This window comes from Balaenoptera musculus, chromosome 18, assembly GCF_009873245.2.
Source record: "Balaenoptera musculus isolate JJ_BM4_2016_0621 chromosome 18, mBalMus1.pri.v3, whole genome shotgun sequence".
NCBI classification, from domain to species: domain Eukaryota; kingdom Metazoa; phylum Chordata; class Mammalia; order Artiodactyla; family Balaenopteridae; genus Balaenoptera; species Balaenoptera musculus.
The window spans coordinates 78,489,878-78,611,773 of NC_045802.1; the positions used below are offsets into that span (position 1 = coordinate 78,489,878).

The 121,896-nt window shown below is 48.5% G+C and overlaps 1 protein-coding gene across 2 annotated transcripts; it reads right to left on the reverse strand.

Moving 5' to 3' along the window:
- Window positions 1-61,517: 61,517 nt before the first annotated feature.
- On the reverse strand, window positions 61,518-121,617 carry TUBGCP3 (tubulin gamma complex associated protein 3). Of its 2 annotated transcripts, none has more exons than XM_036831566.1 (22): window positions 121,350-121,617; window positions 113,873-113,980; window positions 110,628-110,695; window positions 107,440-107,517; window positions 105,967-106,184; window positions 103,956-104,128; window positions 103,065-103,183; window positions 102,304-102,429; window positions 100,461-100,529; window positions 99,963-100,095; window positions 97,877-98,043; window positions 88,340-88,450; window positions 87,910-88,018; window positions 84,884-85,055; window positions 82,747-82,882; window positions 81,841-81,909; window positions 79,181-79,316; window positions 71,812-71,900; window positions 71,555-71,686; window positions 68,156-68,296; window positions 64,168-64,284; window positions 61,518-61,995 (listed from the first exon to the last, which is right to left on the reverse strand). In XM_036831566.1, the coding sequence occupies exons 1-22, from the start codon at window positions 121,423-121,425 to the stop codon at window positions 61,837-61,839; spliced, it is 2,706 nt and encodes a 901-aa protein (XP_036687461.1). In that variant the 5' UTR covers window positions 121,426-121,617; the 3' UTR covers window positions 61,518-61,836. The 2 variants fall into 2 exon arrangements, with proteins under 2 accessions (XP_036687461.1, XP_036687460.1); XM_036831565.1 differs by having other exon boundaries at window positions 84,884-85,073.
- Between the last annotated feature and the right edge of the window lie 279 nt (window positions 121,618-121,896).

Below are 121,896 nucleotides of genomic sequence, written 5' to 3' on the forward strand. Positions count from 1 at the left end.
GGCATCTGGTATCAGCAGGACTCTTCTAACCAGGGCTGTTCTAACAAGCGGAGAAGGAGCTGGCATGACCAGAATCTTCCGGAAGCCACAGTCATCACTCAGGTCTGGTTTCCACGCGTTCCGTGGAGGGCACGGCTGGTTCTGGAACTCAATGTGCGAAGAGCTTGTGGGAAGCAGAAGATGGGGGTTCCTTCCACGTCCCCGATTTCCTCTGCTGAGTTCCTGCTCAGGGGCCGGCCTCGACTCTGAGTCCCTGCAGAAGGTGATGGGAGGGGTGGCCTCTCCCACACGCCCTGGAACCGGACAAAACCCACACCCCTGTCGACCCTGTCGTCCAGAGCCAATGCGACTGGATGCTCCAGGGGCAGACGTGGTCCAGTTACCGCGGTGCCCCCATGCCTGGAGGTTAGGAGGTGCTTAGTAGATGCTTGCAGAGTGGATGCAGGACAAGGCCTGACTCCTGATCCCCCGGCCTCTGCCTGACTCCTCACGCAGCTGGGGCCCTGCGTTTTCTTCCCAAGCCTTTATCCTTCTCAGACTTGACGTGTCTGTCTATTCTCCTGTCCCCCAACTTTTCTGCCCTAGACCTCACAAGCCTGCGGCTCCTGACCTGTCCTCTCCCCAATGACCTCACCTCCACCCTCTTTCCAGCGTCCCTGTTCTGTCACAGCTGAGCTCCACACCCACCGTCCCCAAAATGTGGCCGTCAGACCCCCAGGGCCTCCAACACCCTTTCAGGGAGTCAGCGAGGTCAAAACTCTTTCCATCACAACGCTAAGACACACCTTGCCTTTTTCACTGGGTGGACACAGGCGCTGACGGCCCCAGAGAGATGGGGGGCAGACTGCAGGCGCCTGAGCGTGAACCAAGGCAGGGCACCAGCTGTGCATCTCACCGTGCTAGTGCCCCACACGCTCAGGGCGGGAGGGAAAATGCCAGTTTCACTTAAGAATGTGCTAATGAGGCAGCACAAATTATTACGTTTGTTAAGTGTTGACCGTGAGCACAGGCAGGGGGGCTTCTGAGGCGGGAGACCTTTGCCCTGGGCTCCTTTCTCTGAAGGGCCTGCACGTGGTTGAAGTCTCCACTGTGGACATCTTGAAATTCTTAATAACTGTTTAACAAGGGGCCCTGTGTTTTCCTTTTGCCCTGAGCTCCGCTAATTCTGTAGCTGGTCCTGAATCAAGGCCTTTCTTTAATATTCTTTTTGATGAAATTAGATTAGACGTGTGCCTACAGTCCTTCTGCTACATAGCAGTCTCAGGGGGTCGACTCGGGAAAGAGCTGGTGGGATTGCTTGGGTTGCAAGCTAAACTAGCCACCTTTTCATGGAGTATCACTTTTATGTGAAAGATCACTTCCTGGCAGATCAGCTGCTTATTCAGACACGGTGATCTGGCAGACGTTTTCTCCAAAAAAAAGGACAATGTAAGCCTCTCACTTTAAAGAAAGTAACTGACAGTTTTGTTTTCAGTGATAAAATTTGAGGTTTCAAGCAAAAATTCCCCAAAATGGGTCTACCACCCTGAGCTTCAAAGACTCTTCATACCTAAAGGCTTTTCTGATGAGGTCAGTGGTGATATTAATGAATGTGATTTTTTGATATTGTATTATGAAATGTGTCCACATTTGCAAGCTCTTTGTAAGTCAGTGCACGGGCAAAAGATCTGTTCAAAGTCCAGTGGATCTTAATGTAACAGAGTATGAGCAGTTCCTCAATGTAGCTTTAGGTTCCACATTGTAACTAACTTTTTAAGAAACTACCACTTGTCACATTGTGGTGTAGCATCAGAGCAGATTATCCACATTTACCTGAGAAAAATGCTCATTCTTTTTCCAACTATGCATCAGAGGGAAGCCGAATTGTCTTATACTACAACCAAAACAACATACTGAAGAAAGAGATGAGAATTCAACACCCTTCTATCTAAGCCACACATTAAAAAGATTTGCAAACATGTAAACAAAGACCATCCTTCTCATTAAATTTTATTTTGGTTTGGAAAATATCACTTTTCATAAAAATATGCTATCTACGTTTACTTATACTTATTTTATATGATTTATTATTATTATAAATAAATAAATATTTTTAATCATTCAGTTTTAATATCTATTACTGTAACCATAGATAGATATAACTCACGCAAACAAATGCTGTTTGGCATCTCAATAACTGTTAAGAGTGTAAAGTTGCCCAGAGGCTGAACCATTTGAGAACTGCTGCTCTTCCCACTGCGTCAGCGCCGCCAAACCACCATGTGGCACAAATGGATGTATCTATGAAACAGGAACAGACTCACAGGCAAAGAGAACAGACTTGTGGTTGCCAAGGGAGAGGGGGAGCAGGGGAGGGAAGGATTGGGAGTTTGGTGTTAGCTGATGCAAACTATTATATACAGAATGGATAAACAACTGGGTCCTACTGTAGAGCACAGGGAACTGTATTCAATATCCTGGGGTAAAGTGCAATGGAGAAGAGTGTGTGTGTGTATAACTGAGTCACTCTGCTGTACAGCAGAAATGAACACAACACTGTTAATCAACTATACTTCAATTAAAAAAAATTTAAAAATAAAGTAGACTAGTTTTGGGGGAGGGATGGAGTGGGAGTTTGGGGTTAGCTGATGCAAACTTCTCTATGTAGAATGGATGAACAATGAGGTCCTACTGTAGAGCACAGGGAACTGTATTCAGTATCCTGGGGTAAAGTGCAATGGAAAAGAGTACGTATGTGTATAACTGGGTCATTCTGCTGTACAGCAGGAATGAACGCAGCACTATAAGTCAGCTGCATGTCAGTAAAATAGATTGGAAACCCCGCCCTGTGGCAGAAGCAGACCCACTCCATCCAGAAAGCAGAGAGCTGCTGCTGTCACAAGCATTGTCTTTTCTGTCTGTCATTTCAACCCCACAGTGAAAAGCCAAGCTTCTGTCCTCTTGGACACATAGGCCCGGCTTCCTGAAGGATGATACAGCAGCTCCCCTGCAAGAGTTGTGTGGCACCAAAGCCCACGAGGGCCTCCAGATGTGGCCTGGGTGATCTGGACGCATCTGCAGGAGCTAAATGACTTCTTTCATGTTAACCATGAACCAAATTAAGGGACTTCCGGTTCTGGACAAGATGAAGTAGACACACTTCTGTCTAATCCTCCCACTGATATGTGGATTGTATACCAAACAAACATGGAACGGTGGGGACAGGTGGAGAGAAGAAGACAGGCAGGCCGTGGACATCAGGACCCGAGGAATAACATGGCATGTTCTCTTTGCTTTGTACATCCCAGCTGAGAAAACCAGAAACACCAAAGGGCACGGACAAAAAAAGTGCCAAGAAAAGCCAGTTCTCTCTAACCAAAGGGTCAGGAAAGGGGCCACCTAACAAGACAGAAAACCTTTAGAGGACAACAGCCTCCTCCAGCCAAGCACCAGCAGAGGCCAAGCGGGGAGACTGGACCATGCCCCCAACCTGCAGGAATGAAGTTCCCCAACCCCCTGATGGGGTGGTGTCAGCGGAGGCCTTTGGGGAGCCTGAACTCCCAGCCCTGCCCTGACTCATGAGGTCCCCTCTCCCCACCCCCAGATGTTGATGGAGACCCAGTGAGAACACTGAACTTTCCCCTCAATCAACAGCACAAAACAACAGCCTCAGAGGAGGGCTGCTAAAGCAGAAGATTAAAATAAGAACCAGAGTCTTGTAGCATAAGATGTCCAGGACACAACTGAAAATCACTCGTCATACCAAGAATGCAGAAAACCTCAACTTAAGTGAGAAAAGACAAGCAAAAGACACCAACGCAAACCTGATATGGATGTTGGAACCATCTGACAAGGATTCCAATGCCATCATCATAAAGATGCTTTGGCAGGTAATCACCAACCCACTTGAAACAAATGTAAAAATAGAAAGTATCAGCAAAGAAATAGAAGACATAAAGGAAACCAAATGGAGATTTTAGAACTGAGAAACAGGATAATCTAATCAAACACTCACAGGGTGGGCTCCAGAGCAGAACATAGAGGATGAGGAAAGAATCAGTGAAGACAGAGCAGTGGAAATCACCAAGTCTGAGCGGCAGAGAGAGGCTGAACAGAGGATGAGCAAAGCCTTCTGTAGGCCCAAAACAAAAATCTAATGTTTCTGTCACTGGAGCCTCAGAAGACAAGGAGGAGGAGAAGGCTGACAGTATTTCAAGAAATAATGACTGAAATCTGGTGATAAATGAAGAAACCTTCAGAATCAAGAAGCCAAGCAAAGTGCAAACAGGATAAATGCAAAGAAGTTCACACAATAGTCAACCTCCAGAAAACTGAAGGCAAAGACTAGGTCTTGAAACAGCTGGAGAGAAACGACGCCCATTTACAAGGGGAAAAACACAAGGCAAAGACTAGGTCTTGAAACAGCTGGAGAGAAACGACGCCCATTTACAAGGGGAAAAACACAAGGCAAAGACAGCAAATTTCTCATCAAAAACACTGGAGACCAGAAAGAAGTGTCACAAGTGCTGAAAGAAAAGAACCATCAACCTAGGATCTTATTTCTCCAGGAATTAAGGGGAAATCAAGACACTCTCAGGGAAAATGAAGAAATTTATTGCCATCAGAAGAATAGATAGAGGGAGTTCTCTAAACAGACAAGAAGTGTTGAAAGAAGGAACCTTGGAACATCAGAAAGGAAGAACAGAAAGAATGAAAATAAGGGTAAATACAATAGACTTTCCTTCTCCTCCCAAGTCGTGTGACTCATGTTTGTCGGCTGAAGTGAAAATGACAACACTGTGGTTTTCAATGTATGTGGAGGAAAACTCAAACGGAGGAGGATAGAGAGACCTAAAGAAAGTTTCTATACTTCACTTGAACTGGTAAAATGACACTAAAAAAAAATGCATAAAAGAATTGTATTAAATAAAAAAATGAAATAATTCAAGGATTGCAGAAAATTTCAAAAGAGAAAACTCACTGAGGATGGAAGTGGGAACTCACAGGGCGGCCACTGGGACGTCAGCTGGGAGTGGGACAGGTTGGGGGAGGACACGTCTCTGAGCCCTGAGGAGATACCACCTCTCGCCCTGCACACAGTGAGACAATCAGGCAACCCCCACAGCGCCTTGTAAAGTGGAGTAAGAATTCGAAAGCCAACAATAAACGCTGGAGAGGGTGTGGAGAAAAGGGAACCCTCCTGCACTGTTGGTGGGAATGTAAATTGGTGCAGCCACTATGGAGAACAGAATGGAGGTTTCTTAAAAAACTAAAAACAGAGTTAACATATGACCCAGAAATCCCTCTACTGGGTATATGTCTGGAGAAAACTCTAATTTGAAAAGATACATGCACCCCAATGCTCACAGCAGCACTATTTACAACAGACAAGACATGGAAGCAATCTAAATGTCCATCAACAGATGAGTGGATAAAGAAGATATGGTACATATATACCATGGAATACTACTCAGCCATAAAAAGGAATGAAATAATGTCATTTGCAGTAACATGGATGGACCTAGAGATTATCATACGACATGAAGTCAGTCAGACAGAGAAACACAAATACCATGTGATATCACTTATATGTGGAATCTAAAATATGACACAGATGAACTTATCTATGAAACAGAAACAGACTCACTGGTTAGGAAACAAACTGATGGTTAACAAAGGGGAAAGGTGAGGGGGAAGGATAAATTCAGAGTTTGGGATTAACATATACACACCACTATATATAAAATAGATAAACATATTATATAGCACAGGGAACTCTACTCAATACTGTGTAATAACCTATATGGAAAAAGAGTCTGAAAAAGAATAGATATATGTAAATGTATAACTGAATCACTTTGCTGTACACCTGAAATTAACACAACATTGTAAGTCAACTATACTCCAATATAAAACAAAAATTAAAAAAACAATTAAAAACACGGAAAAAATTGCATACAAACAAAAGAAGTAAAATTTAAAAAAATAAGAAAGTATGTATATTAAAAATGATAGTTTTCCCTTCCTCTTTTCATCGATGAAGTAAACACCATTAACAGTTTGCTGTGTACTCTTTTCTATGCCTATAGAAACATAAATATATGTTTTATATATATATATAGTAGGTTAATAGGTAATCATACTTTGTATAGTATTCTGCAACTTGCTTTCTTATTTAACAGTATAAAGTGGACAGCTTTCTAATGTGCACATGTATAATTATTTCTCCTGGCTGCAGAGTATTTTACAGTATGCATGAACCATTATTTATTCAACTATTTGCCCCTTAATAAACATTTGTTTTGTAAAAAAAAGAATCTAAAAGCCAAATGCAGTGTATCTGCTCCAATCCAATGGTTCTCCACAGCCCCTCTGCTTACTAAGATGTAAGAAATACTCAAAGCCGGTAGGTTTTCTTCCTGTCCTGAAATGTGAGGGAGGTTTAACACTTTTAAAGAACTATAGTGATGTGCCGACGGAGGGCTGGGAAATCTACTCTTTGGTGGCTTCCTGGGTGCTTGTTCTCAAGCGTGGCTGCAGGTGAGAACCCCCAGGGGCTCCCGAAATTCCTGCTGCCTGGGCAGTACCGGCCGCAGGCTCCCCGGCTCCAGGCATCTGTCCGTCTGTCAGTCTGTCTGAAATCTAATGTCACATCTCACTCCAGCGTGCAGCCAGGCGACCGATGCTCTGGAATGAATACCAGACCTTTATCTAGTTTTCTGAATTCAAGAACCTTTTACAATCTCACTGTTGACCTGAAGCCAAAGAAACAGCAGGTGACACGGCCAGAGGACGTGGGCACTGAGGCCTGGCGTCAACCCCGGCTGCCGCGTGTCATTGCTCCTGAGCCAGTTTCTGGACATTGTGGAGTCTTGTTGCCTCGTCTGCAGGATGGAGATAGTCCCAGCCTTGCTCGGTGCTTGTCAGGGTGAAATCCGTGAGGGGGTGGATGGTGGTGCCCAGGTGTGTCCACATCCCGGCGCCTGGAACCTGTGACAGTGACCTTGTCTGGAATGGGGTCTTTGCACATGTGATCAAGGATCTCAGATGAGATCATCTGGGATTCTCTGGCCCCAAATCCAGTGACGAGACAGAAGACATGAAAACTGGCCCGTTCCCCTCGTGATTAGAACCATGATATTGATCACAACGCTGTGAAAAAGAGCTTCTCATGTGTGTGTTCATGGGGGTGGGGCGGGGGGGGCACGTACAAATAAATAACTGTATCCACACCTGTGATGGTTAATTTTATGTGTCAACTTGACTGGGCTAATGGATACCCAGCCCCCCAGACGGCTGGTAAAACATCATTCTGGGTGCATCTGCGAGGGAGCTTCTGGAAGTGATGCGCATTTGAATCTGCCCACTGAGTAGAGATCGCCCTCACAGGGCGGGCAGGCGTCCTCCAGCCTTGAACTCTGACTGGGACCCACACCACTGGTTCTCAGGCCTTCGGGTTTGGATGGGAACCGACTTTCCTGGGCCTCCAGCTTGTAGACAGCAGTTGGAGGGACTTCTCAGCCTCCATAATCATGTCAGCCGATTCCTCGTAATAAATCTCTTTCTGTATATCTCTGTATATCCTACCAGTTCTCTTTCTCTGGAGAACCTTGACTAACACAGTATCTGGACATACACCTAGGCATCTATCTATCTGTCTATCTATTATCTATCTATCTATCTATCATCTATCTCGAAAGCTATTGAATTTGTACATGGGTTAATAGGAGTAAACTTTCTAAAGGATTCCTTTCTCCCATGAAACTTGCCATAGTTTTCCTTCTTGCTGAATGTGCATTTTTATTTTACACATTTTACTAAAAATTTCTCTAGTTTAGGATTCAGAAAGAATGGGACCTCTATTGCCATACAGGCCACCTGCAAAGCATTCCTTATTTTCTCTTCTCTTCTTTAGATCCTAAGACATCCATAACATGGGCAAGACAAGACATGCATGAACCTTCTCCATACTTGCTTCCAGGGACAAGAGCCCTGGACCGGGGTCTCATCAAGAATCAGAGGGTCCTTCAGGACACCTGCCCCTCCACTGTCCCCAGCAAACAAATGTACAACAGGAGACCATTTCTCAACATCCTGTTAGAGAAGTGTAAGGCGACACCCAGTGCGTATTCAGGGTCCCACACTCATTAAGCTCTCCAGGAATGAGCTGCTCATTGAAGAGGGTTGGGCTGTGCTGTGCCTTCTGTGACCAAGAGAAGAGGTGTCCCAGGGGTCCACCCAGAGCAAGGCGCTGCAGGAGGGCCAAACTCACAGCACAGGATCCTGAAGATAACAGACTGCAGAGCCCATTTATTTTCTGGAGAGAGTCGTTGCAATGACGTCATAAACACGTCCTGTGGTTTGATAACCAAAGCTTCAGGTTTGTTTGTTTGCTTGTTTTTTAATTGCGGTGAAAAACACGCACCGTGCCATGTACCACCCTGACCATGGCTAGGCGCTGTCAGCTCTGCCTGGGCTGATGTGGAACCTTCTCACCCTCATCCCGGAGCGTCTCCCCCTTCCCTCCCAGCAGCCCCGGCCACACATCAGCTTTTGGCTTTTAAAACTATCAACAAGGATCTGATAGAAAAATACTGAAAGAAAGGAAATTCTGACCAAAGGAATTGGGGGCCGTGAGAAAGATCGAGGGTGTCTCTGGATGGGGAGAGGCCCCGCGCCAGGTCCCGGGGTCCGTGTGCCGTGGGAGCCACAGCTGTGTGACCGACGTGCGCGGCTTCCCGGACGTGAGCGCTTCTGCCCCCGTGCACCTGTCTTTCATGACTGTTGTTGCTGACCTCCTGCATGAAAGGTGCCAATCCTTGTAGATCTCGCTCTCCATGAGGTTACGTTGCTGCCCCGGCAGTTCTGAAACTTGCTAGAACCCTCTGCTTCTGCGGGTGGATTGCTCCCCAGCACTCGCAGGCCCTAGGGGACACTTTAAACCTTTGGCATTTGGGGAATCAAGTTCGCAAGCCCACGCCCCTGCCTGTGACCCTGCCTCTGCAGTGGAGGTGGCCCTCAGTCCCAGCACGGGCACAGCCGGCCACCAGGGAGGGGACCAAAATGTCCCGGCACATCCGCAACTTACATCACAGACTTGGCTGTTTATGGAGCTCACGCAATGCCGTTTTGTGTCCTTTCCACACACCAAGAACCCAACAACCGTATTCCTTGTGTGACTCTCACACTGAGCCATTGATCTTCTCACCAAGAAACCCTCAAGGTAATGGGACACTGTGACAAGGTCGCTCCTGAAGGCAGAGCCCGAGGCCAGGGGAGCGGTGTTCTAGGTGGACACCCAGCATCACTCAGGCCAGTGTCCCCAGCAGAGGCATTCGCACGCAGCGGGAAGGCTAGCGGGGCCAAAGCCGCACACACAGGCCTCTGGAAACCCACCTGCACCGGGAGCGGGCACCCAGCATCCTGGAGCGAAATGTGTGCGGGCCAGGTGCCATCTGGGGCCAGACCTCCTCCGTGCCATCCTGGGGACACCTGGCCTCAGCCGTCCCCTCTAGGGGCTCCGGGGAGTAGACGCCAGCAGCCTCAGGCTCAGACCAGTCCAGAGCTCTCGGCAGGCCAGGGTCCCCTCCGGGGACGCTGGAGGACAACACCCTCTGCTGGCCCAGCTGCCCTGTCATCACTCATCAGAGGCTGCGGGAAAATCACTTTGCACGGAGTGGGGAGGGAGGCAATTCCCTGAGATTGATAGCACTAAATATGAAACCGCATGTACCCCATCCATGAAGCAGGGAATCAGAGGCGTATTGTTAGTGGGGAGATGAATGGAACTTGAGATAACCTTGGCAAATCAGGCATATGTTAGCATTAGGCTTTGTCACTAAGCAGGCTATAAATTACAGACATATTGTAAGTCCGTAAACTCTTCTAATGAATTGAGTGACAGTGGTAATTCAATGCGGGACATGCCAGCTTAACCCTTTTAAGAAATTAGCCCCAGGTCGCTACGATGCAACAAGCCAAAATGCGTTCAAAGTTAGTGTTTAATATCTCCCGAGGGAGCACAGGCAACGAGATAAAAATACCTGGTTAAACGTTCCTGCAAATGAAAAACAGAAGTTCAAGACCCTGTGGGCAATTACATTATTTCACAGTTAATTCTTTTAGGAGTTTTTTTCTTTTCCTGCACATAATCGTCATTATAGCCCTTTTCCCCTAAAATGATGCCGGTAACTAAATGCAAGGCGTAAGTCCCAGCGTGCAGTGCAGTTCTGGCGATGACTGAACTCATCGGGGTGCATTATGTGCTCTGGGGCTAAAGGCTCAGACACTTTAACCAGAGACGGGGGCAGTGACTCCATACAAATGTACTGTCCGTGGTGTCTTGTTGCCATAATGAAGTGGAATTTATAAATAAAACTAAGGTGCAAAGACAGACCCCGTGCATTTCCTGGCCGTTACTGACAGGTATGACATTGGTGACAGCTAAGCTGGGGTCGGGAAGCGATTTCAGAAATTGCTGTATATTTTAGTAAAAGTTGCATGTAGAAATAACTGACAAATCAGTGTTGATCAAAAGAAAACTTTAAATTCAAATGGGAGAATTAAAGGTAATATGTCATGATTTAAAATGTGTTGACATAGTAAAAAGCATTCTTTCGTTCTTATTCAGATGGAAGTAATGCAAAACAGCACCAGCGGATATAATTATTGTATAATAGGTACTGCTCTGGTTCCTAATGTTACAAAACTAAGAATTTTAAGAATAAGTCACCGCTATCTAGGTATACTTCCTCTCTTACAGAACACAATTATATTTTACTATAGGTGTTCAAGGGAAACGCGCTTTTTATTTCTTTTATCGTGGGACCAGCATTCTGTAGCCCTCTCTCTCTCTGCCACGGCAAGGAATTCCAAGCAGATTCAACGCCTGCAGATCTTACGTGAGCAGACCCACAATTTGTGTCATTTTCTCTGGCTCCAGGACAAGGTGTTCACAGAACATTTCTATCCAATTGAACTGTACAATTTACATTAACAGGGACGAGTACAAATCATAATTTTATTTTACATATTCTAACTGTATCTTTACTCAGGTGATCTGCAAGGACCTTGACCAGAAATGTCAGACAATAGTCTGTTTCAGTAACTTATGAAATGGGATCGTTTTTTTAATTTTTTAATTAAATTTTATTTAATAAAGTTTTATTTTTTTAATTTTAAATTTTTAAAAAATTTTATTTATTTTTGGCTGCGTTGGGTCTCCGCTGCGGTGAGTGGATTTCTCATTGCGATGGCTTCTCTTGTTGTGGAGCACGGGCTCTAGGCACGTGGGCTTCAGTAGTTGTGGCACACGGGCTCCGTAGTTGTGGCTCGCGGGCTCTAGAGCACAGGCTCAGAAGTTGTGGTGCACGGGCTTAGTTGCTCCGTGGCATGTGGGATCTTCCCAGATCAGGGCTCGAACCGGTGTCCCCTGCATTGGCAGGAGGATTCTTAACCACTGCGCTACCAGGGAAGTCCCTGGGATCATTAAAGGATCTGAATCATTTACCTAAAAAATCTAATTCAGAAAAACAATCCATGGACCTGCCATTTGCCATTTATGTGGGAAACAAAGGACAAACTCTGACCTATCGAATTTCCATCACTTTTCTGGGGGTGCACGCATTCTTTTGTTAAATTGGACCCTAATTTTTTTTTTTTTTTTAGAGTACAGATGATCTCTGGGTATTCTTTCTTTCTTTTTTTTTTTTTATTTTGTCATGACTTTCTTATTTATTTATTTATTTATTTATTTATTTATTTATGGCTGTGTTGGGTCTTCGTTTCTGTGCGAGGGCTTTCTCTAGTTGCGGCGAGCGGGGGCCACTCTTCATCGGGGTGCGCGGGCCTCTCTTGTTGCGGAGCACAGGCTCCAGACGCGCAGGCTCAGTGATTGTGGCTCACGGGCCCAGTTGCTCTGCGGCATGTGAGATCTTCCCAGACCAGGGCTCGAACCTGTGTCCCCTGCATTGGCAGGCAGATTCTCAACCACTGCGCCACCAGGGAAGCCCCTGGACCCTAATTTTTGAACTAAGTAAACGGGCATGGTGTCAGCTTGCAGGCAAGCAGGTGCCTTCCTTCTAGGGAGGTCAGCCGCGGTGCACTGGCACGGAGACCCCGCCCGCCCGGCTGCCGGCTCTCCTGACGGAGGGGACGACAGGGCACAGGTTCACGGTCCCGGGCACCCTGCTCTCCTGGCCACTGGAGTGCCCGTGGGCACACTGGGCCCTTGGTGGTCGTTCTTGGTTCCTGTGAATGAAAAATGCTGCTGCCATATCAGTAAACCGAGGGTGATGCATCCACCAAGCCGTCACATGCCAGCTGCCCCCACGGTGCCCCTGCGGGGACTCCGGATGGGAAAGCACAGGACGCCGGCCCCAGAGAGCTGAGGTGCACATCAAAGGAATGATTTTGGTGAGCCCAGACTCCCGCACCTTCCCACACACAGAGAAGCGCTACATTCCTTAACTGGAGATGTCTGGTTTTCTTTCATTAACAGTAATGTTTTGATGTTCCGCCTACCTGGTCTTTGTTGCAGAAACTCCTCTATATCCTGGCTCCCCCCGACCTCTTCAGAGGAGTCCCTCCGAGCCTTCTGAGAGGCTGCGTCCCGGGCTTGAGTCCTCAGTTTTGTTTGCCAAATAAAACATAATTTTATCAACTTTTAGGTTGTGCATTTTTTTCAGTTGACAGTTCCGATGCAGAGACGAGCATGACATTGATGCCCAAACTTCGAGAAGCTTCTCAGCCCTCGAGGGTGGCGCAGGAGCTGAGGGGGCCATTGGCTTGTTCTGTTGGGCCTGCTAAGTACTTAAGGTGGCAAATTCTACGTACAATCCAGCTGCACAGCCTCTCTCAAAACATCGGACCCGACCACGCGGAGCTACAAGTCGGCAGGCCCCCCGCTTGCATCAGCAAGGCCTCTGCTCAGACCACCTCCCCACCCACCCCGCCCTCCCTGCCTGGCCCCCGGACTCACGGGAACACCCAGGGCGGGCGTCTCCCGCCGTCCCCTCTTCTCTGTGTGTCTTTCCAGGCCCAGGTGGCCTTCAGCGGGCAGAGCCCGTGGCCGTTAGCAGCTGCTCTTCAAGTGCGGCCCGAGGGCTGGTGGCATGGCCACCACGTGTTAGAAATGCCTTCTCAGGCCCCTGCTGGGGTCCGCTGGGTCAGAGCCTGCTTTGTACCGGGATCCCCAGGCCCACGTGCGCACGTTAAAGTTTAAGACACCACGAACAGGCCCTCTGGGCGCTCGGTCAGTACAGGTGGTGACTGAGAGGGAGGTGGTGAATAGTGACAGTGCTGGGCCTGATTTTTTTTTAAAACAAACGAATTAAACCTACACTCAGATAAATAAAACAAGTGAGCTGCCCCTACTCCAGAATTCCCAGACAGGGGTGCGGTGGGCTGAAATTCAGGAAACTGGCCAAAATTAGCCATTCCTGCCTTTCAGCTGGCCACTGCGCTGGGGACCGAATCACATCTGGGACTTTGATTCACCAGGTTTCCAGAGGACCGAGCGCCTCTCGCCGGACAGGGCTGAGAGGCGTTTCACGTCACCTGCCCGCGCCTGGCATCCATGCCGCTGAGAGCTGTGCTCAGGGGCGGAGAGGAACCTTCATCACGGCCCTCAGGAGCCTCCGTCTGGGCCCCGGGTTCGCATGTTTCCTAGTGCGTCGTATGGAAGATGCCAGGAAAGGTGGCCACGGGCCCAGAGAGCCTGGAGAGCCTGTTACCCACGTGCACCCCACCCGGAGGGCCACAGGCCGAGGCCGTGTGTGCTTGTCGCGCTGGTGCACGCACAGTGGCGCAGGATTGGGGCTGTCTCTCACTAACGCTGTTCTGCTCCTGTCCCGTCTTTCTAACATTACTGAATTCAGGACGACCCAGGACAACAGGCCCCTTGGGCCCCACGTGAGGACAAACCGGAGGGAGGTTTGGATGATTCAGGTCAGCACAGCCTCGGTGCCCATCCCTGCTGCTGACGCCCCTCCTGTGGGCTCGGGAACCCGACGCGAGGACCCAGCCCCTCAGCCCCCTTCTCCCCGCCGCACCTGAGCCCGTCTGCAGGCTGCGGAGGGAGCCTGCGGCCCCCTTGTCTCCGACCCCCGGTCATGTCCCTGCGACTCAGCACAGCTTCACGGGCCCCCGAGGGCAGGGCCAGCTTTCCTGATGGGCTGCCCACCTGCCCCTCACAGCCACCCCACGTGCAGAACCCCCTCTTCCGTGTGGCTACCACCCACGGGCCAGGCCTGCTCAACACCCAGGAGCAGGAAGCACCCACCCAGCTGTCCCATGACGCTCCCGGAACCGAGGGAGGAGCACAGGCTGTACGGGCCAGAACAGCATCGGTCTTCAAATCTGCAGATGAGAAGCTCCAGAAACCTCTTCCGGCACCTGCATTCTATCATGAGACGCTGTCACTGTCTCACTGTTTCCCAGTCCCTTTCACCACAGGTGGCAGCACCGTCCCATGTGGCTCAATAGCAGCGCCCACGCAGCTCTGTGTTCAGGTGTTGTGCATGGTTGTGGATGGCTGTCCTTGATTGTGGATGGTTCTATATGGTCGTGGTTCTATATGGTGGTCCTTGATTGTGGATGGTTCTATATGGTCGTGGATGGTTGTAGATGGCGGTCCTTGATTGTGGATGGTTCTACATGATCGTGGATGGTTGTGGACGGTTGTCCTTGATTGTGGATGGTTCTATATGATCGTGGATGGTTCTATATGATCGTGGATGGTTCTATATGGTCGTGGATGGTTCTATATGATCGTGGATGGTTGTGGACGGTTGTCCTTGATTGTGGATTGTCCTATATGGTCGTGGATGGTTGTGGATGGTTCTATGTGGTTGTAGGTGGTTGTACATGGTTGTGGAAGGTTGCAATGGTGTAGATGGTTGTATATGGTTGTGCATGTTTGTATATGGCTGCAATGGTTGTGGATGGTTCTAATGGTTGTGGATGGGTCTGGATGGTTGCAATGTTTGTGGGTGGTTGTCCATGGTTAGAGATGGTTGCCCATGGTTGTGAATTGTTGTCTTTGTTTGTGGACAGTTGTATATTGTTGTGAGTGGCTGCAGTGGTTGTGGATGGTTGTACATGGTTGTGGAAGGTTGCCCATGGTTGTGAATTGTTGTCTTTGTTTGTGGACAGTTGTATATTGTTGTGAGTGGCTGCAGTGGTTGTGGATGGTTGTACATGGTTGTGGAAGGTTGCAATGGTGTGGATGGTTGTATGTGGTTGTGCATGATTGTATATGGTTGTCCATGGTTATGGATGGTAATGTATGGTTGTGGATGGTTGCAATGGCTGTCCGTGGTCGTGAATGTTCTAACAGTTCTGGAGGGAGCAGGGGTCATCTCGCCCACTTCAGGTGGATGAGCCTCTACAAACTCTGCATCTCCTCGGCAGCACCTGGGGCCACAGGCTTTCACCCAGAACAATCTGAATGTCGCTTCACTTCTTAAACTCAAACGGATTCATTCAAAAGAGGTGCAAGTCTTGGTCCATTTCATTTTGATCCGGGATTTACATGTTGAAATAGAAACTATTATAAACTAATTTCCTTTTATTACAGTTTGTTTTGATTAATTTCCCATTAAGCATGATATTGTTTTTCAGGCGCATAGGTTACTCATATTAGCGAAGACTCTCATTCCAGGGAAAGGGAGGTTACAACCTGTTTGTTATAAGAATGGTGGCATTGGTTTGATGGGGTTGTAAACTGCGGGTGTGGACGTGTGGCCTGCTTGGGAGCATGTTCAAATCACCAGCTGATAGACTGGGCTCAGGCAGGCGGCTCTGCAGGCGCTCAGTGCAAAACACACTCGCTTTCTATGATAAATAAATAAGTAACCCTTTTGGTAAAGCAAGAAGGCCGTTGACAGTCTGCCTCTGCCCACACCCAGAAGCGGCTAGAGTCATAAAGCCACCAGAGTTTTTGCATTCTGACCCAACCACACAAAGCCAGAAAATAGCTGGAGCTCTGAATTTAATACCAGCTTTTTCAGAACAAGGAGCTCTTGGAGCCTCGTAGCTAAGCCGGCCCCGGTGGCTCTCGTCCTTGGAACCACACACCTGCCAGGCGTTCTTGGGGAGAGCTGACTAAGGACGATCCGTCTTCTTGCTTAACCCCCTAAACATTCATTGTTTTTGACCAAATGACAACCAAAGTTGTTTCAGAAGTTTCCTATTAGCCTCATCTCTTGAGGACACTTCATCTCAGAAACTTCCCTTGACTTTCAGCCTCTCAGACACTCCCAAGGAGCCAGGGACCTTGCCCGGCTGCCAGAGCTCAAGGGTGCGGTGGGTGGATTCTGGGTGGTGTTTTCAGAAGAGGAAATCTTAAAACGCTTCCCGAAGTCCAATCAGTGGGCACCAGGCTGGAATAACACGAGAGGCCAAGAGGAGAGTGAGGACAGGGGTGAAGGAGAGATGAGTTCAGTTAAATCCCGGTGGGATGGACAGGTCACCGAATATCCAAAAGCCTTTGAAGTACTTGGTGGGGGTGACGGCTTCTGTGCCAGTGGGGGGCACACCGGCTCTCTTGAGACTGAGAAGCAGGTGGCATCACCCTTCCACAGCTCTGAACACTTCAGAGTCAGGAGGTGCCAGGAGCTGGGCCAGGAGGAGGTCTGACCACCTGAAGGAGCCCGTCCTGCTGGGCCCAGCATGGGAGGGGTGGGGAGCCAGCCACTGCAGGACCCCACAGGAGCCTGGGGTCGGTGAGGGTCAGGGACTGTGGCGGAGAGGCGGAGGGGATGGCAGAGTCGGACCCTGACCCCGAAACCCCGGGGGGAACGGTGCCGGGCGCCCAGCTCGGAGGGGCCTTGGTGAAGGAGCTCATACTCCCTGAGCTTCCAAGAATGGCACCTGGGGAAGTGACCATGACCTCTGACCCCTCCATTGCTCCACCACTCGGCCACCCGATGACAACACCCAAGCTAACACTCAGGTCCCCTCCTGCCATCTCTCCCATCTCCACCTCCTGCTACACCAGAGAGGGGACCCCACCCCTGGACAAGGCAGCTGACAGGCCTAGAGCGGGGCCGGCCCTCTGGGGGTGGGAGTGGCCCGGCCTCAGGTCCCAGGTGCACAAGGAGCCCCCGCCCCCCGAAGCCGGCATGGTGACTCAGAGGTCCCCCAAAGCCAGCGGGCTCAGCACGGCAGCCCTGGGCCCCCCTGGGGCCATAGGGCACCTTAGCAACCGCCCTTGATGCTGTGTCCTGATGTGAAATTTGGCTGCAGAGAAATGCATCCGAACACATAACAAGACCCAGCTTTGATTTCCTTCCCTTCAGAGTGAGATAACATTTGAAATGTTCAAGTTCAAAACAACCCTGTTGTTCAGGTTTTTAATTTAGACGCTGCCTCGTTCTGCTAAGTCAAGGTTTTCCACCTCTGGTGCCACCTACCCACTGAGTCCGTAAAATGATCGTTTGCAAAGAAAGAAATCCCTGTAGGGATTTCCCTGGTTAAGACTCCACGCTCCCAATGCAGGGGCCCTGGGTTCGATTCCTGGTCAGGGAACTAGATCCCACATGCACACCGCAACTAAGAGTTCACATGCCACAACTAAGGAACCCTCGAGCTTCAACTAAGGAGCCCGCCTGCCCCAACGAAGACCCAGTGCAACCAAATAAAATAAATAAATATTAAAAAAAAAAAAAAGAACCTGTAAGCACCCAGCCTGGTGTCCCTACACACGAAGGGACGAGGCTTTGAAGCAGAGCAGTCGCCGGCCCACGGGCAGGTGTGTGTCCACCTGGCTTCCCAGGCTAAGGAAAAGGCAACTTTCTTTTTAAGATCAAAATTAATTTTTAAAATCTCCCTCAATTATTTCAGATGAAAATCTGAAGAGAAGTGCCAACAAAATCCCCGGTTGTTGAACTCGTGATAGATCAGGACAGCGTTTTCGGCAGGAATCTCCCAAACCCGCCTCCTGTTGCCCACAGAATTACGCTTCCTTAGTTGTGTGTGCCCCACGAATAAAGATTCAGAGGGTGCATTCACCTACTCGTGCCCCAACCGCCAGATTTTCTGTACTTCAGCCATGGCATTGGCCTGTGACCTGCTAAGCGTTTGGAATGAATTTGATCTCGGAATAAAATTAGCCCCCGATTCCTCATCCCGGTGGAAATTGTATGACCTTCCCTCTCCACTTTCTTAATGGTTCCTTCACTACAAAGCCTCAATTGAATGGCCAAGTCGGCCATCAGTAAGATTTGGAATTAGATGTACTGAGCGTAAATCAATAGAAAGGAAATCAAAACTAAAAGGCCAGAATTATTTTTGCAGCTCGCTTTGTGCAAAACAACTTTGCATTGAACCTCGGGGCCACCTGGAGACTCCAGAACAACTCTGCATTCCCGCTTCAGGCCACGAATGTAATGAAGCAAGTTTTATGAGCAGACATTAATGACAAGGTCTATTAAAATGGGATTATATACCTGGCCCGTTCACCTCCAAGAGCTACTAGATAACAAAATTAGAAAATTCAGAATTCCAAGTGTTCGATTCCAAATTGAAAGGGACGATGCATTTGCAAGGGTTTCAGCTGTCTCTGCATGGTTCCTGACTCAGATTTCCACAGAATTTCACACTCTTGTGAATTCAAGATGCATCGCTTCCTTGATTCAACAGGCGGAGATACGAGGAAGCCCTTCAGGCTCCTTTAGAATTGAGAGGAAGTTATTATCCTCCCTCCAAGACAACCTCCCCAGCAGCTCTGGTCGTCCTCCAGCTGGGCACACCCGGTAGGGAGGGACCTTCATCTGTCTCTGCTGGCCCACCTTGGTCCTGTGCCTTCAGACTTGCCAGCCCTTTATCACATTAGGAAAGTCATTTTCCAAGCTAATCAGCTCTTGGCTACCAATGGCTGGTCAATTATTAACATGTTATCCCTTCCAAAAGTATTTCATCTTACATGGTACCCCCAATAACATAATATTTTAAGCAAAGGAAGAACTCTCTAATGGTAAAAATTCAGCCACCTGAGCCAATGAGAAGACAAGTTTGTGCCTTTATGGTTTGAAGGAGCTGCGTACTGTGTCGCCATCTATGGTTGGATCTGTGAACTGCAGATCCCTGTTGTATTTCCACAGTGGGCAACGGAGCCGTAAAAGATAGCAGAACTAACTGTACTATTCTGAACGTTTATTAGTCAAACGATAACCATTTCACTTTCACCCTTCCTTCTAGTTCCAAAGCATGGAGACTTTTATTTACTCTGCATTGTTATAAGAAACATGAGTTCTTACTCACAATGAAGCGTAAACTCTGATGAGCGGGTGTTGGGATGTGTGATTTCAGGGTGAAAGGAAACCGCAGACCCAGCTGTTTCAAGGCTGTGGTGTTATCTTAAGAAAATCAGCACCTAGAGTCTGTCATACAGAGTGAAGTAAGTCAGAAAGAGAAAAACAAATACCGTATGCTAACACATATATATGGAATCTAAGAAAAAAAAAAAGGTCATGAAGAACCTAGGGGCAAGACGGGAATAAAGACGCAGACCTACTAGAGAAGGGACCTGAGGATATGGGGAGGGGGAAGGGTAAGCTGGGACAAAGTGAGAGAGTGGCATGGACATATATACACTACCAAATGTAAAATAGATAGCTAGTGGGAAGCAGCCGCATAGCACAGGGAGATCAGCTCGGTGCTTTGTGACCACCTAGAGGGGTGGGATAGGGAGGGTGGGAGGGAGGGAGATGCAAGAGGGAAGAGATATGGGGATATATGTATATGTATAACTGATTCACTTTGTTATAAAGCAGAAACAAACACACCATTGTAAAGCAATTATACTCCAATAAAGATGTTTAAAAAAAAAGAAAATCAGCAAATGAGAAAACTATTTTTCACTCATTCACTGCAAAATTTAACAGCAGGCAGAGTGAACTTTTCTGCTAAAGTTGATCTTAACCTGTAGAACACTAGAATGACAGAAAGAGATCTTTGCACTTTTTTTAAACTGACAAATTCTACCTCTTTTCTGGAATCTCTGAGTTCTGGGATGCACTTACCGACATGAAGAATAGAAGAGAGAATTTCTATGGCAAAACATGGGAGAATGGAAACAAAACATGAAAAATTGGTGCTAAAAAAGAAAAAAAGTGAATGTGTGTGTGTATATATATATATATATGTAAGAAATAAATACCTGATGGGATCTGCATGTTTTGAAACAGAACTCAATTCTATTTTGAAAGTGAGGTTCTTTCAGTCCCAGACAATGAGCAGTGATTGACGACCTTTGATATTTCTCCAAGAGTGATTTCAGGTTAAAAAAATACGTTCCATGTTAAGGTGAAGTTCTCACCAAATGTAAAATCTTACTGCCAGTTCACACATTCAGCCAAAAATTCCTTTAAGTTAATTATACATTATCTGAACACGTGTATACACCTTCAGTCTTCATATCTGTACACATTTTCTAGTACTTTTGTTCTGATTTTTAAAGAACCTTGACTAATTCACTTTAGCGTGAAGCTAATCCTACACCGTGGGGCTAAGTATAAAACAAGTGACATTCTCAAATGGGTGACAAAAATGAACAGACTGGGGACAATTAAGTCTCATTAGCTGCGTGTTGTCACATTAACTGCAGGGTGTGGCACCAATTTTCTCTTCTCTGTCATGAGCCAACACTCCCCCCGCTTTTACGGAGCAAGCCTCTTGGTGATGAGAAGTCCAGAGCAAGCCCCTTTCAGCTCTGTTCATGTAGAGCCCTCTGGACTTTATTTCCATTGCCACAACCTTAGAAGTTCACCACTCAGGTCTGTTGGTCACAGCGATGAGTAACTGAAATGGTCAAGTATCAGAAAAAAAATTCTTTCCCTGCTACTCAATCCACACCGCAGTTAGAGCTATGGGTGGGAACAGAGTGATTTTATTTCAAGTCATGATTTTAGAATCTTAAAGGTGGTCATGAGACCCAGACATATAGGATGCCCAGTTTTAATTCTTAGTCACTTAATCCCAGCAATTGTAGGACTGACAACTGTGGATTTGTGAATGCACCCAGGGGTATTAACTGTTGTCTGCTTTTCCACAGTGATGGGGAAAAACAGCAGTTAAGCTGAAGCACACGTATTAGTGGGAGTGTTGCTGGTTTAAAAGCATCTTTAAAGTTTCTTTACCCTGTTTCCCTTTTTGTCTCTCTCTAGTTAATGATGTCCTTTGGGGAAAAAAACCCTGCATTTAAGCTCAGCTAACAGAGGTCCTACTCCATAGCGGTATGTTTTGCAAGGAGTGGGTCTGGATAAACTTTTCTAGCACAGTTTTATATCTAAGCCCTGATTGCTTTTTCTTTGAATTTTCCAGTTAATACTTAATTCTATGTAAGCAACTTTTTTTCCCCTTTAATTGTAAGGTGATCCCATCCTCAAACAACAGTGTGTTTTGTATAATATATTGGATTTTGCCAAAATTATTTCTTAAAGCAATATTGGATCCTTTATCTGAATTCAAGAGAATGATACAAAACAGAACCTGAAAATGGAAGTGGTCTCAGGGAGCACGTCTGCCCAGATGTTCTAGGCCAGTCTTTGCCATCCTGAGGAGCTCACAGCTGCGCATCTACACTGACCAGCCATAGCCAAGAGATGGGATTTTATTACATGTAGAAATGTGTAAATAATCTGATTTCCTGTAACAGCAACATTGAAACACAGTCTTCTCAGAAAACACAGCCCATGCGGACACAAAGAGGATGAATGAATGAACGGATGAGTGGATGGATGGATGAACAGATGGATGGAGAGATGGATGGTTGGATGGATGGATGGATGGATGGATGAACGGATGAATGGATGAAAAGATGGTTGGATGGATGAATGAACAGATGAATGGATAAATTGATGAATGAATACAGCGGTGTTCTCAGGGGTCCCCTTACTCAGGCAAACCCTCCCTGCTGCTTCCTCAGCAAAGGTGGCATTTCCCCTGGGCATTTCACTTTTCTCGCCCACACTTAGAATTCCCGGTAGAAGGGTCCTGGGAATGCAGAGCTATTTTGGCCCATTGAGGTCAAGGTTGGGGTCCCCAAACGCAGCACCCGGCACCACCAGCAGCCTCGGGCTGGGCAGTCGCAGGGCTGGTCTGCTCGGACTCGCCTCCCGTGGACCCTCCCCGGGTAGGAAGGGCCACTGGCCACAGCCCACGTGGCCTCCGTGCGAGACCCAGGTCCCCTCCTGCCTTTACAGCATCCACATAACCAGTCCCTACAGTTAATCCGTGAAGCATCAGAACTTGGTGACTCTGACACAGTTCACCTTTCCCAGCAACTCTATTTAAAGCTTTCTGAGGACAAAAGTAAGAAGACAATTATACAGATTGCGGAGACCAGAGAAAGAGCAGGACAAAGAGAGGCTGGAGAGACAACCACAGTGGAAAGCGCACAGCTCAGCAAATCACAGGGCAGCGCCCCAGCTGATAGGACGACGGCCCAGCCCCGGAGCACACGCACACGCCTGACTAAACACCGCAACACACACCCGGGAAGAAGACTGCAAGCTGGGATACGTCCTTGCAAGAAGCAGCACATGAACCGCTGCTTGCGTACTTCTCCAACTACAGTCCTTTAATTCTTCCATTTAGAAAAGTTTACATTATAACAGCCAGCACCACTTCTGTTTCAGAACAACTGATTACATGTCTATTGCCAAATTATGGGTCCACTGGATATTTTCATAAGTGAAAACAACTGCAAATGTGCTTTGAAAATGACCTTTAACTGGAGAGTCTGGTGACACACAGAGGCACGGCCTAAGGGTCCTGGTGCCCCTATTCCGAGGCCTCCCCGGGGTTGAAACGTCTCCTGTTTCCTCTCAAGTTTTCTGGGAGCAGAGCGCTGCTCTGCGGACTGGGCAGCAGGAAGCCCGTGAGCTACAGCCCCTGCCCCCCGCCCTGCGGTCTCTGCCCCGCAGACCCCAGCCCTTGCAGACTGTCACACTGCATTGGAGGGCCAAATGCTGGTGACTCCACGCGTTCATTCTGTGGCCGAAAGTGCCTCAAACAAATCTTCCCGGAACCTCAAAATCCTGCCAACCCCACCGGCTCAGCACCCGGCCAGCAAGGAATCTTCCCGAGTCCTAAACATCTCAGAAGCCAAGGTGCGGCAGCAAACAGCAGACGCCCACAGACCAAATGCCCCTGGGATGAGAGCAGGGCCCTGAGGAGCTCCTTCAGGGACAGGAAACGGCACAGCCAGTGGCGGGTGGAGGGGGAGTGGGAGGGGGGGTTGGGACATGACCCCGGAGGCCAGACCCAGCCCAGTGATCTCAGCATTAGCCAGAGATAAGTGACCCAGCCCCCCGGGGAGGGCCGTCCTAGTGGGATCAGTGTAAGAGGCTTGTCTGAGGTCACCACCCAGCACGTGGCTAAGCTGGGAAGTCAACCAGCCCCTGCGACTGGAGCTGACCTCTTAACCGTGGTGCCCATGGCTGCTCCAAAGCTTAACCCAGCTGGACACGTGCCCCCCACGTTTCACAGAGAGCCTGCACGCTCTTCTTTTTTTTTTTTTTTAATTTTTATTTATATATTTATGGCTGTGTTGGATCTTCGTTTCTGTGCGAGGGCTTTCTCTAGTTGTGGCAAGCGGGGGCCACTCTTCATCGCGGTGCGCGGGCCTCTCACTATCGCGGCCTCTCTTGCTGCGGAGCACAGGCTCCAGACGCGCAGGCCCAGTAATTGTGGCTCACGGGCCCAGTCGCTCCGCGGCATGTGGGATCTTCCCAGACCAGGGCTCGAACCCGTGTCGCCTGCATTGGCAGGCAGATTCTCAACCACTGCGCCACCAGGGAAGCCCGCCTCTGCACGCTCTTCCACTGCATGAAAATTGGAGCAGACATCTTTTTCCCTATTCTTCCCACTAAGCACCACGTAAAGCCCTGGTCGTCACAGACAAAGCAAACACGGGGAGCCTCCAGAAGGTGCAGGGGAAGCAGATGGGCAAGGCTCGTGAGGACCGGCCTGGCCGGGAGCCCCTCGGTTCGCGGTGCAGCTTATGGCTCCCACCAGGCGCTGGAGAAACTCGGCAAACCTGGAAACACCCACAGATCCATACGAGAAAGCCTGCTCTCCAGCCTAAGGACCGGGAGACCAGGCGGCCTCCCAAGACCAGCAGTGTTTCCACAGTAACGGCTCCACCCCAGCCAAACAGCACAGAAGAAATTCAGGCCCTGTCCCCAGCCTGCCAGCAGAAGTTCAGTGGCGAGTCAACACCTGCACCGTCGCGGGGCTGAGAAAAGGCGGCCAGCCCGTGTTTGGGGCCGTGGTGGGGCAGGCTGAGCGGGGAACATGGGCTTCCACCCCAGCTGACAGCAACACGGGGCACCAGCGTGGGGTCAGAAGCCCGCCTGCTCAAGGTCTAAATGAGATCCAGAGTCTTATAACACACACACCACCCACGTTTCCATCAAAGACCATCCGCCACACCAAGAACCAGGAAAATGTCATATGCAACAAGAAAAGAAGCTCAATAGATGCCAACACTGAAATAACAGATGTTAGAATTATCTGATAAGGACGTGACAGCAGTGATGGTAAAAATGCTTCAACAAGCATTTACAAACACACTTGAAACAAATGAAGAAATAGAAAGTCTCAACAAGACATAGAAGGTTTCAGCAGATAAATAGAAAATACAAAGCAGAACCATCTAGACATTTCAGAACTAACAAATATTGTATCTGAAACGATATCAGATACAAATATTGTATCTGACCCACAAGATTGGCTCAACAGCAAAATGGAAAAAACAGAAAAAAATCAGTGAAAAAAGGTAAAACAATAGACATTCCTTGGTGTAACTGACCATCTTAGCAAGCTGATGAAGAAAGAGTCACACAATCATATCAATTCATGCAGAAAAAATATTTAATAATCTCCTCAAATTGATGTACAGGTTTCACGCAAATTCCATCAAAATCCCAGCAAAATATTTTGCAGATATACACAAGATTATCCTAAAATCTATATGGAAAGGCAAAGGAACTGGAATAGCTAAAACAATTTTGAAAAAGAAAACCAAAGTGGAATTACTCTACCTGTTTTCCAGACTTTTTATGTAGCTTCAATAATCAGGGCAGTGTGGTATTGGATGGGGCATAAACACATAGATCAATAATACAAAAGAAACAGAATAGAGAACCCGGAAAGAGCCCCACACAATGACAGCCAACTGATTCTCTAAAAAAAGGCAAAAGCAGTTCAATGGAAGAAGAATAGCCATTTCAAAAAATGGTGCTAGAGCAATTTTAAATCTTAAGGCAAAATAATGAACCTTGAACAAAACCCACAACTTATCAAAAAGTAACTCAAAGTCGATCATAAATCTAAACGTAAAATTATAAAATTTTTAGAAGACAGGAGAGAAGCTTCAGGACTTAAGGCTTGGTGAAGAGTTCTCAGACGTGACACCAAAAGCACAATCCATAAAAGGAAAAAAGCAATACATTGGGCTTAGCACAATTAAAAACAGCTGTCGTTCTACAGAAGACCTTGTAAAGAAGATTAAAAGACAAACTATGGACTGAGAGAAATTTTTTGCAGATCAAGTGTCTAACAAAGCACTCAGAGTACATAAAGAGCTCTCAAGATGTAACAGTGAAAACCCCCAAACAATCCAGTTGGAAAATGGGCAAAAGATGTTGTCTGCAGAATAATGGTCCCCCAAAGATACCCATATTCTCAGGCCTGTAATCTCCAGAACTTGAGAATATCTTGAGTTTTATGGCAAAGGATAACTAAGACTGCAGATGGAGTTAAGAGGCTAGTAAACTGAATTTGAGGATGGAGATTATCCTGGGTCATCCACATGGGCTGTGTTAGGGTTCTCCAGGAAGCAGAGCTGACGTAGTAGGTGATATAGGTATATATATAGGTGTAGGTGGTGTAGGTATATATGTATAGGTGTAGGTGATATAGGTATATATATAGGTGTAGGTGGTGTAGGTATATATGTATAGGTGTAGGTGGTGTAGGTATATATGTATAGGTGTAGGTGGTGTAGGTATATATGCATAGGTGTAGGTGGTGTAGGTATATACATATAGAGAGAGAGATTTATTTTAAGGAATTGGCTCACACAATTGTGGTGGCTGGCAGAGCCAAAATCAGCAGGGCAGGCGGGCGGGCTGGAGACCCAGGGAAGAGGTGATCCTACCATCTGCTGGCACAAGTCCCTCTTGCTCAGGGGACGTCAGTCTTTTTTTTCTATCCAGGCCTTCAACTGATTGGATGAGGCCCACCCCCAATCTGCTTTACTCAAAGCCCACCAATTTTTTTTTTATTTCCTTTGATAGCTAACATTTACTGAGTACTTAATACATGCCACGGACTCTTCCATGCACTTTATATTTTTTATATTTTTTCCCTCCCAATTTGAAAAACAACATAACATAAAATTTACCACTGTAACAATTTTTAAGGGTATAGTTCAGTGATATTAAGGTCATTCATATTGTTGTTCAATCATCACCCCCATCTATCTCCATAAATCTTTTTTAGAAAAAAAATACATTTATTCAAAGAACAGAATATACTTAGAATTGTTTGCTTCTAAAAAGCCCATTTCCCCCAAGCTTTAACTTTATAATTTCATATTAAGCAATGAAGTTATTTTACACAATCTAGTTAAACAATTTTACAGAAATAGCCCCATAACTCTTTTTATCTTGTAAAACATAAAGTCTATACCCATTAAACAATAACCATTCTGCCCTCACTCCGCTCCTTGCACCTACCCATCTACTTTCTGTCTCTGTGATTTTGACAACTCTAAGTATCTCATATAAGTGGAATCAGACAGTATTTGTCCTATTGTGACTGCAAAGCCCACCAATTTAAACATAAATCTCACTCAAGACACCCTCACAGCAACAGCCAGAATAGTATTCAGTACATGTAGGTACTGTGGCCCAGCCAGAGAGGCCATTGTAATCACAGGGGTCTATAGATGTCGCAGCAGAGAGAATCAGAGACAGGACAGGCTTTGAAGATGGAGGAGAAGAGCCACAGTTCAAGAATGTGGTGGCTCCTGGGAGTGGGAAGAGGCAAGGAAACAAATTCCATGGAGCTTCCAGAAGGCACACGGCACTGCTGACACCAGGATTTTAGGCCAGGGATGCCCGGCTGGGGCTTCTGGTCTCCAGAACCAGTAAGATTATAACTTCATATTGTTTGAAGTGAGCGTGTAGGACACACCTGCCCAGGGTGGGTCTCTCCAGCTTTGCTGTCCGCACCCTTACAGGGAAACGTCCAGAGCTTCATTCGTGAGAGCCCAGCTCTCTCTGCTTGTTCTAAATTGGAAGTGGAGACAAAAATCAGGAAAGCTGTCAGTTACTGATCAGATCCCGGCAGGGGCTGTTGTTTACCTGCCTGGAACCACCTGGATGGTCACTGAGGATGGTCCTTTTTGCTCCTGGATGGCCACCACGGACACTGGTTTCCCCTCCCGGGCTGGTCACTGCGGACTGTGGGTCAAAGTTCTACATCCCTTCATGGTGCTGTTTTCCATTTGAGGCTGCTGGTCAAAGGACCACACTTGAATGGAAAGTGTCCAGACCACTGGTCTGTGTGTCATCAGACCATTAATTAACTCAAATGGGACATGGAACCCACCATGCCACCTGCAAATGTAAGCTGTGCTTAAATTCAACATGTCCATGGACACTGCAAACGTTTGCAGTCTCCTCCGTGGCTATCCCTCAAGGTAGACTGCTTTCCACTACATCTACCCGAAGAAAATCTTTAAAACATCCGCAGTAGTTCCCCATAACAGCGATAAAAACATAAAAAGCCAAAAAATCCCTGGTGGGCCTGCCACCTTTGGGTCCTCCCCGGGTTTAGGGGGCACCGTTGTTGTGCATCCAGGACCACCCCCCTGTGGTTGGAGGACTGTCCACCTGGGACCCAGCCCTGCCCTGGGGTGGACCGGCTACCCCATTCTGAGCCCCAGACATAGGAATCGGTCCAGGATTGGGATATGGGATGCGATATGGCCCAGGTAAGCCAACCAAAATCCTGTGGGATTTTCTCACTGGTGTGAATGGAGCAAGAATCTCTGAGGGATGGAGCTGGGAGGTGGCGCGGGGGGACAAGCAGCCTCGTTCCTGCTGAGACGGAGGTGGGGGACTGGGGATGGTGGGGAGACTTAGGTGTCAGCCCCTGCCCTCCTGCTGGCTCCAGCACCTGCTCTGTAACTCAGTGAGCTCCCAGCCTCCTTCCAACGTGCCTCTTTTCCCCGAAGCTGGCTTTGTTGGGTTCTGCCAGGTCTCAGGGTCTGCAGGACTGAGGGAGGACCGGAACGGGCAACAGAAGTAAGGAGAGGGGATCCCCGTCCCCCAAGGCCCCAAGGGTCTCCCGCATCTTCCTGTCTCTGCCACCCACACAAGGCAGGACCCTGCTCGCTTCCTGCCGTGATGTCACACACCCTGGACATTCCACAGTGTCCTGGAGACCACGCGGGAGAATCTGAGGGGACCTCAGGAGAGCGTCTTCCTTCCGCAGCTGGAGGGACATGGCAGCTAATACAGGAGTGACCGTCTTCGTCCTGCTGCTTTACTGCGGGCAGGGAGCTGAGCTCCGGCCGATAAGAATGTTTACAGGTATGGTCACGGGGCATTGCTGTGGCCGGGAGAAAACGGGTGCCTCCCTGGGCTGAGTCAGGCGGGCCATGGCCTTCTCCTAGGGGTCCCTCCCCTTCATGCCTCCCTGAATTTACCATTTATTCCCGGGGGAATGGAGCAAGTTGAAGCGTTGTTCTATATTTGAAGCTTTTTTCAGATCCAATACTCCATGGGAGAGTAGCATACATTATATATTTTAACTTTTAATTATGGAAAATTTCTAGCTTACCCAAAAGTGGAGGAATCGTGGAAACTCCATCACCCGGTTTCAATCGTATACGTTTTACCATCTTGTTTTACACACACACACACACACACACACACACACACACTTTAGTTGTTACTGGAGCATTTTAGCAACGTCCAAGATGTCTTATGATTTTATGCAAATGCCTTCTTGCTAAGATAAAGGCATTTTTCTCTTACATACCTACAGTGTCATTGAAACACTAACAAAATTAACAAAAACCCCGTGCAGGGCTAGTACTGGCCCACACTCAAGCCCACCCCACGTCTCAGAATGTCCTTTACAGGTGGCTGGTTCGAATCCCACCCAAGCAGGCCCCACTTGGCTCCGGCTGTTGTGTCCTGACCTCTGAGTTGAGGAAGGGGACAGTGGACGTGCCCCCTTGCTGGGATGTGACTCACTGGCCGAGGAGGCCGAAGGTGCAGACAGGGGCGGGGCCCCCCGACCCCCTCTTCCTGGCAGGAGGCCGCAAGCCCAGGCCCCCTGCTCCCCCCTCCCCTTCCTGCCCCCCTCAGAGGTCACCAAGGACGAGCTCGAGGAAAGGGGCCCCGACAGGCTCCCGGCCCAGCTCCCAGGCCGGACGAGCAGGCCCTGGAGAGTCAGCACAGGGCCCATGCGGCTCCCCTGAGAGCAGGACGTGGCCCAGGCCGGGCCCAGAGTTACCAGGGGGGCGGCCCAGCCCAGCCTGGGTCTGGGCAAGGAGCAGGAGGTCACCCTGCCTGACCTCGTCATGAAGCTACTCTTTCCAGCTGCTTTCCTGCAAGAAACTTGGAGTTTTGAGGCGCCTACCAAGGATGGCATCCTTTGGGTGGTGGGGTGTCAAAGGGTCTGTGACAGGTGGGGACGTGCGGTCACCCCACACTGCTGGGTTCCCCCGGCTGCCCGTTCCTTTTACGCCTGTCGGGCCCCCGGTGCCCGCGGGAGCTGCTCCCACACAGGCTTGAACCAAGCGCTCCTGACGCAGCCCCAAGTCGGGTCCGTCTCCTCGTCCAGACAGAGAGGTCCGCAGGTGACCTTCAAGGGCTTCCCAGCTCGTTTATCCTAACGCGGGCACAGGGCAGGTGGAAAACTGAGAATGTCAGGAGGAGGAGGGGGTGTCAGCAGGCAAAACGCGGTGAGGCAGCTACACTTGACAATGCACTTCACAAACCGGCCGAGATCACAAAACATAAATATTTTTCTGCCTACGCTCACTGGCTGGCCGGCACGATGGCTGCATTATAACTGGGGACAGACACGGAACGAGAAGAGTATTTTTAACAAAGTGCTTGCACGAGCAGCTGCACCCGTTCGTAATGACTCGTTGCTGTCGCGTCCAAGGAGGCCTGTACTTTTGTTTGCTGCGTTTACGGAGGTCAGCACGCTGGGAAGCCATTGTCATCACAGCACGGCCCTCTTTCCGCCTTTTCCCGTATTGTTCTAAGCCGCGGGCCGCAGATGAGCCGATTGGTATGCAGATTGTCCATCATTAAAACTGTTTGAAAATCAGCGTCGTCACTGCTTTAGTGCTGGAACTTGAGCGTCTGCAGGCGCCACCTGAACGCTCTGTGTGCCCCGAGGGGAAGGTGGCCCTGCCCGGCGGTCCCTGGGGGCGGCTGTCTGCTCTCTGCTCCCCCCAGGGGCTGGAGGAAGAGGCTGACCTTGACCTTGAATGGAGGCCGTGGAGCCGGACACCCAGCTCTAAGAAGAGTGGGAGGAGCCCTGGGTGGTGCTGCCGGGGGACCGACACTCACAGTCACCGCCCACTTCCCGGCCCGCGAGGCCGGTTCAGGTCGGCAAGGCCGGGGAGGCCGGCGGCCAGGAGCCCAGGGGCCCCACGGAGGACTGGCTTCCGGCGGTCAGCTCCCCAGGGGCCTCGGACCACCCGGATCGCTCGCTTACGGAGGAGGAGCCGGCGGGGCCAGTGTCTCTGCCCGCCCCCCGCCCCCCAGAGAGGCACAGGGCAGGGGGCCGTGACGGTCTCCCTTCCTGCACGTCACATCCTCAGCCCCCAGACGCGCTCGTGGCCGGCACCGGTCCTACGGGAGCAGCGTGGGCTTTGTGCGGAAGGACGTGCGGGTCCCCCCTCACCCTCCCGGCGCTCCTTGCCCCTCCGAGGGGCGGCGCCCGTGAGCGCTGCCCGGGAGCGGCCCGTCCTCACCCCTCCCTCCTGACGAGCCCCCGCGTCCCAGGAGCCCCGTGCAGGGCCCCTCCCCCTCGAGCAGGTGGTCGGCCCCGCAAAAGCCAGGCCGCTGACAGAGAAGTCGGTGCAAACTCAGGGAACGTTGTTAAACTATTGGGGCTTTTATCCTCCCCTCCAGGTCCAACTACTGAAATGAGAACCAGTTCAAAAAGTCAGGAGGATATTCCCGGAGTATTTGGTAAGGAGCCTCCCTTACCGCACATCGGGTCCGTGCCTGGAGGGGGCGGGTGACCGTCGGGGGGTGTGTCCCAGATAAGCTGGTGCAGTCGCGCAAGGCGGAGCCAGGTGACTTGGTCTGAGGCTAGGATCGCGTTCCCACGGCCCCGCGCGGGCGGGGGCTGCGGCGCAGTGAGACCCCCTTAGGATGTTGCTGGTGAGGCCGCGCAGCTCCTGGGCCGCCCGCTGGTCAGGCGAACTCTCGCGGAGAATCCGGCTCCACCAGGTCAGGGGGCGGCTGGGACGAGGACTCACACTTGCCTGGCGGGTCTGACAGTTACTGCAGCGGAGAATTACAGTCCCGACACCCGCACCCGCCCCGTCCGGGCGGCCCACCACCCAGAGCCCCAGACAACCTTCGGGAAAAGGTCAGAAACAATGGAGTCACCGGGATTTCTGAGGATTTTCTGGGCTCAGCAAGCTAACCCTGCAGGGGAACTGCAGCCCCTGCCCTGCCCTCACCTCCTCCCAGGTAGAAAGTGGAGAGCCTCAGAAGTGAAAACTCCTTGTGTCTGGAAATAAGCCAAGGCGACCCACATGAGAACAGCAGAGGTGCGGATTCAGAGCTCGCTGTGCAGGGTCACCCACCGGCACTGGCGTGTGGCAGAGACTCCGGCAGATGGGAAGGGGAGAGCTCATGGTGGGAAAAGAGGTTCAGGGGTGTCCTGGGGGAGGTGCTGGGGGGACAGTTCAGGGGTGTCCTGGGGGAGGTGCGGGGGGGACAGCTCAGGGGTGTCCTGGGGGAGGGGCTGGAGGGGACAGCTCAGGGGTGTCCTGGGGGAGGTGCTGGGGGGACAGCTCAGGGGTGTCCTGGGGGAGGTGCTGGGGGACAGCTCAGGGGTGTCCTGGGGGAGGTGCTGGGGGGACAGCTCAGGGGTGTCCTGGGGAAGGTGTTGGGGGGACAGCTCAGGGGTGTCCTGGGGGAGGTGTTGGGGGGACAGCTCAGGGGTGTCCTGGGGGAGGTGCTGGGGGGACAGCTCAGGGGTGTCCTGGGGGAGGTGCTGGGGGGACAGCTCAGGGGTGTCCTGGGGGAGGTGCTGGGGGGACAGCTCAGGGGTGTCCTGGGGGAGGGGCTGGGGGGACAGCTCAGGGGTGTCCTGGGGGAGGGGCTGGGGGGACAGCTCAGGGGTGTCCTGGGGGAGGGGCTGACCAGAAGCGGGTCCCGTGTGATGGGTTAGGGGAGCACGTCTGACTCTCTCGCGTCCTGAGTTGGAAGCAGGGAGGAGCACGGGAAGCCATCCGTCACTGATCAGGCCCGGCCGCCAGGGGGCGCCGATCCCTGCAGGCGGGTGTTTGGCCTCCAGGATTGTCGCTGGGGGCGGAGTCAGCTTCCTGCAGGTGTGACGTCTGGGCGCCAGCTGGCCGCCCCGCAGGGCGCTCACACGTGGGCCAGAGTGCTTTCTGTGCTATGTAGGTCAGGTCATTGTCCGTTTGCACGTGCAACGTCTCATTTCTCAAAAAGGAAAATTTTAAGTAGAAAAAGGACAAGGTTTAAAAGCACAGAGCTTTCTCACCTTGCACACCTGGTCGGCTCATGTCTACCTGAGGGTTTTTCCAGCTACGATTATACGCACAACATACAGAGGCGTGGAAGTTTCCGGCAGCTTTTGGTTTCGGTTTGCCCACCTTTGGGGCGTCCCCAGCCCCCAGCCCTGAGGGTGACTTCGGCCCCTCTCACCCGAGGTTGTCCCTGCCCGCCAGCAGGGAGTGTGTGTGTCCTGCTGCAGCTGGGCTGTCACCACCCTCTCCGGGGACCTCTCAGGATGTCTGCAGGTCACGGCGTGGGGGGTCCCCGGAGGCCACCCCAGCGTGCTGCGCGTCACACTGACCCCAGGAGGCCGAGCCCTGTCTTCTGCCTGGCCGCCGCGCCAGCCCCGGGTCAGGGCCCTGTGACAGCTGGAGGGCTGTGAACCGGGGAACCAGCCGACAGCTTCAACTCGCTGGGACTGAGGGGCTCCCGGGACTTGGGACTTTCATGCTGAACCAGGAAAATCAGGGCTCGAGTCCATACAAACCCAGCGTGTGGATGGCCGGTCACATGACCACCGGGCTCACAGCTGGGGCTCAGCGCTGCCGTGTATTCATTTAGCCTCAACCCCATCCCACTCTATGTTAAGTGCTTCCTACGTGCCCTGCTTCATTTGAACCTCGTAAAAATCCCGATGAGATAAGCACAGACCCCATTTTACAGACGTGAAAACCCGAGGTTCAAGAGAAACGTGTGTAAGAGCACAGCCAGTGAAAGCAGAACCAGAGTGTGGTCCGGGGCTGCCCGACACACAGGCCAGGACACCCATGTTAGCAGCTCCCTGGCAGAGGTCAGAGGATGTACAGGAAGGAAACCCTGCCGCATTAGGTAGAAATCAGGAAAGATGCTCATGCCGGCCTGCCGGGGGACAGCTAGAGGGGGAAGTCTCAGAGAGGGGACAGAACGGCAGCAGGGACAGGAAGGAGACTTACGATGACGCCCGGGCCGGGTTTCCAGCATCGTGTCTCTGGGGGCATGTTTCTTGTCCAGGGTACCTGGATGATCTCAGGCTTTCAGAAGTTATTTAGGGATGCGGTGGTCTCCCCCCGAGACAAGGTTCTTCAGAAACCAGGTCCGTCTCCACGGAGCTCCTTGAGTCCCTGTGTCCAGTCCTGCATTCGCCACCTGCCTTAGGTCTGCGTAGAGCAGAAGGGTGTAGGTCTTGCATCGCTGGTTTAACTGTCCTTGTGTTCTTTTCCCAAGATGAAATTCTAGTCCAAGAGATGTTGGAGCCAAATAAATCAGCGTTGTCGAAAATGCAAAAGAGTGGAAGAGCGTTATCAACAAGATTATTCAAGGAAAAAAGCAAGTACACATTTTTTAAAGCCTAATTGCATGTGTTCCTAAAGGTCTGTGGTATATACGCACAATCCCATCGTGGTAGCATTCTTTGAGGCCAGCTACTTCTGGGGCAAAAGCAGATGGAGAAGTGGATGAAACAGTAGTCCCAAACATCTGCTATAATCTTCCTGAGACTGGGGAGGTCACACCTAGACAGGCAGAGACAAGTTCGTTTATCCTGGCTGGTCTCTGGGTGCACATGCAAGAAAGGCCTTGTGCTTGGGATGCAGGTGGGGTTTAGCCACTGCGGGAACCCGGGGCGCACGGAAATAGGAGCTTCTGACCACCCAGCACGTCTGATGCTCACCTAAACCTTCTGAGAGCAGGGCGGTGACTACAACCCCACCCGACGGGATAAAACTAAGGCCTGGAAGAGGACTGGCCCAAGGCCCCAGAGCTAGTAGTGAACAAAACAATGTGCTTTCCCAAACTGCAGCTTCATGTGGTCCAAATGCGTACAGATAAGTAAAATAGCACCCTGAGACCCAAGACGGAACATTTGGTTGACCCTCGCTAAGGAGAGAGCCACGTGGCAGAAATCTGCCGCGCGTGAAAATGCATTCAGCAGCAGGGAAGTTCAGCATTTTCTTGAAATTTTACATCCAGATGTAAGTTCCAATTCCTAGCATTAGCTCATGGAACATCTGCCAAACAGCTGGGTTCAAGGAGGTCAGATGATGCCTGACTGTTTACATACTAAGTTGCCAGAGCACATTTTCAGTAGAAGTTGAAAATTGTGTCAGCATCCCAAGCTAATGTTTTAAAGTACAGTATGGATCGAAACGTTCACGGGAGTGTACATTTATGTTTTCCATCATTTTTTTCCATGCTCTTCATCAAAGATGCTGGTCTTGATGAGAACTATCAAGTTGGTGGTCCTGAGGGTTACCATGAGCTCTCAGATACTTCATCATTATCTCCGGACCCTGAGGACAAAATTCTCAATCACGGTAAATGCAGCCTGGCAGGTCCCAGCCCGAGCTCAGACGAGGTGGGAGGACGGGAAGATGTAGGCAGAGACGCCTCCTTCGTGGGGGATGAACAGCGTGGTCGGAGGGTTGGAGAGCGATGCTGCTTCCGCCCCCGTGACACCCTGGTCAGGCAGATTTCCCGCCTCCTGGGGACGGAGAAGACAAGAGCTGACTCAAAGACACATTCCCAGGCCCATCGAACGTCTCTGCAGGTGGCGCCTGGGAATCTGCATTTCAGCCCATTCCCCAAACAGTCTTTCCAGTGAGCCGGCGGGTGTCTGGTGTTTGGAAGATTGAACAGGAATAGGGCTGCAGTTACAGTTAATATTTCTAACACCTCTGGGTGCGTCCCACACATTGACCTGTGCAAATTGCCCAATGGCCGGTGTGGTGTTTGCTGAATGGCAATTTTGTATTTCTATCATACTTCTCTGCTTATTAATTGGGATTCTGGTTTAAGGAAGAGCTTGCCCTTTATAAATATGTATGTATGTGCATTTTTAAATGTTTATTCATATCCATTCGCACTCATAAATATTTATTCTATCGATTTTAGCACGTTAATGTCATTTTTGTCTTGTCCAAATTGCCCCAAATTTGCTTTGGGAAATCCTTCCATTTGGTTCTTCTGTCCTTTTAATGCCTCATCCCTTTGGAGCACTTCCTTACTTTCTGGCACCACAAGATGTCCTGGGCCTCCTGTACTGCACCTGCCCCAGCCTAAGAATCTGGTTTCTTTTACTGGAGAACTGAACTTAGAAACCAAAGGTGGGTGCCAGGTAAATTCAGTGGAATAGCATTGCTTCCAGTCTCTCTCGGCAGACAGAGGTGGAAAACATATAAAGACACACAAACACACATGCAGATGCAGACTCAGACACACGCACACACAGACACGGATGCGCACACGCATGCAGACACGCACAGACACCTCTGTGCTGACTTCTCGGTCTCCCTCCCTGCTTTCTTTGTTTCTCTGTATAAACCATGAGTTCACACTGGCACCTCTGGTTCCACTCCAGTATCAATTTCAGGGGCTCTTCTCGAAGCTCCTTCTCGGTACCACTTTGTTAGGAACCTGGCTCCCACTTTCCACACAGATTTAACTGTTTGCTTAGTCCTGGAGTTTAGAATTGCTATCCCCACCCCTGAGAAAATCCAGTCACCCCACAAGAGAACAATATTTTTCATCGGTCCTTTCATCTCTAAGTGTCATTGTTTTCCGGTGTCACCAGGGCCATCCTCCCTGCCCACCGGGCACCCTGCATGTGGCTCATTTCTAATACATAAGGCTCCTTGTTACTGTTTGCTTTCCCTTGTCGGTCCCCTCATCCTGTTAATTATAAATACTTATTTACATTTGACTCTGTGAAGCATCACCATGGTTTTGAAAGTCACACTCTAGAAAAAGGAACACACAAAGCTTCCCCTAGCCCATCATCCCACCTGTATAGGGGACCAGTCTCCTTAGTTCCATCTTCCTGTGTCTCCTTTTGCACAAATGAGGAGATGAGGGATATTCGTGTATCCCTCCTTTATTGCATGAGGGGTACACACCATAAATCTCCTCTAGTCTTTTTTCCCACTTAACAATGAAAACTGAAAATCACTCCACATTAGTTAATATAGATCTCCCTCTATTTTTCACAGCTGCAAAATGTTCCACAACGTGTGTGAACCATACTTAGCGCCCTGCTATCTGTGTACAGTCTTTTCACTTGGTTCCAACCTTCTGCAGTTATAAACACTGCTGCAGTGAACAGCCTGGAGCATAAATATTTTCCTATTGTTGATGTATCTCCAGGGTAAATTCTTAGAACTGGGATGGCGGGATCAAAAAATGAGTGACTATGTAATCTGAATAGTCAGATAATGCCTGATTCTATATTTACACAATAACTTTCCAAAATGCTTTCCAATAAAATTTGCAAATAACAGGAGTGTTTCAACCTAGCCTTTTAAAATAGAGTGTGAGCCAAAATGTTCATAAGTATGTAATCAAGGAAACGCTCCCCCATTTCTTCCATGTTCTTCATCCAAGAACCCAAAATTGATGAGCGTTACCAAGTCGGTGGTCCCGAGGTTTACCATGAATCACAGCTCTCCTTTGGCCTTGAAGACAGGTCTCGCAACAATGGTAAATGTAACCTGGTGACTCCCCCGGCCGGTATCCGCGTGCAGTGGAGGGACGGGGCGTGGGTATCGAGCGTGGCTGGCACCGCAGCCTCACCGTCAGTGTGTGCTCACACTTGTAAATTATCACCAATCTGATGGGGGCGGAGGGTGTTTGTGTCTTGTTTAATTTGCAGTTTTCTAATTATGAGCGAGTTTGAACATCTCATACTTTAAAGGCCATTTTTTTCATCATTTCAAAATCTTTCCTTTTATCCTTTCTCTTCAGTCCTTTCTCAAGGCTTATTTTTAAAATACAGTTGGAAACATACAATATAAATTCTATATCTTGCTTCTTTATGTAATATGATAATGATTTTCTTTCTTTCTTCCAGTTTTATTGAGATAGAATTGATACACAGCACTGTGTAAGTTTAAGGTGTACAGCATGATGATCTGATTTACATACATCATGAAATAATGATCACAATAAGTTCACTGAACATCATCTCATTTAGATACAAAATTAAAGAAATAGGAAAAAATAATTTTCCTTGTGATGAGGACTCAGGATTTATTCTCTTCACAACTTTCATATATAACATGCAGCAGGGTTAATTACATTTATCCTGTTGTACATTACATCCCTAGTACTAATTTATCTTATGACTGAAAGTTTTTACCATTTGACCACCTTCACCCCATTCCCCTCCCCCTGAGCCCTGGTAACCACAGATCTGATCTCTTTATCTATGAGTTTGTTTGTTTGTTTTTGAACTATGATTGACCTACAATGTTACGTTAGTTCCTGTTACACAACATAGTGAATCAATATTTCTCTACATTTCAAAATGATCACTGCAGTAAGTCTAGTTATGATCTGTCACCACACAAAGGTATTATATAATCGTTGACTGTATTCCCCACACTGTACATTTCATACCTATTACTCATTTAGTTTGCAACTGGAAGTTTCTACCTCTTAATCTTCCTCACCTATTTCTTTTTTCTTATTATTGAAGTATAGTTGATTTACAATGTTGTGTTAGTTTATGGTGTACAGCAAAGTGATTCATTTAGATAGATATAGATAGATAGATAGATAGATAGATAGATAGATAGATAGATAGATATACATATATATATATATATTCTTTTTCAGATTCTTTTCCATTATAGGTTATTACAAGATATTGAATATAGTTCCCTGTGCTATACAGTAGGTCCTTGTTGTTTATCTATTTTATATACAGTGGTGTGTATCTGTTAATCACAAACTCCTTATTTATCCCTCCCCCTCCCTTTCCCCTTTGTTAACCATAAGTTTGTTTTCTATGTCTGGGAGTCTGTTTCTGTTTTGTAAATAAGTTCGTTTGTATCATTTTTTTAGATTCCACATATAAGTGATATCATATGATATTTTTCTCTGTCTGACTTACTTCACTTAGTATGATAATTTCTAGGTCCATCCATGTTGCTGCAAATGGCATTATTTCATTCTTTTTAATGGCTGAGTAGTATTCCATTGTATATATGTACCACATCTTCTTTATCCATTCCTCTGTCAGTGGACATTCAGGTTGCTTCCATGTCTTGGCTATTGTCAATAGTGCTGCAATGAATATAGGGGTGCATGTGTCTTCTCAAATTAGAGTTTTCTCCGAATATATGCCCAGATGTGGGATTGCTGGATCATTTGGTAGCTCTATTTTTAGTTTTTTAAGGAACCTCCATACTATTCTCCACAGTGGCTGCTGTAATATTTTTAAACCTTTGGATTTGAATGCCTCTAGGTTGGCAATGCTTCTACAGGTAGCCATCATCCTCAATAATGCCTGCTGGCATTCATGTAAAGTAAGTGCCTAGGAGAAGCAAGGACCTAGGTGTTTAAATCCTGACAGTGAGAGAATGTTCTCATTTCATTCTTTTCCATGTAGCTGTCCAGTTTTCCCAGCACCACTTATTAAAGACACTGTCTTTTCTCCATTGTGTATTCTTGCCTGCTTTGTTGTAGATCAATTGACCATAGGTGTGAGGGTTTATTTCTGGGCTCTGTCCTCTCTTCCATTGATCTATGTGCCTGTTTTCATGCCAATACCATGCTGCTTTGATTACTGTAGCTTTGTAGTATAGTCTGAATTCTGGGAGGATTATGCCTCCAGCTTTGTTCTTTTTCCTCAGGATTGCTTTGGCAATTCTGGGTCTTTTGTAGTTCCATATAAGTTTTAGGGTTATTTGTTCTAGTTCTGTGAAAAAATGTCATGGGTAATTTGGTAGGGATTGAGTTAAATCTGTAGATTGCTTTGGGTAGTATGGCCATTTGAACTATATTAATTCTTCCAATCCAAGAGCATGGGATATCTTTCCATTTCTTTGAATCAGCTTCAATTTCCTTTATCAATGTTTCATAGTGCTCAACATATGTCTTTCACCTCCTTTCCTTTATTTTCAATCATTCAGCATCACTTTAAGTATACAGCATACTACATATACTTGGATCTTGCTTTCTAAGGAGTATTGCAAAAAAAAAAAAATTAATGCATGCATTAAGCCTACATACACTGTAAAAGCCTAAGAGTTTCACACTGATAGAATTTTGTTTTAAAACAAACTGACAACTATGGGGTAAATCCAAACAAGGATTCCTGGGTAAAACAACAATCATGAAGCAATTCCTGCCTCATCATGATCGTGCAGCCGTGAGTGCTGGTGACCCCTCTGCAGGTGCTGGTCGCCCCCCAGCCTCAAACAGACGTTCCTCCTCCCCAGCCAAATCTTCCAGGCAAGTTTCACTGCCTCTGCATGATGAGGAGTTGGTGGGAAATACTCCCCCATCTCCACCGCCACCACGTTGATACTTGTTCAGTCTTTTTCACTGCACAAATGTAATGTTTCCTATTTCCTGATCAGGCGTTGATTCCCCATCCTTTTGCTCTGCAGTCATCCATTTTTGATTTTGCAGGGCATCTAGGATGATGGGATACCAGGGCCAGGAGGGGTCGGGATGGCCCACCAGGACCTGCTAGTTTCCGGGAAAGAATGGATTGGCAGAAGGGCTACACAGCCAGTCAGTGGCTGGTGACATCCTCTTAGAGGTTCAGCCCATTTAATTAAAGGGAAACGGCGTCGTGAAGCCCAAACCTGCAGGGTAGGTGTCTGCAGACTCTGAATGAATGAACGGGCAGATGAATGACGGAAGTGTCCCAGCTGGAAGGAAACACTGAGCCCTGGAGCTCATCTGAGCAGAGGACCGGCTTCTACAGGCATGTGTTTCATTAACACGGAGAAAAGGTGAAGTCCCATCGTGATCTAGTAACTTCACAAGCAGCTCAGATGCAACTTGACAGAGTTTCTGCTGTGGCAGAAGGGGCGGGTTCTGGGGTCCGCAGGCAAACCCACCGAGGGCCTCACCGAGGTGCTCACTCACTGTCCTGTCGGGATCCGGCCAGGAAACTGTGCCAGAGAGAGACCCTGTGGTCACGGAGGAATTGGGCTGGAAAAACTGGGGAAAAAGTTAAAGGACTACTCCTCCATGTTCACTGAAGGCAAAGGGCAAAGATAAAGTCTGGCAGAAACAGAGGGAAGATCAGACAACGGCACGGCTATAGCTGGAGAGGAACCCGTCTCCTTGCTGGGGGTTAGGACACGGCTGGTCTCTTCGGCCCCACCTGGTGGGCTGACACCTTTCCACGGGAAGGTGGGGGGCTCCACCAGGCCAGTGGTTCCCAAGCCACTGAGTGAGTCCTGAAATCAATTCATTGGGTTGGCACCAACATCTAGAAGAGGAAAACAATAAAAACCATGTGTGTGTTGATGAAACTTTAGTTTTGAGAGACAGGAGGTGGTCACTGGTCACGGTACAAAGCGCCTTCCTAGCTGTGTGGGAAGATTCAAAGACTGTGAAAGCCACAGCTTCGGGGGACGTGCTCACCCTTCTGTGAGTCTGAGATCTGGGCCGCGTGTGCATCACGACTCTCCTCGCTGCCCTGGTCTGGAGCCAGGACCCACCTCCTGCTGGGGGGCCCGCAGGCGCATTCTGTCTACCCTGGGGCCCCCCTTCCCCGGCAGATGTCAGTGCTTGAGGGAGCTGCTTGCTTTCAGCTTCTCATCCTGAGCGAGAATGAGGCCCATCGCCGGCACCTGCGGCCTGTCCATCCGCCTGGGTCCGGGACAAAATACCGCAGATCCGGCGCCGAAACACTAGGAACCACCCACCTGTCGGCTATGCAGACAGAGTCCAGACCAAGGGGGGCTGGGCCCTTAATCTGCTCCGTGCCCCCCGACCCCGGTTCTGGTGGTTTGCAAGTCCTCGGCTTGTAGAGACATCACTCCATCTCTGCCCCCGCCGTCACCCAGCCTCCGTCCCTGTGCACGTCTGTGTCTGCGGCTAAATTTCCCGTTTTCATAAGGACACCAGTCATGTTGTTGCATCAGGGCTGCCTTGCTCCAGTGGGACCTCACCTTCACTAGTCCCGTCTGCAACGACCCCATTCTAACTAGGTCACACTCAGAGGCACTGGGGTCAGGACCCCAACACGTGAACTTCAGGGCGAACCCTGACCCCACCTGCCAGCAAAGACCTTCCAGCCAGCGCCCAGGAAATTCTCAAGCCAAGGGGAGTTTCCCCGCTGAATGTTGACTGCCTTTTCTACAAAATAAAAATAAATACTTTGCCATTTTATTCTGAGTAAGAAGTGGAGTGAGGCTTTGGGAGCCTTGTCTTCTCTCCTGTGTTATTTCCTCCCGTGATGCCTGGGTCCCAGGCACGTGGGGATGGCACCCATGTCTCGCAAAAGGGGCTCCCCGGGCTGCTCAGGACAGAGCCGCCGGGACAACTGGAAGGCGGTTTGGGGGGGTCGAGCCCATTCAGACATCAAGTCCAGCCCCGAGCACAGCCCTCCGAAGAGGCTGTGGCCCGGGTGGGAAGCCACGACTCAGATTCTCCCACGTGTGAGCCTCGACTGACGTGTGCCCAGCTTGCCCGTGGGCCACACCAAGAGCGTTTGCTTTTCTCGTCTGTGGGCTCAGAGTTTGTCTCTGCCTTGAGCCTGGTTGTCCTGGGCAGGAACGTGGGCAGAAATTCACCCAGCGCGAGATTGCCAGGAACGGAAGTAATAGGAATCAGCCTGGTAATGACGACGACGTGCGCGAGCCTTTCAGCGCCTCCTCCCGAGAGACGCAGCCCCACAAATCCGCGGGTCCCGTGACCGCCCTCGGGCCACGTGCGGACGGGCCTGGCGTGGCCCCGTGCGTCCCCTCATGCTGTCTTCCCGCAGCTCACGGGTGGGCATGTGTGCCCTCTGCGGAACAGGAAGCTGTTTAAGACGCAGGCTGGCAGCAGCCCCGACCGCTCTGGAACGAGGCCACCGGCGCTGTCTTCTCTGTTCCAGAACAGTGCAGCGGGAGGAAGCAGCTCCCAGAGGTGGCCGCTCCGTGGGAACTCAAAAATGCAGACTGAGAGCGGGGCTCTTAACGAGCTGGAAGCGTCGCCACGGAGACGGACGCGGCGGCGTCTGCCCTCCGAGTGCGTGTTCACTGTGGCGCTCCTGTCCGTCCTGAAGCCGGCAGCCAGCGCCCCCCGCCTGCCCCTCGTGACCCCGAGGGGACCCCGAGCCCTGGCGCCCCACCGAGATCGGCTCCCCCGGAGCAGGCAGGATCCATCCCCCAGGTCTTGTGGGCAGATTGATCTAGAACTTTCTCCCGTTGCCAAAGATAAAATCACCTCCGCGAAAGTGCTCCTGACCTTCCGCCTCACGGGAGGCTGGCTGGACTCTCAGCACTGATTTAAGCGCGAGAGGGACTTCTGTTCCCGCGTCATCAAGACCCCAGCGTTTGCAGCGATTCGTCTGAACCAGGTTAGAGGTCAACCCCATATTCTTTGTAGACAAATGATCACCTAGAAGACAGTCGTCATACGTGTCTCTGTTTGGGGGACTTGGGAGCCTCAAAATTGGAAAGAATGAGTCGATTGTAACGCCTCCTGGGGACCACGTGGTAGGCTGAGCCGTTGGAAATCCCTGTTTGTGCAGATCAAACATGGTCCAATACCCGCAGCGTCACTGGTCCCACCCGGTCCCTGGTGCCTTCCAGGCCCCTGCCCCAGGCGGGGCTCCCGCCCCTCGGGGTCCCCGCAGGGAGGCGCGCCCTCCTCTCTCCATCCTCGGTCCCCTGGGCGCCCACGCTCTGCTGAGCAGATGCCGGGCCTCCTGCCCCTGTCACCACAGGCAGAGCCTCCCCTTTGCTCAACGGCCTCCCCTCCAGACAGACGCACAACCCCCAGCACACAGGCTGCCTCACACCCGCTGGGGGTGCGTTCATTTCTTCCACGAGCGGAGCGATCCCACGTTTCCCGGACTCACTGTTCGGGGCTACCCTGAACCCACCACTGACCCCCCAGAGACACAAACGTGCAGGCCTCGTAACATCGTCCTCATGAGCCAGACCTCGGAGTCACGAGGTAGAGAGGTTCTAAAGGAGGGCTCCCAGGGGTGACTCTGTGACGTGGACTCCAGGCTCCGCGGCAGGGGAGCTGCTCTCACTCCCCTTCCTGGGCTGCAAGAGGTTCCTCACCACAAGGGGCGTGGTGCCACTGACCATGTAATATCACCTTTCCCTGACGTTGACCATTTTAGCCTAGTCTTAGATTCTTATTGGTATCTGTCATACTCCAGAGGAATCCAACCTACCCTCCTTTATCTTTCTCTGCTGAACAGGAGCTGAAATGGAAAAGTTTCTGTGGGATGTGGGGGGGCGTGGGAAACAGTGCAGGGTAGAGGCCAAGAGCTGGTCAGATCCTGGCTCTGCCTCTTATTAGCTGTGCAACCTTGGTTAAGTTACTTCACCTCTCTGAACCTGTTTCATCATCTGTAAGCTATGGAGTTACTGTGAGGATTAAACGAATTGACAAAGGTAAACAACTTGGGGCAGACAGAGTCCGGTTCATAAGAAATGTCAGGCATTATTACAAGACTTTTTGGGTTTTATTAAGGTATAATTTACATACAGTGAAATCCATCCTTTTTACCGTCCAGTCCTGCAAGCTTTGACAAATACATAGGGTCATGTCGCCATTGCAACGAACAAGACAGAACAGGTCCGTCACCCCAAATTCCACGCCTCCGTGTAGTCAATTCCTTCCACCACCCCCAGCCCTAAAAAGGACGGACCTGTTTCCTGTGCCTCTAGCGTTGCCCTTTCCGGAATGCCGTACACGCGGTGTCGTTCGCTGTGTAGACCGTGAGTATGGTTTCCTCCGTCAGCAAATTGCCATGTCGTGTGCGTATCCGCCATCGCCTCCTTGATGCTCCGCTGGAACCACCGTTTGTTTATTCCTCACCAGCGGAATGACATCCGACCTGTTTCCAGGTTTGGTAACTACAAATAAAGCCACTGTAACCATCTGCATAGTAGTTTTAGGGCGAATACAGATTTTCATTTCACTTAGGTCAATATCTAGAGATATGGTATAACTATGTTTTACTTTATAAGAAACTGTCAAAACAGATTTTTTTTTTTTTTTTGCAATTGACTAGAAGGGTTGAGTTGCCCTGGGTCCTCCTCAACATTTGATATTTTCTACTGTTTAACCAATCTAATGAGCCTGCAGTGGTATGTTATTGTACTGTTAACTTGCATTTCCCTAGTAACTAGTAATGTTGAGCATCTTGTCCTGTTTATTTGCCATCTGTATATCTTCTTTGGTCAGATGTCTGTTCAAATATTTTGCCCATGATTTATTAGTTTGTTTCCTTATGATTGCGTTTTGAGAGGTATTTGTACATTTTGGATACAAGTCCTTCACCAGATATGTGATTGGACAATATTTTCTACCAGTCTGTGGTTTGCTTTTTCATTTGCATAACATTGTTTTTCAAAGATCAGAAATTCTTAATATTAATCAAGTCCAATTTATCAATTTTCATTTTATGGATCATGCTTTTGGTGTCAAATATCAGAAATCTTTGCCTAATTCAAAGTCACAAATATTTTCTATGTTCTTTTCTAGACATTTTACAGTTGTAGATTTTACATTTAGGACTATGATTTATGTTGAGTTAATTTGTGTCCATGATGAAAGGTATAGATACTTTGTTTTGGTTTGATTTCTTGCATACTGATACTCCATTGTTTCAACACCATTTGTTAGACAAACTCAGCTTTCTCTGTTGAGTTGCTTTTGCTGACACTTTGCTCGTTGAATTGCCAGATGGTGACAATCAGTTGATCACATATGTGTGGGTCTATTTCTGGATTCTTTCTTTTGTCCCACTGACATAAGATCTATTCTTTTTCAGATATCACATTGTGTTGGTCACTGTATGTTTACAACAAGATTTGAAATCAGGTAGCGTGAATCCTCCCACTTTGGTCTTGATTTTCTAAATTGATTTAGCTATTCTGGTTCCTTTGTCTTCCCATATAAATTTAAGAAACCGCTTGTTAATTTCAACCAAAAAAATTGGGTGGGATTTTGATTGGGATTGCTACAGATCTGTAGATCACTTTGCAAGAAGCTGACATCTTGACATATCCAGTCTTCTGACCTTGCAATGACTTCATCTCTTTAGGTCTCCTGTGACTCCCCTCATCAAATTATGCAACAAAACCCTGCATAATTAGATTATACATAAATATTTCCTATTTCTTGGTGCTACTACAAATGGTACTTATTTTAATTTCCAATTGTCTGTTTCTAGCATATCGAAATGTGATTGTTTCACACACTGACTCTGTAACCCGCCACCCTGATCAACCTGCCTTCAGTTCCAGCAGTCTTCCTGTGGATTCTTCAGGATTTTCTACAAAATTATATTATCTGTGAACAGTTTTGTTTTTCCTTTCCAATATATACACCTTCTATTTATTTTTCTTGCCTTATTTCACCAGTTCCAATACAATGTTGAATGTTAAATAGGAGTGGTTAGAACAGACATCCTTTCGTAACTTAGAGTGAAAACATTAAGGATGCTTTTACTAAAGCTGATGTTAGTTGTGGGCATTTAATAGAATCCTTTTATTGGGTTGAAGAAGTTACCTTCTTTCTACTCCTAGTTCGCTGAGCGTTTTGATCACGAATGGATGTTGAAATTTGACAAAGTTTTTTTCTGTATCTATTGCAGACATAGTGAACTTTTTGGTAAAAAGTCAGATAGTAAATACTTTAGTCTTTGAGGGCAATATGGTCCCTGTTGTAACTACTTAACTCTGCCATTGTAGCACAGAAGCAGCCAGAGACAGTACATAAAAGAATGGGTGTGGCTGTATGTCAATAAAACTTTATTTACTAAAACAGGTGTTGATCCTATATCTTATGGCCCATAAGCCATCGTTTGCCAACCCTGATCTTTTGAAATCATCAGCTGGGTTTTTTTAATCCTGTTCATATGATGAGTCACGTGTGATTGATTTTGAGTGCTGAACCAGTCCTGTATTCCCAGGATAAACCCATTTGGTCATGACATAGTTTCTTTTCTATATTTTTGAGATTCAATTTGCTAAAATTTACTTAACAATTTTTGCATCTATGTTCATGAGTGATATTGGCCTCTGGTTTTTTCTCCTTCTGATGTTTTTGTCTAGTTTTGGTTTCAAGGTAATAATGGCCTCCTAGAATGAGTTGAGAAGTGTTCCCTCTTCTTGATATGTCTCTATGAAATGGAAATTATTTCTACCTAAAATGTCTGGTGTATACACACACACACACACACACACACACACACACATCTCTGGAATTCTCTTCCGACCCCATCTTTGAACTCCAGCTGCTTTGGCCTCTCCCTGCCCCCAACCCCATCTCCTCCGCACACTGAGACCGCTGGGCTGGGCTGTGTCCCCCGTCACTGCCTGGCCTGGAAAGTCTCCAGGCAGTAAACTGGAGGGACCATAGGGAACCCTTCATTAGTTTCCCCTCTCAGGGGTTTCTATCCTTTGCTGCCTGTCTGGTGTACGTGAAATCATTATTTCATATACATATTTTTTCTAGTTTTTAAATTAACTTGGGAGGATAAATCTGGTCCTTGTTATTCCATCTTTTCCAGTCATGAAAATTCAAATACTAGATTATACTGATGTGGTTCCATTGGGAATCCTGTAGCTATGACAATCTCTGCATTTTAACCCAGAGAGAAGATTCAGGTGGCCTGGAAAGAGCAGAGGCCAGAGACCCTAGCCCCCTGGGTTCTTTCCCAGCTAGGTCACCTGCGGTCCCAGTGACCTTAGGCAAAACCTGCCTCTCTGGGGTCTCACCTGTAAAAGGAAAGTAAACATCATTCCCAAGCTTCGTCAGGTGCATTGATGGTCAAATGGAACCCCACCTGCATAGGGACCATGCGAATGTTGTCATGATATGTGCTCCCTTGGGACTCCCAACTGCACAAATAAGCAAATTTAAAAGATGTAAATTTTTATATTTATTGATGAATTGTATGATTTTCCATAAATTCCCAGCCTGAATTATCTGCCAAAATTTCCTATACAATTTCCTCTTAAAAATACAGATGTGGTTTTAAATATTCAGTGAGAGGATGATGTTGGTAATAATCTCTACGATGTAGAAAATCCCTGGAAGGACAACACACAGGGAGGGCATGACAGCTGCGGCTCCAAGAGGAAACTAGAGCCAATGATTGGAATGGCCTGACTTATCACGGACAGACTTTTTCAATTTAAAAATTGTACCATTAAAAATACAAATGTGGTACTTAAATAAAATTTAGCTTAGTATTTTGAAAGCCTGAAGCATCTTGAAGGACACTGGAACTGCAGACATCTTCCCTTCCTTGTTGCCAGCCCAGCCAGCTCTGCCTCTGTGATTTCCGGGGTGTCTGAAAAGTCCTCTTGGTCCCCGGCACTGTCCCCGACATCCTGACTGTGCCTAGACGCCCGGTTTAGACTTGGGGCTCTGTTGAGATTGAAGTGTCCCATGGGATAGATATAATTTTATGCCATAATCATTACTTTCCTATTAACATTAGCTTTAACAAAAGATTCATTCACTCACTCAGTAACTATCTACTGAGCATCTGCTCAGAACAAGGGGTTCTTTTCCAACAACCTACGGAGTAGCCAACAACTAGTTATTTCTCATGGGTTCAACAAATATAAACGTCTAAACCTGAAGGTTTTTCTTAAGTGTTCCAGGCTGTACTTATATGCAGTTTTGGGAAAACCGAACGGAGGCAGGTCTTCTTGGTGAGCTTTGTGAGTAGGGCGGGTGGGAAGGGCAGCTTCCTGCAGGGGAGGTCGTCCCCCGACAGCAGGGACCCTCATGGGCAAAAGCTGCCTGAATTGGCCCCCACCCCTCATGCTGCTCCCCTTCCTTGGCAGCGGGACCAGTGAGTCCCACACAATCATGCGTGCGAAGGGGTGAACAGGAGGCAGGGTGGAGAATCGCCCTTTTGAGGGGTGAAGCATCTTATAAAATGTGTGTCCAGGACCAAGGACAGCAGCCACGCGGTCAGGGGCATCGTCCGTAGAAGGAAGCAGTGCCCCCATGCGCGGCAGACGACACAGATGACGCTAGCATGTGCGCAGAGCAAGGAGAGGCGCGCGGGAGGCATGACGACGTGGCCCCCACCCCGCGCCCGAGTGCCCAGCACGCACTCTCGGCTCTGGGCCCCTGCAAGGAAGGATGTTTCGACAGCCTCACCCGAGGCCATGTCACGTCACGTGCTCTGCGAAATACTGCTTTCGCAGAGCTCGTGGTTGTCTAAAGTTGAAAAGATGTTTGGAATCCTGCCTTAACTCTTCACCAAAGCTTGATCGCTATACTTATTTTTCCCCCAGGAAAGAAGAACTCAGAAAATGATCAACATGCGAAACAATCGGTTCTGGACACAGTCCTTCAAAATACTGGAAAATCTCCAGGTAAATGGGAACAACAGTTTGGCTCTAATAAGGATTCTTCCCTGGTGAGAAGGGACGTAAGGCGTCCACTCAAGGGCCCCGCGTGCCCTGAGAGCAGCTCCGGAGGAGCAGGTGGTGCCGTCCCGGGGGCACCAGCGTGGGCGCACGGGGGTCTCCTGGCCCAGCACGTGCACGTTGCAGGAGTCCCGGGCCACCTGCGGGCGTCCCCTCCCTTCCCGCTGGACCGAGCGAGGCCGTGCCTCTTTCCCAGGAATAACGGGGACGCGGGGCCCCGTGACACAGCCACGTGCGGCGGTCTCCTGCCCCCGTGACCGGGCCCAGGGAGGTCCCGCGCGGCCTGTGGGATGCGCCCTCCTCTGCAGGGGCCCCCCACCCCGCCTGGGACCCCGCTTCCCCACCCCCCCAAGGCCTCCTCACCGCTGAAGTCGGTCCCCGCATTCCCCCGCGCCTTCTTCCCTGGGCCCACGCCTGTCACCGGGACCTTCCTCTGAGCCTCTTCCCTCGGCTGGCCTCCTGTCCTCCCGGCCTCTCCGAGGTAGACTTGGCAGCCGCGTGGAGGCTCCAGGCAACTCCTCCAGCGCACCTGCCACCCTGACGAGCCCCGAGCACCTGCCTCACGCCAGGCACTGTCTCAGTTCCCGGCATTTACCGCCTCCAGCCCCGACCCAGGGCCCCGCCCTCGCCGAGCGCACGTCCCAGGCCCTCGGGGAGGCTCAGGGGGCCTCAGCGGCCCAGCCTGGGGGAGCTTCTGGGTCCTGACGCTTCCTACCGGCTGCTCCTCCGGGCCCCCATCATCTCATACGGCAGGGCCTCCATCCCGTCCTTGGCTCAACGCCCCCGAGGACGGGCTTCCAGGCTCGGCACCGGGACTTCCCAGGGGTTCAAGGTGTCGTCAGGCACAGGCCCAGCTGCTCTGAAGTGGGGCCTCCCCGCCTTGGACTTTGGGGCCGGAGCTGGTCCGGGGGCTCCCCCCACCTCCCTGCCGGCTCCGCCCCAACCTTGGCCGAGGCCTCTTCTTCCCCCAGAGCTGCCGGCTCCCTCCCCTCCTCGCTCACTGACCATCTCCCCTCAACCCACGCTCCCCACTTTCCCTCCGTGCAAACACACCCGGGTCCCCTGGGGCTCTGTCCTGCGTCTTTAACATCCTCTGAGCCCGACCGAGCCCGACCGGGGTGACGCCCAGCACCTTAAACTCAGAACGCCCGGCCGGCCTCCGTCCCCCGCTGGACGCCCGCCTCTCCCGTGTCCTTCCAGCCTCACGGCTCTCCCGCTTGCTGTCCACAGGCCAGGGGCCCTTGGAGGGGTTTCAGGCGTCTCCAGACGGGACCCCACGGGAGGTTCTGAAATGCAGGCTCACGGCAGTGCGTGGAACTCCTAGAATTTCTCAAGGAAATCTCTCTCCGAACAGGAAACTCCTTCCAGTAAGTGGAAGAGGAGGAGCGGGGCCCAGGAGAGTCGCGGAGCCGTCGGGAGGCCGTCCGCCCTGAGGGAGCCCCCAGAGCAGCAAGTCCAGACTGCGCGAGAGCCCCCCCATCCTTAGCAATAAAGCGGATATGTGCACACACAGACGTACTGTTAACCGCTCCGCAGGCAGAAGGTTGTTCTGTTCACGTGACCTTAAGTAGAGGTCGTTTATTTAAACGTTAAGCTAGAGGGTATGTGCTTTTCTTTTTGTTTTTGTTTTGGTAAAGAAACAAGGAACCAAAAATAATTCCATTTGAAAGGAAGAGCATTGAAATGTTCCTCTTTTCTAACAGGATACGGTTTGAGATCCTCTGAGAATTCTGTCTGTGAAGAACCAGAGCCTGAAGGTCTGAAAGGCAGCCCTCCGACCTCCCCTTCTCAGGCAGCAAAGTGCACACGCGTGTACAACACGCACGTAGACACACACACAGACGTGCGCGCACGCACGACGCCATCGTGTCCTCACGTTTGCCGGGCTGGGGAAATGCAGCCTGGGTCTCTCTGGTGTGGGAGATGAAGCCGTGCTCCAAGTGGGGTTTCCGACCTATAGCGCTTTCTTGGCCGGGGCGACGAGAGCACAGCTTTTGGCAGGTTTTTTTAATCCAAACCCATTCTGACTGTGGGCAGGTTGTACCTCTGCCTGACTCGTGGAAAGAGTTCCTTAGGACAAAGTGGGGTTGTCCCATTTCTCCAGAAAGGCGGGTCTGGAGAAGGTCGTGAATCCTGCCTTAGAAGTAACCACAGAGAGAGAACTTCTGTTCCGAGGTGCACACTTGGCAATGGATTGGTGTTGGTTCTAAAACCCCACTTTTTTTTTTTTATAAATTTTTATTTATTTATTTATTTTTGGCTACGTTGGGTCTTTGTTGCTGCGCGCGGGCTTTCTCTAGTTGCGGCGAGCGGGGGCTACTCTTTGTTGCAGTGCGCAGGCTTCTCATTGTGGTGGCTTCTCTTGTTGCGGAGCACAGGCTCTAGGTGCGCGGGCTTCGGTAGTTGTGGTGTGTGGGCTCAGTAGTTGTGGCTCACGGGCTTCAGTAGTTGTGGCGTGCGGGCTCAGTAGTTGTGGCTCACAGGCTCTAGAGCGCAGGCTCAGTAGTTGTGGTGCACGGGCTTAGTTGCTCCGCGGCATGTGGGATCTTCCCGGAGCAGGGCTCGAACCCGTGTCCCCTGCATTGGCAGGCGGATTCTTAACCACTGCGCCACCAGGGAAGTCCCTAAAACCCTGCTTTTAAAGGCAGCTGGAGATTAGATCAAACTAAACCATCTTATTTGTAATTGCCGGCTGTGTGCTCTTCTCAGGACAGACAAAACCCTTCTCTCGTTCCCTGATGTCACCAAGACGACTGTAAAATAGAGGACTGGGGGATTGGAATCAGAGAATGAGGGCTTTAATCCAACACCGAGACCCCAGACGAGGAAGCTGAGGCACAGAGAGGTCCTAAGACTCGTGAGTCACCAAGTAACTCGGTGGCCGAGCGGGAAGCAAATAGCTCTGATTTCCAGCCTCTCCTATTTCTACGGCCTCATTCTGCAGCCCCCTATCAATAAATGGATGTTTCAGTGCTGTCTTTTTCTGTTTGGAGACATACAATTTTAATTTTTCTGTTTTATGCTTGAATCTCAGAGAACATTCTTCGAGCACTTTGTGATTTGAAAGTTGTTTCCCTGCATGTGATGCCAGTGAACCCTTAGCACGTTACCTTTTAAGTGACCAAATAGACTTTAAACATGTTTGTAAGAAAATGTTTTTCAGCTAAAAATCTCACATGATGTTTTTCAACTCAGGATGCACTTTTCCTGCTTGATTCTGAATCCCAGGTAACAGAGCTTCACGCAGCTCTCCCGACAGCCCCACGCGGCCCAGGTCCACGGGCAACACGCAGGGCGTCCAACCCCAGGGTGATTCTCTCCTCCCACAGAGGGTCTGGCCGGTCCTGTCTCCGCCGGCTTCCACCCGGTCCCCAGATGTCCGTGGGAGTTCAGGCTGGTCCCCGTGTGCCGGGGCAGCTGGTTCTTCTCTCCTTGTCTGGGTTACGCCATCCGGTCTGGACGCGTCCGACCTCGGCCGTGCGTTCGTTGCTCCCTCCAGAGCTCTGCCCGAGTTCTCACCACAGAGTGAGAACTTCCAAGTCCCTTCACAGACACGAGAAAGACCAATGACAGCGGGTGTTAGCTTTTGGATAAAGGGAAAGGTAACTGTTTTACAATCTCCTTCCCTTTGCTGACCTTTACCTCCTGACGCTGACTTGTCCTGCCTGAGGACACTCGTAGGTTTTATGAAATGAGCTGGAAACATGGAGGAACACAGAGGGGGCAAGCTGAGTCTCAGCAGGGGCCCCGGCCATCTAACCTCCGCCCTGCTGGCCAGGGTACTGACACACCGAGCTCTGTGATCCTCATCCTGTTTTTAGACCCTCGATGTGTGTCTTTCTGTTGGATCTGATTCAGCTAAAAATGTGCTGTGTGTTCAGCTTCAAGACAGTCAGCGACTCTCCATGGCAAAGGCAATGTGTTTGTAGAGACCTCAGTTACAAAATTAACAAGGCAGATTTCGTTGTCTTTGGTGAGCCAAAAAAAAGGACAATACAAACTCTAATGGAGGGCGACATGGGAAAGAAGACTTAAGGACGATTTGGAAGGAGATGGCTTATCATTTACTGAATTCGATTGACTAACGAGCAGTGTTGCTTCAGCTTATTCAACAACAGAAGCATCGTTCTGAAATGGCAGCAAACCTCCTGAGCCGTGGCTGGGAGCCGGGAGGAGGGCGTGAAGACGAGAGAGCCTCGCGGCCAGCACGCGGCGGCCCAGCACATCCAGGAGGCCCAGGGGCTCTGTGGAATCTCTTGTCCGAAGTTCCACCCCGTGTCCCGGCGCCTGAGGAGGGCGGGAGGTGGGGAGAGGCTGCCCAAGGCCTGTCGTAGCGGGCCCGGGGGGTGCGGGCTGGCAGGCGCTCAGGTGCCCAGAGAGGAGCAGGCAGAGGGCAGGCCCGTCCCCCGGGGGGTGAAGACCACTGCGGGCAGGACCAGCCCCGTCCCCACAGTGAGCATCTCCAGACAACTGGCCACGGGGGCCGCCGCGGAACGACTGGAGCAGGGCTGGCCCTCGTCGAGGCTACACCTGCTGCGAGACCACAGTCCGATTGTACGTGTGGCTCAGCGGCCACGGCCCTGAGCCCAGGTGCATCTGTGCTCTTCCGCGTCCACTCTGTCCTTCAGCGGACAGGAATCAGGCGTCCCCGTGTCCGTGTCCCACCGCGACAAAGCACCACTAACCGGATGGCTTCGAACAACAGACGTTTATTCTCTCTCAGTTCCGGAGGCTGGAGGCCTGAGATCAAGGTGCTGGCAGGGCCGAGGCCCTACAGAGGCGGAGGCGGGGCAGGGAGGACCCTTCAGTGTCGGCCTCTCTCTTCACTCTGCCCCCCCTCCTCCTCGTCCGTCTGTGTGTCTCTCGGGAGGGCACCCACCCAGATGACGCACAATGACCACCTCATCTCAGGAACCTTGATTATATCTGCAGAGATCTTTCTTCCAAATAAGGGTTTGATGTGAACATGTCTTTTGGGGGAGCCACCATTTGCCCCACTGCCATCCCCAACATACAGGACACACAAATCCCATCAGTTAGCGCATCACAGCTGGGTGACGACAATTTGATCCCACTCCCTCCCGCGACTCTGACCCTCCTGGGAGCTGCTGGGGTCCCGGGAGGAGCGGAGGAGAGGGGAGGGCGCCACCCCTCCGGGAGATCCAGGCTGCATGGCGGCGGGAGGAGCGCGTGGGACCCCAGCGGCCACGGCGGGTGCCCCGGGGGCTGCGCAGGGTGTGCCGAGCTGGGCCTCAGCCCCGGGAGTGAGGGTCCGGGTCCCACCACCAGGGAAGCCGCCAGAGCCACGGGTGCTGCTGAGAGCAGGTCTTAGAAAGGACGCTGGGGGGGAGACGAGGAGGACCAGTTGCGGCTCCAGAGCACCTGCCCGAAGGGGCTGTTCCTCCCACCGCTCCCCCCAAATCAACCTCCCGCGGGAAGACGGGTGCTGCACGAGGTGGCGGGGGCCTCGCCCCAGAGGAGAGCGCTGTCCAGACCCGGCGGGAACGGCGGCCAGCTCTCAGGCCTGCGCCCCTGGGATGACCGTCACGTGGAGCAAGGAGGCGGCCAGGAGTCACCAGCGAGCAGCCCTGCCCGAGCCCCTCAGGAAGCTCCCCGCCCAGCCTGCACCCCTGGGCCCCCCACCGAGCGTCATCGGCTCTCCCGTGCCCACGTGTCTCCAGAGAATCCCGCCTGCGGCTGTCGGACAAGCACGCGGCCCACCCGATGTCACGCGCTGAGCGCAGGCCCCAGAGATGCGCCCCGAGGAGGGCAGGAGCCGGGACCCACAGCCAGGCGGCTGACGCGAGCCGTCAGTTAAGTGACGCGTCTCTGCGCTTCTTCCCGGTCTGTGAACGGCTGAGCAGGAACCAGCGTGAGCCTCTGGGGGCAAAGTGAGTGGACGTCTCAGAGCCGCGTGGGTCCTGGCGCTGAGGCCGCACGGTGGCGTGGAGCACTGAGCAGGGCCGTGCAGATAAAGCGGGCAGTGACACGGTGGGCACACATCGGCCTGGGCACGGCCGGGGCTCCATCCTCGCCTGGAAACGAGGCGGGGCTTCTCTGCCCTCTGCAGAGGAGATTCACAAAGATATCTGCAGATTATCGTGAAAAAACATATCAGCTCCGGGAGTGATGATTTAAAATAGGTTATCTGTGAGAACCCAGGGGACACAGCACATCAAGCTAGCGCTGCCCCTGTGCTGATGGGGACCTGGGGCGCGGGGGGGACTGCCAGGGCGGGGCAGCCCCCAGTGTGACAGTCAGCAAACGCCCTCGTTCTTCCCCTGTCCCAGAGGGTGAAGCCACGCGTCAGGCCACAGGGAACCTAACTTGGGGGCTATATCTGCCTTATCCTGTTCCTTAACCTTTGCATCTTTTCATGGACCCGGACGCCAGGCGGGGCAGCTCCGCCCCCGGCCCCAGCCGCCTGCGTGGTGACCCCGGCCCCCGTGGGCCTCCTCCAGGTCTTGTGAAAGGCACAGAGAACGAGGAAAGGAAACCGGCGCTGGGGCCTCCTGCAGCCCTCCCTCCCCTGCACCTGCGGGGTCCCCACCCCAGATCCTGCAGATGAAGCGGCCTCTGTTGGTCCAGGAGCAGGACGACGACGAGGGCTGCTCAGGACGGCGCCGAGGAGAAGGAGTATCCCGGCACCTCGTGGCACCTCGTGGAGACGGGATTCCTCCTGTGGCCCCAGCAGCCGGGCACACCGACGGGCACCCAGCTCAGCACGGGCGGCCGGGAGCCCGGCCGGAGCCGCGACCAAGATGTCCTTTTCTTCCCACACCTTCAGCCTGAACGCTCGCCATCCAACAGCCCTCCCGGGACTCCCTCCTGCTCCAGCTGGAGACCCTCAGCCTCTGCGTCTTCCACCAGCAACACGAGGACGCCGCCCCCCTGCTCGTCCCCCCCACCTCTCCACACCAGCGTCCAGGGTGCAGGCGAAGGAAGCACATCACGGGGACAACCCGGAATCCGTTCCATTCATACTAAGAAAATGAACCGCGTGCCACCTTTAGTATTTTACGATCGACAAATTATCAGCAACACCCCCCAAATCCTGACTACGCAGTGCGCTTGATGGTGCAATTACGAACTGACCTCAAATCGTGGCCTCTGAGCTTCTTAAAACGAGAACTATGATTCAAAAATTCCAGCACGAATCCCAGTGAGCATGTATGTTTATTTACAGTTGTATACGAATGTTAATACATATTATATTAACATCACAAAAAGCAGAAATTTTAAAAGGTAAGATAAATTATTTTAAAATAATTTTAGGGACTTCCCTGGAGGTCCAGTAGTTAGGACTCCATGCTTCCACTGCAGGGGGCTCGGGTTCAATCCCTGGTCAGAGAACTAAGATCCCACAAGCCACGCGGCATGGCCAAAAAATAAAAATAAAAATAAATAATTTTAACATTATCAACTTTTTTTGCTTTACTAAAATATGGCATAAATAATAGTGATTTTAGTGAGTTCCGTGCTTGAAGATGCTTCTTTATCTCTGAAACACCAGGTTTAACACTCTGTGGTACAACCATCTGACATGATATTTAAGTTCAGTTAATTCTGATACGCGGTATTTTTATTTATTTATTTATTTATTTATTTATTTATTTATTTATTTATTTAATTTTTGGCTGTGTTGGGTCTTCGTTGCTGCATGTGGGCTTTCTCTAGTTGCGGCGAGCAGGGGCTACTCTTCGTTGCGGTGCGCAGGCTTCTCATTGTGGTGGCTTCTCTTGTTGCGGAGCACGGGCTCTAGGTGCGCGGGCTTCAGTAGTTGTGGCATGTGGGCTCAGTAGTTGTGGCTCACAGGCTCTAGAGCCCAGGCTCAGTAGTTGTGGCACGCGGGCTCAGTAGTTGTGGCTTGCGGGCTCTAGAGCCCAGGCTCAGTAGTTGTGGTGCGTGGGCTCAGTAGTTGTGGCTTGCGGGCTCTAGAGCGCAGGCTCAGTAGTTGTGGCGCACAGGCTCAGTTGCTCTGTGGCATGTGGGATCCTCCCGGACCAGGGCTCGAACCCGTGTCCCCTGCATTGGCAGGCGGATTCTTAACCACTGCTCCACCAGGGAAGCCTTGATACTTGGTTTTAACGACTATCATGTCTGGAAAAGATTCCTCACCAGGACACGCAGATCAGAATGAGAAGTGTGTCACTGGCTGGACTTCTTCATCGCGTGGGGGTCAGTCCAACCCGCTGACCGATTCTACAGGGGATTTTGTTAAAGTTTGGGCAGTAAATCTCTGTGCTCCATGACAACCATCAGTTGCTGCTCCAGACCACTTAGAATGTGTTGCATTTTAACAATTCTAATAAATGGGCCCAACCAACTGAAACCCTCCACTTGGAATATCTTAAAACAAGTTTAAAAAGTGGATTCCCAAGTTTTTTAAGTGTTTCAGCCCAACTTACAAAAAAATAAGGGATACATATCATTCTTCACGATAAAATCCCGTAACGATTATATAACATTTCTGAACGTTCATTTTCAAACGTTTTCTCTGCAGACACGTTTCTCTTGAAAAGCAGCTGCTTCCTCACCCGTCACTCGGGAGGCGCCCCGCGGCTGGCTGCGCGTCTGAACGCTGTTGGAGATGTTTGCTCAGTGGCCACTTCTCAAGGGAAGACCCGCAAATTCGGACATTTATTCTTCGGTAAAATCGAACATCTGACTGTGTGCAAGCTCAGCCCTGAGGTTACAGGGCATCAGAGAGGACTTTCAGGGCCTCTTCCCATCTCCTGGCAAAATACTGTGAAGATTCCACTACTTAAAGGATAAACTGATGCTTCTGCTTCTGCTTGGGCTGCGAAGGTCAAGTGGAAACGGGGGCAGCCCAGCTCCTTCCCAGGCAGGGCCGTCGCAGGGGCCCGTGTGCTGTGATGTCCCGGGAAGGGGGGCAGCGAGGAGGGGGCACATCCGAGACGATGTGAGGCCTGTGGTCCCGGAGGAGCCGTGCCCCGCAGACCCCCGCGGGGCAGCTGAGACGCAGGAAGAGCGGCCTGGAGACCCCGAGAGAAACGCTGGGCCCCTCACTCCTCTGGGGGCCGGCATGTGGGGCCCTCTGTGCCCCTGCTGGGGACACGCAGGAGCCAGGCCCCCTTGCCCGCCGACCGCAGGGCGGAGGCTTGTCCGGGGGACCCCTCCCCACACGTACAGCTGGCGTCCCCGACACGCGGGCGGCATGGCGCCGCGCCCCACGGCAGGGCTCTCAGGGTTCGGAAAGCCCTCCCCCTCCGCAGCCCCAACCTGTGACCCCTCCGGTCCCCTGTCAGGGGCTCCCAGCTCCCGCCCATGGTGCCGGGGTCACCGGGGCCCCCAGGGCTGGAGCACACGGCTCAGCCCTTCTGGAATCTGCCCTGAAGCCTTGGGTGGACGTCAGGCTTCAGGATGCCCTCAAAGGGCTTGGCGCTCCCTTGAGGGGCCCGGGGTCAGGCGCAGCTTCTCTGGGCACCAAGGCTGGTGGGGTGACCCCAGCCAGCTCAGGCCTGCAGCCCCCAAAACGAAGCGGCCTTCCCCCAGCCCCACCCTTCATGTCAGGGCATCTAAGGGAAGGACCCCAGCTCTCCGCCAGGTAGGGTGGGCAGCACAGGCTGCAGGACGTGGCGGCCCGTCAGGTGTGGGCGGAGGCTGTGACAGGCCACCCTGGCCCGAGCATCCCCGCGGGCAGGGGAGCCGCAGGCCCCTCCTGGGACACGAGCCCAGCTTTGTGAGAGGAGGGTGAGTAGAGGGGCGCTCTGACGGCAGAGGCCGGCCCGCACTCCCGGTGGGCACAGACGCAGGCTCTCGGGCTCTCTGGCGCCCCTTGGGGGGACAGGCTTAGCTTACCGGTGGAAACCGGGGAACGTGTGAGAGAGCCAGTCGAAAGCGCTTGTCAGCAGCATGAATGTGGGCTCCAGGCAAGTTGCTATGCGATTTTCCCCGGCTGCATTTTTATTAAAACCTTAAACCGGAATAAAGGCAGAGAGATGATACAAATTTATTTCTCTTCTTGAAGAGACACCTGGCAACACGTCCACAGAACAATATCCATAATCACTTAGTCAAATTTCCATACCATTTGACTCAATTTTCTGGAAAGAAGAGGCTTATTTTCGGCGCAGAGAGATCCATGTGTGATTCACGCCCCCCTGCGCCCCAAGCCCCCGCGGAGCTGGGCGAGGCCGGCGGGGAGGCTGCGGCGGCAGTGCCCCGGCCCCGAGCGCCTTCTCCAGGCGGGCGGCGGGATCTGACCCAGTGTCCCCGGGGGCCCCGGTCCCAGTGCGCAGCTTTAGCACCTGGCGGCCCGCTCTGGCCGGGCTTGGCGACCTCAGCCACCTCACCTCCTGAACCTGGGTCGCCCCGCAAAACACACAGCAATGGAAACACCTCCGGGGCGGCTGGAGGGGAGGGAAAGCGTGGGCGCTGCCCGGTAGCCCCGGGGTCCGTCCCAGCCTTCCCGCCCCACGCTGGGTCCCCGGCCCACACCCCTGCTGCCACTGCAGTTTCTGTCGCGCTCCCCCCTCACGTGGCTGTGGTGCCTCGTGACCCAATTTGAGTGTGACCATGGCCATTTGATCAAAGGGCTCTTTTCGCAACAAGCGGGATTTTCAGCTTGGCTGTGCCCTTCTGCCCTGCAAAGCCTGCAGGACACATCCTCCCCAGTGACAGAGAATCACACGCTGGGAATTCTGCTGGCGACATGGTCCAAGGCTAAGCCAACAGGCAGGAGGACGGCAGGTCCTTCCAGCCCGAGGACGGCCTTCGGCCTTCAGCCTCGGCGAGTGGCCTCCTGCGCGGGGGAAGGGCTGGGCCTGCGTGGGCCCGGGCAGGGGCTTCTCTCCACTGAGCGCACGGCCCCAGGACCGCGGACCTCGTGCGCCGGGCCCTGCATGCAGCTCCGCAGCCGCGGCAACCTAAAGCTCAGAATGATTACCACCTTCTGGGTGAAACGGCGGCCCTGCCCTCCCGGGGCCGCGCAGGGCACCTGCCTCCAGAGATGGCTCAGCCTGCAGTGGGCTCTCCCCTCCCCGCCCCAGCACAGAGCCCCCCGCTCCCCGAAGCCGCTGCCGACTCTGGTTGGTGAGACCCTGCTCGGGGGCGACAGGCTGCCTGACCCTCTGCGGTCAGCGCCTCTGTCTTCCAGGCCCACAGCCCCTCCTGAGTGAGCCCCTCGACCCGGCCCGGCCCGGGCTCCTCTCGGAAGCGACTCCACAACCCACGACTCGGCCTGATTACCTGATGGCTCCTAAGTCAAAGGGCGTTTCTGTCCCCAAATCTGGAGTGGCGTTTTCTAGAGTGGCTTCTACTGCAGAGTCATCTCTGGAGAAATGCTTCAGATAAATTAAAAGCAGCCTCCAAGGTCAAAAAGCTTCGGGCAGTTTCTCTGGGAGATACACAATACATCATCATTTCTGGGAAGCTTTGCAGTAGAGAATCCTGCTTCAAATTTCTGATTGTATGAATCTTTAAACTGAAATTAAACGTAAATCCTAAGAAGTTCTGACCTTCGCCCTGGGTCCATCTCTGCACAGCCAGCGCCCCTGACACCCCTTTTCTTCTAAAGGGACTCTGCACCCACAGGAATCGGATGTGGCTAAAAACTGAAAGGATGCATCACGCAAGCAGCAAGTAGGGCGTTCCCTCTGGATCTGCACTGAAAGTCGCACACGGTCTGATTTCTTGGTTTCACTGATTAAATAATCCATATACTGAAGCACAAACTCTGCCAACCCCCAGTCCCCGAACCTGGCAAGTGAACTATGTCTCTTCATAGACAATCAGGAAAGAACCAACACATCTGAAAGATAATTGCTTTTAATGTTCTAAGTTTTCACTTACGCAACATAATAAAGGCAGTTTTATGTGACTTGATATGACATTTTTACAAAAAATGTCCCCCCAGCATCTGGGCAGTAGTATATAAATATTTACAATGAAAAAATAGGCAAGGAAAAAGGAAATCTTCATTGTTTAAGACAATTTCTTTCCAATGCTTACCAGAATCTTGAAAATAAAATACTTCATTACCTTTCTTAGTCATCCATATTTACATGTTGATTCAGCTGATGGTTCCAGGAATCTAGGCTTAAGGAGGTTTTGTTCTAATCACTCCTGCTCTTTTTCTACACTATTTTCCAAGTTATCTGAGAGTAAATTAAATATAAAAATGTAAACTTTGAAGGAAGAGAAAAAAAGAACACGTGTAAATGCACTGATAGAAAGGTCCTTACAGAGATTAATATTTTACAACACTAAAAACCAAAATAAAATACTCTATATATTTCTTTAGTAGGGACATTTGGTTTCAATTTAATTTGATTATATTAACAAAAATTGCCTCTAAAGAGGATGCCAAAAAAATAGCAACGATGTTACCATCCTAACTGATGAATATCCATCACCCTAATTCTCTCTAAAAGAAACTGTGGTTTTTTTCAAAAAGTGACAAATATGAATTACATCACGGAGAGCTTAAAAGCCTCAACAAAGTGTGGTATCTTTTAAATATGAAGACTTTAAAAAATAAATTTGAATAGTGCAAGCCAGCCTCTTTAACGTAGTGATATTACAAATATATTCAACTCCAACATAGGAAAGCACGACTCTGCCGCCACCCGACGCCGGGCTGTCGAGGTTGCCGGGATCGAGGGCAGCAGGCGGTCCCCGAGGAGGCGATGCGAGCGTTTCCATGACGACGCCTCCAGCGGTACCTGCCCCGCCCTGCGGCCGGGGCCTCACGTGTGGGAGCTGCGCCGGCCCCTGGCGCCCAGGGACACGCGGAGCCGCGGCTCCCGGGCGCGGTAATGCTCGTTGAAATCCAGCCTGAAGCTCAGGAAGCGCAGGCTCTCATCGGGGCTGGTCGTCAGCAACACCAGGAACTGCTGCACGATGCCCTGGAGAGACGCAGGGGACACACGCCCATCTCAGGTCCAGGAAGGAACTGCCCACACAACCGCCCCGCCTTTAACCCCCTCCGGGGTTATTTCTACCAACACCCACCCTAGCGGTTGTCCCTGGGACCAGAGTTCACCCAGCCAAGGACAGCCCCACGGGGAAGAGATGCCCATTTCCACAAATGCAAATTCACAACAGTAATTTCATGGAAAAGAACTAACCAACAGATTTTTCCTTTTTGCCCTTAAGTTCTACAAGAATTAGCAAAACAGCAAAGCAACGGGTGGGAAAACATCCTATTTTTTAAATTTTGAATAGATAACTTCAGTGTGACACTTTTCATCTTTCACATGAGTTATGAAAGAGTATTTAATCATAAAGCCCTGACGGGAGGACAAATTGAGAACACCAGGAACAGACACGTGATGTAAACCACGGCCTCGGGGTCCCGGTGCCTTTGGGAGCTTCGGGCTGCAGTTGCCCCAGAGGGCGGGCAGAATGCGGCCACATCACCTCCTCATCGGGGTCGGGGTGGTTTGCAAAGACGACGACAGGGTGTGAGAGATATTCACTCAACTTTAACAGAACAGAATTCCCAACTGCTTCTGTCCGGGCTGAGTCACTGAGTGAGGACACCCCCCATCCCTGTCAACCCCCCGCCCGTCTCACGCCAGCTGACCGTCACCTGCTCAGGGGAAGCACTCGGGAAAGTTCTGATCGGCAGAGAAAAGGTCACCAACACACCCTTGTCCATCCTTCCCGAACTCTCGGGGTGGACACTGCCCCCCACCCTTGCTTCTGGTGGAGCTCCTGGGAGCTGGGACGCATGCAGACGTGTATATGTGACACGAGTCACTTTTCACTGAGCGAACACACTGCCTGCGTGCGTGTGCGTGCGTCACCGTCTCTCTGGGTGAGGAGGACTTAGGAGAAAGTCCCTAAGGAACCATGCTGCTCAAAACACTGCCAGGGCTTCTCACGAGCGTGAAACTGCAACACGCTGACGAAGGACGCCTCCACCAGGACACGTGAGGCCACGTCTTCCCGCGGGGCCGGGCCCAGGGCCGCTCACAAGCAGCAAAGCACAGATGGCTGTTAAGACTCTATAGTGTTTCAGCCACCGACACAAAGAAGACAGCAAAGGACTTACGTGTTCAAGAAAAGAAGTCTGAACGGTAATGATTTACAAAGATCAAGGCTGTAATGTTAAGTAGTGCTGGGATTACATTAAGATTACTTTTTAAAAACTGTATTAACTCTACCAGGAAAACATGTAAGCACCACTGTCCTTTTAGAGATCAGCACTTGGACACATTTTAAGTTACTGAGTACTCCTCCGCAGCTGGGCAACTATCTTAATCAACAGCACGAACCTAACCACGAGGCACCCATTTCTGAGGATTATGAACCCGCACCACATATGTGACCTGGGTCAAGACGGCGCTTCATCATCAAAACACCGGCCCAATAAAGATATTTTTGCATTGGACACAAACCAGTCATTACCGCCATTTATGAAACATGTTTTCAACAAAAAGGTAACAGGAGGCCAATGCCAAAGTGAGGTCACTTACAAAAGGGACAAATTTACCCCTTAGTTATGCTGAAGAAAAATTCAAAATTAAAAAGTATGAGGACCTTGGGAAGCAAACTAGATGCCTAGGGAACAGAGTTGTGACGTTTCATTTAGAATTTTGAACCAATGAACACATAGCACAAAAACATAATTTTTAAAAGTTTGGGGTTCAACGCTTGACTTGTCTAATTAGTTACCAGCAACTGAGTGGAAGAACTCTTCATAAAATCTTTTCATCTCTATTTCCATCACTAAAATCACCTCGAGAAACATGAAATCAGAAACCAAACCCTCAAAAGAGACAGACAAAGCAGAGCGCGCGGCCTCCGCGGCCCAGCAGCCCGAGGCCCGTCCCGCAGCAGCTCCCCGCACGCTCCCCGCGTGTCCGCACAGGAGGGGCCGCACAGCCGCGCCCACCAGAGCGGCCACGGGAAGGAAGGGCCACCAGAGGTCGGACAGCAGCGAGGGCAAGACTCCCACCCAGCGGCAAAGGCTGGACCGACTCAACGACGGCCCTTCCGTCATCCGGCACCGAGCGTCAGTTACGGGAGGAGAGCAGTGCGACGCGGGAGGCACCCCGTCGCTGGACACGCACCTGGTAGAAATGCGTCAGTAGGCGCAGCTGGGAGCACAGCCTCGGTATCGACTCCTGGAACTCCCGGACCCTCTGGTTCTCCTGCTCTTCTTCTGCGGCCGTCACCCCCCACTGGCCCTGAGAGTCAGAGGGAAGCAAACGGGTTAGACTCTGGATGGAAGACGCCAGGGGGTGGGGCTGAGGTGGGTGTCAGTGGCGGGGGCTAACTTCCGCCTCTCTGTGCTGCTGGAAACGTCCATGATCGTCTTCTGATGCCAAAATGTTCTCTAGCTTCCTTTATCAATTAATAACATACCTCGGAAGTATTTTACATCAATACACGTGAGTACATGTAGAACTCCCTCACTGTTCTTGATAATGTTCATTGGCCACAGTGCTACATTCTGTGACATCCAACAATTCAGACGATTTGTCACAGCTCACCAGTCTTCTGCTATTACAAACAATGCTGTAATAAACAGCCTTGTATCTGTCTGTCATTTTATACGTATTTCAATGCAGACAGTTTACATGTCTGTAAACTGAACCCGACGGTTCAAAGCACTGGCACCCTCACACGTTGCATTAACTCCTGACTTGAATGGGAACGCTTCTTACCATTTCCCTTAGCTGTGATGCATGTAAGACTGTTCTCGGGCTTCCCTGGTGGCGCAGTGGTTGAGGGTCTGCCTGCTGGTGCAGGGGACACGGGTTCGAGCCCTGGTCTGGGAGGATCCCACATGCCGCGGAGCGACAAAGCCCATGAGCCACAACTACTGAGCCTGCGCGTCTGGAGCCTGTGCTCCGCAACAAGAGAGGCCGCGATAATGAGAGGCCCACGCACCGCGATGAAGAGTGGCCCCCGCTCAGCGCAACTAGAGAAAGCCCACGCACAGAAACGAGGACTCAACACAGCAAAAAAATAAATAAATAAATTTAGCTCACTCAACAGTTGTTTGCTAATTAAAAAAAAAAAAAAAGACCGTTCTCGGTCACTGGTGAAGCTGACTAGCTGCTTTCCGGCCAGCACACGCAGGAATTATCACAGGATCATTTCTATCAATTAACCTGGTAAATTACATGAATAGATCTCTTGAACCCCTGCATTCCTTAAATAAACCCCAGTCCTGGTGAATTATTCCCTCAATATTCTGTTAAGTGTTTCCACCGTGTTTTCTGTAAGACTTTCTCCGTCACCGTTCACAACCTAGGTCTGGTGTAAAGATTCTCACATCGGGTGTCGGGTGCCAACCTCACAGAGCTTCGCAAGCGGGCTCTGGGCGCTTCCCCCGCCGCGGCTGGACTGGCACCCGAGCACAGCACTCTCCACGCCGAGAGGTCCGGCCGCTCCCTTCCCGGCGGCAGAGCTGCTGACAAGCAACTTGGCTCCTTGCTGAGCCGCTGCTCTGCCTAGAATTTGCCCCGTCCTGGGGTCAACGCTAGCAAGTCCAGAGAAAGCCCTTCGTCTCCCTCCCGTGTGCAGGCTGGCCTCGCGGATCCGAGCAAGCCTGCAGGCGGCGTTTCCTCCCCGCCTCGGTGTGTCCGTCTTCCCCCCACGGCCTCGTGGCGGGTGCCCGGCTTGTTCTGCGCCCCCTGGGCCTGGGACGCCCTCCGTCCACGCTCACCCTCATCTCACCAGGGCCCTCCTCCTGCTGCCCGGCCGCCTCCGGGTTTCGCTGCTTCCCCAGCGGCTTCAGCGGGCGTGTGGGTGACTCTCTCCCCGTTTATTTCCGTCGGCACGAGGGTTGTGCATTTTCAGAATCGCGTCCTGGGGTTCCGCAGCCTGAGAGACACAGGTCACCCCTAGTGCCCCCCCGGACCTCCCGCCGTGGCGGGGCCTCACCGCAACCCCACCTTCCATCACAAGCTGGCCCTGTCCTCTCTACTGCCTTGTGCCCTCGACGGCAACCTGCTTCCCTTTGGACAACTTCAGTGCCCGGTGCGTCGTCCATCCTTTCCACTCTGTCCTGTCTCTTCCGTCCCAGAACCTCCTGACCAAGCAGGTCTGCCCAGACGAGCCCTCAGCCGTGGGCGAGCAGGTGACGGGTCCAGGGGGCAGCCCCAGACCAGAGGTTACCCAGAGGCCTTTCCTTTGATGAGGTGGGTTTAGCCCCGTTACCTCTGTTGATAGGACAGACACGTCTGGTCTCACTGTCAGCATATCAATGAGACGCTTTCTGGTCTACCTGACGGTGGTCATCTTTTACCATATGGTCTGTGTTTCTTCTGATAACCGGAAGACTTCTAAGTTTGTTCCAGTGGTTACCTTTAAAAGGATACCTTCATAAAACGGGCCATCCCTGCGCTCTATTTCTTCAGACAGCGTTACCAACCAACCTGAGAGCAAATGGTGAGCGTCCCCCTTCTTGCTGCCTGATTTTAGACGACATTATTTTCATGTCTGTATCTTTTAATATACGTATACCTGTTTTACTTACTTCATGAGCTTTAAAAAATATCTTTTGATGCTGGGCTTTAAAAGATGAAGTAATTACTAAAGTTGTATTACTTTCTATCTCTTCTTCCCCTACCACCTTTTGTCTTTTCAAACAAATTTTTTAAATATTCTATTTTACTGTAGTACAGCGCATATAAAAAAGCACGAGAACCCTCAGTGGGGAGCGCGATGCATCGTCACAACGCGGTATACACCTCACAGCTGGGCTGACATGCACGTTCACGTCAGCAGCGCAGCGGCCGCGTCCAAACACTTTGTCTTGTATTTGCAACCAGGTAACGATTTTACATAGTTAAATTCAACTTTGTTTTATAAATAAAAGCTATCCCTAATGATTAAAAGCAAAAATGAAACCAGTTAATCCAACTGGGTACTGAGCTGGTGGCAAAACCTTACGGGAAGAGCTATTTCAGGGAGGTCACCTTGTGGTAGCGGACACGTGGCTGGGAAATCGCACGGCTGCTGCACTGTGGGGGGAGGGTCAGGATGCCTGTTCTGAGACCGTGGTGTGTACAGGTGTGTACAGGTGTGTACAGGTGTGTGGGGGGCAGGCGGAGTCAGGGAACAAACTGCTGGGCGAGCTCCTGCTAGAAAACAAGATTTCCAATTGTGAGACAGAAAAAGAAAGAAAGAGAAGGCCTTTAGCCCTAAATCTGAATTGGACGTATTATCACACACGGTTCTGAGAAGTGGGAAGAAAGCAGAAAACTGAGGGCAGGGACTGCAGGAGGAAGAGGCGCCCGGGAGCCCCTGCCTGGCAGCAGCAGCAGGAACGCGGAACGCTGTGGGCGGGGTGGGCCAAGGCCCCGACCAGGCGCCCTGGGCGCTCCGAGCCGCCCTGCACAGCCCCTCCGGCCTGCGGGGGCCTCGGGTCTGATGATGCCACAGACCGTTGGCCTCACAAACGCTAACCCTTCCTCGGGCACACTCGCAGCTCGCAGCTCTTCCCTCTCCCGCGTACCCGGGCGCATTTGAACAAACACGCCGAATAACCCGCCTTATCAGGCGATCTGCTCCGAGGAGCTGGCGGGTAACAGTCTGTCACCACCCCAAGAATAAGCATCTTGAAAAAGTGAAAGACTGTACAGATTATATCCGATACAAGAAATCCCATAAAGACTCAAACTCATTCAATGAATCTTGGTACTTCAAGGACATGAACTACTTCAGTAAGGTCACTGAAAATAGCCGATGTTCAGAAATCCGGTTCCCACGGGTATACATGTGTCCACCGGCTCCAGATGAGAGCGATGCAGAGTCGGGCACCACCCAGCGGAGACACCAAAGCAGACGCACGTCCCGACGCTTACCGAGGAACGCTGGCAGAGACCAGCGCTTCCCGTGAACACCGCCTTTATTTTTAAAGCTGAGGACGATGGTGATGGTGCCCGCTCCCTGTAAAGAGTCCCCAGCCGCTCAGGACCCCGGCCGCACGTGGATACGACCACAGCCGCAGCGACATTTCAGCGGCAGAGTCTCTGCTGCGCTGGTAACTACTGCGGCAACAGTCCACTATCTAAACGGATAAGCCCACCAGCACCGAAACCGTACCTCGGCTTCACGCTGCTGCCTCCTCTCCTCAAACCGCAGGCGTCTCTGTAGCTCTTCCAGGGCGGCTCTGTAGATGGCATCTTGGGTGTTCTGAAGCTCGATGATTTGGTCAAACACGGCCCTCAGCTGGTTTAAAAGTGCCTGCGGAGAGAAGACAAGTTTTTTCTTTTTATGAACAGAGCCCCCAACACGCTTACTACTAAGTTTTTCAAACAAAATACTGACACTTAGTGAAATTCTCAAGGCGCTCTTTAGCTGTTCATTCATGCATCCGCAGACACTGACTGAACACCCGGTCCTGGCAAACACGCGAATTCTGAATCACCATAGCAACAGCAAGCAGACAGAGCCCAGGCTCTCGGCCGAATCACCTCCCATCCTCACCGACACCTGGCAACCCAAGGTGCTGCCCAACTCCAAAGTGTGGAGCACGGAGCTGCATCTGCAGTGGGACTGCTCGAGGATTAGAAAGGGATGGGAAAACACTTTTTTTTTTTTTTGGTGGCACATACCAAAACCAGACAAGGAGAATATGAGAGAGGAAATTCTTTAAAAAGTATAAAAAACAAATTCTGCAAGGTTTTTTAGAAAAAGGTATCATGTTTTACACCAGGAATGAAAGGATGGTTTTAAACCAAGGGCGACAGTGCGTCTCCCTAATTCACGGGGCTCCTCAGGGCACACGCCTACCGCAGGTGGTTCATTCTTTCTCTAGTGCGGCATGGAAAGGAGGAGACCACAGCACACAGTCTCGTATGTACACCAAACGATATCCGCGCACCATACACACCCTAACCCAGGGCTGTACGGCGAGCACCACGACACCGGCGCCAGCGGAGGGGAAGGGGCGGGGGGCTGGACGGTAACAAGAGAGCCAGCACCCACGGGGGGTCTTCCGTGGGCAGCAAGCCCCGCGCTCGGCTCAGAGCTGCCTGCTCCTGGTGGGGCCCCAGCCGCAACACGGAATCAAAACAAAAACTGGAGACGACTTTCTAACAAGGATTTATTTCTTCTAGTTTGTTTCTTTATTGTAGTCAAATAAAAATTTACTATTTTTGGAGCTGGGGCGACTTACTGCTGTTTACTCCAAGCTAAGAGTGCAATATGTGCTTCTGTTATCAGCAATCTGTTCAGAGGGGGCGACTACAGAAGTGCCTTCTGTGCTGATACCGGTTTGCAACAATTTACAGTGTGACTCAGGATTTTTCTCAAGAATGCACAAACAGAAATTACAAAAATGTATACACACACCTGTCACAACCTCCAACTTCAAAATTACGTGTATCAAACAGCCTTGTTTTTCTTACTAAGTGACGTAAGAAAAATACATTTAATTTATGTCAATAACAGACTGCCTTAATTTGTTTTATATATTGGGTTTCTTAAAAAACAAAAACCTTCTAGTGATTACTTTGAACAAACCATCAAATTAAAAGTAAAACCCTCAGCAGACGGACCATTTCAGAAAAGATCATTAGAGCCTTCAGCAAACGACTCCTTCCATGAATTTAGCCAGGACCAACTCACACGTAAACATTTACTATCATGAGAAAATTATGCTACAGGCAAAAATATTTTCTCCCTTGGATTCTGTTCATCTCCGCAGACACCTTTAGCAGGGAGCAGCGTGGCCTCCAGCTGTCTACAATGGCATTTCCACAGGTGCAAACGGGCAGAGACGCCGCTACTGGCAGGTGCATGTGCTCTCTATTCGCCAGCCCGGGGACAACCCTCAGCCCTTCACACGTGTTCTAAAAAGCATTAGATCTAACGATCGTAAATCTCCCCGCCAAACACACACACACAAGATGACTTTTAACTGTTTAAAACCAGTAGCAACTCACATGTGCCAGGCACTATGGTGACGGCTTACGAGCAGCACACAATTTAACTCTCACAAATGTAGGGAAGAGAGAGGAGTGTCGTGCTCTTTCAGAACACGGGAACGCTGGGGCCAAAGGCTGAGAAGCGGGACAGAGCCTTAGGCCCACCTGCCCGCAGTGCCCCGCGCCGTGCGAGTGGACGAGGACACGGTGGCAGCGAACGCCCGCAGCCCGTCTGGTCGGGCCCTGGACACTCATCTACCTGGACCGAACACAAGCGTGTCAGCAGGCAGACCCCTCACAGGACCTGCCCGTGGTGTCAGCCTGATACAGACGAGGTGCAGTGAGCGAGGCTGAAAGCCCTGAGGCGTGTGCTTCTTAAGTTCTCCTTACGCTCCAAGTATCTTAAATTACTCCTGTGCCGCTGTTTCAATATATTTATAAAACATTCTATATAGAAGCATCTTTAATCTGAAGCATCTATAAAGAAGCACATATGATCAATAATTCTCTAATAATGAAATCTCGCATATCAAAATACCCGTTTTCCCAGCCATGGATGGCTAACCAGATATACTAAAAAAATCAGACAAGTATAGCTGATTCACTTTGTTATACAGCAGAAACTAACATACCATTGTAAAGCAATTATACTCCAATAAAGATGTTATAAAAAAATGATAAAAAAACAGCACTAAGATACAATTTCTCACCTATCTATCACACTGGCAAAAATTTAAAAGTATGACAACATGTTCTGTTGGCAAAGCTGTAGGAAAATACACTCTCATGCGCCTGCTGTTGGGAATGCAAATGCACACAACGCTTCTGGCAGGGATTCTGGCAATATCTAATAAAGCTATCTACCGAAAAAAAAATCAGACAAAACAGAAGCCCTTTCGAGCAGCGTGTTCCCACAGAAGGACCCCTGCAGCGGGTGGAGGTTTAGGGGGAAGCAACCCTCTGCAATCCTGAAGCGTCTTTAAAGTCGCACATTTAACGGCAAAAACGCACTTGAAATTTTGCTTCCTACTTCGCATTTGTCTCAAGTGAAAGCAAAGTGTCCCTTATCTTCCCAGATCTCTGAATAAAATCTAAGCTCCGGGAAGACTTGCCACACGGAACATGCAACTTTCAGCAGAGCCTACGGGAAGCAGTGTCAGCAAACGAGCAGGGGTTTATCCAGACAGACAGCCTGTCCCGACTCTGCCGCCAGAGGCTCCGGAAGGCCTGGCCTGCGCCCACACCCCCTGAACTGAGGGAGGGGCTCTGAATGCTTGTTCTCGCACTGCCGTCCCTCAGGACGACTCCCCCCTGAGCAGCACGCGAGGACATCACTGCCACCCCAGGAGGTGGGTGGGCGCCACCGATCTTCACCCTCTCATGCCCAGTTCAAGGCACGTTCTCACCTGAGCACCACCGCTCCAAGCCTGATGGGAAACACCACGCTAGCAGCAAGCCTGCCCCGATGGGAAACACCACACTAGCAGCAAGCCCGTCCCGACCACCAGGGCTGTGGCTGCACCGGGGGACGAGCCCGAGGGAAGGACTGGCTGGCCGTCCGCTCTCGTCTTACCCTGGAGTCGGCGTCCAGCAGACAGCGGGAGATGACGGTGTCCAGGAAGGCCTCGTGCGCGGCGATGATGTGGTCCAGGTCCTGGGCCTGCTGCACTTTGTTCCACAGTTCATCCCAAGAGCACTCAAGCACCTGGAAATGACGAGAGCCTGACGGAGAAGCCGGCGCCACGCTGGCGCGGCGCCTTCCATGAAGCACAGCACGAAGGCCTGAGACAAGATGACCTCAACCAGAATCAAGGGCTGACTCGAACGTACCTCAAATGTAATGTAATACTGCATCTGATGGATGAAATGGACCATCTCGGAAGCCAGAATGTGACAGTGGTGCAGCACCCCAGAGAATTCTGCAAGAGAGCCGGACACCGCCGTCGGACACCAGCACAGCCCGCCCTCCTGGCCACCTGCAAGCTGTCTTCCCCAAACTCCCTCACTTTCACTCTCGACCCCTAAGGCAGGAAACAGCCTTTCCAGAGTCCATCTCTGTGCTATTTGAACACGTGTTTAGCCACCTAATCATGCAGTGACAGATTACTTTACGGAATATAAGGATCTAACAAGAAATGGCATAAAATGAAATAACTGTATTTGAAAATTAGAGAAATTCTGTTTTACAATAATGCAATATCTTGAATAAATATAAGCTCAATTTTATGGTTTCTTTACAATCAGTCAGTCTGCCTACTGTGTGTGAGACTTTTACTATTCCCTAGCTATCTGGCGACAAAAATGACATTTCCCTAAGTACCGAATGTGACCTTGTCACCTGAGAGAAACATGAACTTGGAGAGGGGTGGGCAGGGCCCAGACTCCACTCCTGTTCTTTGTGAGATTGTAAAACCAGGAAAAGGCTGGAAGGTCACCAGGGAGCGGCCATTCTCTGCTTGGACTTTTCATTTTTGTTCAGAGACTCCGCTGGACTATTATGGGGTACTACTGTCCCTGAAGGCTCCGTTGGGGGAACGACTTTAACATGGGCCAGACTGGACATATTTCTGTTACCACTCCAAGGGCCTTCAATTAGCTACCTGCATAACTCACTTGTCGCTGCATGCAGTTATTTGAGAAATCATTCTTGTCCCTTCCTCAAAGGGTAATGACGGAGTGACGTATAAACAGGTGTGAAAAAAACAATAGTGGTGCTATATACTTGAAAAAATACTGCTTTCTACAAGCTGAGGACTAAGCGACACTTGTGGGGATTCTGCCTTGTCTAACAGGTCCTCCTCGGCCAGGGAAGAAACAGCATGGCCACCTCAGAAAACCGGCACAGGCTCCCAAGCCTGACGTCCCCCATACCATCAGGAATCTGCAATCCATGAATACGGTTAATATTCTTCTGAAAGACAGCTATAAGCTTCCTATTTCATTTGTAAGTCCAGAGTGAAGGATGTACTTTTCCTACTAAAACCATCAGAGGGGCTAAGACTTCTAGTCTAGCACTCAAAGTCTATTTAACTGAAATTACTTTTCCATGTAAAAAGGCGTAAGAACATGCTGTTTTCAGCCATATTCATCTGCATTATGGTTTAGGTAAGCTTCTCAGAGAAGTAACCCCAGTGCGCAACTCCATCTGGGGTTTAACCAGAGCTGGAACGGCGGGCTGTCCTCCCCCGATGCCAGGCAGTCCTCCTGGAGAGCCGTCCGTGCACATTCAAACATCCCACAGGCATGCGGGCACGTGCCAGTCCGGTTCTCCACATCTTTCTCGGTGTGATGTGATTTCTTCGTAGAGCGGCAAAGTTCCATGAAACGGTCTGTGATACGAAATAGTCTAGAAACGCCTTGCGGAAGGGTCTGTTTCTTTAGCGTTCTTCACGTCACCACAAACTCCGGGTGGACCTTTCCCGGAAGCCCAGCGTCTCTGAGGCCTCGTCCAGCACAATCTCACCACTGCCGAGGGCACGGCTCTGCCCGCACTCACAGCAAACGGGGGCGGCCTGCTTCCCAGCCTCGTGCGACGGGTCTGCAGTTTACACTAACCCAGCCTGACATTTTCCCACCAAAGAAAGTTTAAGATCACAGACAGAACGGTAGGTCTCATCCCGGCTCCCGGCGGATGACCTGAGAACACTGACGCCCCAGCTGCCTCGGGGCCTGGGTCAGTGCAGAAGCAAGAGCACACCTGCGGCCACTCGCCAGCCTCCGGCTCCAGGACAGTCTTCCACACGTCGGGGAAGAAGCGCGACTCCAGGTTCCACTGCTCTGTGTAGTGTGGGTCTCCTCTAAGTATCACCTAAGCTGAAGTCTTTTCCTCCTGCCCAGATCTGTCTTGGGCTGCAGATCCATTTACCCTTAAAAACATCTCACACAGATGCGCCTGACCTGGCAGCCGGCCCCCGCTCCTCCCGCAGTGCCCGGAAGCAGAGGCCCAGGCGTCCACCCCGGCCACACCGCCCACCCCACGGCTCTCAGTCCCGAGGCTGCTGGCAACCCGGGCTGCGTGAGCCTTGCACACCGTCACGGTGGACCGGGCTGCTGGCCTCCCTGCTCACCCCTTGGGGCGGACCCTCTCTGGCCCCCGCTGTACTGAAGTCACACCGGCTCACGTGGCCTCGAGGCCCGTGGACCTGGCCCAGCCCCCCTTCTGGACACGCTCTTCTGCCGGGCCCCCCGGCCGCTCTTCCCATCTAACGCCCTCACCTCCAGATGCCAGCCCGGGAGCCCCTCCATCCTATGACGCCACCTGGTGGGGGTCTCCCTCCCATACTCCCACAGCACCTGGTCTTTCCTACTTCAAACGACGATCAAAGTGCCCTAAGCGCCTGCGGACACGTCCAGCTGGCCTGCGAGACAAGACGCTTCCTGACCACAGGGACCCTTCTGTCACATCCACCACTGGATACCAAGAACGGGCAGCTCCAAGTAGGCCAATCATTATTTACTGAATGAATCATTTCGATCCTCAAAATTTAAGGAGACAGTCTGCATCATCTATGTCTTGACTATTTCATTCACATCCCTTTCAAAAGGTTTCCATGACCAAGGCAAATTTGGCAACAATGTTAAAATATGTGTTATTTTCTTTATAGTCTTCAAGTACTACCAAATGTATTTTCACTCTAGAAAAATCATCTGTTCTCCAGTCTGTAGTGAGCATGGAGGACAGTATCTTTAATGCACCCTCCCTCGAAGATAAAGCCTCTGAGAGTGAAGGGACCCGAGGGCACTGCCTCCTGAAAAGGGATCTGGTAAAATAACCCACATGGTAAAGTCTGCAGTCCCTCTAACACCACAGTGCTTCCCTTCCCCACGGGGGGAAGCAAGCGCTCTGAGCTGAAGGATTTCGGAACTGCTCACTGCCCAGTTAAGGCTCTAACGACTATGAACCCAGTTCACACAGAGACTGAATTCACAAGGTATACTTCGGTCCTTTAGCTCCTAAAAAATACAACTTACACCTGAAACAGCCCTTGAATCTCTTTACGCAGAACCTTGAAAATACACTTAAAACATACTTATAACATAAGTACTTGTGTTTTTATAACTGAACCACAAATAACCATATAATTCTAAAAATCCCAAAAGCAAAGCAACATTCACCCTGAGGTGCAATAAATACATAAATACAGTACATCTCCCGCTGGACTAACGTAGCGGCAGATAGCTTTACACAGACACCAAGAATGACCATCTCCCCTCCGGCGGACTTAGGCGTGAGACGTTAGACCCATCTGTAATCCTCTACTGCCCCTCAAGGCTGCGGGAGGGACTTCAGGGCTTTAAAATACACCAGCAGCTCTCACAGGCTTGACCGTGTGGTCTGGACATCTTTCCCAGAAGCTTCTGCCCAACTGGAGATGCACTGGAAATAGCCTTGAGTGTTATTAAAAATTACAAAAGTTTCTTTCTAAAAAATACCCTAAAACAATTTATTCACAATTTCAAAATCACCTCCTTCAACTTTTATCTACAGCTGAGGGGATGATATTTAAAAGCGACTTCACCAAATTACCCATGAGATTCATTTCTCAAGGCTATGGAGTCAAAGGACGTTGGTAAGATCCTGGGTCTTTCCTGTCTCCTGGGTACAAGACCTCTGGTCACCGGTCAGGGCCTCCTGAAGACACCGTCTGGCGTCCTCTGTCTACCAGGCAAGTGTGAGGACACCTGTCCACGTGGGGCTCCCCGAGGGGCGCTGGGCTGAGCGCTGCACAGATTCCATCCTGGCAACCCTTGAAGGCAAGTGCTGCCAACCAGCCCCGACCCAGACGAGGACTCTGAGGCAGAAGACTAAGAATCAGCTCGAGGCCACAGCCCAGCATCTGGGCAGGGCACTAACCACTCGGCTTAGCAGTCTGGCGAACAAGAAGAGAACACTTCACAGCCGTGTAATCACTGAGGACTACCTACTCACCCACGTGGACAAAAACGAGAGACACAAAAAGGAACTTTCAAAGAGAAAAACATCTACTCGTCTTTGAGCCGCCATTCCGCTAAGTCTAGAACGCCAACTGTAAGATGAATCGTTATCGTATTAATCACCAAGAAAGGAAAACAAGGCCCGTGCCAGCAGGGGAGCCGACCACTTCCCCTGCCTCCTCCTCGTTCAGTTTCATTTCCAACGAGGACCAAAAAGGAGACTATTTTCACACCACTCTGTGGGGAGGGGACGCTCCATGCACTCCCTCCCCCTGGGACACAAAGGCTGAGAAGGACGCAGCAAGCTCGTCTACCTGTAGTTCTGTATTTGCCTATTTCATCTGGTTAAATGTTATTTGAAATACACATTTAGTTGCCACTAATAGCAACAGTTTTTAGATTAACTGAATCTAACAAAAGAACTTCCATTTCTTTTTAAAGGAAAAAAACCTTTAAACCATTTCAGATCAACAATCTTTTCTGTCTAGCTAAATGGCAAATATATATAAAAATGCGTTTAATCGACTTGGCATACCATTATCAAAAACTCTTGCTCTGAGCAAATCATTTTCAGGTGTTAACTGTTTACTCCAAACAACTTATTTTGATGAGCATTAAAATTATTCTGGGATGACAATCATGGGTACTGTGCACATGACCAAACACACACGTGCACACGTGAAGGATTCCACGGGCTGCTTTCAGAAGCGTTTTCTGGAATTTTCCTGTATTTCTGCCTCAGATTTATGGTTGGTGGGACATTTCTAAATCTGCCGTGTTAAAAAGACTAACTACCTGGTTGATCTCTGTTCATCAAGTTGCCTGGCCATTAATAACTAAAACACTTCCTTATATAAGTCAAAGGTAAGAACGCTGCACTCCAACAGAAACATGGGCAAAAAAACAATTCCCTGAAAAAACAAACACAAATGACCAAAAAAAGAAAGACAGAAAGAAAGAAAAGTGTTTACATTCAAAGCTAATTTAAAAAGCATTAAAAGGAATTAAAATGAACTTCCAGGGAACTCCCTGGCAGTCCAGTGGTTAGGACTCCGTGCTTCCACTGCAGGGGGCACAGGTTCGATCCCTGGTCAGAGAACTAAGATCTCGCATGCCATGGGGTGTGGCCAAAAAAAATAAAAAATAAATTTTAAAAAAATTCATAGAAAGCAAACAAATAAATAAAATGAACTGCCATTTTCACCTATCAAATTGACAGTTTGTTTGAACATAATATCCAATGTTAGTCAAAAAAAAAAAAAAGAAGAAAGAAAACAGCAACACAGACAACTATCAGCCAGTGACAGCTGTGCTTACGGGGATGTAAATTAAACTGGTACAAACTTTCCTGAAAAGTAATCTGACAACATGTACCAACAGAGTTAAAACAGAAGTACTAAGAAATATAAGTATTAGTAAATGTAAAGTAAAACTAAGATTCGTATCTGTTAACCCAGCAATTCCATTTCCAATTCACCTATTCTAAAGAAATATTCAGAGGCATATAAATATATATTTACACAAAGCTTATGGCATTATTTATATTAGTGGAAAAATAGTAAAAAAAAAAAAAAAAAAAAAAAACCCAAAAAACTATATGTCCAACCAAAGAGAAAAGATAAAATGATATGTCCACAGGAGGCAATATTATGCTATTAAAAATATTTTAGAAGAAGTTTTAATGACAAGGGAAAAGGCTCAGTGAAAGAAGCTGAAACTGAACACGATATAATAGGATCAAGTTATGTTAAAATTACACAGAAAACTGATCAAATAAATGCATTAGTTATCTTCAAGTAGAAAACAAAACTCATTACTGACTATTCAAAATAAGAGAAAAGCCAATTCGCATAGACATTGCTGATATTCAAATCAGAAAAACGTTATCAGAACCAGCTAATACTTAGAACTGTTACAGAGCTCAGATTTCCCACAGCTAAAAATAATACAGTTGTTCATTTCGAAAGGAGAAGAGTGATGCAATGACAAATATCTGCACTGTGCTGAAATGATCTCGATCAGACACTGAGGAAGATGAGACCCCTCTGCTCGCAGGGAGGGGGAGAGGGCAGGCCCAGTGGACACCTGGCAGGCGCACCGACCGTGTGACTTCCGGGGAGGGCGGGCCCGGTGAACACCTGGCAGGCGCACCGACCGTGTGACTTCCGGGGAGGGCGGGCCCGGTGAACACCTGGCAGGTGCACCGACCGTGTGACTTCCGGGGAGGGCGGCAGAGGCAAAGCCAGGAGCCAGCGCCTCCGCCCTCATCGACTAGGAAATGGACGCTGAAGGCATATTTACCGTCCACAACCACGAGAGGCTTTCAGAGAAAACGCCCCCTCTTGCCTCCTTCTCAGCTACTTCAGAGGGACCCCAGCATTAATCTTCTCGAAGTGAGTCCGGAGGAAGCTCGGCCAGGAGCCTAAGAGCATCACAACCACTCGCCGAGTCCCGCCGGGAATACAGAAAGCCTGGACGCCAGTAAACCTGTGATTCTGCGTGTTCCCACATGGACGGGTACCCACCAGCCCCCAGCTTCTGGGGTGTCACAGTTCTGGAACTCTGGGAGCTGCCCAGGGAGGAGCCTCGACCTAGTAAACAAGCAGAGCTCACACAGGCCGTTCTGCAAACAACTGCTCCTTTTTTAGTAACTGCTTTCACCAAAGGATTAACAGTGTGACGGTTTGGTTCTTCTCTGGAGACATAATTTGTTGAAATACTTTCTCAAACGTTTTGACCAAATCACTTTCAATATAAAGATTTCAAAATTATTCATAACTGAAGACACTCAATATTTATAACATTAAAATGAACTTGACTATATGACATGAGAGTTTTATTATAGCTTTTAACTGTAAAATATTGTAAAATCTTCCCATGTCCTGGTTTATGAACCAAAACAATATTAAAGCAATTCCCAAATAGACTTTAATTAAAACACTTAGTGAATTTTAAATGAGCCAGTGATTTACTAAACGGCTTTCTTTCCTTAAAAATTATTTTTAAAAAAAAAATTAAAGTACATATATGAACACTACATGATTCTAAAAGAAACTTCAATGTCTAAAAAAACCTAACTTGACTCAATTTCTTTTCCTGATTTGCACTGAAGTCAAGATAAGCATATTACAAATGAGCCTCTTCACAAAAGACAAATCCAAAAGCACAAGAAACCACTTTTCAATTACTTTAAGAACACTTTTGTTTTTGCAAAGCTGCTGGAAACCAAGGGCCAGGCGGGGACACGCCCTCTGCCGGGGTTTACCTGGCATATTTCTCAGGAGCTTGGCGTTGCACATGTGCCCCTTCCGGATGTCAGTGAGGATGTACTCCATCCGCTTGGCCCTCCAGAGGAAGTTAAACACTCTCAGGTAGTGGCTCATACACTCTCGAGTGAACACCTGGGAAGAGCAGAACACAGGCTGACAGGAACCTGTAAGGTGAGGGTCCTCCCGGGGCAGGGCTCAGTCTTTTTTTTCCTTAAACAGAAAGCCAGAGAACACACAACCAGCTCTAACACGTTCTAAGTAGTAGGTAAGCAACCAGCACAGCCCACTTCAGGAAAGCGCCATCACACAGCAACCACGCTGATCGTTTACGCGTCAGAGCACATTCAACGGACCTGATGCACAAAAGTTCAGTGTGACCGAAATTCCTTACAACTATGAACTGTCTAGAGCGGGGACGTTCACATCCCACTGCACTCACACAGGGAAACAGCACCCACAGGACGTGGTCCCTCAGTCCATCACTTACTGCAGAATAAAGTTCGGAGGAACATTCAACAAATATGCTCCTGACACCTCATGTAACACCCTGGAGATCAAGGGTAGAAATAAATGGATTTTATCCTGCCCATTGTCAAAATGACATTTGTCTTTCCAAATCCTTCTTCACAGAATTTGTAAGAATCTAAAACAATGCTGTGTTATAGAAGATATAACTATGTAACTAAGATATGTACCCATTCTAATTAAATTCTATACAAAAAATGACAATTTCAGTGAGAATAGAAAGGAAATAGAGATTAATATAGTAAATTAAACAGGGAAAAATCAGGAAATCCATTTGCTTCTAAAATCTGATTCTAAAACCATAAATTTTTAAATAAAATAGCCCTCTTTTTATCTTTCTAGCAACTTCTGTATCCAACTGCACAGAATTTAATGTGATAGTTAAAAATTATTTCAATTTCTAACGTTAGTCTGATTATCTGCAGCTGTTCAATAAAACGGCTACAGGTACAGCCACTCCACTGAGAACATGCCAACCCAGGACGTGTGCCGACCCTGGGACTGGAGCACAAAGACCGGACGGGCAAGAGGCCATGCCCCGTGTGAGTCCTGGGCAGACTCCAGCAACCAACTACAAGACCTCTTCTCCTTCCAATCCAGCCTCTCCCGTCGGACCATCAACCCGCTGGAGTTGGCAAGGAAATGGACGCCTATGAGCCACAGGTAGGGATCTATCTTAGATTTCTTTTTAAATACATCTATGATATAAACTTCTTTTCTTGACTCTACTAGAGCTTTTAAAAATCTAAAATCTTGAAAATATAACATAGCGTGATCAATTGTTTATGCACAAGGTATGCAATGCGTAACTTCGATACTCTCAGTAAGATGTGCAATATCATACAATAATTAAGTAACCGTGTATACAGACCATGTTCAGTGTATCTACTACTCCAGGCACCTACATTTTGTGAAATAATCGATGCAGCTGCCTTCACTATGGTATCATTTATACTATGAAAAAAATAATATGTAAAATATGCAATATTAACAAGGTAGATAATAGGAAAGTTTCTAACATAAATAATTTGTTAAAATATCCTCTTTTTTACCTTATAATTACTTAAAACTATTTATGACATACATCAAAGGAGAAAAAACTAATTTGAATATGACCAAAAATTAAGTTTGAGCACAGTTATATATTGAAAATGTAGTAGCTTTGATCTGGTAAAATTTAAACACGGGGAGTTTATGTGTAAAAAGCCTGCCCCAGGAGCCACCGCCTCACAGGAGACAGACAGAGCACCTGCCAGAGCAAAGCCGTCAGCCCAAAGGGAATGCAGGAGAGCCTGGCTTCGGTGCAAGTTCTCCAGCGGGAGGCGGGCCCATATCACACCTGGAGAGGAAGGACAGCCACAGACTCCCACTCTGCCAAGACCGCTAGGGAGACACTGTAGAGCCAAATTACACTGCTTCTTAACAAAATATTTTCCCAAGAATTAGAAGAAATGCATGTCCTTCTTCAATATTTCAGATATGAAAGTGACTGAGATAAGTTCAAAGAGATGCCTTGGTCAAGGAGAGTTCACTCAAGTCTGAATAAAGAAAAACTGAGCACTAAAGAGGGCATTTTAATTGCAGACACACAAGAAGAGAGCTGTGCTGGTCAATCCTTTATGATCTGGGAACCATTCAAGGAAATAGTACTTTTCTTTAAACACAGTGAAAGCACTATGAACAATAGGACAGCTATTTTCTCATCAGTTTAAATGAATACTAAATATCAAATTTTATCCAAGTAGTAAAAATACAACTCCACTAAAATACTTTATAGTTCCCTTCAAATTATCCTAAATTAGTCACTACAGTCTAAGAATAATGGAACAAAATGAATAACCCATTTATTAAGTACTTGCTGAAACCTATGATAAGAACAAATGATATTAAGAATTCTTAAAATAATCCAGCACTTCAGCACTCATTAGTGACTGTTGTGCGCACACACACACACACGCGCGTGCACGCACACACACACACACACACACGACTCTGGCTCAAGCATTCATTCAATGGATGCATCCGGGATACAAGCGAGCACTTCACGCGGTGCTCTAGAGAGAAAGCAGCTCGGAAGCAACAGGACGTGCAGCCACCCAAACAGCTATGATGGCGCCCAGCGGGATCTTACGGTTGCGATGGGCCCGTCGACGTGGTAATCCAGGCTGAAGACGTCCCAGCCGGTGTCGCCTGGAGAGACCTGAGCGCAAAAACAAACACACAACTGCAGGGCTTCCCACCACTGTGAGGCTGTCGAGTCCTCAAAGAAAAGGCATTAAAATAAAGCCCAATTTTTAAAAACCACTCAGCAGTTTTGAGCATGAGCTGCATGACAGCAGAGGAGGGCATCTTTTGTCCACTCCTGTACCCTCAGCATCTAGACAGTGACAGGCACATACGCAGTGCCCTGCAAATATTCTGGAATAAAGAGCATATTTTCAATGAATATTGTAAAATCAGTTTTAACATTCATCAGCATTTTCTCAAATGACAAAAACCCACTGCCTTTTGGGTTCCTAACCCTTAAAAGTAAACATTTGTTAAAAACCCACAGGTTCTGCTAATGGTCCTCCATCATAAGTAAGCAAACAGTGTATTATGTTTATGAAATACTCATTCCCCTAAAAAAAGTCATCTTCTACCAACTAAAACTAAACACCTCTATTTGTGATCAATGCTACTGCGATCTGTCACCTCTGTGCCCGGTATCGTCACCAGCAGCAGCAGTGGTGGTGACTAAGCGTCCACGTGGCCAGGCCCCAGGACAGAGCTGCATGTCCCCTGCCCGCAGCCCTGGGGGCCCTCTGTCAGGAGAACACACTGAGGTGCGGGGACCCGTCTGAGGCCACACCACGCCAGGCCACTGGGCAGGGATTCCGACGCACTGTGGCCAGCTCCCCCCCCACCAGAGCGGAGCAGCGAGGAGAGGAGAGGAGAGGAGAGGAGAGGAGAGGAGAGGGCAGAGCGGAGCAGCGGGGCCTCAGGCCACATGGAGGGCATCAGCGAGGAGCCCCGGGTGGGACCAGAGCTGCGGTACCTCCAGCAGCCTCACATCCAGTCTTCTGAGGGCCTCAGGGCTGTCAAACTGGGCGTTGGTGGCTCTGACAGCTGTTTCAAGAATTCCAGTCAAGTTGTGTTGGTACAAAGTCGTAGCCGGACGGGCAAGTTCTGGTCTTAACAGATTTTTGTAAAAGTAAAAGAGAATGTTACTTGAATTCTTAATGCACTTCCTAAAAACTTAAAATTATAAAGAGTTCAAATTACAAAACCTAAAAGGACAAATGGAACCAATACAACACGGTAACAAAATGACTATAAAATTTGAATGCTACAGAATTAACTATAAATAAGATTTCATCAAGTATTTTGGGGAGCAAAACACTTCTTTAAAATTAATTTTGATTCAGCTTAAAATTGAAAATCCTTAAGTGAGCCACACATGTTAACAAATACAGTTTTCAAACTTAAGCCTGGTCTACAGTAGCATGAACTACTGTAACTTCCTGTACAAATCCAATGGGCAGAAAGGACTAGATTAAATCAAAACAATTAGCTGTGTGGACACCATGATTCTAAAGGCTAAAAACTACTGCATTACCAGCAAACATTTAAGGGTTACTGACATCTGCGTTCCTAAATATGAAACTGACATCTGCGTTCCTAAATATGAAGCTAACATTTCTGAGATCCGCCCCAGGTGTGCGCAGGGTGAAAAAGGACCAACAACGTCAAGTGTCGCTCAAATAAATCTGAGGCAAGCTAGAGACTGATGACATTCCCCTTTTAAAACTGGAAACTTAAAACAGGCCTTTGAGAAGAAATAAATTTTTCATTTACTATCAAGGATGAGACACTCTGATTATTAAAACCCAGCATAAGGCAAACACGGGTAAGTCAGCTAAATGATGCGATCTGCAATGTGGCCATGGCCTCTAAACGTTCACAAAACACCTGCTCTCCTCCACCCCAAACCTGCACACTTGCCCCACCACCCCCTGGGCCACTGAAAGAACATCTCCCCCTAAAAACTCATCTCCACCCACTCCCCACAGGTGCTGCCCTGGGACCAGTACTTAAGTCACCAGCGACCCCCTTCCTTACAGAGAGCAGAAAGGCTCCTTCAGGAAGTATAACCACCAAGAATTCATGTTCAGCAGATCATCAACTCTTTCATGAGCTAACTCCTCAAACAAGGTTACCCCTGAGCCTGCTATGTGTGCCCCCAAAACTCAATCATCTTTCGTACTGAAGACGGCCTTCTGGTTGGAGGTGGAACTACGGCGCTGCCGTGGCTGAAGCGGCTTCTCAAGTGCAGTCCCCACACCAGCAGCTTCCCCTCGGCCGGGACCCTCCTAGGGACGCACCGTCCTGGCTCCAGCCCAGAGCCACGGAGCCGGGCTCTGCGGGCAGGCCCGGCCGTCCAGTCCAACAATCCCTGGAGGGGATTCCGACACACATGGAGTCTGGGGACCAAAGGCCTGAGACACTGCTGGACTGACACAGACACGACTGAAGTGTCCCAAAGGCAGCGCCAAGAAGCCACACGTCCAGTCCTAGGTGCCCGAGTCCACGCTGTGCCCACCCTCGGCTGCCCGGGGCCCGGCTGTCTCCTACAGAGCTGGCCCTCCTGTCTCTATGGCAGGAAGGAGGGACACACACTTCCTTCTTGAAGGGACGGTGCCAGGAGGAACATCATGGAACTGAATGGAAGGAGTAGTTCTATGAAGAACTACTAATGGAAGGGACAAACTAATGGAAGTTTGTCCTATGAAGTTGTTTTGTTTTTTTGGTTTTTTTAGCAAGAAATAATGTAAACTAAAAACATGGAAGAAAAAGTTCCATTTTAAAACATACATACATTTTATTTCGCAGACTACTCTCAAACTGAAGCTAAACTAACCGACCACACCACGCGCCCCTCATACCCCTGCTGGTCGGTGCCAGTGCTCAAGAGGCACACGAGCCCCGCGAGTGAAGCACAGGACAAGAACTAAAGGGACGTTGGCTTGATGATGCGACAATTTTCTCTCCTCGGATTTCATCTTCCCAACATTCTATGAGAATTCAACACATTTCCTCTAATGTCGCTTATTCTTTTAAAGAGAAACTGTAAAGCTCTTTATCATGCTGAACTCTACTGCACGTTTACGAAAAAACCTAAAGAGCCTTCTTACTTGAGCAAATCCATTAAGTGCCTGATAAAGTCTCCTTGACCGAGCAGCAAGTACCGCCGCATGGCCTGCATGTGGTCCAGCAGTCTGTACTTCTTATTCAGAACATCCAGTAGGTACTTGCTGGTCTCAAAATAAGCCGCGTCAATTTTCCCCTGAAATGCATTTTCCAAATCTGTGAAAAAATCTGCAGCTGTAAAGAACAAAGGGGAAAAGTACGCATACGTACATAATCTGCATTTTACGAAGGAGGAATGAGAGACTCACACACACACAAGTCACTCCACACCTGCTCACAGCTTCACTGACAGGCCGAGGGCGCGGTCAGGAGGGCAGACCAGGAGGGCTTGTTTGTTCTTCAGAATAACGGTCCCATTAAGAAAAACCTATTTTAGTACTGCTGCTATTCTAATTATACATTACTGCGGAGAAACTAAGGTGTCCACGGTGAGGAAAACGTAGCTTTCTGTAGAAGGGGAGGTCTGATGGTGCAGTAATGTGAGGGCGCCAGGCGCTACGCTGACCACGGTCATTATCTGGGGGATGGGGGAGGGGGAGGGGCAACACAAATTTCTGTTGATCTGTGTCATTTTAAAAATGTCAAGATCCTCCCCCAGAAGTGTTCTTGCTGTACCATTGCTCGATTCATGAAGGGTTTTCCCGCCAGAGAAAAGGTTTAATGCCAACCAACGGCAGCCAAAGCGCCTGTCAGACGACACCCGACCCAGAACCTGCTGGCCGGTCTCTGTTCCTTATGCTCCCACAGGAAAACATCTACCCTTAGCTCTCTAGGCTCCCTTTTAAATTTCCAAAGTTTTTCCCATATGAGAAATATAAACGTGACTTTTCCCACTGCTGTTTGTATCATTACTAGCAGCCCTTCCGAGTCCGCGTCTCTCCTCCTCCCGGCAGCGCTGGCAGCCGAAACCCCCTCGCTCCGCAGAGGGTAGCAGCGGGGAGAGCAAGGGTGGCTGACTGAGGCAGAGCAGCAGCGCTCTGTGGCCCCCTCCTGCCTGCCCGCCGCGCGCTGGGCGCTCACGGGTGCTGGCCTCCGCTGCGGGTCTCCACGGCAGGCCGGGCACAGCACTCGTCCTCCCTGAGTGCCATCTTCTCCGGCCACTAGGGAAACGTCGAAGGGCATCAACACAACTCTTCACCGGGCTCTTCCTCCTCCTTCTACCTCCTCAACACAGGTGTTTCCAAACATTCTGTACTGGGACCTCCATATTCTAAGAACTAACCTGGCATCTCTGAATCCCTAAAATGTTTACACAGAACAGTGCATGTCAAACACACCTGAGACGGGGAGCCAGAGGGGTGAGAGGGAGATGTGTCTGGCCCGCGGCTGCAGCCGCCGCCTTGCCCTGGAGCCCTGGCCTTAACCGCATGGCGACACAGGTGCGACCACATCTCCCATCAGCCCTGACCTTGATCTGGATTTTCAGTACAACTCCAGCACACTCTGGAATCTCCCCTAGTGAGCCCTCTCAGATGCTGAAAATCAAGCTGGGCCAAAAGGAACACAAGAAGCTGCTCAGCATCACGACTCATCAGGGAAATGCAAACCAAAACCACAGTGAGATGTCACCTCGTGCCTCTCAGAATGGCCACCGTCGAAAAGTCAAGAAATCACAAGTGCTGATGAGGACGTGGAGAAAAGGAAACCCTAGTACAGCGTCGGTGGGAATGTAAATTGATGCAGCCACTGTGGAGAACAGTATGGCGGTTCCTCAAAAAATTAAGAATAGAACTACCATACGACCCAGCAATTCACATCCAAAAGGAAATGAAGTCAGGATCTCAAAGGAATCTCTGCACTCCGTGTTCACTGCAGCATTACTGACAAAAGCCAAGACATGGAAACAACCAAAGTGTCCACGGACATATGAATGGATAAAGAAGATACAGTGTACATATCCAATGGAACATAATTCAGCCTTAAAAAAGCAGGTGCTTCTGCCATTGGTGACCACATGGATGGACCTGGATGGCATCATGCTGAGTGAAGTAAGCCAGACAGAGAAAAGAGATGCTGTATGATCTCACTTACATGTGGAATCTAAAATAGTCAAACTCACAGAATCAGAGCGTAGAATGGTGGTTGCCAGGGACGGTGGGGAGGGGGAAATGGGAAGGTGAAGGTCCAAGGGTACCAAGTTTTGATTATACAAGATGCATAAGCTCTGGAGACCTGCATACACCAGATGGCACAGTGCCTACAGCTAGCAGTACTGCCCTGTGTACTTCAAGCACGTTATCTGTACACCTCATCTCATGTATCACTTTCTACCATTTACTACTTATTATTTCACTTTATTGTACGTTTAATCTCCATTCCTAGAGCACAGTTCATGAAAAGCATCATCATGGTGAATTCCTACCATCTCCCCTACAGCTACCACAATGCCTCACACAAAATAAACTTGAATGAGTCAAGACAACAGTATAAGTAACAAATGTAGCCAAGACTGGACAGCTGTCCGTGTAAGTCAGCCACACAGAGAACACATGAAATTACTGAGGATGGGGCAGGCAGCAAATGGGGAAACTGGCAGAGAGGAGAGTAGGAAATGAGGCAAAACCACGGAACGGTTAACACAGTGCGGCATTCTGAATACATAAACGCTGGGAATCCGTGCTGATTTCTGAACAAGCCTCTGAGTTCATTAGCAAGTGTTTCCTTTATTTCCTTACTTTGGCATACTGTCACTGCATCACAAAAAAAGTAACACAAGTTACCAAGGAGAGTAAAATAGCTACACCTAGTTATTTTTTAACTGTATAAGAAAGGAAATTCAAAATTTACACAGTAATAGATATTTTATATGTATCACACTGTATATTAAGGTATCTTGGATAATAATTCAGAAAATCTGTCAGTCCTATTGAACGAAACATACTTCAAGCAATATATAGCACTGTCACCACCACCATCACCAACGTCACCCCAACATCACCACTATCACCACCACCACCATCATCACCACCATCGTGCCATCACATTATCACCACCATCATCGTCATCATACCGTCCTGGGGTGATTCTGCAGACTTGGTCACAGCTATCATCTTTGTAGTGGGCGTCTGGTCATGACAAACCTGGTGCAGGAAATTTATTGATTTTCCTATCAAAAGGACCTAAAAAAAAAGGAAAATATTCTAGAGTTACCTTTATTCAAAATTAAAACGATCAAACATCCAAGCACTACAAATTATTCTATTGACTAAAAACTAAATAATAAGAACATCTGGGATAGTATCAAGTGAATTCCAGGAACTGAAGAAATTGTTATTAACAAATACATATTAATATGTTGAGGCAGTCAATTAACATATACTTCACCTCAAGAATGTAAATCCTAAAATGCCACAAAACTGTGTTAACTGAAGACTGGTTTTGTCACCGGATGCAGGTAAATACAGCATTAGCACATCACGGTCACAGCAGTCGCACCCCACCTTCCTGGACTGGTCCATCGTCATGAAGGATGGGATCATCGACTTCCGCAGGGTGTACTTGTCGTGCCACAGCCGGTCTGTCTTCACTGTTGGATCTGATGCTACGAAAAACTGAAAGGAAAGAGGCAGTGAAACATTAAAAAGTGATATTTATGGCGAAATATTAGCTAACAGCAACATCAAGAAATAAGTAATTCTAGGAAGCAAAATTCTCCAGATATTGGGAGGCTTACCATTTATACAATAAATCTTATTTTAAGAGGCATTCTGATAGATCTCTCTAAATGGAATCACTTCTTCCCCACTTTTTAAAACCAAAATATAGTGAAAATAAGATAAGCTTTTTCTCGAAGACATGGGGTTGCCCTTGTAAATATAATAACAGTCACAGCCTCTGCTGTGTACATCATGGATCTGAGTGTGAGGACTGCCTAATCCACACGGACTCTTCACGCAACCTTAGGAAAGGCACACAGGCCTCTGGGGCTGTTTGAGTATTCAATTCAAGCCAATTCAGAGTCTTCCTCTCCTCCTCCCACCAATCAGCTGCGTCTCCTCCCGCCGCTGTGCCGCCGCCGGCAGAGGCCCCAGGTCCACCCGCAGCACTGCAGGAAGCGACCTTCGCGTGGCGCTCTCCCCGAAACCCACTGCGCTCGGAAGCTTCCCCTGTTCACTTCCTCACCTTCCCTAACCCCGCCCACCGGCCTGTTCCCTGACATCCAAAAGGGTACGGGTGCTAAGGAGAAAACTACGCTGCTGTTGTTTCCAGCCCGTTTGCTACCACGCCGAGGCCACTCTTCTTTTTCAGCCATAGTCCTAACAGACTTGTGCTTTTACTTCTATAAACTCGATCTCTAACAGCAGAACTGCTGAGTCCAAGTAATTTCTAATTTTTATAAACAATGCCAGATCTCCCATCCAAACGGCCCTGTCAACTGACCCTCCCACCACAGGAAGCTCTACATTTCTGCATCCTTGCTCGGTTTGAATTTTGCCAATCAGGCAAAATCATGGTTGCTTGTACTGTTCTTTTACTGACAACAAAGGAAGTCGGGCCTATTTTCATAATGCTGATTGCCACATGATTTTCTCCTGTGAATTGTCTTTTCATATCTTCATCCCATCTTTCTACTGTCTTTTTTTACCAATACACAGAGGCTCTTTGTTATATAAGGGAGAGTGACCATTTGTGAATCATTAAGAATTACAAATGTTTCCAAATTAATGACTTGCCACTGTTTATGGTCTGCTCCATGTTTTGTCTTGTTCTTTCTGGGTCAGATTGGTGACTGTCTTCCTTTATGGCTTCTGGGTCTCCTGTCTTCCTAAGAGCTCCCCATCCTATATTACAGAAATATTCTCCGCAATTTTAGTAAGTACACTGGGCCCTCTGCATCCATGGTTGGGTGAATCCACGGATGCAGAACCCAGGGATGCGGGTGGAGTAGGTACCACACCATTTTATACAAGGGACTTGAGCATCTGCAAATGTTTGTCTGCGAGGGTCCTGGAAACAATGCCCCATGGATACCGCGAGACAGCTGTACTCCCGCTGTGCTGTTTTCGTTCCCTAGATGTTCCGTCCCTGCACACAGCAGACACTGGGGTCTGTTTCCTTCTGGGCTGCATTTTCTCTTTACTGGCCAGGCCAGCACCTCTTATTTAATACAGCACCCTTTCCTCTGAGCTAGCGTCCTCACCAGGAGCGATCATTACAGTCACTTACATCGAAAGATTAAAAGGGGAAAAACTGACTCCACCAAGAGACGCTGAGGAGTGTCTGATAGTATGTTTACACCCGTCCACGGCGACCAGTTAGATGCACTGGGGTGCATCTGGTGCTTCACTCCATCTCGGTTACTATCCCTCCCGGCGTCCCGTGGCCCGTCCTGGGAGGGCGGAGTGCCTTGAGCTGACGCCGCGTCCTTCAGACTCCACGCGAGGTGCCTTCCCTGCTGCCGGCCTGATCCAGGCTCTAGGTTCCTAAGTGTTCATTGCTCCCCCGACCTAGAATCAGCCACTTCTCCAAGGAGCCCCAGTCCCTTTTGGGGAGAAATGGCATTTGGACCACAGCCTGGGTACTTGGCAGTACTTTCAGTCAGCAGCTGGATGTCTGAGACGCAGCACCGGCCACGTTGCACATGGCAGCTTGGTCCTCCCACTGGACTGTAAAATCCATTTAAGTCCCAACATACCTAAATGCCTTTTTGTTGATTTTTACATAAAGTCCAAATCACCAATTGGTGAATAACACACAACCCTGGCTACAAAGGTGTGTCTGCAGATACAAAATGGATTTAAAGGGTTTAAAAAATATTTTTAGCAAATATATAGCAATACAAAGGTGTGTCTGCAGATACAAAATGGATTTAAAGAATTTAAAAAATATTTTTAGCAAATATATAGCAATACAAAATTAATAGTTTCCTAGCAATACAAAATAACTAGTTTCCTAGTTTTGGCTATTTAGTTAGTAAATAGCCAAAATAAACCTAAGGAAGGGGCTTGAGAAACAGAGAAGTAGGGAGGGAGAGAGAAGACTCTAAAAAGAGCAGTATCTGTAGAAGAAATCAGAAATGTAAACTGCTATCACTAAGACATGGGGCCTACTAAACTGTAAAAAAAGGTATCTTTCTTATATTATTCTAGACCACAGAAGAATGTGCGGTACCTGTTTATTTAATGAATCTCGTTTAACACAAGCTAATCCTGATAAAAATAATGCCCCAAATGGAAACTACAGACCACTTTCATTTGTGAATACAGATGAAGAAAGTTTGAGTGAAACATTATCCTTGCGTTACAGGAATAAAGTATTTTGGGGCACAACATACTTCTAATACACACTAAATGTGTAAAAATGAATTACAGAATATTATCATGTAGTCATTAAAAATGAAGTTTGGGAATTCCATGGCAGTCCAGTTGTTAGGACTCAGCACTTTCACTGCGTGGCCTGGGTTCAATCCCTAGTCGGGGAACTAAGACCCCGCAAGCCACGTGTCATGGCTGGAAAAAAATTAATTAATTAATTAAAATGAAGGTTGTTAACTATCAGAAGCCATTCTGAGAATCTGATGAAAACTACAGATTTTCTTCCCAGGAAAAAAAAAATGCTTATATCCACAAAATACACAGTTTTATGTGCTATTCAGGAGTTTCAGAGATCACATTTTAAGAAGTCTTGGTATAGAAGAATAATGTTTAATGGCATGAAATTATTTTCTTTATTTACTTCAAGTAAAAATAGAGGTCACAGGACTTCCCTGGTGGCGCAGTGGTTAAGAATCCACCTGCCAATGCAGGGGACACAGGTTTGAGTCCTGGTCCGGAAGATCCCACATGCTGCGGAGCAACTAAGCCCATGCGCTACAACTACTGGAAGCCCATGTGCCGCAACTACTGAAGCCCACGTGCCTAGAGCCCATGCTCTGCAACAAGAGAAGCCACCGCCATGAGAAGCCCACGCACTGCAACGAAGAGTAGCCCCCGCTCGCCGCAACTAGAGAAAGCCCGTGAGCAGCAACGAAGACCCAACGCAGCCAAAAATAAATAAATAAATTTATTTTTAAAAAAAATAGAGGTTACAAAATACTATGTGTGGTATGATATACACACACATAAAAATATATAAAAAAGGGATATACAAAAATATTAACAGAGGTTATAGGTTCATGATGAGATTCAATAAATTTTAATTTTCCCCTCCGTGTTTACATACTCGAAAACGTTTTAATTGCACATTTTTAAATCAGAAAAAAATACTGTTCAAAAGAACTGAGTAATTCAAGCCAATGAGTGAACATATGGTACAAGTAAGAATTTTTTTAGAAACACTGTTTTCCCAAGGCGATGAACTAAAAAAGATTTTTTTTTCCTGTTCACAGAAATCTACTCCCAAGGGTAACTATTTAAGGAAACAAAATTTCTAATGATGTTAAGGTCTTATATTTGATCCTTGTATCCGATCCTAGATGGTACCGAGCCAGTTTCCTTTAAGTAGGTACCTGAACAAATGCCAGCATTTTTATGACCATGAGGATGAGACTGCTACATTTATTTCCAACTCATATTCTTATCTTTAGATATCAATTTAAATTATGAAAGTATTTATAGATATTCCTTTTTTTAGACTTTTTTGGATTTATATTCCCTTTCTAATTTTAAACACATAACTAACGACTGCTTTCAGTACTATTATAATGAGGCTATCACCACTTTAACATAAACTCAAATCAGCCCTGATAGAAATTGAAGTGTCACAAGCTCACCATGAACAATCTAAGAGGTTACCCAGTCACCACACTATGTCTGCTCTGTGGCTTGCCATTCAACAGATTAGATTAACTGCATATAAATTGTTATTTATCTGTTATTCACTTAAACAGAATAGCTAGTTTCTACAGACAACACACTAATTTATCCTGATAGTTGGAGTACAGCTGGATTTTTATCAGTATGAACAATAAGAAAATTTAATTTAAAAGATAAAGAACTCAGGCATTCAGTTATCTTTAGAAGTTATGAAAGCATCATTTCATCTGAGGGCAAAGTAGCACTCAATCACCCTACTAGCAAACATCTAGAAGCAAACACCGAGAGGCCTGGGCATAATTAATCTTGCAAAAAATATAGTTACAGAGGAAAAGAATCAAGGTCAGAATATAATTGCAATATGCTTTTATTTTACTGATGCACTTTCCACTCAAGGTTCTTTAATTTGCACCATTATGTCAAACACAGAAAGAAGTGAGGGAAAATATAAAGCATAATTGAACCATGATTTCTCATGAAGTGCTGGACAAATGCCAAGGCCTTCCTGCTAAAAACAGAAATGAAGAGGGTAATTTCCTCAGCAAGCGACTTATTTTCTAAGACCAGATCCATTCATTCAGACCACAAAGGACCCCAACTTCAACAGGTCAATAGGCAGGCCGCCACCAAAAGACCCGCCTCTGGCCACGCGGAGAGAAGCCGGAGGCTCTGGACCAGGGGAAGGCCAGAGGGAGCTGACCAGGCAGACTGGCGGACGACAGCTTTCAGGGGTGGGCGTGAAAGTGCCAAAGTGTAAGATAGGTACATGGTCAACCTTTAAATCCAATAATTCCTAGCAAAAGTGTAAGAGGAACAAAATAAGGAGAGTGCTGAAGGCACCCACAGAGGTAGTCCAAAAAGCAGCCCCTGCGTTCTCTCTAGTGAGTGCACTGCCCTTCCCATCCAAGGATGCAGATTTGGGAGCACCGTCAGAGCATTTCAGCTAACATTTGATTGCTGTCTGAAATTTTTCTAATTTTGAAAGCAAGCGTGCTGACTTTTAACTTTTCCCTTCTTTTCCTGTTCCTAGTTGAAGGCCCCAATCCTTTATAGCTCTGACAGGTTTATCCAAAAGGCAAAAATATAAAACAAATTAACACTGAGCTATCGTGTTCTTACCTTGAACACACGGGCATAATTTGTTTACCTCTCTCAGTTTACAGGGGCGAGAACCCATGTGAGCCACTAAATGTCTCAGGAGAGAGTTTCCCTAGATAGTCATTGTAGCAAAATGAAAAACTTTGGTTTCCTTTTACAGTACTACTTTGTAAGAACCAAAAATAATTAGAAACTTCTCCCCAAACATTGAAAGTACTTTCTACACTAATCATTCAGTGCATCTGTAAAATCTCTTTTTTTTAACTGAGGTACAGTTGATGCGCATTATTATATAAGTTCAGGTGTACAATATATTGAATCACAATGATTAAGAGTTAAAGTCCATTTATACTTATTATAAAATACTGGCTATAGTCCCTGTGCTGTACAGTATATCCTTGTAGCTTGTTTTATACATGACCGTTTGTACCTCTTCATCACCCACTTCTATCTTGCCCCTCCCCTTTCCCTCTCCCCACTTGTAACCATTAGTTTGTTCTCTACATCTGAGCCTGCTTCTTTTTTGTTACATTCACTGGCTTGTTGTATTTTTTAGGTTCCACATATTAGTGATACCATACAGTATTTGTCTTTCTCTGACTTATCTCACTTGGCATAATGCCCTCCAAGCCCATCCACGTTGTTGCAAATGGCAAAATTCCATTCTTTTTATGGCGGAGTCGTGTTCCATTGTGTGTATATATACCTCATCTTCTTTATTTAATTCATCTGTTGATGGACACCTAGGTTGCTTCCATATCTTGGCAACTGGAAATAATGCTGCTATGAACATCGGGGTGCATGTACCTTTTCAAATCAGTGTTTACGTTTTTTCAGGTATATACCCAGGAGTGGAATTGCTGGATCTTATGGTAGTTCTATTTTTAATTTTTTTGAGAACCCTCCACAGTGGCTGCACCAGTTTACACTCCCAGCAACAGTGTACGAGGGGTCCCTTTCCTCCACGTCCTCGCCAACATTTGTTATTTCTTGTCTTTTTGATGATGGCCATTTCTGACAGGTGTGAGGTAATATTTCATTGTGGTTTTGACTTGCATTTCTCTAATAATTAGTGATGTTGAGCATCCTTTCATGTATCTGTTTGCCATCTGTATATCTTCTTTGGAAAAATGTCTATTCAGAGGACATCTGTAAATTCTTACAGGGCTCTAGTCTTGCCTGCCTTTGCACTTCATCCTAATACAAGATAAACAAAATAAAAGCTGGATACTAATCCCTGCACCACTGGACTAAAGGATCATATCTTTTTAACAATTAAAAGTAAAGCCCCGGTCTTCCCTGGTGGTGCAGTAGTTAAGAATCCACCTGCCAATGCAGGGGACACGGGTTCAAGCCCTGGTCCGGGAAGATCCCACATGCCACGGAGCAACTAAGCCTGTGCGCCACAACTACTGAGCCTGCGCTCTAGAGCCCACGAGCCACAACTACTGAGCCCACGTGCCACAACTACTGAAGCCCACGCATCCTAGAGCTCGTGCTCTGCAGCAAGAGAAGCCACCGCAATGAGAAGCCCGTGCACTGCAACGAAGAGTAGCCCCCGTTCACCACAACTAGAGAAAGCATGCGCACAGCAACGAAGACCCAACGCAGCCAAAACTTAATTTAAAATAAATAAATAAATAAATAAATAAAATAAAAGTAAAATCCCAACTGGTGGACCCAGAGGCAGTTTTAATGACGCCACAGAAATAGCAAAGCTCAGAGGCCACCTGGAAGTTTTTCTTTCAGATAAAAGGACTGAAAACTCATCCTTGGGTTGCAAGTCAGTCAACCCCAGAGGCAGCCGAGGTGGGACACTGAGCACCGCTCTGCAGCAGGAGGGGGAGAGAAAAGCCTCCCCGGAACAAGGTAAACACGGGTGTTTCAAAGAGCTTCCTGGAAGGACCACAGGATGAAGCCACGTTACACAGAAAGTGAGCTCTGAACAGCCGTCAACAAAGATGAATAGGAGCTGCACGCAGGAAAGTTACTGAGGAGGAGTGGACGGCGGGTCAGAGAAAGCAGGTCCAGGAACCCCGCCAGGCAGACAGGGGCAGAGATGGCCCTGTTCCCACACTGGTCACATCCACCAGTGAAGCCATCTGGCCCTGGGCTTTTCTTTACTGGAAAGGTTTTTAAAGCACTCATTTATTCTCTTTACTTGTGTTATAGGTCTATTTAGATTTTCTGTTTCCCATGAGTCAGTTTGATAGTTTGTGTTTCTAGGAACTCTCTCAGGTTTTATCTGGCAGAATCGACAAGCTAATTCCAAATCTATATGTAAGTGGAAATGTGCAGAAACAACAAGGACGATTGTGAAAAGAGCTGCTCCTACCAGATACCAAACTCTAAAGCTACGTTTAAGTATTACTGACAAAGAAATAGCAAACCAAAAAAAAAAAAAAAATCAGAAAAAAATAGAGTCCAGAAAGACTCGGGTATAAATGGGAATTCAGCATATGATAAAACATGGCAAAACCAACATTTGGAGAGCATCCGTCAAGCCCATGATTCTCGGTACTATTCTTACACCTCTAAGTCTGAAATAATGTGAAAACAAATGGTTGAAGAAAAATAATTAAAGGAAAAAAGTGCAATTACAGATACAAGATATCCAAATGTATGAACTCATCCCATGATTCGACTCTTAAAAAGTCAGACAAATCCACAGGACAAATGGGGAAACAATACAAACAGCAATTAGTAGGACAAATAAAAACAACCGATACACATGAAAAGCTGGTCAATCTCACTAGTAACCAGTGAAACACGAATACATAAATACCATAGGAGACGCCACATCTCATACGTTAGATTAAAAACACTTTTACTCAGGTTGGGTAACATGAAGTGCACAGAGGAAGGCGGAAGAAGTCGGCGGGGGCGCATGGGGTGGGGGGACCGGGAAAGCCACCCAGCACTCGAGACGGAGTCAAACCTACAGCTGTGCCCTGCCCACAGCCGAGCCAGCCCATCTCCCAGGACCGACTTCAGAGAAGCTCATGAACACTCCCAGGGAGGCACATAAAGGGACGTTCACTTTAATAATGTGGGTAAGATTTAAAACTAAAAGAACAGAATCTGCTCGGATAGGAGAGCTGTTAGGCAAAAGGGCTGTGTCCAGGCAGCAACAGCTACAAGCCCAACCCTCCACAGGAGGCCTACAAGGCACCCTGGGGGCCTCCACAGCACACACGCACATGTGGATGCCGTGTGAGTCCCCAAAGCACAAAACAGTACCACCTACGGTCAGATCTGCTTCCATGATTGCTTACGTGCAATTTCACCCGCGAAAAACTAGGTGAAAACAGGAGCCCAGCCACGTGGGCCACACAAACATCCCCAGAGACGCACCTGAAACTGCCCTGCCGCCTTCGCCCACACATTCCAGCAGCCACGATCGTCTGTCCCGCCACCGCCCAGGCCCACAAGCTAATTCCAGGGCTTTGTCAAGGTCAATGCCATATTTACTCTAGAATTTACCCGTTTCTTAACCGTCTAATATGTGTTAAAAACTGTGCTACAGCTTCCATTTAATTCCTACCCTTTTTTAATGTAACATAATGACAAGGTTTTTGAGTGTGGTGCCCCTCACTCTACTTTTTGTCAGAAGTCTGGTTTTTACCATATGATTTTGCATAGCAGTGATTTTTAGGGACAAATATGTTACATTCTGGCGGAACTAACTGTATTTCAATAGGTACATATACATATACACATACACAAATAACTCGTCTCATTAAAATTGTCAGCACCACAGTTAACCAGCATGAGTTTAGTTCATACAGTAATGGTGCAAAGCATCAGAACATGTAATACCACCCTGCCAGGAAACCCGGACTAAGACTGGGGACACCTAGTCCTAGCTTTGCCGCCAACTTGCTGATAAACAGGGACAAGCGATCCGACCTTGCTGAGTTTCCCACTGTTCAAACGAGGATAACAGTTTCTCACTAACCAAATACAACTCTGATCAATGAGGTAATTGGCAAAATAGGCCAGGCATGCAAATGAAGTATGGTGGCATCACTGTGAAGAGAAAATAGTTTCGGGAAAAAAATCAAGAAAGAGTAACTGTTCCCATGCTCCTCAAAGCCGCGCCTGAGAAGGGGCCGCGTCCCTTACTTCGTGGTACGTGTCCTCGAGCTCCCCATCGTAGATCCACCGGTAAAGGAAGCTCAGGACGGGGTGCGACACCAGGCTGAGGATGTGCTGCACCAGGGACCTCATGGAGGGGTCCCCCGTCTTGGTGTAGGCGTGGACCGCTGAAGCCAGCTCACCTCCCTTCCTTCCTGGGGACACAGCAAAAGAACACCCACACTGACACTCACAGCAGAAACCAACAGCCGAACACTAACGCAGATGGCCAAGCCACGGAGATAAAGCGTGGCTGCTCTCCTAGTACCGTCTGGACGTAGAAGCAGCAGTCAACACGCGACGGACCAGGAGCCCAGAGGCCTAGGGTCTACCTGGGCTTCACGTGAGTCAGAGCGCGTCACGTGACTCTCCACGACCCCTATGGAAAACGTGACTCGAGATACGATCGAGAACACAATTCTTCACCTTTTCTTGACTGAGACCCACATCAAGACTCACACTTTATACCGCAATCCAATACACAAATAAGCATATATAGAAAACAGGAGCTTTACAAACAATACTTACACTTGAAGATTTTCTATTTTTTCCTTTTTCTCTTTTGGTATAATATGCTGGTCTCAACTCATTAGACTGATGTCATAACCCATTAACTAACTGGTGGCCCTACAGTGTGAAAACATGGCCCTGTGTTAACAGTGCCCGGTGTCCCAGGAGCACAGCTCAGCACAAAATATCGGGAGTGGCAAAAACCAGATCCAATAGTATAAGCACACGAAGAGTTTCCCATGTGAATAATTCTGGAGTTTATTACATTGCGGAAAGTTTGTTTTTTTCTTTTAACAGCTTTATTGGAGTATAATTGCTTTACAATGGTGTGTTAGTTTCTGCTTTACAACAAAGTGAATCAGCTATACGTATACATACATCCCCATATCCCCTCCCTCTTGCGTCTCCCTCCCACCCTCCCTATCCCACCCCTCTAGGTGGTCACAAAGCACCGAGCTGATCTCCCTGTGCTATGCAGCTGCTTCCCACTAGCTATCTGTTTTACGTTTGGGAGTGTATATATGTCCATGCCACTCTCTCACTTCGTCCCAGCTTACCCTTCCCCCTCCCCGTGTCCTCAAGTCCACTCTCTACGTCTGCATCTTCGGATTGCGGACAGATTTTAAGGAAAGGACTGACGTGCTCTGACTTTAGTAGGATCCCTCTTGGCATGTGTACACAAACAGAGACAGAGCCAGTTGGCAGGTTATGAGGACAGGGCATGAAGAAGGCCCGGAGCGGGGACCCCAGCGTCCCCGGGAGGGCAAAGCCTGGGGGCCTAGGGAGGAGCTGGAGGCGCCAGGACCATGAAAGGGATGGGGGTCGGCAGGAAGACAGTTGGGGGGCTGCCAGTAGCTGGAGAGAAAGGAGGCATTTACTCACTGTATTCGACTTCTTTCTTCTTTTGAGGAAGGTGCCACCCACACCGGGCCCTTGGAATCAGTGGCCCTGAGAACCATCCCGCGGGAGGGGGCAGCGCATGCACAGCCAGAGGGCAGGGCGGCCACCGGTCCCCACATCTCACCTGGCCCTCCCACCCCGAGGGGGCAGGGACCCCAGTGCCCACGGTTATAGACGAGGAGAGACAAAGGGCTTCCTGGCCAAGGGAGCACACACAGTGAGAAAGATGCTGAGAAGCAACTAGAAACACAGGCCGAGAGCCCAGGGGGGCCCCACCCAGACGCACAAACAAGGGAACTTGTGACACAGCTGCTGAGCCCAGACGTGGGCCAGAACCTGGGGGGACTGAAGCGCTAGGAGAGGCTGCTAATTGAAAGACAAATAAAAGAGGAACAGAGATAAGCAGCTGTAACACCATGAGCCACAGGAAAAGGCAAAATCTCTGAAAACTAGACCCCGCCCCCTTCCCCTCAAGGAAGTCCTGAGCCTCCAAAGCATAAACACTGGGCTATGCGGACAGCTGGTTATTCTCCCCTGTAAGTTCATGTCTATTAATTTGTATTTAATCAGCATCCTTCTGGCTGTTAAGCATACAAAAGGGCAGGCACAAAAATAAACCTCGGTGACATTCCCTAAAACCTGCTTTGAAATAAAGCAAAATGACCTTGGCAGTGGTCCACCAGGGCCGCCAGGGTCTTCAGTCTTATCTTGGGGTCGTACGTCCAAACCAGAAGACGCCGGAGCGTTAAGCTACTCTCAAGGCCCAAATTCACACCCTGATCATCTTCTAACTGTAGCTGAAAAACAGGAAAGACAGAATGTGTAAGTACGGGTCACCAAACAGGCCAAGCATGTCTCAATCCATGTGAAGTAGACAGGGGGAAAGGATTATCCTCATGAAAATGAAACAGAAGGTCCCTCTGAGACAGCGACAGTTCCTTCAAGCTACAGAGGAGGTCTGTTTCAATGGCAGACAGGACCCTGAAAATTAGCAATGAACTGGCTCTAGGACACAATGAAACTTTACAGATATCCAATCCTTCCCGATAGGATTATCAGATTTTTATCTTTTAAAAGTAATGTATGAAGAAACTTAAAAATTCTGTATAGTGGTATTTCCTAACACTTCAAATCATGAAGAAATTAAAAATAAGGTATTTACCTGGGAATGTAAAACAGAGAGTAATCGGTAGTATTCTTTGAGTTCCTGGTGCAAGGCAGCACAAAAGCTCTGTGGAGAAAGGACGAAGCACAATTAAAGCAGGACACGGTCACTGCACACGACGGTCACTACACCACAACACACGGGGACCTCGCAGGACGACGCCTTCAGACAAAGTTCGGGTGTCTGCGAGATGAAAGTCTGCTTCTGTCCACATTCCCCACGCAGGTGTACCCACCAAGACATACGCATTTAATAGCATCCGGAAAGGGCTGTCCCTCAGCATGAGCTTTGCAGGAGGGAAGTGGAGAAACACAGTGCATTTTTCATAAGCTAAGGGGTATTCACTTTAGACACTGATGCTTTATTTTCAGATTACGTCCCTTCTAATTTTTTTTCACTGAAGTATAGTTGATTTACAATATTCTGTTAGTTTCAGGTGTACAACAAAGTGATTCCGTTATACATATATATGTATACATCTATATTCTTTTTTTTTGGACTCTTTTCCATTATAGGTTATTACAGGATACTGACTATAGTTCCCTGTGCTATACAGTAGGTCCTTGTTGTTTACCTATTTTATATATACATAGTACTGTGTATCTGCTAATTCTAAACTCCTAATTTATCCTTCCCCCCACCTTCCCTTTGGTAACCGTAAGTATGTTTTCTATGCCCGTGAGAAAACTGTCTATCCTTTACAGGTTCTGTCACAGGCTCTCCTCCTGCATACCCTTAGGCTTACGCCCAGAGTTCATTCCAGAGTCACAGGAGTATGTGAAGGTCCTTCTGATACCTTTTCAGAATTTAAGATTGAAAAGGTACAAGGCAGTTTTTAATAATGTGGATGGTACAACTCCCCTCACCAAAATGGGGGGAACTGGCATGGAGTTGCCAATTTAAAAATATCACTAGTGAAGAACATTAGAGAACATAAAAGAAACATTAAGTGTCTATCAGCAGATGACTGGATAAAGAAGATGTGGTAGTGGGTGTGTGTGTGTGTGTACATATGTATATATATATATATATATATATATATATATATATGCAATGGAATATTACTCAGCTGTAAAAAAGAATGAAATAATGCCACTTGCAGAAGCATGGATGGACCTAGAGATTACCATACAAAATGAAGTAAGTCAGACAAAGACAAATACCATATGATACCACTTCAACGTGGAATCTAAAAATAATACAAATGAACCTATTTACAAAACAGAAACAGACTCACAGACATAGAAAACAAACTTATGGTTACCAAAGGAGAAAGGGAGGAAAGGGAGGGAAGGGAGGGAAGGGAGGGAGGGAGGTATAAACTGGGAGTATGGGATTAACAGATGCACACTACTATAGTAAAATAGATAAACAGGGATTTACTGTATAGCACAGGCAACGATATTCAATATTTGTAACTACAATGGAAGGTAATAAAAATACATACATATATACGTATAACCAAATCACTTTGATGTACACCTGAAACACTACACTGTAAATCAACTATCCTTCAATTAAAAAAAATTTTTGTAATTGAGAGAATCAAGTCAAAGGGAAAATACACTAAAATATGTAAAGTGACTCATACATGGTCAGTGTTCCCAAGTATTCATTAAACATTTTAAAAAATCGCTATATTTGATTATCTTTGTCACTATCCACTATGTTTTCTCTTTTCTTGAGTTGACCGTGACTGACACAGTCCATTTTCAAACCTTCTTTATGTAAAAAGAACCCTCTTCAGAATGACTTTCTTATAAGATTTTAAGGAGATTAAGCACTTCCCGAGGTGAATGTCACCCCAAAACCCCACGTTTCTCCGTAACAAAGAACATACCTGGCCTACAAGTCCAAATGAACGGTCTAGGCTCCTCTGGTCAGTGTATTTTCTGATTTTATTATGTAACCATCCCAACTCAGCAAGTCTGACCGTCGTATCCCTCAAAGATTTATTTAGGTTTGCCTAAAAAGTAAATATATCCAGAGTTTAAAATAAAAAAAATTTTTAACACTAGGATTTTAATTATTATTATTTTTTTAACCATTTGTACTTTTATAATTCTTAGGCTTCAACATAAGAAACTTAAAGATAACTAACACACCATCACTAAAGTGAAAGCAGTGAGACTCTAGGGAACAAAAAGCATCACAGAGAAGGCAGGGAAGTAAGACACCTCTGAGCGAGTGTCAGGCTTGGGTCCCACCGCCCCAGGAGTGACTGGCCAGGGTGCCCGGCGTGGCAGGGACAGTCTGTGACGTCAGTGGCCTCGTGACTCGGCTAAGAGTCGCAAAAGGACAGAGGGTCAACAAGAAGGACTGTGGGAAAGGCAGGTTCTGGAAGACAGAAGCAAAGATGCCAGGATACCTGGCCGTCAGGTAACTCGCGCACCACTGTCACAGGATGAAAGGGGGCAACGCGCTGAGGATCAAACCAGGGAGCAAACCAGGGCTCCAGGGTGCAGGCTGACCAGGACTCCCGAATCTGCACGCCAGCCCTCGTGACCCTAGTACTGCCTCACAAACCAACCGTGCCTGCCTGGTCCTGATGCCATCTGTCTTGACTTCTGAACACTTCAGGCGGGGTTTCAGTGACCGTACCTTTCCCTCCACTTTGTAACAGTTGTCAGCGTTGCTCATCTTGACATTTCTGCCGTCTATGCCCTGGAAGACGTACAGAATATCTCTGACTAGGGCTGCCTCGGCAACTTCCACAGCACCTGTAATACGGTTTTTACAAGGTGAAATAAATCGCACAACACAATTCGCTTCAGGTAATATATTTGCAACCAGAACAAAATTTAAAAACTAAATAAAGGAATTTAAGATGAGAAAGAATATGAAGTTATAAGAAAAAAGGATTTTCTGAAAAGGATATGGAGATCATATAATTTCTCTTCCAAAAGTCTTTTAAAAAGAAAGCAATATGTGGGAGTTTAATATATGATCGGGAGCAGCACAAATCAATCACAAAAGGATGGATAATTATTTCATACGATGTTTAGAAAACTGGCTACACGGCAAGCATGCAAACCTGGTACCGTCTCCATCACCATGACAAAAGGACTTAACACAGCAGAAAGGGATCTATGATTTCCACAAACCTTGGAACAAAAGCTAACTCAGAATTTAGGTATTACCCAACGTCATGATGAGAGGCAAAGCCCACAGACCCAAGGTCTCAGCGGGAGGAGACACAGTCAGAGCCCAGCCGGGGTCAGGCTCCCACTCCAGGGCTGCAGTCAGTTGTGGCGATAACGGTCTATAAATACCAGGTTGCAGCAAACCGGGCCTACTGTCACCGGGGAAGGGAGAGCAGACCCAGGAAAGCACTCGGCAAGGACCTGAGCAGTGGGCGGCTGTGGGGAGGCACGGCCAGGGTGACAGGGCGACAAGGCCAGCCTGGAGGACTGAGGCTCCTGAACCCCGCCACGAGAGCGGGAGCCACGCCAAGGCTGTGAGCGTTTAAGACAACGGGTGCATCCTACTCACCACCCGCATCCCCCTCTCTCCGTGGCCTTGTCACGCTGCGGGACACAGAGCTGGGGACGCCCTTCGAGGTAGCGGTTTGTGAAGGAGGCTGGTTTGCAGTTAAAGTCCACGCAAGACGTGAGCCCAGCTGCTGTCGGAGACAATCTCCTGCGCCCGGAGCTGGGTGAGACTGTCTGAAAGAGGAAGGGGCCGTCTGTGTCTTCAAATGCCAGGCTAGTCACGGAGGACACTGAGACAGCCGAAGACACGCTGCTTGAGTTGCTATACTGAGTGACTTAATCCTGAGAACCTGAGACGCCCGAGCGACCACACCACCACCGCCCCCCCCGCCGCTGTGTCCCAGCGACGACGCCCAAGGCCTCCTGGGCTCCCGAGGTGGCTCTCGGGCTCTTCCTGCCACCTCCATAGACTTCTCAACACACGAGTCACAACCTACTGGACTTTTCTTTACAAATACATAACACACACCACCCAGCTAAAACCACTTTGAGATTCACTACTGGTTTTACCCTAAAAGTTAACATCTTTCATCCAGTGAACATTCGTTGAGTTAAAAAATCCGAAACTGTCCCCCTTCCCTGTCCTCACTGTCCCTCAGTCTTCACAGCACTTGATACGAAACGAAACATCGTAATCTGCAATTAGTTTTAAAAATGCACAAACATAAAATATAAGGCAAAGGCACATCCAAGGTCAAGACAGCTTCTAATAATTTGGAGAACATGTCAAAGCTGCTCCCTGAAGATGTAGGAAGCTGACAGCTGATTTCTAATGACATACGTTTCGACAACCGCAACAAAAACAGTGCTTCCTGGGACCACAGAATACAGAAACGAGGATCTCAGTGGCACTACTGCTTCCAAGTGGTGAGCTTTGGTTTTAACTGGTCGAGTAAGAGAGGAAAGAAAAACCTGAAACGGCCCTGACTTTTTCCTATTTTTGACAGGGGGAAAAAGTCATCAACAACACTAAATCAAAACTATGTTTTTGAATACAGTCCTAAATTTAAGAAAAAATTCTAAAAGACCACTTCAGCTCAAAGTTCTCTATACAGCTTTTTTTAGATCATGACACTAATTATTTCAAATACTTATTTTAAAGGTGAAAATAAGAACATCTGTTTATTCTTTTAGCCAGAATATGAGTTTAAGATTAAATTTTGGGATGTATTGTGCTGTCTTTCTAAAATACTAGACTCCATTTATTCCACATGTGTGGTACACACATTCTATTTTCTAATAACTTTAATAAAATTTGATTAAGTCGCACAATGACTTGTAACTGTATTATGCTCATGTGGAAAACATCATTTGATGGTAAATCCTTGGTCACTGTTCTCCTGGAAAAATATCCACTTTTTGATATTTTAAAGCATAGTCTGCTTTAATGTGATTTCTAGGAATGTGTATGGAAAAACACACAGGAGAGCAAAGTTCCACGTCCATTCGGGCACTGGCACTGGCTTTACTCTCAGCCATGAGCTCTGCGTGATTGGATGTGACAGCACGTTGATGTCACACATGTACTGTAAGATGCCACACGCCTCAGTCTGAAGACCTCAGCACTCGAGGACGAGGCAGCTTTATCTTATGTTCCAGACGTTTTAAATAATTGAGGAAGAGAACAGCACACCCACGAAGGGGACAACGTGCACCGAGAGAAGTGCAAGAGCCCAGCAAGAGCCCGTCGCTCAGTTACGGCCAGAGAAGGCTCTGCTCGCCGTCGCGAGCGCAGGCCCCCCGCTAATGGGCCTGTGCCTTCCTTAACAGGCGGAGTCGGCCCAAACCCTTCACAGGCAGCTAGGACTAAACGCGGGAGGGGCTCCCGGCTGAAACGGAGGGAGCGCCTGGAAGGGAACGTCCTAGATAGAGCACCTCAGACCCAGCGCCTAGAACATCCCTGGCACACACGCGGCTCTGAAGACAGTGTCGGTGAAGACGAGACGCCCAATTAGGGGCCGAGCACCCCCCCGCGCCCACCGCGTGGGGACGCCCGCTGCGAGCTGGGTTACCCCGGGAGGAGAGGCTGAGGCGTCGGGGCCGGGCCGCCGAGGGTGCACACGCTGCCGCTGCCCACGCCGCTGCTCCCCAGGCTGCCAGAGCTCTGGGCCGGCGGGGCGCTGCGGTCCTGGTAGTTCAGGGGCAGCGTCTGAGGCCTGGCGTAGTAGTAGGGCGTGGAGTGAGCATCTCGGGGTAGCGCCTGAGCAAACAACGTGGCGTAGCTAGAAACCTGCAAATAAAAGGCGTCACGAATATGGGTACGAACTTACAGAACGCTTTCCCACACCAGCAAAGATAATTTACATTCAGACTTTGGTTCTATTTCTGTAACTGGATTTTGTGCAGGCAGACCTCAGAGATATTGTGGGCTCAGTTCCAGACCACCGCAATAAAACGAGTAGTGAAACAAAGCAAGTCACACGAATTTTCTGGCTTCCCAGTGCATATAAAAGTTATGTGTACACTATACTGTAGTCTATTGAGTATGCAACAGCATTATGTCTAAAAAGCAATATACACACCTTAATTTAAAAATACTTTATTGCTTAAAAATGCTAACCATCGTCTGACAATGCAAAGTTGCCACACACCTTCAACTTGTAAAAAATGCAGTATCTGCGAAGCACAATAAAACGAGATGTGCCTGTACTTATTAAACGATAAATCAGGTATTATAGTTTTGAAATATGCCTGAACTGGTAAGGTTCTGGAAAGTTTTCTGAATCTCAAAACTCCCACATGGTCTGATAACTAAACACTTTACTCAGAAACCAAGCAAACTGAAACTCAAACAATTACTCAAACATTTTTAAAAGTCTGGCATTATTATGTAATGAAAGAATGCTCATTACTCAGACTAAGGCTTTAAAGGTAAATATGACTCTTTCACCCACATTCTTCAACTCTCTAAACACTCAAATTTCTGTGGTCGAGCATCTTATTACACCAGACTCCCTGGGACTCCGGGCGGCAGCCCAACAGCTCTTTCAAACACCACGCGGGTCAAAAACTGAACCCAGTGACAACAAACTTTTCATGGTATAACAGTAATTAATGTTCATCATGATATCTGAAAACCCAAGAAAACCTTAAAAGGTCTTCTAACCCAATGAATAATGAAGCTGTGCTAATATTAATAACTTTACAGAATAAAAATCTGAAAACTGATAGTTTATGCTCTATTTAACCAGACATTGTTATATTTGAAGTAATAACATGATTCTCAAAAACATCTTAAGGAAACACAGCATACTGACTAAAAATGCCCTTAAAAACAAAACAAAAACAAAAACAAAAAAAGAAAGAAAGAAAAAGAAATCTCTTGACCCTCATGACTGCCCAGAAAACTATACAAATTTTTTTGCTTTTCTCCTATTATTTTCTTAAGTATGGAAGCCAATTCCTACCAAAATTTGGTATAACTGTCCCAGCAAAAGACACTGTGCTTTAAAAAGGCATCGAGCTGTGAAAATAGAGACTCTCACCTTGTTAGGCTGCTTGCGTGGATCTTCACTAAGGCTTAGCAAGAGGTAGAGAATTGACCATTTATTTTTCAAAACTCCCTGTTTAGAAAGAAAACATTAAAAGAACAACTTTGTACTAGTTCCCAATTTTATCTTCCTCTCTCCTAAATTACCCTTATTTCCAAAATAGAAACGCGTTTTAAAATTCACCTGGTAACGTCAAATCTAAATTTGTCCATTTTTCAGGCACTACCATAGTGCTATCCATGAGAAGGCAAGAGAACGTTCTCAAGAGGTCAAGACCCTTGGAACCTTTAACCCCCTGAAATCTAACTCCAAAGTCCCAACGTGAACATTTTTTCAATTATCCTATTCCTGTCTAACGGTATTTCCTCCCTGAAATAATTCTTATAATAACCAACTTCCCAAACACAGCTGATTATAAGAATAATGCCATCACAAAATGCGTGAATGCTTTCCCCGCCTTAAGTCCAATTTGAGCCGTAAAACAAGAGTATTAGGAAAAAAGAAAATAATTCCAAAGTATAAGACGTAGGTCTCAGCATCATGCATTCTTGGGAAGCTCAAGGTTCTGAAGCACTTAGATGTCAGGATAACTGCCCCTAGGCTTCTATGTAAGGTAATCAGGATGATTTCATTAATCTCCAAACGTGTATCACTCCCCCCGATTCACAACCGTTCACAGCAAGCAGCCCACCCTCCATACGTGTTATCCCAAACTTACAGCGCATTGCACTCTATTCCTGTATTCCTACCTTTCCCATGCATCGGCTAGAAACTATAAATACTTTATTTACAAAACAAATTATGGGACGGTTACTCACGTTGCACAAGTTCTTCATTATATGTACAAAATGTTCCTAGAAAGTTTCTTTAAAGAACAAGCTCATTCTAGGTATGTAATTGAGTCACACAGAATTTTTCAGAAACAGCAAACTCCCCAGCTGGGACAACAGCAAGGAAGGAAGAGGCCGGCCCTGACCGAGGCCTCAGCCCAGAGGGAAGCAGACGTTCGGGCAAATACACTTTGGTTTCATGAACCGCCCTTCCAGACACAGGAGGATCGCTCAGTGGCCCAGGCTCACGAGAGGACCCCCCGAGGAGACGTGCGTCTCTCAGAAACAGAGACATGTGTCCCCGCAGCGCGGCAGGAGGGGCTCACTCTTCCCTACGCTGCCTGTTCCAGGGGAAGCCAGCCAGAAGCAAGGGAGCCTAGGGGCTGCAATCCACACCCGTCAGCCCCCCGGAGCCCAAAGCAGCAGAAAGGGGGAGAGAACAGAGCTGGTGGGACCACCAGGATCAACAACTCCCCAGCACACGTTTCAGATGATTCTAAACCACTTCAGACCCTGTTGTCTTAGACTTTGAAACTGAAAGGACCTCAATTCAGACATAAAACGTTGAACGCTGTGCACACACTGAATTTTACATGTGGAAACACGTATCAGGGCCCCGTGAGCTCTGGAGGAGCATCGGGACAAGCGTTGCACGCACAGTTATTGAGACCGGCGCGCACCCCAGCCCACCCCTCCTGAGGCCCCCCGCTCCTCTCGCACAGCCCCGCCTTCCTCCGCCCGCCCGCAGCCCCTCCTCGTCCTCAGCTCTGCCCCGCCAGCCACGGTCCAGCTTCTGGCCCAGGACACCCTGCCCACGCCTCTGCTCCCTGACTCCCGCCTGGGGTCTAAGGACACAGTGGCAAATGGCCAAGGGCCCCTCGGACCTGCCCTGGTGCCCACGGGCACACTGCTGGAAGGCCCTGATGGGCGGGAGGGAGGACAAAACACCGACCACGGCTGTGGTTCCAAAGAAGCAGACGTTTCAGCAACAAGAAGGAACGGCTCCCGCCGCTCGCTAACACCTTCCCTCATGCTTCGGCCTCCAGCCCTAGGAAGACGGCTACCATGTAAAACATCGCTGCTTTAGGAATAAGCATTTGGTGCTCCAAACTGAACTGTGGAAAACAGCCACTTAAATTAGAAACTCCCTAAATATGTTTTCACCTAATGGCCAGTGTTAACAGACATAACAGCTCTTACTGATGAAATCTCCCTTTGGGGATCTCAGTAAGGCTAATAAGCATCTCGGGAATGTGACATCTGATAAGCAGATCTTGGTAATTTTCAATGCACAAGTGAAGTTGTTTTTAAAAATAGAGAAAGATTAAGAAAACCAAATAATACAGCAGTTTGAAACTATCTGCCTGGAAACGACAGTACAAAAAAAGGTTCCTCTTTTTTTTTTTTGATTTTATAATTTAATGTTAGATTATATTCATATTGAAAGGTTTTTTTTTTAAATCATATCTCTTGCAAGGTCATTTCTTAACTTCATAAATATCATAAAGATGGAAAAACATACTTAAAGCAGTGAATCCAAGTAAATCCAATTGAATTAAGGAATCAAAAAGGTCAGCAAATAAGGTTAGGCTTCTCTTTAGGGGTACCACAGACGAACAAAGAGGAAGACTTGAAAGAACCACAAGTTCTACTACTGGCAGCATCGGGCACTGCTCCGTGATTTCACCATCGTGAGACTAACCGAGTATTTGCTGAGCAAAGCAGTAAACTTCTCAGGATTTCACTTTCTTCTCTGTAAGAGAAGGGAGACGGCTACCTAGCTGTCTAGCTTCCTTTATAGTCTGAATCACAAAAATCTCCCCCTAGGATTCAGTTAGTTTACTGGAGTAAAGGCCAGCAGAGTCTTTTATAAAAATAACAGGTTAGAAAAACCACTCATGTGCAAGTATCAACATCCAAGCACAAAATGTTCAAATCAATTTTTTATTTATTTACTGTGACAGTAATTTACTGTAATTTATTCACAGTAACAGCAGGAATTGCACCTGATGAACAGTGAGATGCACCAACAAGCTAAGCCCCTGCTGTCGTGTGTAGACACGTCAAAGCTCCTGCTGATGTGCTTCCTCCCAGGGACGTAACTAAGGCTTCGGTGACACGCTCACTGCCCAGGAAGTCTGATCCGCTTTCTCACTATAGCTTCATTCATCTTTATAAGCAATTTCACATTCAACCCAGCTAGAATCTACTTCTAACACCGAACGTCTTTGAAAAGCAAACACTATCTAGAGTTGAAAGCCACTACCCAACACAGAGAAGGTGACCACGTGCTCCCAGCCACATTAACTGCCTCGCCAACGGCAGAGCAGCTTTCAGACACGTGCGTGGTACCTGTGAGTGAAGTTTCCTGTGGAGTTCTGAAAATAATGCAGCATCTGCTTCTCTTCTCTGTCGGGTAACTGGAAAGTCAGAAAATGAGCATGTCAATGACACACACCGAAGTTTATTCTTATGATACTATTTCACCCACAGTAATGGATAACTCTGACGTCTGCAACGAACCTTGAGCTTAAGAATCAAAATAACTAGGCCACGTCACTTCAGCTCCATAAATTTCGTCAAGTCATTGGATCTGAGATTTGTAAAATATGGACAAAATTAGGCTGCAATCAAAGAGTTTATGTGAAAATTAGCTACAGTAACAGAAATGATGGGATTTTTTTAGATCCTATCTATAAATAGTAACAAACGGCCCAGTGAGGCAAAGTACCACGAGTTTAATAAAGGCCACCTGGAGGGAGGGATGGGAAGTGAAAACATCTTTGGGATCCTAACTGCAAAAGGCAATAACAAAGAAGTACCCCATTCATGACAGTGTGACTTAAAACCACACCTTCTAAGCATTTTTGTTAATATATACGGCAATGCTTCATCGTGCTTTGGTGTAAGATGTAAGAGTCAGTTACTGTTTCAAAATCGAAATCGAAACAGCTAAGGGGCTAATCTTCACCCAGGAATTCGTTCCATGCCTGTGTGTCCCCAGGGCTCACAGCCACAGCCCATTCTCTAGAAGCCAAGGGAAACAACGAGAAGCTCACTCGCCGCGCAGCTCCGTGAAGGAGGACGTGGGCCTGGGAGGAGACGCTCACCCACGTCCACCACGCTGCACGCACCACCCGTGCACGGGTGCCTCTCCAAGGAATCCCGTTACGGCTGAGAGAAAAGCACCCCCCTCAGAAGCTGACTTACAGCCTCACTGTTCTCCAAGGAACCTCTGCGTCTGTTTACCCCAGCGTAGCAGGACTGCTTTCTTAAAATCTCATCCGCCAAGCTCACTTAGTTTAAATGTTCGAATTCTTCTCTAGAAAGACAATGACTGACTTGACAGCCAATACCTTTTCGTATTCATCACCTAGGAAAGGGTCCCCGTATCATGTACTGATCATATGGCCCAGTATGTCTCGTATGGACATACCAGAGGCCGCTTCATCCTAATCAAAGCTGTACCCCCAAGTCTTCCTGTGCAGAACGGTAAAGCTCTCTTTAAAATGCATTATTACAAAATGCATTCAACAAAATGAATGCAGTTAAAAATTCAATATAATTTACTTTTACATGTTATTTCTACAGAATGGGACTAATGCTAACTCAGATATAAAAGTCACAGGACAATAAAATATAGTAAATAATACTAATAAAAATGAACACAGAATATTCACCCAAAAAATGATGTTTTATCTAATAGACGACTAAATAAAGCAAAACAAGCCTTGAGTTACAATGTACCTCACTTACCAATGTGAAAAATGAAGAAACCAATAGGTGTGAAATTTTGTCACACACGATGAGTTTTGCAATTTGTGTCAATATAAAACATACTAGCATTTTATATCTGAAGCCAGCCATATAAAATGGCAAGTTAACATTTTTGTGCTATTCCAGAGGGCAGAACTACCATACCCCAACTAATCTAATATACCAAAAACAATTACCAGATTTCAAAAATATTAAAATGTAAAAACTATGTCTAAGAATGAATGAAAGATGATAGGTCATCTTTCATAGGTCACCAGATGATAGATCACTGGTGACCACTCCATGGACCATCACTGACACCTCAACCACAGCTGGGCCACGTCAGGGCTGGGGACTCGGGCTGGGGGCCCAGGAGCAGCCGCGGACACCAGGTGATAACGGGCAGAAGAGACGCACTGTGTCTACACAGCAAGCCTCATTTCAAAGGTACAGAGACTACACAGAACAATAAACTGCACACGGTTACAGTTTTCTCCTTAAAAAAAGATCCTTCAGGACCCACTCAACAACGTGGCCGCCAGTCCTGTGACTCTGAGGACAAACTACCGTCAGCCACTCCAAGTACGTGTAGCGCTCTCACCAGCGGGCCTGGGTCTGTACGTTCACAAAGGGCATAAAGGTCTGTTCAATGCAGTGCCTAGCAGTTGGGGTCCTCACTAATGACCTAAAGTGTAACAATCATCAGGGGTCAAGAAGCGAGCGCAATGTTCTCAGGTTCAGTTTTACAGACAAGAAAGGAAAATGAGTCTTCACACTATGATAAACAGTCCGTCCCCCCACCTTACACGGTACCTACATGCCAGGGAACCCCAAGATCGGAATCATGCCAGTCCTGCGCGGCTCAGCGAGCCGCCCCCAGACCCAGCCGCTCACACACCAGGGTCCCAACCCTACCCGCAGCCGCCACTTCCCAGCTCGGGTACCCAGCTCTGCAACAGGACGTCCACACAGAGCCCCGGCCAAACAGTTAATAAGGCAACAGCTGAGGTGGGAAACGGTGCCATGAGGAACTACCGTCGAGAAGGTGGCATTACCACTTGCGACAGCCCGTTTCACCTGGGCGGGTTAAGAGCCGGGCCCGCAGGGAGAACGCACCTGCTTTCTCAGGTGCCAGGCTGCTGCTTAGGTGGCTGGGGCCAGGCTCTTGAGTCTGGAGAACTGTGAGGAAAGGGGACCCGGCCCCTGGAGAAGAACCACCCTCCGACCGGGACGGGCAGCTCTCACAAGCGGGTCCTGGTGCTCAGAGCCCCCCCCTCAGATGCTCCGGGGACGCACAGTCGGACAACCATCCCTAACCGGGGGCTAATACGTGGAGAGCTTCCTTCTCCAAGGTAACACTGTGCATGAAAGCTTTCAGGACCATCTCAGAATTACAACATTCAACGGCAAGCTCTAAAGTACTGCAAGTTGACTCACTGAGTTGTTTTAACTGCCAAGATAATACCCTCTGTTATCTGGTCAAAGGGTGCATAAGATTAAACACTGCGAATCACAAGATAAGCAGCAAGTTATATGAAGTCCTTTTATCTTCCTCACATTCTTAACCCACATTATGTTGTTATAATAGTATTTAAAACAACCCCCTTCCACTATGTTCTTGTCCTTATTTTTAATATATATTTTTATATATTTGTAATAGTACCTATAACTAAAATGTGCTTGGGAACTACATATATACGTACACATACAAAGAAGTACATACATATGTAAAGAAAGACACAAGTATATATCTCTGTGTGTGTGTGTGTGTGTGTGTATAAACTTAAGCTTTGACAAGTTTAAGAATGCAACACATGATAACACTTAAGAAAAATACATACGTTCTTTCTTGATTTTTTCAGCTACTAGAAATTCATCTCTTTCAACAGTTGGGGCAAAGTTGCTGCCAATAACTCGCACGGCATACTGGAACTGCTGGGCCACATCGGCTGAAAGGTAAATAAAAGGATGCAACTTATCACCATCACTTTACGTCGCGATCCCCCGAGGCTTCCGGTTCAACACAGTGCACTGGGCAGGTGCATCTACTGTCCACCTTCCCCAGGGCTTAACTGAGAGGACGGAAGAGCCACAAAGAGGCAGGATGAACGACTACATGAGCAGAATGACAGTTTTACAGACAAAGAGAGGGAGACAGCAACAGAAAGTCTGAAAACTCCTAGGAGACAGAAAACAGATTGGACTGATAAACCTAAAAAAAGGAGCAGGAAAAGTGCCAGCGCAACCATGGCACCTGCTCAGCAGAGCCTACAAGGAGCGCCAGGGCTCACGTGCACACACACGCCAGGAGTGGCCACGAGCAACCAAAACGGGCAATAACTTATGAACCGTGTGTGCACTTCCAGGTAAAGAGGATGGCTTAAACACAGACATGCGCCTCCACGCCCTTCAAAAACCCACTAAACTGAGAAAAGGGGATCTTTTTTTTTTAAGGCATAAACCTACAAGAGCAAAGAAAACAAGGCAGATCAGTAAACGCTGCTGACTCGACTTCTACAAGTGTGTCCCACTACGATCACTCCATAGCCACGAGCCCAGCTCAACAAGTCTCCCGAGTAGCTGGTGACCTACTCCTCCTTTTGCCCCTGGAGTAAATGACCCACACGCAATCAGGCTGATCCTGAGGAAGGCCTACAGCACTGGGCCCCTTGCCACCTGCCCCTTGCTCTCCTGGCCCAGCTCACGACACACCAGCCATGCTCCGCGGTCCTGCCCTTCCTTGAGGACGCCTCACTCACGTCCAGCTGAGAACCCTGACACACCCTCCCCCCCCCAGCTCCTCAGACCGCCTTCCCACCTCCAGCACACGTACACACGCACACACACGCACACATGTACACACACACGCACGTGCGGAGTCTTCCTTAAACACCACTGCACCACAACACAGAAGGTGAGTGTATACATGGGGGAAAGGAGCAAAAAGAAGTAACTCAAACTGTTTCTGTGGAGTCACAGGATTAGAGGGGAGATCTTCTTCCTCATGTTTTCCCACACTTTAAAAATTTTCTACACCAACTATACATTAATTTTATAAACATTAAGTGTCACTGAACATCTCTTATTTAAAAGGAGTGCTTGTATAACTATTTTAGTTAAAAATTATTTTTAGATTACCACGATCCTGAGTTCTACAAACAACAGTTCGTTAACAACATACCCAAGGACGTCACACAAAAATCCCCACTCTAAAAGTTTCATAAACTTTTGAATTTCCTCCTGCCCAAAATGCAAACCTCCTCAGTACCAGACACACCTCCTCGTCCTTGTCTTCACACCTTCTCCACACCTCTGCGTGTCTGTCGCATCCCTCCCGCCTCTGCAGCCACACTGCAGTTTCCCTATCTGCCTGCCAGCCAAATTTGCAGTCTATCTTTCTTGTGGATGATAAAATATCTGAAAAACCCATCAGCTATTTCTTAAACCAGATCTACCTATCCTGTGCTGCAAAGGTAGATGCATAGGATGCAGACTATGAAAGAAATTAGCAGAGGCCGTTATTCTTTCTTTAATAATGACAATCATCAATATGATATCAATAATGACTATCAATAATGACCATCATTTAATAATGACTATCATCAAAGATTAAAATGCAAAATATCAAGCAATGTCAACTACAAATTTCTCCTTTAACACTCCCAAAACATCATTCAATTTTTAAAGTAAACTCAGTCAGTAATTCAATGAATAATTCCAAAGTACCTACTACATGCCAAACAGTACAGGCCCTAAGAACAGAAGAGACAAGAGACAGTGGCTAACAAGGCAGCCTTAGTGAGAATACAAAAAAATGAGGCAAATAATACACAAGGTAATCAGACTGTGACAAGAGCTACTGAGAAATAAGCAGGACATTACAATGGCAAATAACAGGGAAGACTTCATGAAACACGCTGGTTGAGCAAGGCCTCTCTGAGGAAGCGACCTCTGAGACGGGTAGGAGCCTGCCAGGTGAAAAGCCAGAGAACCAGGTGGAAAGGACACAGTAGTGGGATTCACAGGCCTACTCAGGACACTGTTCCTCAAAGGAGGCCAATGACACTGGATTCTAAAATCCAAATCATCAAAGCCAAACTCATTCCACCAAGAGTCCCAGACAAGGAGGTCCACACGGCAGCTCTGTGAGGATCTGGCTTAACCCAAGACTAAAAATAGGAGCATTCAAATTTTTGGCCACAAAGTACCAGAGTACTCTCGTCTCCAATCTGCTCTGGGCATGTGCGAGGCGTGGGCGGTTGGTTATCAGGAGCGGGAAGGGGGAGACCCCCCGCCAAGCCTCTGAGGACATTTCTCTGAGAAGAAATGGCACCAGTGAATTCAAGGATTTACTGTCTGACGAGGGCCAGAGGGCCGCTGTGCGCCGCTGACACACGCTTTCCCGCAAGCAGGTGAGAGCCCAGCCCGCAGGCGGGGCCGCGCCCCTCCCGCCGCTACTCAGCACAGAGACACAGCAGCGGGAGGGAGTGAGTTCAAGGCAAGAGGCTCCGGAATCAGAGCCCTGGGCGCCCGTCGTGGCCCTGCACGTCGTGGCCCTGCACGTCACCAGCCGGACGACGGCGAGCCAGCTACTTCACCTCTCCGGGTCTCAGGGGCCTCACCTATAAAATGAGGTCACTAATAACCACTGCAACCTCCCAGAGGGTAAGCAGGGTATCTGGCACATAGCAAGGACTCAACAAACGTTAGCTATCTTTATTATTATCAACCCGAAAATGCCATTTAAATGTACATTGTGTCTAGCATAGCCATCAAAATTACAACTCAACAGAGCACCCCTAGTTTTTAACCTCAAGCAAGATAATGTGGTCTTCATCCTGTAGCTTACAGACAGGGAACAAAATCAGCCTTCAACAGATCTGATTAAACTGTTTTCTAGAAATGACCCTCTGGCTGCAGGGTGGGAGAGAAACTGGGAGGGGGTGCAAAGCCAGGGCCAGCGACACCGTGGGACCACAGGATCTCAACCTGACACATGAAGGCCCAGAGAGCACGCAGGTGTGGGCCCAAGAGGTTTCAGATGGAAGACAGCTGCCTCTGCATCCCAGAAGGGTCCTCATCCACACGGTCAGGTAAGAGACAACCACTGAACTTCAAGGTACACAAAAATAAGCGAGTCCCCAGGAATTACAAAAACTCTACAGGCGTGTGCTTCCCAGAGTTTCAGAAACTGACCGAGGACAAACTGTCCAAGTCGTAAGTTTCTGCCTTCCTGCACCTCCTCTACCTGTGGGCTTGTGCACACGTGGCACTGCTTTCGTAAAGGACAGGCCAACAGGTCAGTAACCTGAACCAGCAATCCCCACCCCAGACACAGGTCAGAATGACTGTGTTCCAGACGCCAAGCTCCAGCAGACACCACCAGGACCAGTATCTCTGGAGATGGGGCCCACAATATTAGTTGTGAATAAGTGCCACATTTAGAGAATTCAAAATGAAAAGACGTAACACTGCATACAGTAAAAAGTCTTCCCCCTCCACTACTGTCTGGCCACCAGCTCCTCTCCCCAAAGCAGCCAGTGTTATCAGGTTCTCGTGAGATCACAGATGACTCTGATCACAGCACTAGTTGAAAAGCAATGCTCTAAAACAAAAACAAAATAAAAATCATTGCTCTAGTTTGTGGTTCTCAAACTTTTTGGTCTCAAGCCCCCTTAACACTTTTAAGATTGAGGACCCCTAAAAGTTTTTTATTTATGTGGGTTACATTAATCTATATTTACTGTATTAGAAACATAAACCATGATCATTTTTAAATACTAATTCATTTTAAAATAGCAATAATAAACCCATTAGGTACAATTTTCAAATGAAGCCTAAACCTTTAAAATTTCAATATACACATTAATAAACATTTAGTGTACATTTTAACATACACATAATAAGGTTTTTTTCCCCCACATAATATGTTTTGATGTATATTTAATATACATTGATTTTCCCAAGGTAAAGACTACACTTTGTTTGGAACTTCATCAAGAACTCTTCACAATTTTCAAAAATCATAAAACCCACAGCAACACCACTTGTGGTCCACAGACCACCAAGACGACATCCTTTCCCGGCCTGCACCATGGCTCACGCTGCCCTCACATGGCCATTCCCAGTCAGGGCCATCGTCTGACCTCAGTATGTGGGCTACTGTAGTCCTACCTAACCATTTGCGCTAAAACACGTACCTAACAAAAAACTCCTGTATTCCTTCTTAATCTCTAGTTAGAAAGAGGATTACAAAGTATGAAAAGGAATGTTGCCTCTGGCAGAGCTGAAACACTATAACATCAAGTACACTGTTTCCAAAGACAGAAATAATGACTATCCAAAGATATAATAATAAGTAAAATGTTCTCCAGGAGAGGCTCAAGGATGTGGAGAGAGAATTCTCCCCTCACTGACTGGCACTGTGTGTTTCAAACAAATTCACAAGTGTTATAAGCTGGAAAAGGTGGGAAATAATGGTTACACTAACTTTATAAAAGTGTCAAGCATCATTATAGCTAGGTGCTTTGCTTCTGAAGGTCCCTTGAAGCTAACTACAAATTAAAAAAAAAAAAACTTTATGAAAAATTGATTCATATGAAATTCACATTAAAAGTAACAAGTGTCTATTATGCTTCAATTTCACAGTATTAAAAAAGCAATATATTATAAAAGGGTAAGGCCAATTGTTTGTAACATCACTAGAAAATGTAGTTAATCAAATGTTCTACTAAGTTAACAGATAAAATACCCACCAATGAAAAGAAATTTTTTTTAAATCTCAAACACTGTAAAGGCAGCAATAACATTGCTCCTTTGTTCACTAAGGAAGAATAAATTAAAACAGAACAAGGCAAGCTATAAAAGACATATATTCTTCGGTAAGTAGTAGCATAATTTGGAATTACGAATACAACTGTTTGGCAATCCTAGCTGTCCAGAACAGAACACAGCATCGTTTTAGTGGAGTTTATGATATATTTTACTCTGAGAGGACCCCTCAGGATCTCACAGACAGCTTATTTACTTTTTTTTTCCTTCCAGTTTTATTGAGATATAACTGATATACATCACTGTATAAGTTTAAGGTGTACAGGAGCCAATTTACTCTTAATTTAGACACAATTCTACATGGAGCGAGAGGATGGTGCAGAACTTTCTGAAAAGTTTTTCAACCTCCTGGAATGGGTGAAACTAAGTCAATCAAAAGGAGCCTCAAATGTTAAAAAAAAATTTGAGAAACATGATGACACCTCGCAATGAATGAATGGTCTTCAAAGCCTAGTTGTGACAATGGAAACGGATGAATGTGTGGTTTATCCCTGGAGGAAAACCGAGGGCCCACGGATGTAATGCAAACCCTGACTTTAACATGAGTGAATCATGACCAACCATCTCAGTTCCCTGGTGTCTCCTATGATCAGGAACGTCAAATCAGAAAGGCAACTCAGACACACACAGAAGAGCTGGAGATAAAAACAAAACAGCCAGGCCCCCCCTCCTCAAGACCTTGGCCCAGGTGTGCCAGGGTCCCTCCCTCTCTCCACCCAGGTCTCTGTTTAGGTATCCTCAGCTTTCCCTCAATATCCCTTTACCCTGGGCTTCCCTGGTGGCGCAGTGGTTAAGAATCCGTCTGCCAATGCAGGGGACACGGGTTCGACCCCTGGTCCGGGAAGATCCCACGTGCCGCGGATCAACTAAGCCCATGCACCACAACTACTAAGCCTGTGCTCTAGAGCCCACAAGCCACAGCTACTGAGCCCGCTGAAGCCCATGAGCCACAACTACTGAGCCTGCACTCTAGAGCCCGTGAGCCACAACTACTGAGCCCGCGTGCTGCAACTACTGAAGCCCACGTGCCACAACTACTGTAGCCCGTGCACCTAGAGCCCGTGCTCTGCAACAAGAGAAGCCACTGCAATGAGAAGCCCATGCACCGTAACAAAGAGCAGCCCCTCTTGCAGCAATGAAGACCCAACGCAGCCAAAAATAAATTAATTTTTAAAAAAAGATTAAATCTAGTCTAATAACTTGTAAATTTAAAAAAAAAATCCCTTTACCCTACTTTATTTTTCATCACAGCACCACTAAACAACATTATAAGTTTACTGTTTTTTTTTTTTAATAAGTAACGTTTCTTCCACTCTAACAATGAGAGAAAATCTTCTTGTCTTTAATTTTTATTTATTTATTTATTTAACTTTTTGGCTGCGCCGCATGGTGGGATCTTAGTTTCCCCGACCAGGGATCAAACTTGCGTCCCTGCATTGGAAGCATGAGTCTTAACCACTGGACCGCCAGGGAAGCCTCTAAGTTTACTGATTTTATCACATATCCTCCACTAGAATGTAGCATCTATGAGAGGAATTACCTGTCTCTCTACCTCTGCATCACCAGCGCCTAGCACAGTGCCTGGAGGTGGGGGGAGCCCAAAGATTTCTTAGATGAACAAAGGAAAAGAGTGAAACTTCATAAACTGGAGCAAGAACCGTGTAAAGTCAGTGTCATTTAACAAACTGACCAAAGAAAACTCATCTTTTTGCTCCTAAGACCATCAAATAAATTATGTACGCTAATTGTCCAGAATCATGAAAGGTCAAAATGCAGTCTCAATTCTTTAATTTTGTCTTAAGTCTTCCTGTAAAAACTGCACACTTCCTTTCCCACATTATGGTGCTCAAGGAATAAGTAACCCAGTTGCTTCAATTACCCAAAAGATCCCTTCGTAGTGCATCCCCTCTTCCCCCCTCCCTCCCGCCAAAACAAACATCGAGAGACGACAAACTGTGCCGTATTTTACGGTTCCAGGACTGCACAATGGCTTGACCTACTGCACGGGACTGGTCTGGTAGCAGGACTCGCCATGTGAACCCTTCAGAAATGGTTTTACATCAAAAGCAACCCTCAGCCCTTCATCGAAGGAAAACGTGGCAGGTAACCGTCATAGGCACCTTGGCATCATCCTCAAATCCGCTCCTTTGCTAACGTTAAGGGGAAACTGTGTGGCTCCACCACCCGGACCCCCTCCGCGGCGTCGCCCCCGCGCAGTCACGGGCGTGTGACCCGGGCCAGCCCGCCGCGCTCTCCATCCGGATAAGCGCGGGAGCGCCCGCCCGGCCCTGCGGCCGGAGGAGGCGGACGCGCGGCGGCTGACCGTCCTCCGGGCTGCACCCCGGCACCGCGCCGGGCAGCGGTGACTCAGCCGCCCCGGGACCGGCCTCCTTCCCCCGCCCCGGGGGCTGCAGCGCCCGCAGGCCCGCCAGCCCCGACCCCGCCAGCCCCGGGGACGCCTCCCAGCCGCCCGGCCAGCCCCGCTACCTTCACTCCTGCCCAGGATCCGGCAGCACAGGTTCTGCAGCAGTACGTTCGGCGACTTCTGGTCCGGGGTCGCCATCCTAGCCCGGGGCTGCCCGCGGGGGCCCCGCGGAGCCCCCGGCGCTCGCCTGCCCCGCCCCGAGCCCGGCGTGCTCCGGAGGCCCGGCCGCCCGCGTCCGCCCCGCGCCCCGAGAGCTCCCGGGGTCCCCACAGACTAAGGGCCCGCGGGCACCGCCGGCAAGAAGGGCGCCATTTTGACGGAACCCGCCGAAACGCGGGCCCCTCCCACAATGCCCCGCTTCTTCCGGGCGCTCGGGGCCGCTGGTGCGCCGGCTTAAGGGTTCCTCCCGACAACTGCGGCCCAGCCAGGAAAGTTCCGGCACCAGGCGCCCCAGCCGCTGCTGCTCGCGGTGCTCAGACCCACAAACGTGCCTAGGTGTCCTCGAGGGTCAGGACGGCTCCGACCCCCAGACGTCCCCAGCAGAGGGGCAGGACGGCCCCTGACCTGCTGTGAGAGTGGTGGGTTCCCAGCAGCGCTTTCACAGTACAT

Bases quoted from the DNA above. Each gene is read 5' to 3' on its own strand.
- TUBGCP3 (XM_036831565.1), bottom strand. From the start codon at position 121,425: ATGGCGACCCCGGACCAGAAGTCGCCGAACGTACTGCTGCAGAACCTG. The intron at 100,096-100,460 runs GTAAATACCTTA...CCTGTTTTTCAG, and splicing joins TCTCTGTTTTACATTCCCAG to CTACAGTTAGAAGATGATCA. The intron at 85,074-87,909 runs GTATGATGACGA...TGTTCTTTACAG, and splicing joins TGCAGAATCACCCCAGGACG to CTGCAGATTTTTTCACAGAT.